Source organism: Acomys minous (genome assembly GCF_964271855.1).
Source record: "Acomys minous genome assembly, chromosome: 16".
NCBI lineage: Eukaryota > Metazoa > Chordata > Mammalia > Rodentia > Muridae > Acomys > Acomys minous.
In genome coordinates, this window is record NC_140498.1 from 38,731,923 (window position 1) to 38,853,818 (window position 121,896).

Sequence of the window (121,896 nt, forward strand, 5' to 3'; positions counted from 1 at the left end):
TGGAAGAGAGAGCCTAAGACAACTGGTCCACGACAGTCCACACACTGCACCTTACAGCACATCTTGACTAGAGGGAAATAGAGATGACCCGGTTCACACATGAACCGTGACGTGCATGAGTTGTCACTGAAGCAAAGCCAGAGCAGGAAGAAGTCTCTGTAACTTCCCTTGTTAGGGTTGGAGCATCAGGGGCCTCTGGGGCAATAGAACCAGAGCGGGAGAAATTCACGGAAGGTCTCAGGGTGTGCACCCCTAGAAACTGCCATTTTTCTGTGTTGTCTCTCCGGGGGTATCTGAGATCCCCAATGTCCCAGCAGCTCAGTCTCTGGGGTCCTTGCTGGCACCTCCAGTAAGTGCAAGGTAAGCCCACCAGAGACTACCACACAGACAGTCCCCCCCCCCCCCCGCCCCAAACAGGCTGGCCTCAAACTCACAGCAATCCACTTGCCTCTGCATCCCGAGTGTAGAGATAGACACTTTTTTTTAAAGATTTATTTATTATTATGTATGCAGTGCTCTGCCTGCATGTACACTTAGCTGAGCGTTCGATTAGGTTTGCCTAGCAGGAGATGAGGACGTGATTGATGTGCGTGGGCTCAGCCCATTGCTTGGTGGGCCTGGGTTCTATAAGAAAGCCAGCTAGCTGAGCAAGCCACGGGGAGCAAGCCAGTCAGCAGCACCCCTCCACAGCCTCTGCGCCAGCTCGTGCCTCCAGGTTCTTGTCCTGGCTTCCTACTGCAATGTGGAAGTGTAAGCCGAATAAACCCTTCCCTCCTCAGCTTGCTTTGGTCAGGGTGTTCTGTCAGTGCAATAGAAACTCTAAGACAATGTCCATTTAGCAAAACAACAATAAATAGGTTCCCCCACTCCCCCCCCCCCCCCGCCGCCCCAGGGACTACGACCTCCACAGGCAGGGGCTTTGACCAGGTTTGAAGGGACAAGTATGAGTCCCTCCTGTGTGGTGGTGGCAAACGCAGTTGGTTATCCCAGCAAAGGGTCAGGCCACCTGAGACTGTTGTGTTTCCTCCCCCCAGCAGGCTGCATGGCTCCTCTGTCCCTCGCAATGCAGTGATGAGGGGAGGGGGGGATGGAAGGGAACATGCTTCCTGCTCATTCTTTGCTTAATTTCTCAACATCCTGAAAAAAAGCAGAAGGTTTCTTCAGCAATAGAGCCTTCTCGAGGCAACCAAGAAGAATGGCAGATGCTTGCCTTGCTTTGAAGGACTTCTCTGGCCTCTGCTCCTCTCCATGTTTGATACCTAAGTATTCAAAACACGGCATTATCCAGCCGCACAGCCACTCCCTTCAGACTTTTGTTTTGTTTTGTTTTTAGTTTTTCGAGACAGGGTTTCTCTGGGTAGCCTTGGCTGTCCTGGACTCACTTTGTAGACCAGGCTGGCCTCGAACTCGTAGCGATCCACCTGCCTCTGCCTCCCAAGTGCTGGCATTAAAGGTGTGCGCCACCACGACCGGCCATAGTTTTTATTCTTTAATTGGCTTCTAGATGGCAGGTTTCCATATGGCTGAACTGTCCTGAAACTCACTCTGCAGACCAGGCTGGCCTTAAAGTCAGAGATCTGCCCAACTTCTGACCCCCCAAGTGCTGGGACTAAAGGTGTGTGCCAACACTATCTGGTTTGTGTACCTTTTTTTTTTTTTCTCTTCCAAATGCTTCTCACTATTATGGGTTGGATCTGTGGCTGTAGCTATTGGACTGACTAGAACTCTGCATTGTATCAGCCAGGTGAAGAGCAGCAGAGGTGAGCTAGCTACATGGTCCAATTGTAGGAGAATAGAGGACAAAAGAACCGGTTGGGGTGAAGGCAGAACTCTGGGAAATGTCCCAGGGAGACGCATTAAAGGTCCCCATCCCGTTGTTCCCGTCCGCCCCTCCCCCTCCCGTCCCTCCCGCTCCCCCCACCCCGTGAAAAGGACATAGAGGCATCTCTCCTTTGCAAGGCTATATGACGGTGACATGAGACGATATGCACAGCAATGGTTTCCGGGAGGGAGGACAGCTCCATGCAGAGCTGAACGCAAGGTGGGGTGATCTGTCTGTGACACGACGCAGCTGTCAATGGTAGGAGGCTCGGGTGTAGAGCCGCTGGAGAGAGAGTTCACCTACACAGACCTCCTAGCTGCAGTGCCACCCGCGTACCTAACTCAGGTACCAATGCAAAGAATTCAACGGCCAGAAGAAACGCCCGTGTTAGAGAACAAATAGGCAGGAGCGAGTCTCCAGGCCCCGGAACCCACACAGGCTTAGCCCGAAGGGAACAAGCTGGAAACAGAGAAGCAGGGCAGAGATGATGTCGTTCTGGTCTTGGGGCCAGAGGTCATGATGCGGGGCTGAGGGTGGGGGTCCATAATCAGACCTTCCCAGGCACGTGTACAGTCAGCATTTTGGAAATCCAGACGCTTCTAAAATTCTCTAAGTTCCCTCTGTACTGTTCCAGGCACGTTCGGTTCTACATTTGCGTGTTCCATTTAACACTGGAAAACGCGATCACAGCTGAGTGGGAGACCGGGGTTGGGGCGGAGAGGCGGGAGGAGGGGCGGGGAGAGGCAGGGTTCTGGCTGAGACACACAGCAGTGGCCAAGGATGCCTGGCTCTGTGTACAGGAGGAAAAAGGAGAGGTGGGCAGGAAGAACCATGAGCTAGCCCTGCCTGAAAGACGAAAAGCAATCCCTTCGCTTTGTGAGAGGAGGAAGGAGGCTTAGCGAGAAGGGCGCTAGGACGTCAGCGACTTGCGGGAAGGGACACCCGCCCACCGCGCCCAAGGCGAGTGTGCGCGCGCATGCGCTGCCCCCTGGTGGCGAGGCGACTCTGCGCGAGCAGCCTGCAGCTCCTTTGTTCTGAGGCTTCCGCTGCGCTGACTGCAAAATATTCCTCAGGGCCTGGACAGGCAGGAGGGCCCGGTGGCTTCTGTGCCTGTAGCGTGGGCTAGGGCCGTGAACCCGAGTTCCCACTCCCCGCTCGTTATTCGTTGGCTACAAGACCTTGACCTGCTCACCGATCGCCTCAGAGCCTCGGTTTCAACAAGAATAAAATGGGGACCAAGGCACAGGCTTGTGGAGTGGGCAGGGAAATTGATGGTGTTCCAAGAAGCTGGCAGCAGCCATCGTGCCGCTTGCTCCACGCGACGACGGCGAGGAAACCCAGTCACCCGGCCATTTGTGAGGCTTAGTGTAACATTTTAGAAGGTATCTGGGCGTGGCGAGCACAGGATCCACCCACCCACTGCCACTTCATTCTCATCCCTCTGCCTCCTCCGCCTCCTTCCCTCCTGTGCTGGAATTCAACTTAGTCAGCAATAAGCAAGGATGCTCCTGGAACCTCCCGGACACCTCCAAACACTGTTTCTAAGCACGCCACACTCTTGTTGTTGTTGTTGTTGTTGTTGTTGTTGTTTGGTTTGGTTTTGGTTTTTCGAGACAGGGTTTCTCTGTGTAGCCTTGGCTGCCCCGAACTCGCTTTGAGGACCAGGCTGGCCTCAAACTCACAGCAATCCACCTGCCTCTGCCTCCCGAGTACTGGGATCAAAGGCGCGCGCCACCACTGCCCGGCACATGCCACACTCTTGAGATGACTCTGAGTGATGTGTCTCTTACCTTGGCCTGTGTCTTGGGAAGCCTGTGGAAGTGGGCTTGCCTTCATCTCGCTTTCTAGTGACAGATCTGCTTCTAATCCACCCTATGACCTACTTCATACTAAACTTCTGAAAAGTGTCAGCTTAGAGCACATTTTGTTAAATGTTAGGACAGTGACGGCTGCGTGGTCCTTGTTTCTACTCACTTGGGACATCTTTTCCGTCCTTCGCCCTACGGTCTGTCTTTTATGGTGAGGTGCATTCCTCACCATAAGACAAGGACGTGGATCTGACATTTTAACCTAAATTACTAGTCTGTTTCTTTGGATAAAAGAATTGAGGCCACTGACATTCAGAGTGACTATGGAAAGGTGTGTGTTTTTAAAACTTATTTATTCTTTCACAATTTCACACACACACACATACACACATACACACATACACACACATACACACACATACACACACACACACATACACACATGCACACATACACACACATACACACACACATACATCACATACATAGTACATATATTCATTCTTTGATCATTGCTGGCACCATCTTCCCCTCTGATTTCTTTCCCACTCCCACTAAATGCCTTCTTTCCACGTCCCCAACATACTGGCATGTCTTCTCTGTGTGGCCAGCTGCATTTAATTATGGCTGCCTGCATGAGCACGGGAAGGGGTTATTTACTTGAGTGAGGGCAGGATGCCCGCCACACAAAGAGGAGTATGGCCCCTCCCCCATAACTGTGCCGCCTATAGCTCTTCTGGGAGCAGTAAGGCTTTACTGAGTTCCTCATCTATCCATGAGAGAACACTGATTGGTCCAGTTTTGTGCAGGCTGTAGCAGTTGTGAGTTCGTAGGTGAAAAGGGCCAAACACCATGCAGGGGTGCTGCGGTGGGCAAATGCAGGGGGAGCTGCAGTGGGTAAATGCAGGGGGAGCTGTGGTGGGCAAATACAGATGTGCTGCGGTGGGCAAATGCAGTGAGCAAATGAGCTTCCTTGAGAAGACCCACAGTTTTGCTCAGCTGCAGTGGGTGTAGCTTGGAGAGGCCCAGCCCCAGGGGCTTTGTCTCTGGATTGCTTCATGCTGCTGCTGCGCCGTCTCACTTTTGTCATTGCTGTATTCCTCACACATCTAGCATGGTGTGGTTAGGTGTGGGGAGACCCTCACTGCCTATGGTCTGCTGTGACTGTTTCCTGGGTGACAGCACACTCATTTGGGCAATTTTCCTGCAGATCAATATGAAGATGAACTTTCATAAAATAATAGTTTAGATGAATTAATGATTTTACAGAATCCCTGACTTGATTCAAATAGTTTTAGATAGTTAGGTTAAGATTTTTTTGTCAGTGGCGCCAATGTAGAAACTTTTGAGAAATAATTTGAAGTTCAGAAAGTACACTCTTTTTTCTTTCTTTCTTTTTCTTTTTTCTTTTTTCTTTTTGTTTTTTGTTTTTTGTTTTGTTTTGTTTTTCAAGACAGGGTTTCTCTGTGTAGCCTTGGCTGTTCTAGACTTACTTTGTAGACCAGGCTGGCCTTGAACTCACAGCAATTTGCCTGCCTCTGCCTCCCGAGTGCTAAGATTAAAGGTGTGCGCCACCATACCCAGCAGAAAGTACACTCTTTGTTGTTGGTTTGGTTTGGTCTGGTCTGGTCTGGTCTGGTCTGGTTTTTCAAGACAGGGTTTCTCTGTGTAGCTTTGGCTACCCTGAATCTCGCTCTGTAGACCAGGCTGGCCTTGAACTCACAGTGATCCACCTGCCTCTGCCTCCTGAGTAATGAGAGTGAAGGTGTGCGCTGCCACTGCCAGGCAGGAAGTGCACTCTCAGTATTTGAACTAGGGACTTTGATATTAGGGAGCAAGAGCAGCACCCCAACTATCACTGGCTGCTGACTCCCTCACTAAAGCTGGGCAGGTGGCAAGGTGATGGCTTCTTGTATCCATTTTTGCCCTCAGCTTCCTGATATGATTTAATAAAGCTTGCTATTGAGTAAATGTGCACCTTGAGGAGTTAAAATAGAAATGGCTAATTGTTCTTGTATAAAAGTTTAGATTTGTGATTCTTTTAAGATTTTTATAAGATTATTTTTTAAGATAATTGATACTTTCTTTGTAACTGCAAATCGCAGCCTGCCAGTAAAGAGAAATTGGCTGAGAAAATATCTTGCTTATTTACACTTTATTAATCTATGATGAGTTGCTTAGTTATAAATGTGTGTGGGCTCTTGGGAATAACTTGTTTTTCATATTTGTTTTTCACCCATAATAAGTAAAACATTTGATCATGTGAGAGTATTGGGGGACATAGGGTGTTTTCTCCGTATAATCATTGTAATCGTTCACTTAATGAAAAATAGAATGTAACCACACTGTGATTTCTGTACTGTTAGAAAGGTCTTGCCAGGATATATAACCTATGGAATTCAAAATAAAGTGGTTGGCGCTTACTCTCTGAAGTCTGCTCCATCCACCAAATGTACACATGTGTATATGTGTATGTGTACGGTTGTTGGAGCTTACTCTATAGAGTTTCCTCCATGCACCCAATATGTATGTGTGCATATGTGTATGCATGCAAAATGGCTGGAGCCATTGAACAATCCACTCAGTGTGTGTCTGTGCCTATGTCTGTCTATATATCTATATGTCTGTGTGTATGTCTGTGTGTATGTCTGTATGTCTGTCTGTATGTCTGTATGTCTGTGTGTATGTCTGTCTATCTGTATGTCTGTGTGTATGTCTGTCTATATGTCTGTATGTCTGTGTGTCTGTATGTATATATGTGTATGTGTGAGGTTGTTGAAGCTTGTTGGAACTTGCTCATTGGAGCTTGTCTTGTTTTATCCATTTTGTGTGTGTGTGTGTGTGTGTCTATGTCTGTGTGTGTGTGTGTCTGTGTGTCTGTGTCTGTGTGTGTGTCCATGTGTGTGTGTCCGTGTGTGTGTGTTTGTGTGTGTGTATCTGTGTCTGTGTGTGTTGTCTATGTCTCTATGTGTGTCTGTGTATGTGTGTGTCTGTGTGTGTGTGTCTGTGTGTGTGTGTGTGTATGTGTGTGTGTCTGTGTGGTCTTTTTCTGCTCCTTTCCTTTTTTCTAGTCTCTGGCTATTATCAGTAGCAGCCCCTGTCAGTTACAACCAGTTCCAGCCTGGAGAATCATCCTTTTTACCTTCAGAGATAAGTCTGTTGGGTGATCAGTCACCAGTTACAAGCAATACTGACCCCCAGTCACCGACTCTATGCCCTGCCTCGGTTTACCCTGTGGTGTTGAAGCTGGCCTTTGACAGCAAAGCCCTGCCACGCCTAAAAGACAGAACTGATTGTAACCAGGCCTAATGGGCCATACTAGTAGGAGCATGGAAGACAGTGGTGCTGAGGGTGGTGTGAACTGTGGGGCCTGCCTCAGGAGGTTTCAGAGAAGAATACAAAATGTGGGCAGCTCACCGCCATGTGGTCCAGGCTTAGCAGAAGAAAGCCAGAGGTCACAGCTCCTTCGCCACTACAATGAGCAAGTGTGTGGTTGAGAGACAGGAGCGCAAGGGAAGCAGAGTGGTTAGTGTGCTCTGAAGAGAGGTGGAAGTGGAAATGCAAAGGTGCTGAGGAACCGCCTGATATGAGGTCTGTGCTGCCACCTGAGGCCACGGTGATGTCTGGGCGCTTGCTGCCACCAACCGTCATGTCTGGCTCCATGGCCCTCCTGCCACTCAGGTGCCCTGACCTGGGCTGCTGCCTGAGACAATGTTGATGACCAAGGCTTTCGCTGAGTTGTCCCTGCCCCTCTCCTGAGCAGTCGGGAAGAGCTTAGCTCTGGTGACAGCATGGGTGTGGGAGAGCTGGCTGGCTGACCAACTCAGCTACCACCCAAGCCCAGATCCAGGGCTTTGAGTTGGCTCACCCCAAAATGAAGAAGAGATAAACCTGTTTTTTAGGATTCCAAGTGCGGGATCAGAACAGTCTCGTGAGAGAACAGGTGAGGTTAATTCACTAGAAGAGCAACCACCTCGTGCGGGCGCTTAATGTTGCCAGCTGAAAAGATCCTGTGAACAGACTCTGGGAGGAGACATATAAATGAGCCCAGAACTGGAGGCGGGGCTTTTTGGAGACTTGGGATAGATTTGGCTGTTCATCGCTGCACTTCAAGACGCTCCTAGAGAGAACCACTCGAGGGAAGGCTTCGGGGCTCCAGATCCTGCTGAGGTTCTGGGTTCCGGTTACCCCAGGTTCCAGCAGAAGAAATCCTGCGGCTCACACCTGGAGAATCATTCCTTGGAACTGATATCCTTAAGGTTTTGTTATTGTGTCCATTAATCCTCATTTCCTATTGTTTTGGTTAGTTGGGTTATAAGTGACGTATGCTCGGTCACTAAGTTGTTAATAAAATACATTGGTTAAGAAAATTGAGCCTACACCAAAATCTACCTCATGTGTGATCTGCTGGAGTGTGTGAAGGTCCCACCCCAAACCAAAGCTGCAGGATCTCCATGACTCAAGGCAAGAGCAGAATATTTGAAAGAAGTCCCGGTGGATCCGGTACTGATAGTGTAGCAGAAAACAGAGGCCTTAAACCAGGCCAGTGGCTCACTGCCGCGAACATTTGCAAATAAAACTGAACAACAAGGGCATATACTGAGTGACACACCTCAGCTTCCGTAGTTAGATGTTTTGTGTGTGGGTGGGGGGGGTGTGCGCACACTTGGATTTTTTTGTTTATTTGTTTTGTTGGAGGAGAGGTTACAAGGAAGGAGAAAAGCTATGGAAGGTCTGGGAAATGAGCGGGATTGAGGTGGATGATGTGAAATTCACAAAGAATCAGTAAAAAATTCTGAGGGAAAAACATCAGCATGTGGCCTAGAGACTGTTCTTGTGATATTCGGCAGGCAATGCAGCTGCTTTCTGCCCTTTTCCAAAAAGTTTGCCAGAGGCTAACCTGAAGAGTTTTGTATTAATTGCATTGGCAGAGGAAATTTCCAAGCAGCCTAACATAGTCTGTCTTGTAGTTGTTAGTGTTCGTTCTTTTTCTTTCTTAATATTTTATTTAACTTTAATTTCTGTGTTTAAATTCTGTGTGTTGGTGTGAGGGTGTAAGATCTTGGAGTTACAGACAGGTGTGAGCTGCCGTGTGGTTGCTGGGAATTGAACCCTGGTCCTTTGGAAGAGCAGGCGGTGCTCTTAACCACTGAGCCATCGCTCCAGCCCCATTAGTGATCATTCTTGTGAAGATCTATAATGAAAAGGAGCAAGCTAAGGAAGTAAAAATTTAAATTTTACAATTTGAGGAGAAAATGGGCACTAGGAAGTGGGATGAAGCTAAATAAACTCTGTCTTCAAGGAGGTAAACTGATTAAAGGAAAGCCCGGCTGGGTGCTGTGACACACGCTCGTCCCAGCACTCGGGGATGCAGAGGCAGGCAGATCTCCGTGAGTTCAAGAACAGCCTGGTCTACAAATTGAGTCTAGGACAGCCAGGGCTGTTACACAGAGAAACCCTGTCTTCAAAAATAAAACAAAACAAAAACAAACAAACAAATCCAGATGCTAAATGGAATAAAGGGAGTGGTGGCCTCAGGACAAGATTCCACCCAGCTAGCTAAACTTCCAACCTTTGAAACTAAATTAAAGAACAGCTTAGGTCCGGGCAGTGTGATGCATGCCCCATCAATAAGAAGGCAGAAGCTGGAAGGTCTCCAAGTTCAAGGTCAACCTGGTCTACAAGTTCCAGAACAGCCAAGCTTAGGCGGTGAAGGAAATCATCGAAAACAGAAAACTAGTGGAGAGGTCATTGATTGAGGGGCCATGTTCCAGCCCAAAATGTTGAAGGTGCCAGAGTTGTGGGTTACCTGACGAGGAGAGCTGTAGAGAGGGGGTGGAACCAGCCGCCCAGAGAGAGAGAGAGAGAAATGTGTCGCAGTCGACAAACCTGAAAGGAGTTGGAGATCTGAAGAGCGCTCTGACACCATGGAGAGCTTGGAGTTCTTCCAGCTGGGCTTTTGTTTGGTCTTGCTTTGGTCCAGTATTTCCTCACTGTGCTCCCTTTCTGGAATGGTCAGGTATATCCCGTGCCGTTGTATGTTGGGAGTCTGTGATCTGCTTGTTGATTCTGATTTTACAAGCAATTACAGTTAATCTCAGAAGAAACTTTGGACTTTTACAAGGTTGAGAATGTTATACACTATAGGGATATTTAAAGTTGGACTTACTTGGGGGCTGGAGAGATGACTCAGAGGTTAAGGGCACCGACTGCTCCTCCAGAGGTCCTGAGTTCAATTCCCAGCAACCACATGGTGGCTCACAACCATCTATAATGTGATCTGATGCCCTCTTCTGGCTTGCAGGTGTACATGCAGGCAGAACACTGTATACATAATAATAAATAAATCTCTTTTAAAAAAAAAAAGTTGGACTTACTGCATTTCTGCATTATGATATGGCTATAAGACTATGGGGGCAAAGGAATGGAATGTAGTGGTTTGAAAAAAAATGGCCCCCATATGCCCATAAAGAATGGCACTATTAGGAGGTGTGGCCCTGCTGGAGGAAGTGTGTGGCGTTTACTTCCTGCCACCTGCCAACCCAGATATAGAACTCTCAGCTCCTTCTCCAACGCCATGCCTGTCTGCATATGGCAACAATGGGCTAAACCTCTGGAACTGTAAGCCAGCCCCAATGACACGTTTTTCTTTGTGAGAGTTGTCATGGTCACGTTGTCCCTTCACCACAGCAAAACAGTGGCTAAGACAGTATCCAAGCACCATCTTAGGATGAGAGGGGCACTGACGTTACTGGGTGTGGGCAGAAAGGAGTATGGAGCAGAGTAAGTCCAGTGAGTATCGTTGAGCTGAAAGAAAGAGGAAGAACTCAACGGAAGGGGGGCATTATAGGGCCTAAGAGTGGGGAAGGGAGATAGGGCAGTTTTGGCTAAAGAGACTGAGTAAAAAGGTGGCAATGATGGGCTGGAGAGATGGCTCAGAGGTTAGGAGCACTGGCTGTTCTTCCAGAGGTTCTGAGTTCAATTCCCAGCAACCACATGGTGGCTCACAACCATCTGTAATGAGATCTGGTGCCCTCTTCTGGCCTGTAGGTGTACATGCAGGCAGAGCACTGTACACATAAAAATGAATCTTTAAAAAAAAAAAAAGAGTGACAATGGTCAGATATCAGAAAACAGCCCTCGGCCTCAAAAGGCTGAGACACAGAGATGACCCCCCCCCCCCCCCCGTCAGGCCAGTCTGAGTACCTTGGGAAAAGAAAGAGTAAGGAAGAGGGAGATAAGACAAGACTGGAGCTGGTTTGCTCATGTGGCAGTAAGTAAAGGAACGGCCGTGACAAGGAAAGACAGCTGTACAGTGGCCGGTGGCCGTGATGAGAAGGCTTGGTCCCCTGTGAGTGGATCTGTTTGCAAAGGATTAAGGGGTGTGGCTTTGTAGGAGGTGTGGTGTTGCTGGGTGTGAGACTAAGGTCTCTCTCTCTCTCTCTCTCTCTCTCTCTCTCTCTCTCTCTCTCTCTCTCTCTCTCTCTCTCTCTCTCTCTCACTCTCCCCTCTCCCTCCCTCCCCCCCATCCCTCCCTCCCTCCCTCCTACTTGTGGAATCAGATGGATGTTCTCAGCCACTGCACCTGCACCATGCCTGCCTGCCGCCATGTTTCCCACCATGATGGAAGTGGACTAACCCTGTGTAACCCTGTGAAGCTGTAATAAGGCCCCCGGTTAAACGCTTTTCCTTTATAAGTTCCCTGGGACCTGCTATCTCTTCACAGCAATGGAACAGTAACCCTGCCTGGCCTGACGTCTGGACTCACTTTAAGTCCCTCAGCATGCCCCGCCCAGCTTCCAGAGGCTCGTCCCAGTGCTGTTGGCGCCTCCGCAGTGGGCAGTCCTCTTCTCGCCTCCTCAAGGGACATGGGGTTGCAGATGTGACCTGTCAGTGTGCAGCACTTCACCGGTGGCGTCTCTGGTCCTGGACACATCAGGAGGTCAACTGTGAATGCTGGCCCAAGCCGCTGTGATTGTCCCACATTGCCTAGGGTGCTGCTCGAAACCCGTGTGGGAGTTTCTCTGCAAACTCTGCCTTCCCCTGGGTTTTCAGGTCACTGGGTATTGCGTAGTTATGAGCCAAAGTTCCTTTCCTGCAGTCTGGCAGGTGTCATATTCAGTGCCGTGATGCGTGTTCTGATGGAGTGCAGTGCACGGAAGTCTTCAGCTGCCCAAGCGCTGATACACTCAACTATCAACTACTTTTCATGGCTGTGATAAGACAGATTACCAAAGCAGTTTGTAGAAGAAAGAGTTAATTTGTGCTTGGATGCAGCGGGGGCCAGGGGGTGGGGAGAGGGGGGTTCCAGAAGGATTAAGAGTCCATTATGGCTGCTAAGTGTGGCAACAAGCTACAGGCATGGTGGCAGAAGAAGCAGAAAGCTAAAAGTTTGCATTGTTTGTTTATTTGTTTGGTTTTTGTTGGTTTTGTTTGTTTGTTTGTTTTGAGGATGGGTCTCACTATGTGGCCTTGGCTGACCTGGAATTCTATGTAAACCAGGCTGTCCTAGAACTCACAGACAGATGCCTTTGCCTCTGTCCCCTGCGTGCTGGGATGGAAGGCCTGGCTGAGAGTTTATGTCTCGAACTGGAAGTCTGTGAGCCTGCACGCAGTGATGGGCCTCAGCCAGCAAGGCTGCACCACCCAAACCTCCCCAAACAGCGCCCCCTACTGGGTACCAAGTATGCAGATGCCATGAGGGACTTTGCTCATTCAAACCAGCACAGGGTCTTTTTCAAATGGCATCTAGGGGCTGCTCTGATGACTGACACACATGCGCAATGATAAGGGGGGTTCTGGGGTTCTCTTTCTGCCATTGTACCTGTTGCCTGGGCATGGCTTCCTGGCCCTCCACCTCCCTAGCTCTTTAAAATGCCCATTGCTGAACAAATGATGCAGGTTCTCTAACTCAGGCAGCAGTCCGCTGCTAGCATTGCCCATCACGGGGAGGGGGGAACCCCACGCCTAAGAAATTGGTTCCTCAGGACTTGGGACCCTTCCCCACCCCACCCCCCCCCCCGTTATAAAGTCATCTGTTTTACTTTGCCATTTCTGCTAGAAGTATTTGGATGTCACTTGCCGTTTCTGATAGCTTGTCATTTTGCTTTCTGAGCATGTGCCCTGGAGACTGTCCTCACTAACCCTTAACTCATATTCACCATGTCAAAAGCAGCCTTTTAGGCCCCAGCGCCTGGTAACTCTAAGAAGCCTAAGACTGCGTCTTCTTCAGGGACGCGCTGGCAGAATTTAGTGAGAGGTCTATCTCCTTCCTGCGTGAGTGGAGCACAGTGTGCCCTGAGCGTTCCCTTCGTGAAAAGAGCCTTGTCAGGGCCTTTGGAGACGCGCTCAGCAGACTGTAAATATGTTTCATTCCATCTACCGCTCACTGAGGACGCTTAGCTTTTGGTGACTCCTATGCCTGCGTATGACACATTTTCTATTTGTCTGTCACCCAATCTACAGTGATTCTTAAGTCCGTATTCACAATGGGGAAGGGGGTCAGTTTTAGACTTTGGCTAGAGATTTAGAAGCCTAAGACTGCTTTCTTTCTGCACTCGCTGAGATGCCTTTGTTTAAGATGTGGAGTGCGTTCAGCGTAGCTACAGTCCCCAGGGCTCATCCACAGTGCCTTCGTAGTGTGAAAAAAAAAAAAGGCGTGTTAATTGGACTACAAAAAGAATCACATCAAAGCCGTTGAGAAAGCAAGGCATTTCAAAGCCTGTGAGTATGGCTTCTTCCCGTACTCATTTTAATTTGTAATGACTCTTACATCTAGGCTCAACATTTTGTGTTTTATTATAAGGGGGGAGGTCTTTGTTTTTTGAGTCAGGGTCTCACTATGTAGCCTTGGTTGACCTGGAATTCACTATGTAGACCAGGCTAGCATCAAACTCACAAAGTTCCGCCTGCTTCTGCCTCCAGGGTGCTCTGTGTGCTACCACACCTGGCTACTTTATATTTTATGAGCACACATTCCATAGCAAGTCTTTTTTGTTTGCTTTGTTTTTCAAGACAGGGTTTCTCTTGTAGTCCTGGCTGTCCTGGAGTTGCTTTGTAGACCAGGCTGGCCTCCTTAAACTCACAGACACCCACCTGCCTCTGCCTCCCGAGTGCTGGGATTAAAGGCGTGAGCCACCACGCCCAGTGCAAGTCTTAATTTAATGTTACCTATATGTGGAAAGAAGACAGGCTCAAGTCTTAATTAGGAGGCTCTTGGAAATGAAAGATTGTGTTTTCTTCTTGTACTCATGAGATAGGCTACTGTGGGGGAATCTTACAAGCACATTCTGTGTTGCTAGCACACGTGGTTGTAAATAAATTCACTACAACAGAGAAGCATTTTAGAGTCTTTGAAAAAGGCAAGGTGGCCTGGAGTGGTTTGAATGAGAAAGGGCCCCCTCGGCTCATCTATTTGATGCCTAGTCATCAGGGGGTGAACTATTTGAAAGGATTAGAAGGATTAGGAGGTGTGACCGTGTTGAAGGAAGTGCGTCACTGGGGGGGTGGGATTTGAGGTTTCAAAATTCCACACCAGGTCCAGACTCACTGTCTCTCTCCCTGTGGATCGGGATGTAAGGCGAGATCTCAGCGGCAGGGCCGCGCCTGCCTGCACGCTACAATACTCCCAGCCACGATGACCATGGACTAACCCTCTGAGACTGTGAGCAAGACCCCGTTCAGTGTCTTCTTTTAGAAGAGTTGCCCTGGTCATGGTGCCTCTTCACAGCCATAGAACAGTGGCTAAGACAGAGGTGAGACTCCGGGGAATGGGTTTTCTTCTTGCAGTCACTGTTAGAGCCTCATCTGTGGTGAATCTTATATCTCGTCTTAACACGGCCCGTTTGATATGTACCGATTCCTAAGTGATTCTAAATCAATAATCTCTATGTGAAAAAGGAACAATGTGGGACAAGGGTGACTTTCTGACGCTGTAATTTTTATACTGTTCATGTAGAAATAAGAGAAAGCGGGAGGGCTGGAGAGATAGATGGCTTAGCAGCTAAAAGCACTTTGTGCTGCTGCAGAGGACCTAGGCTCAGTTCCCAGCAGCCTACAGATGGTTCACACCATCTGTAACTCCAATCCCAGGAGATCTGATGCCCTCTTCTGACCTTTGAAGGCACCAGGAATACATGTGGTGCACAGATGTACATGCCGATAAAATACTTGTGAACATAAAGTAAATAAATCGTTTTAAACAGAAACAAAAGAGAGCATAGGGTACCACACATCCCTGGTACACTGAAGTCTGTGCTAACTGTGTGAAAGGAAGAAGGATAGAAAAAGCAGGTGTTTAGGAGCCATGGCCAACCCTGAGAGGGTGTGCATTTTGTGGAGCCTGACCATCTCTTTTCCAAGCACATCTCCCCCAGTTCTGAAACTAAAGGAAAACATGCTAACGCTGAAAGACCCTCCTCACGGAGTGTCCTTCGTCAGGGAGACCCTCCCCAAGAACCAGCGAAACCAAAGTCCGGTTGCAAATGCAAGAGGCTTTATTGATTACACGGGTACCCGGGCGACACAGTCTATCGGATGACTGGCGCGCCGAGTGAAGGGGAGGAGACCCTTTTATAGGGTGAGAAGCAGGAAGCGGGGGTTACAGAAGCGAGAAGCATAGTTACAGGGTCTTGATTGGCTAACTTAATGCGGCTAGATTTAGCTCTGGTTAGGGCTTTGGAATCAGGAAATGTTTAGGCTAGCCTATTCACTGACCATACATCCTGTTTTTTCAATAACTTGGCCAGAACCGCTTGTGTAGACCTTGTGAAATGGTGGGTGACCATGAACCTTGTGACGTCTGCGAGCCTTGTGACATGGTGGTATTTTTCCAGTCTGACTGAGCCTTTCAGGTGACCTCCCTTAACCATTGTACAAGCCTTACAAAATAGAATCATTTACAAAATAGTAAGCCTTGACTAAACAACATTTAGAAGTGGGGTCTTTCATTCCCCCCTTTTTCTATGAACTAGAATGGAATCTTTCATTCTATTTCAGTTTCCATTTCCTGCTTCAGGCGATGGTATTGCTGGGTGAGGACCATCGCTTGGATTATAGATAACCTATCTTTCATGAATTGGACCAATCTGTTGAGGATGCAGGGTCCAAATAGGAGAATCAAGAGTATAATAATGATTGGTCCTAGCAGGGAGGAGATTAGGGTGGTAAACCAGGGGGACCCATTAAACCATCTCTCGTACCATGACTGGCCTGACTCAAAGAGACGCTGTCTCTGCTTTAGTCTCTCTCTTAATTTGCTCATACTATCTCTGACTAGCCCAGTATGATCCGCATAGAAACAGCATTCCTCCTTCAGAGCTGCACAGAGTCCACCTTCTTGAAGGAACAGAATGTCCAGTCCTCTCCTGTTCTGGAGGACCACCTCAGAGAGTGAGGTTAATGATTTTTCTAGGGCCGATATAGATTCTTCTAATGCCACAAGATCGGTGTGCATGGCCTGCTGGAGCTGTCTGAACTGGTATGTTTCAGCTAGGGCGGTGGCTCCTGTTCCTATTCCTGCAGCTATTCCTCCCACGGTGAGACCACCTAACAACAAGGCTAGGGTGAGGGAGACAGGTTCTCTGGGATGTCTGGTCATTCCTTCATAATGAGAGTATATATAACTAGGGTGATGGTAGGTAACCCTGGGCCAGACTTCGACCAGAACACAGAAGTCACTGGTTTGGTTAAGCACTGTGGCTGACACACAGGGGGTTAGTCCCGAGTTGCAGGCCCATTGAGTCCCAGTAGACCCGGTGAGCCAATATTTGCCGGGATAGATCGTGAGGGTTTTGTTGCATAGGGCCTGATGGGAGTGGGGCACTTTTCCTAAGCAGAGCCCTTTTCCAGTAACTTCGGGTAGGGTTAACTTGTGTCTGCTGTTCTGAGAGCAGCTTGAGGGGGCCGAGGTGTAATTGGAGTAATTTCCTGTTACCGCAATTCCCTCGTAATAAGGTGGGGCTGAGCTCAAACACAGCCAGCATTCTTGGGTTCTACGAGGGTCAGAAAAGTTTAGGGTTAAAAAGGCCCCTTCTAAGACCTGCAGGAGGCGATCCCCTGTCCCTGGGTAGGGGGTGGACATAGGAGAGGAGTTAGGTACAGGAGAGGAATCAGGTACTGAATATGACCTTGATGGTGTGGGTTGGGGTAGTACCTGTGGTTTTGGCTGGGCCTGACGCGGCTCAGTGAGGACGGGATTCGGGCCTATAGCCAGAGTGGAAGCTGTAGTTAGGGATAATTTGATTATAAAAGTCAATCCAGGGTCTTTTCCCGGGGCATATAATCGCAGTCCCCACTTGTTTCCCTGGAGCCAGTGACGATTTTGTCTTCCTTTGTCTGTAAACTTAATGACCAAAGGGTTGCAATAGCTATTCCAGCAAGGTTGAGGGCAGTTAGGGTCATTGGTGTGATTTTTTTTTACTACAATTAAGTCCCAGCTAGAGGAAGGGTTCCAGGAGGCCTCGCCTGTAGTTTCGCATCCCCATGAAGCACAATAGAAATTAGTAATCCCTCCACATTGACGTCTAAACTGTCGGGATTGACCTTGCCCTGGACATACATAGAACTCAGCAGACCGGAGGTTAGTCCGGGTGTAATGATTTGAACATCCATACAGATCGGATGGTATACGGATGGGGAGGTTGCCTGATGGAGGGCTGTCCTTAGAGCATGAAGTCTCACTGAGTTCAGGGAGATTAGGGCCAGGGAACCAGACAGGTGACTCGCCTGCCATTTTACAGAGGTCTGGGGTCAAATCCGGCCACCAAGTCCATAGGGCGTGAGTTCCAGAAGTGGACCATATGACATCTCCCTGGTTATTTAGAACTTCCCAGGTTTGGGACTTGGGCACGTGCGGGCCAGCTAAGGCCCCTGGGATCCACAAGACAATATAGAGGAGGATTAAGAACGAGTGAGTCTTATCTTGAGCGGGTTTGGAGTCCGCTGGAGATGCCATCTCTCTTCAGTTGGTTCCCCGGGGGCCGGGTTGTCCGGGCTGGTTTGAGCTGCCTTTACGTGGGAAGCGTGGATCCAGGCGGCGATCCCGTCTACTTTGAGTGCGGTGGGAGTGGTCAGGAGAACCGAGTAGGGTCCTTTCCAACGTGGTTCCAGGGTCTTGGAATTGTGTCGTCTGACCCATACAGAGTCCCCCACCTGGTAGGGGTGAGGAACCAAAGGTTTGTTAAGCTGTTCTCTATATGCTGCTGCTAGAGGTTTCCATACCTCTTTCTGGACCATCTGTAGAGCCTTTAGGTGGGCCCATAGGGAGGGACTGTTGGCATAATCGGCAACTTCAGAATCTAGGAAATTAACAATAGGAGGGGGTGAGCCATACATGATTTCAAAGGGTGTGAGTCCGTGTGGCCCTGGGGTGTTACGGGCACGATATAATGCTAAGGGGAGGAGGGTCACCCAGTCTCTAGTGCCAGTTGCAAGCGTTAATTTAGTTAAAGTCTCCTTGATGGTTCTATTAGCTCGTTCTACCTGACCTGAACTCTGGGGGCGGTAGGCACAATGTAATTTCCAATCGATCCCCAATAGCTGGACCACCAACTGACTTACCTGGGAGATGAAGGCGGGGCCGTTGTCCGACCCTATTACCTGGGGCATTCCGTACCGGGGAAAGATGTCATCCAGGAGCTTCTTCGAGACCACCTTAGCTGTCTCATGCTTGGTGGGGAAGGCTTCAATCCATCCGGAGAAGGTATCTATAAAAACTAGTAGGTACTTATAGCCATACATACCGGGCTTGATCTCAGTGAAGTCGATCTCCCAATGGGTGCCGGGGCGGTGCCCCCTCAGTCTAGCCCCTTGCGCAAGAGGGTTTTTACTAGCGTTGACCTGGGCACAGGCCACGCAGGAGTCTGTTGCCCGTTTGATGGCCTCCTCCTTTCCTAATAGGAATAATCCAGTCTCTTCCCTCTTCAGGAGTGTGCTCATTTTCCGTGCACTCAGATGGGTTAGCTTGTGGAAAAAGTCAATCAAGTAGGCAGTGGCCTTGAGCGGGGCCACGACCTTGCCCTGGTAGGTCCATTGATCAGGGGTAGCACAGGTGGCCCCCATTTTCTGTAGCAGGTGAATGTCTTTTTCCGTGTATTCCCAGCCTCGGCGGGCTTGGGAATCTGACTGGGAGCCTTCGGAGGTTTGGTCGGCGGTGACCAGAAGTTTGCTAGGCCTTTTCCCGGAGAGTGCTGCCAAGCGAGCGGCTTTATCGGCCATCCTGTTTCCCTCTGCCTCCAGGGAAGTTCCTTTCTGGTGCCCCGGGCAGTGTATGATGCTGAGTTCACGGGGCAAGTGTAGGGCTTTTAGCAGGGCCAGTATCTCAGTCTTATTTTTAATTTTTTTGCCCTCCGAGGTCAGTAGGCCCCTCCTCCGGTAAATTTCTCCATGGATATGGGCTGTGGCAAAGGCATACCTGCTGTCGGTGTATACGTTGAGGCGTTTACCGCTGGCCAGCTGCAGTGCTTTGGTCAGAGCTATCAGCTCGGCACGCTGGGCTGATGTCCCCGGGGGGAGAGGGCTGGACCAAATTACATCCTTGGTGGTTGTTACGGCGGCTCCTGCTCGCCGTTCTCCATTTTCCAGGAAACTGCTGCCGTCCGTAAACCAGGTGCAGTCAGCATTCCGGAGGAGCTGGTCAGTTAGATCAGGGCGGGTCCCGTGAGTCTCAGCCAGTATCTGCAGACAATCATGGTTATCGGGGGGCTCGGGCGAGGGAAGTAGGGAGGCAGGGTTCAGAGTCACAGGGGGTCCGAAAGTGACTTTTTCAGGGTCCAGCAAAAGAGTCTGATAATGGGTCATCCGGGCATTAGACAACCATCTGTCAGGCGGCTGCCTGATTAAGGCTTCCATGGCATGAGGAGCCAGGATGGTGAGAGGCTGTCCCATTGTCAACTTGCCAGAGTCTTTGACCAGGATGGCCACTGCTGCCACCATGCGGAGACATGGTGGCCATCCTGAGGCTACTGGATCTAACTTTTTGGATAGATAAGCGATGGGACGCCGCCATGGCCCGAGCTTTTGCGTGAGCACTCCTTTTGCATACCCAGACCTTTCGTCAACGTACAGTTCAAAGGGTTTGGTCAGGTCTGGAAGTCCCAGGGCTGGGGAGGAAAGTAAGGCTTCTTTGATGGCATCGAATGCCTGCTGCTGGGGTTCTTCCCAGGTAAAGAGAGTACTTTGCTTGGTGAGGGGGTATAAAGGGGCTGCCATCTCTGCGAATCCTGGGATCCAGAGCCGGCAGAAGCCTGCTGTACCCAGGAATTCCCGGAGTTGTCTCTGGGTCTTGGGCACGGGGATCTGGAGGATTGCTTGCTTTCTTGCCTGGGTTAGCCACCTTTTCCCCTCTCTGATCTGGTATCCCAAATAAGTCACCTGGGGCTGACAGATTTGGGCCTTTTTAAATGAGGCCCGATATCCCAAGTGTCCAAGAGTCTTCAAGAGGGCCTCTGTCCCAGCCCGACAATCATCCTCAGTCTGGGCGGCCAATAAAAGGTCATCAACATATTGCAACAAGATTAAGGTTGGGTGTTGGACTCGGAAGTCCGCCAGGTCTCTATGCAAGGCTTCATCGAACAGGGTAGGGCTGTTTTTAAATCCTTGGGGTAGTCTAGTCCAAGTTAGCTGCCCGGACAGTCCCTTTTCTGGGTCCTTCCATTCGAAGGCAAAGATGGGTTGGCTGTCCGGGTGGAGCCTTAGGCTGAAGAAGGCATCCTTTAAATCTAGGACTGTATACCAGATGTGTGATGGGGGCAGGCTGGTCAGGAGGTTATAGGGATTTGGCACAGTTGGGTGGATGTCCTCAACCCGCCTATTAACTTCCCTTAAGTCCTGGACAGGGCGATAGTCATTAGTCCCGGGCTTCTTAACAGGAAGTAAGGGGGTGTTCCAGGGGGATTGGCATGGCACCAGTATCCCTTGGTCCAGCAATCTCTGAATATGGGGCCGTATGCCTTGGTAGGCTTCCTGAGACATGGGATACTGCTTTATAGAAACTGGGGTTGCCGTAGCTTTTAGAGTGACCATCAGGGGGGGCTGGTTAGATGCCAGCCCCATTCCACCAGTTTCAGCCCAGGCCGAGGGAAAATGCTCCAGCCATGTTAAGGGTGGCTGCTTTTCGGATTCAGCCTCGTAGAGCCTATATTCTTCCTCCATATCCAAGGCCAAGACATGAATTGGTTTCCCTTGTGGCCCGGTTACATGGGCCTTCCCATCCTCAAAGTAAATTTGCGCTTTTAACTTAGTCAGAAGGTCTCTGCCCAGAAGAGGATAGGGGCAGTCAGGGACATGTAGGAAAGAATGCAAGACCTTACCGGTCGCAAGCTGGATCTTTCTTTCAGTGGTCCATCGGTATGTCTTTGTGCCGGTTGCGCCTTGCACCCAGGCAGTTTTGTTGGTCAAAGGCCCCGGTGTAGATGTAAGGACCGAGTGCTGTGCCCCCGTGTCAACCAAAAAGGTCACTGGTTGCCCCCCCACATTAAGGGTTAACCTGGGCTCAGGGGGAGGCTCCTGGCCCTGACGGCCCTAATCTTCCAAGTTCAAGAGAGTGGTAGAGGTCCGGGGTCTTCTGGTTCCCTTTGGCCGTCTGGGGCAGTCTCGGACCCAATGGCCTTTTTCCTTACAATAGGCGCATTGGTCTTTATCCACCCGTGGCCCCCTCCGCTCTCCAGGTTCCTGTCTACCCTGTGTCTGTCCTGTTACAACGGTGGCCAGCAATCTGCTCATTTCCCTGTTCCTTTTTCTGTCCCGAATATTTTCTCTTTCCTCTGCCTCTTTTCTCAGTTTTTCTTCCCTTTCCTCACTCTCTCTCCTGATCCGATCCTCTCTTTCTTCTGGAGTCTCTCTCTTATTATACACTTTCTCAGCTTCCTTCAGCAAATCCTGTACTGTGCTCTCTTTCAACTCTTCTAATCTCTCTAGCTTCCGCCTTATATCTGGGGCTGACTGCCAAACAAACGACATGGCCAGAGTGGTAGCCTGGAGGGGGTCCTCAGGGTCATATGGTGTATAGACCCTATAAGCTTCCTTCAGTCTTTCTAAGAAGGCGGAAGGGGTTTCATCAGATTTTTGTGTAACCATCTTGACCTGTGCCAAATTCGTGGGCCGCCTAGCAGCCTTTTGGAGACCCGCTATAAGCAACTGGCGATAGAGGCGTAGGTGATTCTTACCCTCCTGTGTATTGAAGTCCCATTCAGGGCGTTCTAAGGGAAAAGCGCTATTAATCTCGTTGAGCAGCTGGGTTGGGCGCCCGTTCTCTCCTGGGACATTTTTCCGTGCCTCTTGAATGACTCGCTGGTATTCCTCGGTGGTCAGGAGCGTCTGCAGGAGTTGCTGGCAGTCGTCCCAGGTAGGCTGGTGAGTCACTAAAATAGACTCGATCAAGGAAGTAAGTCTAGTGGGATCCTTAGAAAAAGGAGGGTTATTATTTTTCCAGTTGTAGAGGTCTGAGGCAGAGAAAGGCCAATATTGAATTTGTCCTCCATTGCCTGCTCGCAAGGGAAAAGCCTGGGAGGTGGCATCCGGGGTTTGTTCCCGGCGGTTCCGCAAGCGGCCCGCCACAGGGGAGGAAGCGGCTGCTTGGGATTGGGGAGGTGCCTCCGGAGCGGCGGGAGGTGCAGCACCCGCCGGGGGCTGAGGGCCCTGGTAAGGTGGAGGGAGTGGTTCCTCGGACAGGAGGTCTAGGAGGGTCCTGTCCTCGGGGGGAAGGACCTTGGGAGGGGGTCTGAGGACCGCGGGGTATAGTCCCGTCTGGGGAGTGGGTGTGGGAGTCAAAGGGGGTGGTAAGGCCGGTGGAGCCGACGGAGGTGGCGAGGAAAGGAAAGGCTTAACCCAAGGGGGTGGGTCGCGGACCAGAGTCTCCCAAGTAATGATGTATGGGACTTGGTCAGGGTGGCCATGAGGGCCTGGGTCCATCACCTTTGCCTTAACCTGTAAAATGAGAGTCAGGTTAAAAGAGCCCTCCGGTGGCCAGTTAACATTGAAGGTTGGCCATTCGGAGGCACAGAACGTTTGCCATCGGTCCTTACGGACCTCCACAGATTGGTTGTGTGCGATGGTCCGGACTTCCCTGAAATGTTTAAGGGTTAAGGTCAGCGGGGTGGTAACTGTCTGGCCCATGTCTGCAGAGAAAGGGAGTGTACACAGAGTGACAAGAAAGATTAACAACAAATCAAAAGAGATGGATCGCGCTGCGCGGTGCCGGCACCAAAATGAAAGTAAACCAATTGGAGACTGCGTTGGGGTTCCGGTTTCCCCGTCTCCCAGATGAGGAGCGTATCCGTTGACCAGGGGCGAAGCCCCAACCAAGCCGAGTCGGATCGTCCTCTCAGATGGGTCCTAAGGACCCCGGATACCCCCGTGGGACGTCTCCCAGGGGTGTGGAGGAGAAGTCCGAGTTCGTCAACTCCTTCTAGCCTCCACCAGATACTAATGACCCAATTGAGTCTCAGAGTAGCACAGAGATGGAGGACAACCAGGAGACAAACAAGACACACAATACCCACAATGCCAGCAGCAGAGAACTTACCTCCCGATTTTGGGTCGGTGGTCCCTGGGCGGGGGTCTCTATCCCGGACGAGCCCCCAAATGAAAGACCCTCCTCACGGAGTGTCCTTCGTCAGGGAGACCCTCCCCAAGAACCAGCGAAACCAAAGTCCGGTTGCAAATGCAAGAGGCTTTATTGATTACACGGGTACCCGGGCGACACAGTCTATCGGATGACTGGCGCGCCGAGTGAAGGGGAGGAGACCCTTTTATAGGGTGAGAAGCAGGAAGCGGGGGTTACAGAAGCGAGAAGCATAGTTACAGGGTCTTGATTGGCTAACTTAATGCGGCTAGATTTAGCTCTGGTTAGGGCTTTGGAATCAGGAAATGTTTAGGCTAGCCTATTCACTGACCATACATCCTGTTTTTTCAATAACTTGGCCAGAACCGCTTGTGTAGACCTTGTGAAATGGTGGGTGACCATGAACCTTGTGACGTCTGCGAGCCTTGTGACATGGTGGTATTTTTCCAGTCTGACTGAGCCTTTCAGGTGACCTCCCTTAACCATTGTACAAGCCTTACAAAATAGAATCATTTACAAAATAGTAAGCCTTGACTAAACAACATTTAGAAGTGGGGTCTTTCAACGCCATAGAAATCCCTGATCAAAAGTAATTTACTCTTAGATTAACACATGTATACAATATATTCTTTTCTTTTCTTTCTTTTTTTTTTTTAATGTATACAGCGCTCGGCCTGCATGTACACCCGCAGACCAGAAGAGGGCACCAGATCCATTATAGATGGTGTGAGCCACCCTGTGGTTGCTGGGAATTGAACTCAGGACCTCTGGAAGAGCAGTCAGTGCTCTTAACCTCTGAGCCATCTCTCCAGACCCTATAATACATTCTTGTCACACTCACCCCTCCCTCTATTCTCTCCCTTTCACCTGCCCCACCCCCACCTCCCAACAAGTCCTCATCCCACTTTCACGTCCTTCTGTTTTGACTTCGTAGCACCACGCTGGCCCAGGAGAACATTGTGGCTCACAGAGGAGCTTCATGGTGTCAAGACGCAGCAAAGTTGTGTCGCAGTCAAGCATTGTGATGTGACAATACAGCTTAGTGGTTGCGCGAAGGCCTCCTTGTGACATCTCAAAATGCTCCTTAACATCACAGAGCTTCGTGGTGGCGTCACCGTGCCACACTGGGACATCACGAAGCTGCCTTTTGACATCATGATTCTAAGTTTGTTCAATTATTCTTCGCTGGACCAGCCCAGTAATGAATTGTGACGTGACGCCACAGTGCTTCTTGTGGCTACCACAATGCTGCATTGTGATATCATAAAGCATTGTGACATCACAAGCTCTATTGTAACAATACTGAATTTGACATTACAGTGCCCCATTATAACAGCACTCTGCTCTACTGAGAAGATCTAAGGCTCCTTTATGACATCACAGTGTTGACTTGTTACATCACGACGTTCCCTTGTGACATACAATGTTGATTTTATTTTAATATCATAGTGTAGTATTGAGACATCATCGTGAACCCATGTGTCAGTATAATGCCATATGTGACTGGCACAGACAAGAGGACAAGTTGTAGAGGCTTTGCTTGACAAATTCCAGAGACCTCTGACTGTCCAGCATGATCTCTAGACATCCAGAACAACAGTTGAGGCTTTGCTTGACAAAGTTCCAAAGATCTCTGGCTGATACTGCCCTTAAATATTATGCATGGTCCTGGTGTTGGCTCAGTTTATTAACAATTAAACTTTATTATACAACCCAACTAGCATATACAAGAAGGAAAAAAAAGGTTAAAGGGACAGAAGATTAAAACCTCCTGGAATCCGTTCGGCAGGACAGGTCCTTAGGTGTCTCAGTCCCACGAGCTGGTCCGGTCCTTTCCTCTCTCTCCGCGCTTTCTTCCTCTCTCCTCCTACCTCTTCCCAGTCATATGCAAAGGGCGGTCCCTTTTCCCTTCGAGGGTCAATTAGGAAAACAATAGCCACGGTGGGGTTCCTAGGTAGGCTTCCTGAATTCCAAGCCCAGGAAGGCTCCAAACAGTCTCTCACAAGGTATTCATGGTGTGCCTCAAGGGTAAAGCCCGTCAAGACTGCTTCCACCTGAGACAAAGCTTAATCTTTCCTATAGTCCTGGTGTAATTTTTTTTGTCTAAAAATCTGCCTTTTCTCCTAAAATTGCCTTTTTCTCTTTATTTCTCAGTCCTAATGAAATTCACACAGGGAAAACTTATTCCCACAGAGAATGTTGAAGGACAGCATCCGGCCTTAAAGGCTTGAGACAATGATAAAGTTCTTGGCTCTGACTTGTGCAATCAGGCAGAACTGCTTGGAAGAAGGTTAGGGTGGACCTAGCATAACCGTACCTGTTAGACACTGTTACATGTAGAGAAGTTTCTTCAGAATCTGCTTTGAGAGCAATAGAAGGTGGGCTTGGAACGTCACGCTTTAAAGATACTTTACAATAGAGGACCCCTTGGCAGTTAGCCTAGGCTTAGATAGCACACCTGTTGGTTTGGAACTGGGAGTAAGTCAAGTTTTTTCTTTATTAGGGAACATTTAACTCAAGCTATGTCGCTATGACAATTATGTAAACACAATGGCTTTAGCCCAGGGGAATTTATGATTAAACTTTCCCGAGTATTGTTTAAGAAATAATAATCAGGTTATGCTGAACATTGCTTGGAAATTGATTTTTGCTGTATGCTTTATTGTAGGTTATACAGAGCTGTTTGTGTTTCCTTGTTAGACTGTTGTCTTGCTTTGTTGGTTTATAAATGCCCTATTGATTGTAAAAGATGAGAAAAATCATGGTGTAATCTGTAATGAAAAAATTTTAACTACACTTTAAATAAAATACTGGGGTTATCCCAAGGAATGACAGCAAGTGAGACAGAGACAGACAGACAGACAGAAAGCATGTGAGAGTGACAGAAAAAAAAAAAAGGTCTCCTGAGCTTTAAGGTCTTCAGTTTGTACCACATATGCCTGGGTCTCAGTATTTCATTTTCCTCCGTTCCTCAACCTCTCCTCAACAGCTGGTTCCTATGATAGTCAGCTGTTCACCAACAGTTGGTTTCCCTTAACCAGCTGTTCACCATCTGCACAATTTTCCCAACCGAGGATCCATCAAAACTTTCTCCACTTTTCTATTCCCAGAGCTGGTCTGCTCCATAGTGACAGCTCCCCTGCATGACAGGTGAGGGTGTCACCAGGCTCCAGCCGCCCAGACTGCACTCCCTAGCCTGCCTAGCCTCTGTGAGGCAACAATCATCTGGCCCAAACTCCCCCAGCTGCCCAGCTCCAGCTGCTGATAGGGGAGAACCCTGAGGGCGAGCCACCCAGCCCACACTTCCCAGTCCCCACCACAAGCAGGACCCTGCGCCTAGTGCTGGCCTGTAAGGGGTCTCTAACCAAGAAACCCTTTCCACAGTTTCTCCTAGTCCTTGCAGGCAAGCAGTCCCTAGACCGTCAGCCACGGGCTCACACTCCCCACCAATCAACTAACTGCAAACATCCAAGTCTCGGTGCAAAAACAACACGTCTTCTCAGAAATCAGCAACCCCACACTAAGGGACCCCAGACGAAGAATTAAAGGAAGGACTGATTATAATTATGTTCAAACAACATAAAGAAGACCAATGGCAAGCCTGGCCACACCTGTAATCCCAGCACTCGGGAGGCACAGGCAGGAAGATCTCTGTGAGTTCGAGACCAGCCTGATCTACAAAGTGAATCCAGAACAGCCAAGGCTCCACAGAGAGACCTTGTCTCAAAAAATCAAAAAGAAAATAGAAGAAGAAGAAGAAGAAGAAGACGACGACGACCACCACCACCACCACCAAGGGGGTTAGGGGGGTTGAGGCTGAAGAAATAGCTCAGTGGTTGAGAGCACTGGCTGCTCTTGCAGAGGGCCAAGTTTGATTCCCAGCACCCACACGGTGACTCACAACTTTAATGCCAGTCCCAGGGGATCAGATGCCCTCTTCTGCCCTCTGCAGGCACCAAGCATACACATGGTGCACAGACATACAGGCAGGCGAAACACTCATACACATAAAGTAAAATAAATAGATTATTTTTAAGGCCAAGGGATGAGAATGAGAACGTTATCCAAGTGGCTGCATCACCCCTCAAAAGGGGGAGAAATTCTTAAGACTTTTACAGAGAGAGACAGAAGGCGTGCATGGGAGAGGAGCGGAAATGGTCCACGGATGCTGCAACGAGTTCTACAATCTCTGTGAGTTCGAGGCTAGCCTGGTCTACAAAGCAAGTCTAGGACAGCCAGGGATACACAGAGAACGCCTGTCTCTAAAAACCAAAATAAATAAATAAAATGTATGTGACAACAACAAAATAAAAGGTCATGAATCGTAGAGGGGTGTGTGGGGACATGAAAGGAGGTGAAAGATTGGTAGAAGTGATGTAAATACGGTGGACTCAAGTGTGACGTTCTCAAGAACGTAAATTCAAAGAATGAAGTTAACAAGGCAAGCACCCCCAGTGAGCAGACTATCGGGTGGACAGAGATTCCACCTCGCAGCTCCTTCCTTGGAACAGAAATAGGGGTGTGACGTGCAGTCAATGCCCTGGATTTGGGGTAAGGGGGTGAGGGGTGACCTGTTTCTGTCTCTACGCAGCAGGGCCCCTGCAGGAGCTATGAGAGGTTGGCAGCATCAGGACCATAAGGTCAGATCTCTCCGCAGCGCCCAGGAGGCTGCATTACCACAGTGGGACACTAGAGGGAGACAGAGATCACGAGCTGAAAATTAAAAGCTGAACCGGGAGAAATTAAAAGAAATTAGGAAAATAAATAAATAAACAAATGCTTAGGAGACCCAGCCATCCTCACCAAGAATTTGTGAACCCCAAAATTTTTTGCATGGTTTGTAAATGGCTTCCCTGTGGAAAGGACAGTAAAGACTGTTTTCTAATTGGAGATGTCCAACTATCCCCAAAAAGTTACTACCCATTAAATTTATGTGCACACACGAAGGATTCTGAACTCAATGAAGCAAGAAAGTAAGCATCCAGACGCTCACCCCAAACACATTAATGTGACAAAACAGTTAAAATATCTAAACTAATAAAAAGAGTCGCATTTCCTAAACAGGAACATCACTTCACATTGCTCTGATTCAAATAAAAAAAAAATAGTTTTTTTATTTAGAGCCAAGGACATCTAGGGTCTACTTTTTACCAATGTTATTCAGTCACATTTAAATGTTAGAATAACAAGTGTTTTGGTTGACTATAACCACCAATATGACGGGTTTTTTTTTTTTTTAGATATTTTGATTTTATGTGTATGAGTGTTTTATATGCGTGTATGTCTGTGCACCACATGCAGTGCCTTTTGCCCACAGAGATCAGAAGATAGAGACTGGTCCCCAAAACTGGAGTTTTAGACGGCTGTGAGCTGCTATGTGGATGATAAGAATCAAACCTGGGTCCTCTGCAAGAACAGAGAGCTCAGCCGGGCGTGGTGGGTGGCGCACGCCTTTAACCCCAGCACTCAGGAGGCAGAGGCAGGCGGATCTCTGTGAGTTCAAGGCCAGCCTGGTCTACAAAGTGAATGCAGGACAGCCACGGCTACACAGAGAGACCCTGTCTCGGGGAAAAAAAAAACAGAACCAAAACAAAACAAAACAAAAAGAACAGCAAGCTCTTTTAACCACTGGACCATCTCTCCAGCCCCATGACTAGATTTTTAGAGATTATGCCCCGAAAAATGAAGGAGTTTTGGGGGAGATTGTTTTAGAGCAAGCACGGTCCAGCACTGGGTAAGACATTGATGTCTTTTCTCTCCCTGTAGCCTGCATAGCATCTTCCAACACTGGGAAAGCAAGCCAGGACAGCCAAGGCTACGCAGAGAAACCCTGTCTCAAAAACAAGAACAAAAGCAGCCGGGAAGGAGGAGGCCTCAGGCCAGTGTAGGAGCCATTGGGGATACTGTTGAGGAAGGGAGAGGGTGGCCACATGAGGGTGCATACAGTCAGCACTACACGGACTGAGGGAGATAGTAATAATAAGCACAAAACAGAAAAGCTGGGAGGTATGACAGGCTGTGGACTCCACGTGGAGCTGGAGGTAGTGGGGAGTGATCAAAAGACATGGTCTCTGTGTGTGAAATTTTCAAAGGACAAATAAAATTTTGTTTAACTATCTCAATTCCAGAAGGGAAGAAGGAAAGGGAGGCAGGAACTCTAGAGGAAACAACAACAACAACAGTGGTTGAAACTGTCACAAATTTTAAGAAAGTAAACATGCAGGCATCTCCAACGAAACAAGGCCATGACACACTGTGAACAAGCAGTGCCAGGCAGGAGGATCACGCGTCTCCAGAGCAAGTGAATGGTGCATAATGTCCATCCTAAGGAACATGCAAGGAAACGTGGCTGAGCCTGCACATGAGGAGGAGAACAGGCCCAGTCTCTAGAACAGCAATGAGCATCTTTTGTACATCTCACACGCAGCTTGAAGTTTCCTTACCCTGGGTCTTCTCAGGAGTAGATTAAAATACACTTATACTTTTCACTGGGTCACTGGTGTCACAGCAATGATGTCCTTTGTACAATGACGCTGTCCTGCTACAGCTGAAAATATCATTCTGTGGTTAAAGTGCTCTCTCTCTCTCTCTCTCTCTCTCTCTCTCTCTCTCTCCTCTCTCTGGCTTCCCTCTGTGAATTGCATCTCACAACGTGAGAGCACTGTTACGTTTGATCTGGAAACCCACTGGTTTAGTTTCTCTTTGCTCTAAGAATGAAGGCTCTCCCTTTTGGACTGAGATGCTGACTTGATGATTTGGCTGTCTGAGATGGGACCACACTGTTTTGGGTTTTCACTTCATTCTCCCTCCATACCACAAGCATGGATTTTATTATTTCCTTTCATTTTCTTTTCTTTCTTTCTTGTTTTTGTTTTTGTTTTTGTTTTTGTTTTGTTTTTTTGAGATAGGGTTTCTCTCCTGGACTCACGTTGTAGACCAGGCTGGCCTCGAACTCACATCGATCCACCTGCCCCTGCCTCCGGAGTGCTGGGATTAAAGGCGTGTGTCAACACGCCCGGCTACTTCTTTTCATTTTCAAAAAAAAAAAAAAAATCCAAGAATAACTATTACCAAGTGTATTAAACATAGAAATTGCAGCTCAAAACAAATGATAGAGGAAAAAGATGGAAAAATAAAGAACTGTACCTTTTCATTTTTCTCCTTAAAGGTGTGTCTCAACAGTGTCGTTTTTAAAACCCCAACAGTCTCCTCTCCGAATAAATTCATGAGTTTTGCACAGTTGGGCAGATTTCTTGCATGTGTGGGTGTGGGTATGAGTGTGGGTGTCTTTCCTCTCTATATGACTGTGCTTTCTATGTGCGAGCCTGGTGCCGGTGGAGACAAAAGAGGCCACTGGTCTCCTGGGACTGGAGTTCCTGCCTGTTATGAGCCACCATGTGGGTGCTGGGAAGCAAAGAAGCAGCCAGTGTGCTTAACTGTGAGCCATCTCCCGAGTCCTCTTCAGGGGAGGACACGTGCGTGCGTGCATGCATGTGTGTGTGCATGCGTGTGTGCATGCATACGTGTGTGTGTGTGTGTGTGTGTGTGTGTGTGTGTGTGTGTGTTGTGCACATGTGATGGAGTAAGGGCTAAGGTCAGAAAAGAGAGTCAGCTGTCCTTGGTGCTTGAGTTATAGCCAATTGTGATATGAGTGCTGGAAATTGAATTCATGTCCTCTGGAAGAACAGCAAGTGAGTGCTCTTAACCACTGAGCCATCTCTCCAGCCCTGTGGCTAAAGTTTTTTTTTTAATATTGTTCATGCTATTAAGTATGATATATGACATATAGTACATATATATATATCATACAGGAGTGAGACCGCACAGATGTAAAGATGTGAAAATACAGCCAGGCAGTGGTTGTACACACCTTGAATCCCAGCATCATGGAGGCAGAGACAGGGAGATCTCTGAGTTCGAGTCCAGCCTGGTCTACAGAGCAAGTTCCAGGACGGCCAGGGCTACACCAAGAAACCTTGTTTCAAAAACAAACAAACAAAAAGGAATGTGAAAGTTGTATAGCCAGGGTTCAGTCCCTGGCAAACATGAGCATTCACAAATGCCAGGAATGTAGCAAAAACCTCAAGACAGCACAGGATTGCCTTTAATCCCAGCACTCGGGAGGCAGAGGCAGGTGGATCGCTGTGAGTTCGAGGCCAGCCTGGACTACAAAGCGAGTCTAGGACAGCCAAGACTACACAGAGAAACCCTGTCTCAAAAAACCAAAAAAAAAAAAAGACAGCACAGGATTTAGACTGGATAGAACCAATACAACTGTGAGGCACATGACAACACCTTTACTGAAAATGTAACCCTTTTTCGGGTTGGAGTTCATTTTGGAAAGAACTCACTTAGAAATACTGACTGCAAAAGGCCTATGTAGGACTGGAAAGGTGAGTCATCAGTTAAGAACACTGGCTGCTCTTCCAGAGGACCAGGATGCCCAGCTCACAACAATCTGTAATTGCAGTCCCAGGAAAGCTGATGGTCTCTAAGGGAATTGCAAAAATATGGTGACCAGACATACATGCAGTTAAAACACCCATACACATAAAAATATTTTGGTTTGGTATGGTTTGATTTTGGGTGTTTTGTTTTGTTTTAAGACAGCGTTTCTCTGTGCAGTCTTGGCTGTCCTGGACTCACTTTGTAGACCAGACTTGCCTCAAACTCACGTCAATCTGCCTGACTCTGCCTCCCTGAGTCCTGGGATTAAAGGTGTGCACCACCACGCCCAGCTCACATAACAAATATTAGTGAAAAAAATCCTTTATTTCAAATGAAAGAACAGCGAAGGGCAGGGCATGGTAGCGCACGCCTTTAATCCCAGCACTTGGGAGGCAGATCGCTGTGAGTTCAAGGTCAGCCTGGTCTACAAAATGAGTCTAGGACAGCCAAGGCTACACAGAGAAACTGTGTCTCGAAAAACCAAGAAAGAAAAGAAAAAAATAAAGAACAGCAAAACATACTTACCTATTTATAAGAGAAAATAATTACTTAAAGATGTGAGGGGTACAAAACCCTTTATTCATCCCCCGGACCCTGAGATAACTGCTTCTAGCAATGAAAAGCACAGATACAGAAAACTCTGTCTACCGATCTATCCAGGCCTTAGGTGCTAGGTAAGCACCCCACCTTCCAGTCACACCCCCAGCCCAGAAAAACCTTTATTGCTTAAAGTTTTCTAGACACCAGGAGCTGATGTGGAAATAAAGCATCATACCAGAGAATTATGCAGAAAACACGTCTCCAAAATGATCTAATTGTATTAATAATCTGAGGTTTCTTGACATCCTCGCTCTTGGACCCTGGAGGAAAACACCACACTCACACAGATCTTAACCAAACAAGAGCCATTTCTGAGAATTTGTCATCTGTAGATGGCAGAGGCCAGACAGTGGATTCTGAAATGCTTTATTCATGTACTTGTACTATGTACATTTTCTTTTCTTTTCTTTTCTTTTCTTTCTTTTTTCTTTTTTACTCGTAAAGCTTTTACTTTGAGATATGGAAAAAAACCTTAGAGGCACACAGGGAGAAAACAAGATCATAGGATGAAGATAACACTATAGCATCGATGCCTGTCAGCTTACATTTTCATTAAATAAAAACAAATTGCTTCTTTGTTTTTGGACACAGGACTCCTCTGTGTAGCCCTGGCTGTCCTGGAACTCCCTCTATAGACCAGGCTGGCCTCGGAACTCAGAGATCCGCCTGCCTCTGCTTGCCACTCTAATGCTGGGATTAAAGGCGTACGCCACCACGCAGCAAAATGAACCTTTTTAATTAGCCATTACTGTTGTATTTTGAATGAATCACCTCAGACGCTAAGCTTTCCTGTCCTTCCTCCTGCTTCTAAGCAATAGGTATTAGTCACACACCAGGCAAATGACAAGATGGCTGTCTGGTGACTGCTGCGCAGGGTTAGCTACTATATTTTGAAGTAACTGTTCACAATTATTCTCATCGGTTACATTTATGCGAATGATGTTAGAGCGATGTAATAAAAAGCCCAGATTCCAGAATCTGTAACGTTTTTACCCTTTACTTGTTTTCACAGACGATCCCGTGACCTGCCAAACACACAGTTTTGGGTTTGATCACGCTCACTGTGATGGTCGGCCCTGGGATCAAGAAGAGCACGGTAGAAGCCAGAATGGTATTTATGTAGATGCATATCCTGTGTCCGTCTTCACACACACACAAAAAAATGGTAATTATGAAATGAAAGATAAATTTAAAATAGCTAATAGCCGACTAACAAACTAGAAATCTTTATTCCACTGAACTGAATATTCTAAATAGCCTGGTCACTGTTTTACAATCGCCACACACGGCACGACAGGTGAGGCAGGGAGCTGAACCGAGCGAGGACAACCCCTTCCCTCCAGGAGCACGGCCTCCTCGGCATCTCCGTTCCAGGCCCCGGGCTCCCCTCTAAAGAGCCTGGTACTCTGTTTAGGACAGACCTAGGAAAATGACAGTCACATGTAGTGCCACTCATCATTCCCTCTGGGCCGTCAGGGGTGTCGGTGTCCTTCCCAGGCCACAGCTGCTGAGGAACGGTCACCTCCAATTCTGTTCAGCGGCCCTGGCTTCAGTGATTCTCCTAGGAACAGCGGAAGGTTGGGGACAGGCGATAGTGCGGTGGCTTGAGTGAGAAACAGTCCCCGTGGGCTCAGACATTTGAACCCTCGGTCTCCATTGGACGGTGCCCGTTTGAGGAGGCTGTAGAACCTTCAGGAGCGGAAGCTCTGCCAGAGGGATGACAACGCCACTTGCGGGTCACTCCGCTCACACTTCTGGTTGAGATGTGAGCTCTCGGCTTCCTATTCCTGCGGCCGCCCCTCCACACCGTGACGTGCTCCTATCCCTCTGGCGCCTTAAACTGAAACAAACTCTCTCTCTCCCGCCAGTCACTGTTGGTCCTGGTGCTCCATCACAGCAACAGGAAAGTAAGTAACACAGACGAAGGTAAGACTGCTTTGAATCATTCGGCCACATTTCATCCAGCTCATCTCAGAACCCCAAAAGCTTGGAGAAGGACAGCCCCGCCTGCTCAAGGCCAGCCATCCACAGACCCGGAAGTCCAACGTGTCCCTTTCAGTCTTAGTAAGGAAGGCGGCACCTCAGGAAGGCACAAGGAAAGACAGTTCACTCGTGTCTCAGCAGTGTCCCTGGGCCCAGGCTAACTTCTTAAGGGGATGGGGACAGGGCCACACTGCCTTTTTTCATACCCTCTTTTCAGGCCTGAGACGAAGCCAGAAAGGAAAGGAAGCCTGACGTGAAGGAGCTGACTATGGAGGCTCCCGGCCAGAGGGGCAGAGCAGAGTGGTGAGGATCAGCCACATGGCCTCTGATCAGTGAGTACACTGCTACCCCCTCTCCAGAGTTCCGTGGCCACCCAAGGGTCAGCCCCAGGGCCTTCCGTTCTTCTCCCCAGAACAGAAGACATGGTGCATCCAGCTGAGACTGAGGCTGGTGCTCTCTGAGGGTCCGAGGGAGGAAAGTGCCCACATCTCTTGTTGGGTGTCAGGCCCTAATGGACACAGGAAGGGCCTCAGGCTGAGCCTGTGTGAGCTCAGGACTCTGGGTGCATGCTGGGAAGGCTGCGAGGTGGCACTCCTCAGAGCAGTCCAAGATGCAGTAGTTACTGCTGCCGCTGCTGGAGTCTGGAGGAAGAGGAGGCCTGGCAGAAGCCAGAGAGAACCAGTCCTCCTGAGGCAGGTAGGCAGATGGCTGTCCTTCCAGCTCCAGACACCCTGCTGGCTGCACATGCTCTGAGCTTAGGGGCCCTGGAAAGGCAGGGCCTGTGCCCTCCCAGTTCAGGCTGAAAAATCGTGCAGGGCATGCCGGGCTGTAGGTGAGTGCCGTGATGGCCTCCCAGATGCTGGCCTCTGAGCCTCCTGATGGAGTGCTGACACCATCCTGTCTTGCTTGCAGTCCGGCTCTGTGGGCCCCTGCCCAGGTCTGCATCGGATGGAGGAGGGGGCAAGTTCAGGACTCACTCTGGGAGGGGCAGCCTCCGCTGCACAGCCCAGACTCCCTCCTCCAGGAAGTTCTACTGTGCACTCCCAGGACCAAGCCGTGCCTGTGCCCAAAGCACTCAGCTTCCTCCCATGTCGGAACCACTGACTTTAGCAAAAGACCCCTCAGTGCCCTCCTCAGCCCAAGGCCACAGGCTTATAGCACCAGGTGCCAGAGAGAAAGTAAAAGATGTGACAGGGGGTGACAGGTGCCAAAGTAAAAAACAAAACCATGACAGGATGCTGTTCGGGGTCATCCAGCAGAGACAGATATGGACACGCCCCTAAATGCAGTACATATGAAACCAAAGACATGACCAGAAGCCCCATGGAGCTACGGGGGAGCTGAGCCTCCCAAAGAATGCTGCCGCTCGCTCAGTGGGACTAGACGCCTCCCCAAAATGGCCCCTGTATCTCACCGTCCACCACTGCTATACTTTGGGGTGCTAACCCATAACACCAGCCCATAAATATAGCAAACCATGTGTCCATTAGAGCTAGGGTACAAACGCACGCACACCATAGACATAAAAGAGGTTCACAGCATGATTAAGGCCCCATGGTTGCTCGTGCCCCCCAGTCCAAGCCCAGATTCTGCACATGCAAGGCCGACTTCTAAGCCGTATCTGCCCCGATGGGGTCACACTTGGCCCCGCCTCCCTGCAGCTCCCTGCACACACCTGGAAGTCCCCATTGTACACACTGTAGAGAGGATGGAAGAATGCTGCGGGGGAAGGGACGTTCTGGTAGAAGATTCTCTTCACCCTGTGGCCAAAATAGAAAAGTCAAGGCCGAAGAAGAGACCCAGATAGAAGCCTTTCCCAACGCCACACTCCAGAAAACCTAAGGATGGAGTGAGTTCCCTTCTACCAGATGCCAGCCCACTGCATCCAAACCTGTCCTCAAACGGCAGGCCAAGTGCCCTTGGCAGAGCAACACACGCCTTTCAGTCTGGCTACCCAGGAGGCTGAGGCACAAAGATCACATAAGCCCTGCTTGCTGAAGGCCAACATGGGCAATGTGGTCCCACCGATCAAAATAACAAATAAATACCATCTCCGGACAAATCCCAGGACGGGAGCCAATGTGGACCACTGTGCCCTCTCTGGCTAACACGCTATGTACCTACGCATTTGTACCACGGCCTGTGTCCTTTACGGGCCGATCCCCAATAGTGGATTCAGAACCTGGAAGCAACCAGCTGTGTCCTTAGCTCTCAGATGAGGCCAATAGCTCCAGAGATCACATCTGTGCCATCAACAGGCAGCTGTGGTTCCCCAGTCACACACACTAGTTACACACACACACACACACACACACACTGGCTACCTACCTGGGTGACAGCTTGAACAGAAGGTGGATGAGGCCAGTCAGGAGAAGAAAGATGGACACGGCAACAAGGATGCTGTCTGACCACCGCCACTGCGGAGGGCTCAGGAGGGCGCGCAGAGAGAATCCATGGTTGTGAGGAGCCACAGGGCCAAGATGCTTCCCTAAGTCCATACGGCAAAAAAAAAAAAAAGACACAAAGTGTAGGGTGGGCCTTGGGGTTCGTGTCATATCCGATGTCCCTGGGGCATTCTCATCTGTCCTTCCCCCTTCCCATCTGCTGCATGGCCAGTGGTCATCGCTGTACCTAGGGTCAGCCCAACGCTCACAAAAGAAACCCAGGTCTCGTCCAGCCTCAGACAGAAGCCCCAGCCGGTGTGCAGCCCTGGACACGATTTGCTCCTGGTGTTGGTCACTAGCTATGAACTCCTCACGCATCTCAGAACTGAGAGGAGGGCTGCGTGCCGATGAAGTGGAGGTGAAGTAGGAGGGACCGAGGAATGGAGACACTCAGGGGAGGCTATGACAAAGCAACCGCCACACGGCACCTACCCTGTGTCCATCTCTGGGGAGAAGGAAAAGCCACGGGCTGGCTCCACTCACTCCAATGGCTCTTATAATATTCCCCCTCTGCCACGTCACCATAATCCTCCAAGAAAGTCATCTGGACACGCAGCCTGGCCTCGTAGGTGGAACCAGGACTCAGTTCAACGGCTTCAAGGATGAGCCAGGTCACCCCAACAATACGGTCCTTGTGCCGGGCCTGCTGCAGGGTTGGGTGTAGGCATAAGGTTACTGTGTAACTCCAGTGCCGATTCCTGTACCACCCGTATCCGGTTGCAACCCTTGTTCTGAGAATCTCCTGTCTCAGTGTTGTGTAAACACTGCTCCTCAACTGTCCCGTGATATGCCAGTAAAGCAGCTTACAGCCAATTGCTGGACAGGGAAGAGACTAGGGCTGGACTTCCTGCCAGTCAGGGGAGGAGGAGTTAAAAGAGGAAGTAAGGAATTAAGCCACGGTAGAGGTCCAGGAGACATTAAGAGAGAGATGTTGGATCAGGGAATGCTACAAAGGGCAAGTATCTCTGGGATGTATGCTGGGAGGAAGCCCAATTAGCTTAGAGGATTAAGACTAGAGTAACAGGGGCCTGGCATGGTGACGTGCACACCTTTAATCCCAGCACTCGGGAGGCAGAGGCAAGTGGATCACTGTGAGTTCGAGGCCAGCCTGGTCTACAAAGCGAGTCCAGGACAGCCAAGGCTACACAGAGAAACCCTGTCTCGAAAAACCAAAAAAAAAAAAAAAAAAGAATAGAGTTAACAACTGCTCAGTTACTGTGCTGTGAAGCTTATTATTAAATACATGTAAGAGTCTCAAATATTTGTGTGATAGCTGGATAAAGAGAGAAACAGTTTTATAACAGTTTTATAAAAATAACCATAACAGTTGGGGGCATTTGACTTGAGTCACACACATGCACCAACACGCCCACTCACGCACATTCATGCACACCTATAGGTACATGTACACACTCCGCACATTTCCATACTCGCCCCAGTGTACATTCACCCACGTAAGCACAAAGAGAAAGCATACACACACTCACATGTAAGCACACATACATAAATAGGCACACCTCCACATGCCATGTGTTCATAGACACACACACACACACACACACACACACACACACACACACACACGCATAAGTTTGTGTACAGCCAGCACATACATGCGCCTCTAGCTCTGGCCCCCGTCAGCTCCCACCGTGTTACCTCCCAGGCCTCTTCCTGCCTCTTGAAGGCCAGCTCATAGCTGAGGAATGTGCTCAACGGCTCCAGAGCAAGACTGATACTCCAGGTCAGGACACAACGCCCAGAGCTGACATTGCTCTGCAAGTCGGAGGGCGGATCCAGCTTAACTGCAACAAAGAGGAGCCATATGAGGCTGCAGCTACCACTGTGTCCCTCAGCATGGCCAGAGCCAGGGACCAGGAACGTTCCCAAGAGAGCATGGCCAAGGCCCCTTCAGACCTCATTCAGGGACCTCATTCAGGAAAGCACTTCCTTAGGTCCCCCCAAGCAGGGCAATTTCTGAATCTTGTCTTCTGTTTCCCTCACAATCAGCTGCTGGAAGTTCTTCCTGGTGTCTTCCTGGAGTAGTTCCTGCTGTGACTGAAGTGCGTTTCCAGTAGTTCAGACTGTAGTCTCTACCCACAGCTGGTCATGTCTTTTCATTCTCTGCACAACCCCTGGCCCCGCAGGAGCCATGACGCCCTCCCTTCCTAGAGTCCGCCCTGGCTCTTGCTTGGCAAGGGTTCTCGGGAGGCGTCAAAGGCTCAAGGCCACAAGCTCATAGCCAAGCACTGCGGCCCTTGCTGGCAGACTGCTCCCGCTCACCATGTCTTCTCGGCAAGTACTGTGAGTCCACCAGGCTGACATGTTCCTGTCCCATGATGCAGCGGTGGAAAGTGATGGTGAAGTTGTCAGTAGGCAAGAACACCTCCTCGGGCGGCAGCTCAAGGGTGCACGTGCTGTCCCAGAAGGTGCACCTGTGCTTGATGTCAGTCGCCTGGTTACTGAGAAGGCCGTGTGTTAGCATTATGGATGCTGCCGCCATGGTGACCCTCTTGCCCTCCTGGAGGAAGCCTGGTCCTCCATCCTCACCTGGTAAAGAGGAGCCAGGCCCTGGATTCCTGGCCTAGCTCTGGAGCTGACCAGTGGCAGTCAATCCTGAGAACACTGTTGCTGAAGCAGATGAATGTCCCAGCCTTCAGCCCTGGGGATGGGGATGGCGGGAGCACACAGTAGGGCCTCAAGGCAGAGCTAAGGTAGGCAGGGAGGATCTGACCAGAGAGACTCCAAAGAAAGTCCCAAGGGAGGATGTCAGGGTGAGGGTGGGGGAGGGAGAAGAGGTTTGGGAACGGCTGGGTTTTGACCATGGTACCCAGGCCAGTCAGACCTAAGAGCTTTGTGGGGCAGGAGATGGTGGGACACTTTTTTTCCCTGGGGTTTCAAAGGTGAGAACTTGGCCCCTAACTCTCTAGGCAGCCACCTCAGGGAGATGAGACACCCAACCCTCACCTCCTCCCAGCTCTGGGACAGAAACTCCCCAGCAGATGCAGGAGCAGACACAGGTGTAGATCAGGAACCAGGAGCCCAGAACCTGTTTCACTGGCTTCCTCTCCATGGTCCAACCTGCAGAAGATGAAACTGTAGGGCCTGTGCTAGGCACCCTGTGGGAGGTGTCCTCTGTGGGAGGCGTCCCCTGTGGGAGGCGTCCCCTGTGGGAGGTATCCTTGTGGCAGGCACCCCTGAGGGAGGCATCCCCTGTGGGAGGCACCCCTGTGGGAGGCATCCCCTGTGGGAGGTATCCTTGTGGTAGGCATCCCTGTGGGAGGCATCCCCTGTGAGAGCCATCCCCTATGCTAGGCACCCCCATGGGCCATAGGATTCTGCCCAGCAGGTACCTTTATTGTGTCCTGTGGACCAGACTGGGCACATCTCTCCAGCTTCACTGAATAGCTGAAGTGTAGAAGAGCCACTTGACCTAACCTAGGACTGGTGCCTTCAGCATGCAAGTTGTCCCCTCAGACCCCTCAGGCCCTGAAAGTAACGTGTCCACATTCACCTGTCATCCTCTGTGACTAGGGTCCTCTCCCTGTGTCCTCCCAGGTTCTGCCCTGGGAGCAGAGGGGAAGATGGCGGCAGCAGATGTCTATATAACAGAGCCCTTCCCAAACTGCTTGCCACGCACCGTTCTCATGTGCCCCCTGAAAAGAGGGAGACCCTGAGCCCTGGGGAGCCAGAACTGATGGAGAGCAGAAGCTAAGGCTTAGGAAGTGCCTGGCCGTGCGAGACTCTGTCTGTAGAGTCATTTGCATCTGCAGATGGCTCACTGATATCCCCTAAGCAGGAAGCAGGGCCACCCTGGTTATACAAGCCTGATTAGTGATAAGGAAGAAGGAAACGTGTGCACAGAGACCACAGCACTGGCCTTTCAAGAGCCAGCTCCACCTCAGCAGGCGGTATCCTGACCCACCTGCCCAAAAGCCCATCTGCCCAACCCCGAGAGCGACTTCTGTTAACTCCATCCCATCACCCATTAACCTGCCTGTCTGTCTGTACCCCTAGACAAACCATCCCACTGAGGCTTCGTCCTCCTCTGGGATAGAGGATGCAACCTCGGTCACCAAGGACAGGAAAGCTAAGCTCTCCAGGCAGAGTGCACATGAGGCTCCTAGAGCACACGAGAGCAAAATTCTAGAGTGGACAGAACCTGGAGGGACGCTCAGCACTGCCACCGAGCCCAGCTGAGCACTGACGTAGACCTCAGGGACAACCTTGTCACCATAGAGAGAATCAGCCCACGGCAGCCTGAGATCGGGGAGTGGAGTGACTTCCCACGCAATGTACCCCGCCCCCTTTTCTAGCCAGGGGCAGAGGCAAGTGCACCAAGGTTGGAAACGGCCCCATGTAATCCGAAGCAATGTAGGCGTCGCGTGGGTGGAGAGGATTTCCTCTGCACAGGGTTCCACCATCTGCACCGGGTGACTTGGGGAGGGTGGGGTCACTACATGCCTAATGATGAGAAAACAGAGCCCCAGAGAAACCAGAGACTAGCCCAGCATGTGGCTCTTGGCCCTTCTGTTTGGGGAAGGTGTCCCACAAACTTTCACACCGTCCATGAGCTTTCGGAGAACAATGTGCAAGTCCTGGGGCTTTAACCTCACAGATGAGGTCAAAGTCTTAGGCATCATAAGCCTCTTTCTCCCTGGAGCTCTTACCTGCTCGGGATAGGAAATACCACTGACAGGGCAATTCCCTTCCTTCACAGACGGACCTTGGGCCACATACTTAGGACAGAGGGAGAGAGCTGAATACTTTGAGGTCCTTGGAGAAGCTGTCCTGGGGCCAAAACTTCTAATCACAACCCAGACACACCAGGCTACAGAACCGTGGGAGAGCCTGGAAAAAGCAACATCCACCATCTTGTTTGTATGTATACCGTGTGCATGCCTACAGATAGCTGTGAGCCATCATATGGGTGCTGGGAACTGAGCTTGGGGTGCTCTACAAGAACAGCAAGTGCTCTTAACCTCTAAACCATCTCTCCATCGCCTCTTGTCTTTCTTCCACAATACTAGGTACTGAACTCAAGGCCTTCTGCGTGGTAAGGAAGCCCCTACCAAGAGAGACATCCCCAGGACCTGCCTGCTGTCTTGGCAGGAACGGGGAAACGCCCTGTCCTCCCACTCACCCACCAAGCCCACAGTAATGAAGAGGATGAAGGAGGCCGCTCTCTGTGTGTTGCCCAGCAGTGTCTTCTCTCTGGAGGTGGAAGCAGCCATGCAGACACTCTACTCTCCGGAAGCAACAGAAACCTATGCCCTATGGAAGCTGCGCCAGGAAATGGGGCTGGAGGTAGGCACAGGATCCAGCTTCTCTTTGGAGCACCCTCAGACTGTGAGGGACCCTCCCCAACATGGGGGGTAGGGGAGGGAATCCTAGAGCCTGCTGTGCACAGGGTGTGTGAGGACACTGGTGATGCTGACGCAGTAGGGAAGGTAAGAGCCGGAAGGATGGGGCCAGCCGAGCAACTGGGTGAGGACCACGGTGACAGGCCAGAAGGAGCTGGCTAGGCGCGCCCCCCCCCAAAAGCATCTTGCCGCATCTTGCGGGAAAGGCAACAATTGGGTAGATGTCCATGACACATGGCTAGAGAGGAGGCTGACCCCAGAAGTAGCAGGTGTACCAGGGAAAAAAAGAAGCAGGAGGGTCTGGGTAGCACAAGGAAACTGGCGGTGGTGTGTGTGTGTGTGTGTGTGTGTGTGTGTGTGTGTGTGTGTGTCAGGGTGTGCCTCCTGGCAGTCTCCCTCTCTCCCTCCATCTGGCTTCTTTACCCGTCCTACAGCACTTGCCTAGCTTCCTCGCCTGACGGGTCGACCGCACTCCAGCTCAGCCAGCTCTGTGTCCCTCGGCACTTGAGCAAGGCGTGCTGGCTGCAGGCAGGGCTAGAGAGATGCACTGACACTGTACATTTGAACAATGGGTGGATGGGTGGGCGGGAGGAAATGGTGCCCCCGCTACTCCCACTGCCATCATAAGGAAGCGCCGCCTCCTATGCCCTGCACTCCCCAGCACTAGCAGGGGCCTCCCCGGCAGCCACTTGCAGGCAAAGCTGACTAAGCCACTTGGTGAGGACCTGACAGTGTGTGTCTCCTGAGCAGCCCCACTCCTCAACAAAAATGCCCCTCCCACGCACCCCTCCAAAGCCGCCTTGCCTCTGATGGCATCCATGCCTTTTCACCGGAGTGGGCCTCGTGGGTTGTGATCCACGCCTAGGAGGTAAAGCCCTGAGCATCAGTGTCCTAGGAAGAGCCAGCTGGGGAAGAAAGGGAGAAATCCCAGAAAAACAGCCTTCTGCTGCCCAGTAGCCCAGAAACACAGAATTCTGCTTACCCACATATGCCCTCCCTCCCTCAGCTCCTACCCCCACAGAGTTAACCTTCTGGAATCCCACCCGCATACACTGCCTCCCGGGGCCTCTCCAACCCGTGAAGTTTTCAAAAAAAGATCTGGGTGGTTTAGAGAGACTTTACCAACCCTGGGCCTAAGCTGTTAGGCTTTGTACCCACTAGAAGAGCCCAGCCATTGAGAAAGCAAAGCTTCTTCCATAGTTAGCAAATATGGCCTGGCAAACTTGGTGCCCTTCCTTCTGTCGCTTCAGGGCACGGACACACTGACCATAAGACCCACCCCCACCCCTGCACATTGCAGTTTCTCATTTCATGGTTATCTTTACAAAGATGCCTTGTCTGGGAGATGTTCGAGACCAGTCCACGAGCCGAGGTCAAACGAGGGTGACATCACCCACGTGTCACCATGGGCACAGGATCTCTCTCTGTAAGTCAGTTTGAGAAGACGGAACCCTAACTAACAGACTCACCTTCCACCGTGCATCTTCCCAGGGCCATGGAGAGTCTCAGGCAACCCCCCAGGCAGGAGGTGACTTGCTACCAACTGTCCTTGAGTGCACTGCAGAACCCCTTACCTGATCCAGGAGATAAGTGAGGCGAAGCCTCTCAGCAGGCTGCCACGGCCCACCCACATCTAAAACCACAAGACATCACAGAGCTACTGTCCTCCTCCACGGGGCTGAGAGGAGCCTGTCACCACCTGTTGCAAGCCAGAGAATGGTGATGGGGAGGGTTAAGTTTTCGCTCCGTGACACCGAGGGTCGCCACGCACGGATGGCAGGTGTTTGTCTCCTGAGTGACAGAGTGTACACCGTCTTCCCGGGAGATGCCGCAGGAACAGCAGGACGTGGGACAGGGCAGTGCTTGAGCAGAACCCATTCTAGGTTTTTCCCCTTCGAGGTTTTCCTGAGACACAACACTGAGAGTGAGTGCGAGTAGAAACTCAGTCAAGAAAAACAAAAATAGACAGGTAATGAATTTTCACACAAAGAGAAAGAAAAGCAAACAGTACAACAGGGATTTTGAAGCGGGAGCTCCTTGCCTCTCCCCAACAGATATTGTGTGAGCAGAGACACTTTTGTAAATTTTTATTTATTTCGTTTGTTTGAGACAAGGCTCTGATTGTCCTGGAACTCATTATTTGGAGCAGAATAAAAAAAAAAAAAACTCAGAGATCCACCTGTCTCTGCCTGCTGAGTGCTGGGGTGAGAGGTGTGCGCCACCACAAATGTTTTACTGCTTTTTTTTTTTCTCTTGAGATATGGCCTCTCTGTGTAACAGCCCTAGCTGTCCTAGACTCTGCCTTTCAAGTGCTGGGATTATAGCCACCACACCTGGCTTTACTGTTTTTGTTTTTGTTTTTCAATGTGTACAGATGTTTTTGTCTGCATATATGTCTACACATATATGCCTGGTGCCCTCTGAGGTCAATCAAAAGACGTCAAGATCCCTGGTTGCGAGCCACCATGTGGGTGCTGGGAATCAAAGCAGATGCTCTGAAAGACCATCCAGTGCCCTGGACTGCTGAGCCATCTCTCCAGCCACACAATGACGCTCTTTCAGCTCACCGGAGCAAATGAGTTCTCAGTCATCAGGATCACACTGTGCTGTCTGCCAGCCTCTTTGTGCCCCTAGCTTTTGGCAACGTCTTTCAGGGTCGGGGCATGCAGCAGCTCACAGCTTCCATGGCAGTGTGTTCTGCTTCATAACACAGAAGAGACAAACAGGTCTGTGTGAAGATCTTTTTTTTTCTTCCTTCCTTCCTTTCTTTTTTTACTTTTTTCTTTCTTTTTTTTTTTTTGTTTGTTTGTTGTTTTGTTTTGTTTTGTTTTGGGTTGTTTTTTTTTTTTGTTTTGGTTTTTTGAGCCAGGGTTTCTCTGTGTAGCCTTGGCTGTCCTAGACTCACTTTGTAGACCAGGCTGGCCTCGAACTCACAGCGATCAGCCTGCCTCTGCATGAAGTTCTTTAACAAACAGAATCAGTACTTCATAAAGAAAACCTGCTACAGGTTGAGCTTAATTCTGTTTTAGAGAGTGAGCCTTACTATCTACTGATCTTGAACTTTCGGTCTCAAGCAATCTTCCAGTCTCAGCCTCCAGAGGCGCCTTCTTTTTCTTTGTTTTTCCAGACAGAATTTCTCTGTGTAGCCTTGACTGTCCTGGAACTCACTCTACAGACCAGGCTGGCCTCCAACCCACAGAGATCTGCCTGCCTCTGCCTCCTGAGTGCTAGGATTACAGGCGTGTGCCACCATGATTTCCCTCTCTCTTTCTCTCTCTCTCTCTCTCTCTCTCTCTCTCTCTCTCTCTCTCTCTCTCTCTCCCTGTGTGTGTGTGTGTGTGTGTGTGTGTGTGTGTGTGTGTGTATGTGTGTGTGTACATGTGGAGGTCAGATTAAAATTTGTGGGGATCGATTTTCCCCTGCCACCATGTGGATCCCCAGGATCAAGTTCAGGTTGTCAATTTTGGCAGCGAGCGCCTTTATCCACTAAGCCATCTCACCAGCAGCCCTGTCTTTATTTTTTCCTCTGAAAGTACTTTGTTGATTGGCTGGTTGGCCTGTTCTGTAACCACATGACCCAGGCTGTCTGTGCTCTTATACGTATTGTTTGTTTGTGGGGGAGGGTGCTATCTCACCACCCCAGTGTATTAAAATTTTGTGGCCTTGCCATGCACATCCACGCCAAGAAGAAACAAGAAGAGATGAGCAACATGCTTGCAGCCATGAGAAAGGCTGCTGCCAAGAAGGACCGATAGCCCTATAAGGATTTATGCCAATATAGCAATATATATATACACACAAACACACATACCAGGGCTGGCACACAGAACAAAAAATTTTAAAGTGTAATTTTAAAAATGTACTGCACCTAATCCCAGCACTTGGGAGGCAGAGGTTGTGAATTTGAGACCAGCCTGGTCTGTCAAGATAACACAGAGAAACCCTGTCTCAAAAAAAAAAAAATACACACACACACACACACACACACACACACACACACACACACACACAAATCTCACCAGCTTCTATTGCTCATATTGATGTGAGAGAGAAGGCCCTGACCTGACTAGCTAGGTATAAGCCTTGCCAGGTGTGTTGCAAGCTGATTATGGAAGCCTGGGTGTGGTACAGGCCGGGCAAGTGCTCAGCCCCTGAGGGGACCTGCGAGCCCCATTATCAGCCATTCATCTTTCCAAGGCTGATGAGCAAAGATATTTCAGCGCTGTTCTACTTTGCACTTTCTTGATACTGAATCAAATGAAGCACCTTTTCATGAACGTATTGACGACTGTATATTCTTTAGGGAACCAAGGCAGGGCATACATCAGGGTGCATGTGCGTTTACACTTGCGGGTATGTATACACGGTATGTGAGCACCTGTTTGCTTATGTATGTGACATGTCACGAAACCCTGAGTGGCATCTGAATACCACAGAGACGATACTTTCTGAAGTCTGAGACTCCAGGCCTTGGGGCTCAGATAGAGCCAAAGGCTTGAGCGACAACCCACTCCATGGTTACCAGGGGACAAACATTCTTTCAATGTGTAAGTCTTCATCTGTGTGTCCCCAACACACCTATTACAAACACAAACCTTCTATTTCCTTGGGGCATCCTTCTCTGGTACCCTGCAAGAACTTCCATCTTTTCCCCAGGGTCCCTTTAAGTGGGAATTTACTGCCCTAAGGTAGCAGGCCACTGGATGTTGTACACACGTGTACACACACACACACACACACAAACACACACACACACACACACACACACACACACACACACACACCACAAAAGACAGCAGACCATGCCCCCCATATCATAACCCCAGTAGTGTAGGCCACCTAGCCTACAAGGGTTAGACAGGAAGGAAGGAAATATGGGAAGAAAAAAACAGAGCAGGGAGCCTAAAATTCCGCAGCTAACTCTACTAAGTGTCTGAAGGGCCCTGAGCTAAAAGTGTGCAAACCAACTAACCCCCGGCAGCCCAGCCAGAGCAAAACAGCTCTAGAGAAGCTTCAGCTGCCCCCAGTTCAAGGACGAAGTTTTCAGCCTTCAAAAACTATGAACAAAAATTACCAAAGCCAGGCGGAGTGCTGCACACCTTTAACCCCACACACAATAGGTAGAGGCAGGAGGATATCTGTGAGTTTGAGGCCAGCCTGGTCTATATGGTGAGTTCCAGGCCAGTCAAAATTACATGTCATTAGACCTTGTCTCCTGTGTGTATGTGTGTGTGTGTGTGTGTGTGTGTGTGTGTGTGTGTGTGTGTGTGTATCAAGTAGTCTTGTGTTTGTCATGAAAATTATAGCTGATTAACATTACTGAGACTGTAGATTGTGCTCTATTTCTCTGGAGACTGGTGATTTTTGTTTTTACTTTCTTTTTGAGACAGGGTCTCTAGACTATATATAAAATACACACACACACACACACACACACACACACACACACACACACACATAAAATCAAAGCCAGGTGTAGTAGCACACACTTGTAATCCCAGCACCCAGAAAGCTAAAGCAAGAGAATCACAAGTTCCAAGCCAACATGGGACAATCATCTTTAAAAAACAAAACAAGGGGACTGGTGAGATGGCTCAGCAGTTAAGAGCATTGGCTGTTCTTCAAGAGGTCCTGAGTTCAATCCCCAGAACCCAACTGGCAGCTCACAACCTATCTGTAATTCCAGTTCCTGGGGATTCAACACACACACACACACACACACACACACACACACACACACACACACAAACATCCAGGCAAATACCAATGCAGATAAAACTAAATTTAAAAAAAAAACAAACAAACAAGATCTGAGGCCCTAGCTTGAGTACACTGCTGGCCCAGCAAGCTTGAGACCCTCCCTAGCACCACATAAAACAGATGTGGGCCCAGGGGTTCTGCTCAAACTATGGCACCAACCAAGGACAATATGTGCAGTAAACTTCAAACCCCTACCCAGATCTAGCCAATGGGCAGGACACTCTCCACAGCTGAGTAGAGAGCGGGGACTGACTTTCACACGAACTCTGGTGCCCCATATTTGACCAAGTCCCCCTGGATGGGGAGGGTGGCACTCAGAGGAAGGACAGCAGGCTACCAAGAAGAGACTTGATCATATAAAGGAGGGGAGGAGGTCCCCCTCAGTCACAGACATATGGGAGGGGAATGGGGTGAAAGAGGGAGGGAGGGAGGAATAGGAGGATAGAAGGGATGGGATAACAATTGAGATATAATATGAATAAATTAATTTAAAATTTTCAAGGCAAAAAAAAAGCAAAAAACAGATGTGGGAACTGCTTACAACCCCAAAACTCTGTCTCAAGAAAATAAAAACAAGGGCTGGAGAGATGGCTCAGCGGTTAAGAGCACTGACTGTTCTTCCAGAGGTCATGAGTTCAATTCCCAGCATCCACATGGTGGCTCACAACCATCTATAATGTGACCTAATACCCTCCTCTGCCCTGCAGGTGTACATGCAGGACATAATAATAAATAATAAATCTTTTTTTCTTTTTCTTTGTTAACACATTTTTATTGAAAAATAAAATAATTCATATTACATCTCATTTTCTATCCCATCCCATGCATCCTCCCATTCCTCCTTCCCTCCCACTTTCACCCCAATCCCCCTTCCCTATGACTGTAACTGAGGGGGATCTCCTTCCCCTGAATATGGTGCTAGGGTATCAAGTCTCTTCTTGGTAGTCCGCTATCCTTCCTCTGAGTGCCATTTGGCCTCCCCAACAAAGGGACATGGCCAAATATGGGGCATCAGAGATCGTGTGAAAGTCAGTCCCCAGTCTCCACTTAACTGTGGAGAATGTTCTGTCCCTTGGCTAGATCTGGGTAGGGGTTTGATGATGACTGTACGTTTTGTCCTTGGTTGGTGCCTTAGATCAAGCAGAATCCCTGGGCTCAGATCCACCCATCAATAAATAATAAATCTTAAAAAAGAAAAAAGAAAACAAAAAACAAAAGTGCACTCTCCAGAGAAATAAAGCAGAATCTACAGTCTCAATAATATTAGACATTCATAGTTTTCAAGATAAAACAAGATTATTAGATATACAAAACAAAACCGAGCAGGCCAGACATTGGTGGTGCATGCCTTTAATCCCAGCACTCGGGAGACAAAAGCAAGAGGCCTCTGTGAGTTCCAGGCCACCCTGGTCTACAGAGTGAGTTCCAGGACAGCCAGGGCCACACAGAGAGACCCTGTCTTGGGGGTAAGGGGAGAACAGAGCGGGAGAACCCACACTGAAGACAGGGGGCCAGCAGTGCTGACACACCTGTAACCCCAGCATGTGGGAGCCAGAGTCAGGAGGTTGAGAAATGCAAACATCATTCTCTTCTACATGGTGAGTTTGCAACAAGCCTGGGCTACATGGGACCCTGTGGCAACGATAAGAAAAGAAGGAAGGGATTGAGAAAAATAAAAGGAATAAATCATACATGGAACACTAACTAAAACAGACCTTCTCAAGTTTTGATCTAAACCTTCTGTGAGGACTACATTCGCCATTATTTTTACTAATTATTGTTATTATCACTAGTTTGTTCCTTCTTGAAGCCTCAGTACTTAGAGAAAGGAGTAAAATTATTTGGGCTATCAATTTGTTGATCAAATGGATCTGTGTCATCTCTTCATTTCCTTTATTTTTTTTCCCTACTGTTCATTGCCTAATACATAAAAGAATGTTTAGTGTAAGAAAGGCAGCACACCCATCTGTATCGCCCAGTGGCTCGGGAAGAACAGCACCAATAGACCTGAGACATACTAAAGGAGATTTATTAGATTGGCCAATACAGTCCAGGTGTTCCAGCAATGGAGAGGCCGGGAACCTCACAGGTGCTCACCGGTCAAGGCTGGATGCCTTGGCAGTTCGAGTCAGGTACCGCCCATCTTCAGTCAGTGTTGGAAACCGAGTGTAGTGGCGCACACCTTTAATCCCAGCACTCGGGAGGCAGAGGCAGGTGCATCACTGTGAGTTCGAGGCCAGCCTGGTCTACAAAGCGAGTCTAGGACAGTCAAGACTACATAGAGGAACCCTGTCTCAGAAAACCAGAAAGAAAGAAAGAAAGAAAGAAAGAAAGAAAGAAAGAAAGAAAGAAAGAAAGAAAGAAAGAAAGAAAGACACTAGCCATGTATTTAAGGTACCAGAGATAAGCCAACCCACCACAGGTCTGCCCAGAGGTTGAGCCTATCAAAATAACCCCTCACAGACACACCGGACACTTGTCTCCCAGCTGAGTCTCTGTCCTGTTAAGTTGGCCATCAATATTAATCCTTACAGTGTCAACTAGACACCCAGACACATATCCTATGCCACGCTTAATTTCCAAGTGAAGGCAAGTTCATAATTCTGCCTACAGTACCTATCCCAGGGCAAACACAAACACACCACTCTGCCCTCAAAATAGGCCAGAGTCCCTCTACTGCTTGGTCTCTGGGAGTCCCCAAAAGGCAGACACAATAATAGATAGTTGCAGCCTTCGTAGCCGATGTTCACTGTTTCACAAATGTGTGTGGATGTGGAGATACAGCGATGCAGAGGCAGATATAAGCTAGGATGGTCGGACATGACAATTACAGTGGCCTAGAAAAGAATCCATGGGAAAGGAAAGAAGCCAATCATCTTGTTATCTGGCTTGCCTTTTCTGCTGATAAAGGCAGAAAACTTGACACACTAAGTAAAGCCAAAATCACCTGAAATGATACATTTGAAAGAAGACATCTCTAACAAAAGTGTCTAAGACAGGAAATAAACTGTGCTTACTTAGGGCCAAATTAACCCACATTATAGATGTTCCACTTGTTTTGTTTGGCTTTGAGGCAGAGTCTCACTTTGTAACCTGTTTGTGGGTTACTTTCTTTTTATCTCTTCTATGCAACCCTGGTGGGCCTTGAACCCTCTTCTTCCTGCCTCGGTCACTCCAAGTGCTGGGATTAGATGCATACATCAGGCTTGGCACAAGGGCTGGAGTTTTAAATAGTGTAACCATCATTTTTTTTTTTTTAAGATTTATGTATTTATTATGTATACAGTGCTCTGAGTGCATGCACACCTGCAGACCAGAAGAGGGCATCTGATCACACTATAGATGGTTGTGAGCCACTATGTGAGTGCTGGGAATTGAACTCAGGACCTCTGGAAGAGCAGACAGTGCTCTTAACCACTGAGCCATCTCTCCAGCCCCACATCATTTTTTTTTTAATGAGATGAAGAGAGCTATCTCAGCAGTTAGGAGCACTGGCCACTTTGCCAGAGGACCCAGGTTTGATTCCTAGCACCCCCATGGTTTACAACCATCTGTAACTCCAGCCCTGGAGGAGCTGACACCCTCTTTTGCCCTCTGTGGGCACTGAACACTCATAGTGTCCAGAAGAAATACATGCAAGTAAAGCACCCATACACATAAGATTAAGAGGGGTGGGGGGTGGGGGGAAAGGACTGACAAAAGTAGCTATCCAGGGAAAAGTGACCGGGCAAAGAAAAAGAAAAAGCCCTCAGTGCTGCCTGCATGGCGGCTTAAGAGCAGCTTTTCACAGGGGACTGGTGATGTAAAAGAACAATAAAAAAAGGAACAGGAGGACTGGAGATGGGCACATGGCACCACTGCCCTGGACGGCGCGAAGGGTCTCCCTGTATTTTTGTATTTTATTTTATTTTATTTATTTGTTTATTTTTACTTTTTAGATTTATTTATTGACTATGTATACAGTGTTCTTGCCTGCATGTACACCTACACACCAGAAGAAGGCACCATATCTCATTATAGATGGTTGTGAGCCACCATGTGTTGCTGGGAATTGAATTTAGGACCTTTGGAAGTAACCTCTGAGCCATCTCTTCAGCCGTTTTTATTTTTCTCAAGACAGGGTTTTTCTGTGTGCCTTGGCTGTCCTGGACTCGATTTGTAGACCAGGCTGGACTCGAACTCACAGTGACCCGCCTGCCTCTTCACACACACACACACACACACACACACACACACACACACACACACACACACACGCTGAGATTTCAGGCACGCACCACCACGCCCCACTCCTTGTAGGGGAGAAGAGGAGGTTGTTGTTGGTTTGGTTTGGTTTTTCGAGACAGGGTTTCTCTGTGTGACTCTGGCTGCACTGGAACTCACTCTGTAGACCAGGCTGCAGAGCTCCGTCTGCCTCTGCCTCCCCTCCCGAGTGCTGGGGTTTCAGGCGTGCTCCACCTGGCCTGGCTTCCATCCAACTTTTGGAATGGAGCCAGAGGCAGAACCCCGAGTGACTGCGACCTGGTGGGGACAACAGCACAGGAGTGGCAGCAGCTGGCCCCAGGCAGCAGGAGACGCCCAGTGTCGTCCGGTGGGTGATGCTGTGCACCGGGACAGGTGCCTTGCGCTAAGCGATAGCACCCCATACCTTCTCCGAAGACAAAGACCAGACAGAAGAGCGTCTGGTCGCAGCTCCAAGGCTGAGGACCACACTTGCACGTAACTCCCGCCCCGCCCGCACCACCCACGTGACCTGCCCTATCGGCCAATAGCCTGCTGTCTGCACCCTCCCGGCCTTCCCTTCGCACTCGCACATCTCATTGGCTACTGAAGCCACACAGTGCACCAATGGCTGAGCTACCTCATTGGGGCGGGGCACAGTCACTGCGCACGCGCCTTTTGCTTCCTCCCTGGACGGCAGAGGGGGTTGGAGGGGCGCCGGGAAAACTAGGATACCGCCAGAAACTGGCCGCTCTGGAGGACTCGGAGGCTGCCTGTGGGCCGGAGGTACCTGAGGACGATGAAGATGATGAGGAGGCATTGCCGCATTCCGAGGCTGTGGACGTGTTCCAAGAAGGGCTCGCCATGGTAGTGCAAGACCCCCTGCTCTGCGACCTTCCAATCCAGGTGCGCGGCCGGGCTCCGGGGTGTGGATGGGCACTCGCAGTCCCACCAGCGAAAAGACGTTTCCGCGTGTAAACAGAAAGCTCCCAGAACACGCCCTCTCAGGAGTGAAAAGTTAGGATTAAATAAATACTAAGATTTTAACTGGACATTAGTGTGACTAGTCTTTCTTATTTTCCCCACGCATCAATGTGCGTGGGCGTGGTGATTCTTCAATGTGTTGGGTTTTTTTTTTAACCTTGCCAGTCAGTGGTGTTTTTATTTAACGTCTGTGTGCGCACAGAACTGGGGAGCAAACCTGGAGCCTTTCGAATGCTGAACAAGCAGTCCACCACTGAGTTACACCGCTTTCTCAGTTTTCTCAAATTTCTCTCAGTATTTTATTAAAGCATTTCTCGTCTGATGGCACACACCTTTAATCCCAGCACCCAGGAGGCTGGGGCAAGGGGATGGATCTCTGTGAGTTCAAGGCCAGCCTGATCCATTTAGAGCTCCAGACTAGCCAGGGTAACATGATGAGTCCCTGCCTCAAAACAAAACAAACAACAACAACAACAACAAAACAAACTTTTTGTCATCACTGGGTTTGGGCAGCTGGTAAATTTTGCACTCTTCCCTGCCTCCCCTCGTCCTGAGGCACTGGCCTGGATCCTCTTGATATAGGACTCTGAGAATTACCAGGCCGTGTTCTTCCTGTTGCGGCCCCATCTCTCTGTCTGTTCCTTTGCTCCCTTGAGGGAAACTTTTTAATCGAAAGGTCTAAGACAGAGTAGGTAAGAACCCCTTATCTTTGCCCTCCATAATACAGGTCAGCACGTTGGGGGCTCTGTCAGCTCGCTTTCCTTTGTTGTTTGGGTGTCAGAAGCATTGGCATCGGGCTGGAGAGATGGCTCAGAGGTTAAGGGCACTGACTGCCTCTCCAGAGGTCCTGAGTTCAATTCCCAGCAACCACATGGGTGGCTCACAACCATCTATATAATGTGATCTGATGCCCTCTTCTGACCTGCAGGTGTACATGCAGGCAGAGCACTGTATACATGATAAGAAACAAATAATAAATCTTAAAAAAAAAAAATGCAGCGTTGGCATGGCACTTCCCTATGCTCTTTCCTAGGTTACTTTAGAGGAGATCAACTCCCAGATCGCGCTGGAGTATGGCCAAGCCATGACTGTGCGGGTGTGCAAGATGGACGGAGAGGTGATGCGTATGTATCACTGTCCTCCTTACTCTTCTCTTGCTGTAGAGAGGCAGCGATCCAGGCAGCTTATAAAAGAAAGCGTTTATGGGCTGGAGAGATGGCCCAGAGGTTAAGAGCACTGACTGCTCTTCCAAAGGTCATGAGTTCGATTCCCAGCAACCACATGTTGGCTCACAACCATTTATAACAAGATCTGTATCCATAATAAATAAATAAATCTTTTTAAAAAAAAAGAAAAAGAACACGTGTGGGGGGGGCTTATGGTTCCAGAGGGCAGGGGGGGCCATGACCACCATGGCAGGGAGCATGGTAGCAGGCAAACAAACATGTTGTTCCCGGAGCAGTAGCCAAGAGCTGACATCCTGACCCACCGGCACGAGACCGAGGCGAGCTAATTGCAGTGCTGTGGGCTTTTGAGACTTCAGAGCTCACCCCCAGTGACACACGTCTTCCAACAAGGCCACACCTCCTAAACTTTCCCAAACAGTTCCACCGAGGACCAAACATTCAAGTATATGAGCCTATGGGGGGGGGGTATTCTCTTTCAAGCCACAACCATCCTCTCGTTAAGCCTGAGCTTTCACATCAGCAGGGTGTTAGCAGAGCTAGTCTGTGAGAAACTCGGACAGGTGCCTGGGTGTGCTGGGACAGCCACACAGCCACCGTGCCCAACAGAGCAGACCTGGGGCTCTGTGCGTGGGTGCCCACGTGGATCTTCTCCCATGTGTCCGTGTCCGTGGTTACAGCTGTGGTCGTGGTGCAGAACGCTACGGTCCTGGACCTGAAGAAGGCTATCCAGAGATACGTGCAGCTCAGACAGGAGCGGGAAGGCGGCGTTCAGCACATCAGCTGGTGAGTGAGGCAGAAGCGCCTTCTGTGTCGCTCCTGGGGTTGTGCGGGGGGGGGGGGGGGGGGGGCCTCTAGAGGAAGGCAACTCTCAGCTCCTCACGTGGACACCACCAGGCAGTGATACTATGATGATCCCATGTCATGAGATCTTTCTGGTTGGGCAGTTCTGTGTCTGAGAGTCCCGCCCCGGGTGTCCTTTTCTACATGTACCCTTTATTTATTTATTTATTTATTTATTTATTTATTTATTTATTTAAATTTCATGTACATTGATGTTTTGCCTGCATGTATGGCTGCGTGAGGGTGTCAGATCCTGGAGTTACAGACAGTTGTGAGCTGCCATGTGGGTGCTGGGGATTGAACCCGGGTCAGAGCTCTTAACCGCTGAGCCATCTCTCCAGCCCCCTACGCGTACCCTTTCACTGGTGTCACCCGACCCACACTGCTGGATGCCTTCAACCCCTGACACCTTAATGTCTCCCTAGTTACAGAAGGTATATACCTGCCAGCGGCCCCCTTCCCGCCTCACCAGGGTGCTGTTGGCCCTGGCTCTTCTCTTGGATCAAGTATCCTGGTATCTGAAATCTCAGTATTGACACTTATTTCAATAGTAAGATGTGTTCGGCACCTCCTGCAGCTGCCTTGGGCCTACCACATATGTCATGTAGGGAAACTGTGCAGAAGGGGACTGTAGCTGTCCTGAGCGCCATGGCTGTGTGCTGCGAGCCTCCCTCATCCAGGCTCCTCAGACCACCCTCCTGGGCGTAGGGTGTGCATCACTTGGGTCCCCTCCTTGTAGGTCCTATGTGTGGCGGACGTACTATCTGACCTCAGCTGGAGAGAAGCTCACAGAGGACAGGAAGAAGCTCAGGGAGTAAGTTTAACTCTCACAGCAGCCTGGGGCTGCCTGGAGGGAAGCAGGCGTGGAGGTGGCAGAATGTTCTGGCTTATCCTCACTTGATTGGTCTTGATCCCTCATCAGCCCAGTGACGCGTCTTAGGCACCGCTACTGTTCTTTTTCAGTTACGGCATCCGGAATCGAGATGAGGTTTCCTTTATCAAGAAGCTTCGGCCAAAGTGAACACCCAGGCACAGCAAGCTGACCTCTCCCAGCAAGATGGCGCCTTCCTCTTGTCCTCACAGGTAGCCGCATCACTGGAATGCCCAGATGGAGCTGGCAGCGTTGGGCCCTGAGGCCCTCGGAACATGGAAAATTCCTCTGCCTTTTGTTTTCCTTTAAACGTGGCCTGAAGGTCCTATGTGGTTGTGGGCCTGGCCTACAGAATAAACCTGTTTGCTTTGTATCTTGTAAAAAATCAGAAAGCCATAGTACTCCATGTGGGTGAGCTGGATCTGTCCCGTACAAGAGAACAGAGACTGGTGTGTGTGTGTGAGAGAGAGACAGAGACAGAGAGAGAGAGAGAGAGGGAGAGAGAGAGAGAGAGAGAGAGAGAGAGTCAGCCCTGAGACCACACTGCTCACCTCTCCTGCCAAGGAGGAAACACTAGCTACTAGCTGAGCAGCTGGCTTTGTTTCTGCTGTGGGGAGACAGGAGGGCTGTCCCCGGGCCTGTGGCAGGACTTAGCGGGTGACACAGGTGGGATAGAGGTTCCCTAGAGCCATGCTCCTCCCAGGCTCAGTGGAAAGAGCCAGCATGGTGAGGAATGAGTTACGGGGTACAAGATGCTCCCCACGGTGGAGATACTGCAGCACACCCCAAGGTCCACATCCCAACGCTGGCTACCAGCCTCCCTACAGGACTCCACAGAGAGGTGAAAGCCAGTGATGTCTTTGACCTAGAGCAGTGGGTCTCAACCTTCCTAACGCTGCAACCCTTTAATACACAAGATTATTTTCATTGCTACTTCATAACTAATTCTGCTACTGTTAAGAATTTTGGAGACAAGTTTGCCAGAGGGGTTGCGCAATCTTATGTTTCAAGGCCTCTCCCCATAACCCCAGCGAGAAATCAGCCAAGAGGTGGCAACCCTGGTCAAGTTAGTGGCAGCTAAAACGCTCCCAATCCATTTATTGGCCACATGAGGTGGTCGTCGGGGATAAAGACGGGGAGGACTAGTTAGAAGGTTATCATTGGAACTCATGTAGTAAATGTCCGGCAGTACAAGGGAGCGAGCAAGGCACAAGAGGTCAGAGTTCAGGAAGCACCGTCTGTTCAGCCCTGGGAGAGGCCAGGGCGGCCTAGGGTGTCCACAGCTGGGTCAGTGCAGCTGAGCGTCCAGCTCGTACTTCTCACAGAACTTGTCGGTGAAAGGGATGCAGGTGAGAAACTCACACCATTCGCAGCGGACAGGGTAGAAGTAAAAGAGAACCACCAGCCCGGCCAGCAGGCCCAGGAAGACCGCCTGGAAGATGATGATCTGGCAGCGCTTGCGGTACAGGTCGAACTTGCCGAAGCTGATGTAAGGCAGGAAGGCAAAGGAGAGGAAGAGGCCGCTGATGAAGCCCGAGATGTGGGCGAAGTTGTCGATCCAGGGCAGCAGCCCAAAGGCAAAGAGGAAGAGCACCACAGCCAGGAGCTTGAAGAAGGCGCGCCAGGGCCGCGCCAGGATCTGCCAGCTCTGGAACAGCTCCACGAAGAGGCAGGCCAAGATACCAAACTGCGAGCCCGCCGGCCCGACCTGGCGGTGCAGGTTGGAGGCTGTGAGCTAATGGGGCCGCACCATCTCCCCACCCCCCCCACCCTCACCCCCACCCCCACCTCTCGCAACATACTTGATCTCCACACAGATCGGGTCACGCCAGCCACAGGCACCCTGGGAAGCCATCTTACCTCAGCGCGGTACGGCAGGAAGATGGCACTTGCTAGATTGCCCGTGACGCCGCTCAGCAGGTAGATGATGGCTATGCGGTGCCAGCCTGCCAGCTTCTCCAGGTCCCGCAGGACGGTCATCTGGAAGCAGACCGAGACCAAACAATGCAGGATCCTGTGGGCGATGAGGGGCACTCAGCAGAGAAGGTGGCTTTCTCCTTCAGCCGGCCACGCCTGGGGAGTGAGGCCACCCGCCCAGCGCCCAGTCCCACTTGCCCAGCGTGCAGGAAGAGAGACAGCCACAGGCGGTAGAACTGGTCAGGCACCTCGGGATTGAGGAAAGGCAGGAGGCCGCAGACGTCGTCCATGCAGTGAACCTGTGTAGAGCGGCCAGTCAGCCTCCGCGGTGGGAAGGAGAAATGAGGGTAGCGCCCTCAAGGCCTACCTGAGAGCAGAGTGTGGCCTCCTCATGGAAGTAGCCCCTCATGAAGTCACAGTACTCCCGGGAGGTGATCTCACACCTAGAGGGTCACACCAGGGTTGGGAGGGTGCCCAGCCTTATTAGACGGAGGCTGCTGAGGTCTATGGCATTTCCACTCTACCCAGGCCGATTTCAGCCCCACCCACCTTCATTGGCCCAGTCTTACTCCCTGTTGCGGCAATCAGGTTGTGACAGGCTTGGCGGGGTGTCGGGGAGGGGGGGCTGGGGGGGGAGTGCTGCCTCAAGTCAGCTGCACGTGAGCACCCACCTGCCTTTGGTGCCAATACAGCAGGGCCGGCCGGTGATGACACAGTCCATGTGAGGGTGGTTTGTATGGTTCCCAGCACTGTTTTTGGTGCATATCTGGGTAAGAAAGAAAAACTAGTAGGTCACGATCATTTTACACACACACACCTAGCTCTTCACCTAAAACCCTTACTGGGAACCAAGACAAAGGTAAGACTCAGATAGAAACCAGGCCCCCCTTGATTCAAGTAGGTCACACCCGGACTCTGAGCTGAGCCATCTGCAAATTACAATAATGCTTCTTGGCCTCTCGTGTCTTCTCCCAGCTCTCTTGCCCTGACTCCCTGCTCACGGAGACAAGCCTTGTCAGACAGGCTGGGCAAAGGCTAGGGCCGTGTGAGGGGATGCTGTGGGTGATCCAACAAAGAATCTACAGCACCGGTGATGGAGGGTGTGGCCCCCTCCCCATCCGACAAGCGGCAGACCCCAGCTCACCGGCCACTTGGTGATGTCTTCGGGCCACTCGTGGGGATCCTCAGAGGAAGGTTCGTCACACACCCTGTGTAAGCCCAATGGTTAGAGCCTTTGTCCCGTGGCAAGGTCACCCTTCTGCCCAAAACAAGGGATCCCATCAGAAAGACAGCCGAAGGCATTTTAAGAAGGTTCTCAATACTGCTCACCTGGGGTCCTGGTGGCAGACGGACCCAAACTGCCTCTTGTTGCCTGCAAGGTCTGGGGCGCTGGGATGACTGGGCCACTTCACCCAAACTGCCAACGTAGACTGTGGGGACACAGGGTCAGCCCTAGTCAGATCCTATCCTCTGCTCAGTTCAGAGCAGTGTGCTGGCTCAATCAGGAGTCAAAGGCCCGGCCCCAGGACTGCCTCCTGACTCCACACAGCTGTTAGGTTAAACCCCTGGAAATGCATGTCGGTGTGTTAGAGGGTACCCACGGTCATAGTGGAGGCAGACAGCCAGGAAATAGCATCAGCTACGGTGCCAGAGTTCCAGTGAGTTTTTTTGCATGTTTCCTTCTTGGTTTTGGTTTTTTGTTTGTTTGTTTTCTTTTCTTTCTTTCTCCCCCCCCCCCCCCGAGACAGCATTTCTCTGTGTTATCTTGACTGTCCTGGACTCACTTGGTAGGCCAGGCTGGCTTTGACCTTACAGTGATCCACCGGCCTCTGCCTCCCGAGTGCTGGGATTACAAACATGCACCACCACACCCAGCTTTTCTTGTTTTCTTTTGAGACCATTAAACATAGCCGAGGTTGGCCCGGAACTTACTTAACCATCCTCCCACGTCAGCTCCCTAACCACCGGGCTTACAGGCATGTACCATCACACCCAGCCTTAAATGGGTGGCGGAGAAGAAAGCAATACCCACTTAAGACACGGTGCGAACGTGCCGAAAGAGCAGGCCCAAACCAAGATCAAATGAATCAAATGCTCGTCCTCTATGGGAACTGGGAGTGAAGTGGGGGAGAGGGGCCCAGTGAGGCGCCACGCACTGCCAAAAGCCAGAGCAAGCAAGTCTGGGAGGCCTGAATCTGAAAGTAAGAGCAGACAGCGCCGACAGAGCAGAGCGAGAGCTGTGGGACACCAACCGAGCACTCCTCCTTCGATGTCTGCACGCAGCCGGACCGGTCATTGCGTACGCAGCAAGCTGAGTGCTTTTCCCGGTCCCTGGCAGCAAGGATAAAGTTGTGCACCTGTGGGTCCTGGCGCATGCAAGGTGAAAACTTGGCGCCCAAGTGAATGAGGGCCTCCTGTGAAGAGGGGGGACAGCGGCTGTGACCTCGCGCTCAGGATGGATGGGGGGGACCTCCAAGCTCCACCTCCAGCCTTGCCCTCACCGAGCTGGGCCGATCCAGAAATTCTCCTGCTGGACGTATTTGACGTTCTCATAGACACCCCGTTTCCGGAGAACCTGGAAGGTAGGACGTGAGAGCAGCCCCGATCTGTAAGGCTTCATCCCTCCAGAGCAGGGCCACAGGGGCCAGAGCCTAGACTCCAGTTTCTGGGCGCAGGGCAAGTCCCAGGGCTCACCGAGTCCACTGTCTCATGCTGCGAGAAGCCCACGGGCGCAATACCATAGATGCACACGGCCAGAATGGTGACCAGTGAGTGCACGAAGGTGAGCCAGTAAGTGAAGAAAGGCCTGTGCGACAGAGGTGACATCAGGAGCATCCCTGACTTAGGTTCCTAACCCCAGCCCGGTCCCCATCCCGACACAGCCTACCTGTGGTCATCCATGTCCTCGATCTGCCGCTTGACGTAGCTGTCGATACGTTTCCGGTAGGTGCGGTTGGTGAGCCGCCCCACCATCCCCAGGCCGTAGGGTCGTTTTTCCCGGGCGAAGAGCTTGCGCACTGGCACAGCGATACGCTGACCCCTCCTGGGTCCAGCCGCACTGACCACCTCCTGGCGAAGCCGCACCTTGGGCTGTGGGGCTAGCGCGCCGCCCTCCTTCTGCTTCCGCCAGCCTCGCTCCAGGGGCCTAGAGGAGGCCAGCGTGTTCACTTCCTGCCTAGAACTTCCACACTGCCTTCCCGCCTGGGCAGAACCAGAACACTGCTCAGTGGCTCGCTCACCCTCCTAGGGGTGAAGACACCCACCAAGCCGTGCCTCTTCGTTCTCCTCCTTACTGGCTAGCCCCTGGCAGCTTGGCAGGGAAGGAATGGGAAGCCTCAAGACTCAGGCTCTATATCTCACCAGTGTTAACTAGACCATGGTCTTCCGTCTACGCCGGCCCCTGGGTCCTCATACCCACAGTGGTCAGGCTATATTCCCGCTCTCCAGTCGGTCCAAGCTGTGAGCACTACAGCATGGTGCACAAGGACCTAGCTGCTCCCAAGGGCCCAGCTGCTCCCAATGGGGCAGATTCTCCCTCTGAACCCCTCGCCCACTGGCCGTACTCACAACATCAGGTGGCTCCGTTCAAGCTCACTGCGGTCCAGGGCCCCGCCTGTGAGGTCAGCCTGCTCTGGGGCTTTCTCCCAGTCTTTGAGCGCTGCTTCTGAAGGGGACTCGAACACCTCATCTGGGTATGTGGACAGCTCCTCATGGAGGACACCTTCCTGAGCAAATACGTGAGGTCAGGGTGGATGCAGAGACAGAGGAGATGGGGCGACACCCCAGGCTCTTCTTACCCGGGCAAAGAAAGATGTATCCAGTTCATCAGGGAAGTCCACCATGTCTTCCTCCAGGAAGCTGGCAGGGGTGAAGCTTCGGCGCTGTCCCCTGCGTAAGGTGCCATCCCTAACTGACCGACCCTGAGGACATGGAGGTGGCCTTAGGACCTGGAAGTCGGGAGTGGGCTCAGCTAGCTCCCACGCCTCCAATCCTGGCCCCCCTGCACTTACCTTCACCAGTGCTGCAGCGGCCCGGAAGCTCATCTTGGCCACCGATTCACGTTTGCGACGTCGAGGAAGCCGGTTAAAACCTGACCGGGAGCTGGAGAAGGAGCAGAGGGAGGCGGCACCTGGTGTGACAGGAGTGTGGGGGGCACTAAGGCCATCGGCAGTGTCATCGGCCATGCGGAAGGCCCGGCCACGGGCCAGAGGATCTATGATCTGGTGGGGTCGAGAAGACTCTAGGTCAGTGTTCAGACCCAGGCAAGCCTTCCAGGAAGAGCACGAACGCATCACTCTCCGCGGCACCCAGAGGGCTCCCTCTCTCCTTGAAATTTGCTATCCAGAGTCTGAACTTGTACAACCCTATGACTTTTTACAGGAGCCTGTCTAAGACTCTGGCTGCTTTCCCACCCACAGGCTCGGTCCGGAGGGATACTCACTCTCCCCAAACCTCCCCGCACCCCATCCCAAGCTAGAGGAGCAGAATTGGGGCCCTGAAGGCGTCAGCACACCTTCTGCATGCCCAGCTGGCACGGCCCCACATAGAGTGGAGGTGGCGTCTCCGTGCTGGTCAGTGACACGTTGTCCTGGCTGGGCAGGTCCAGCTCCCGGATGACCTGCGGCTTTAGCTTCCCATACCGCTGGCTGCAGTGACGGATGCTCTTGCGCTGCCACTTCTGGGTGCTGTCACTGTCCTTGCTCACACCAAACCAGTCTGCTGTCCCCCTGGCATAAGAAGGACTCAGCAAGGGGAAAGCCATATCTCCTGCCCATCCACCCCAGTCAGGGAGCCTCAAAGGCCAACCTGGGTCACTCCAAGGACAGGACAGGGGAGTTCCAAGTCTCCGCCACCCCAATTCCCACTGGAGCATTCTACATGCCTGTCAGTAGAAGGTTTCCATAGGCCCTCACCCAACCCTGAGTCGAGGCAGAGAGACTTTGGCCTCAGGCAGCCACCACCACCACAGGGTATTACAGAACTCTGCAGAAGCAGCTGTAGGATGGCCCATAGTCTTTGGACATGCAAACAAAAACACAGCCAGCCCCTGCCATGAGCCAGGGAACGTCAAACACTCCAACATCTCCAAGAGGCCACATAACATGCACGTGCCCAAAAAGAAAAGAAAAAAAAAAGCAAGCAAACAAAAAAGCCCAACACACTCAAGACCTGTATGAGGTACCTGAGCAAGGACCAAGAGAGAGACTGGCGCTGTGGGAGGGCCTTGCGAGCAGCCCGGGGCCCCAAGAGAGGCAGAGTATGGACACGCCCAAAGCGTACCTGTCGGCTGTGAGGAGCCAGGGTGTTAGGTTGGGAGAAGGGGCAGTTGCATACCCAGGGAACGGAGAGACAGACAGAGTGCCAGCCGTGGGTCCCCAGAAGAGGAGGAGGAGGAGGAAGTGTTGTTGGGATTAAGATGCAGGAGAAAGCTGAGTACCTGAAAGGGATGCTATATGGCTACTTCTAGGGTCCCTCCCTAGCCCCAGCCTGTGGAGCAGCCAGGATGGTGGGGTACCTGCGGATGGTCTGCGTGATGGATGTCTGACGCTGCAGGGCCAGCCGCCGAGGCTCAGGGTGGGGCGACGGCACACGGGCTGTCTCAGCCGGCATGCTCACACTCCGCAGGAAAGCCTGCCGCCGCAGGGGCTAGACAAGAGAGTCCCCCAGTGAGGAGCCTGGCCAGGAAATGGTGAAAACCCCTGCTGGCCCAGAAGCTACCTGCAGGAAGCTGGGCTCCTCTGCTGCTGGGGGCACCACGGCTGGGATGTCCAACTTGAGCCATGGGGGCTTCTTGCGTTGCAGACTGCTAGTGCTGTCTCTCCGGGCCTCGCTCATGGTGCCAGGTGCAGTGAGACAGGCCTGGGGGGGGGGGGGGGAGGGGTGCGGAGTTATGCTGAGTGACAACCCTGAAAAGTCTCCAAGGGCACAACGGGTCCCAAACCTAGAAGAGGCATTGCAAACCCAACAGAGGCACTCACAACTCCTGCTATGTGCCAGCATGCTCTGTGCCCGACCTCACCACAGACAGGTCCTCCAACAATAGGAATCCTCCATGGCACAAAACTGCACGCATCTACTATGGGCACACGCTGACACACGCCCGTCCTCTCAAAGCCTAAAGCCTGGGTATCAGTACTCCTATCGATAAGGAAGTGGCCAGTGTGCTGGTCACTTGGCAGGTGCTTGGCAGGCAGTACTGAGGGGTCCCTGACGCCTGGGAGTGGGCGAAAGCAGCACAGGGTGGCATGTGAGGCTGTGCACACGCAGGAGCAGCCAGGCAGCATCTGTGAGCATGGGGCTCGCGGCCGTCCATCGCAGGCCATCTGAAGCACCATGGCTTCTGCTTCACACACAGAAGAATCCCCACATTTAGTGAAAGAGATGGCTTCTTAGAGCTTCAGAGAAACAGCTAAGGCACCCTTGTCTTTACAAACAAACATTCCCTAGTGCTGTGTAATCCCGGTACTAAGGAGGCAGAGGCAGGCAGATCTCTGTGAGTTCAAGGCCAGCCTGGTCTTCACAGTGGGCTCCTGGACAGCCAGAGCTACACAGTGAGACCATGTCTAAAACAAAAATCCTTTGGAACAGAAACTACAATAAATATCCACAAGGTGGCACCAACTGCCAAAAAAGTCAGTGAGGCAGGGACAGGTTGGGGAAGGCAGCTTAAGACCCTAAACCTAGCACACAAGCCGGCCCTCCAGACAGCTCAGAAGGGGGGAATGCATACTTGCTTGCCTTTTAAGCCTGAGTTCAATTTCTGGAAACTGCAAAAAGGTGGGAAATAAAACTGAATCCATAAAGTTGTCCTCTGACCTGGCATGGGTAGCACACACTTTTAATCCCAGCTCTTGTAGGTAGAGGCAGGCAACTATGAGTTCAAAGCCAGCCTGGTCTACACAGTGAGTTCCAGGCCAGCCAGAATTACACAGTGATACCCTGTCTTGAAAGAAATATATGTATATTTGAGCCAAGCATACAGATGCACACCCTTATTCCTAGCACTCGCGAGGCAGAGGCAGGCAGATATCTGTGCGTTTGAGGCCAGCCAAGTTCCAGCCAGCACAGAACGGCCCGGGCAGGTCTACACCTCTGAGGTGCTCTTGCTTCCTCCTTTACACACCAGGTGCACACCTAACCCCTGCTGCAAATGAAGGGCCCCATGTGTGGAACACAGAGATGAAAGTGGGGTGAGGGGAAGGGAGAGGGCAGGGTGAGGGGAAGGGAGAGGGCAGGGAGAGGGGAAGGGAGAGGGCAGGGAGAGGGGAAGGGAGAGGCCAGAGCTCAACGACTCAGAGGGCAGAAGTCACACATGTCTAGGCCTTCAAATCTGCAGACCTGAGCCGACTCTGGATGGTGTAACCTGCCTGCCGATGCTTCAACTTAGGCCTCTCTCTCCATGCTCGGAGGAAACAGAGAAGCTCCATTCTCACTACTCAAAAAGGGAAAAACTAGGCCTGGAAGACAGTGAACTCTCCATGGCTGGGCTGAGCCCCTGTGAGACCCAGGTGGGTAAGGAGCCAGGTACCAGACAAGATGGAGGATGCTTTGCAGGTGCTGCCTCTGGTCCACCCTGAGCAGCCAGGCAGGAGCTCCAGAAGGAAGATGGTCAGGAGCGGTCGCAGGACCACAGACAGTAAACCACAGCTGAGTGGTAGGCCTCCCCAACAGGCTGGGCTCCAGTGCTCAGCACTTCTAGGTGGCATCGAACCGGTGCCTTTCTCCGGAATATAAGCTGCCATTTCCAGCAGCTACTTATAGCCATGGCTCCACATCCCCCACCAAAAGCTGTCTTTGACCTCCCTTCCCCTATATCGGTCCTGCGACATGCTTTCTACCCACCTCCAAAGCTGTCCCCTGGTGCTACCTTACCCAAACACAGGGTGACAAGCAACGGTTCTCCTGGGTGGGGACGTGTGGACTCTGGACGGAGGTGGCCTTTCAGCAGGGCCTGGAGTGAACAGCTGGCTAGCCTGGGCAAGTATGAGTGGGCAAAGGGGAGACTGACCCCCCAGGCAGCTTCGGCCTGAACATCTGGGTCTCCCCAGGGTCCCCTTCCACAAACCTCCCATGCTAACACAAGAAAACCCACACACTCCAACTCTAGGCCTGCAGTTTGAGGAAAGGACACCCACCCTGCCCTAGTGCTGTGTTCCCAACCTGCCCCACCCTATGCTCCGTTCCTAACAGGGCCTCAAGCTAGTGGGATTCACAAGGCCTGGGGGAAGGGCATACCAGGCCAGACAAAGAGTCTAGGCCAAGGAGCAGCACACTGGCGGCCCACAGTAGCTCAGTGTCTACATCTCCCCGGGGCGCACAGTGGGCTCTTGTTCCCTGACAGCCCCTACTCTCTCTCTCCTCCACACTGGGAAGCTGTGGCCCATGGAGAAGCTGCCTGCCTGGGGTCACACACCATGAGTCACCCCAGAGGCATAAGGAGCCGCCCAAATGGGAGCTAGAGGAAGTGGGGAGTGTCGGAAAGCAAGCGCAGGAAAGCAAGCGCAGCGGCTGGAGGTGGGATGGAATTACAGTCTGGCAGCCCAGCTTGTCCGGGGACCCCAGGCAGCTTGAATGAGATTCCAGTTGAGAGGAAGGGACAAGGTGGACCAAGGAGCTCCGGAAGCAGCGCACATCAGAATCCACCATGGCCATGGTGTGAAGGGTAGGGAGGAGGTCGTGGAGGAGACAGGACTCTTATCTTACAGGGGAACAACTGGGGGCCCTCCAGGCTAGCCCTGTTCATGAGTACAGTTAGAGCCAGGAAGTCAGGAGACAGGTAGGGCATCACGGGCCAAAAGCTTATAGCTACACCATTGTTTCCCCGTCTTGATTTTTTTTTTTTTTTGAGACAGGATCCTATGAAGCCCACGCTGGCCTCAGCTTCACATGCTGTTAGAGGGATGCCGTGAACTGATCCTCCTGCCTTCGGCTCCTACCTGCTGAGATTACAGATGTGCGCCCCCACACCTGGCAAGCCTCCGTTTTTCTCATCTGAAAACGGGTGGTGAAGGTGCCTGGCACACACAGTAGGAGCTCTCTAAGTGGCAGCTGACTCAACAGAAGAGGTGGGTTGCCTCAGTGGGAAGAAGCCAGCCAAAGCTGAGGTGTCACTGGGTATGGTGAATCCAGCACTCGGTTCGGGTAAGAAGCTTCTGAGTTCGAAGCCTGTCAGGGTTACATAACGAAACCCTGCCTCAAACAAACAAACAAACAAACAACAAACAAAAAGAGCAACGCCGCACGTGGGAGCTAGAGGTGTGGGAGGGCCTGGAAGATGCACACTGCAAAAGCAGACCGTACAGACACTCAGGACGTGGTGATCACAGCTGGTGTGAAACTGCATCCTCAGGTGTGAGCTACAACCACCTCACACCCCGTCATCCCGCCTGAAGCTGGATTCCTCTCTAATAACCAGCCCCAAACTGCCCCCGAGGGAGGAACTCAGCAGCCTCTATGCTCATCCATCACCACATGGCCCCGTAATGGCCCCCAGCCTCTCTTCGCCTCATGTGTAAACGGCGTCATATTGAGTGTTTGCTGGGCCCTTTGTGAACCGCAAGGCATTTTTCAACCTCCACTCTGACCCCTCCATTTTCACGTCGGAGAAACTTGTCTCAGCATGGGGCGGGGCAGGCCTTTGCAGTGCCCTCCCTCATCTCCAGCACGCACTAGATGCTGCCCTCTCCCTATCAGGCACCATCATCTTGGAGAAGCACAAACAGGGAGGGCAAGGGAACAGGGCATTCCTTGCTGCAGTCTGTCGGGGAGCTCCTAGGCCCTAGGGGTGCAGGAAACCCTGGGACCCACGGCACCAAGGGATGATGGATGGAGCAAAGGGGTCATCCCTGGAGAGAGGCACCACCTGTGGCTCAAAATCCCTGACCCAGATGGAGCTCAGAGGCGGGAAGGGAACCTGTCCAAGCCACCCAGTCTGAAAGGGGCTTAGAGCAAGGAGTTAGCTGTAGGTCAAACTCTGGGTTAGTGCCCAGGAAGATGGACACTTGTAGTCTCCAAGCTGCAGTCCAGTTGAGTCCCTGAATGAAGGAGAGAGGTTCAGGGTTCCCCAGAATTGCCCTGACTAACTCCAGACCATCTACAACTCAGGAACCACAGGAAGCAGGGCAAGACTGGAGAGGCTCCAGGAAGGTAAACTGAGTCTACAACAACAGCTTCAGTCATCAAAAGCCTAGGAAACCTGCCTCAGCCCTGATCCCAGCTCACCCTGTTGATGTTATAACCTACGGCAGGCAGGAGTCACTCAAGAGCGTCCATTTTACAGATCAACTCAGAGAGGCCAGCACCCGTTCACTGCCTGAGGTCACAGGGCCTCGAGGGAGTTCAGCACCTCGGCCAGGTCTGCCAGAGACCTGGGAGGGCCCCTTAGCTCCAGCAGCTGCAGAGCATCTGGAGCTTAGCGAGGTTTTCAAAGGCAGGGAAGGGGCCCGATGCTAGGAAAGGGCCCTGACCGCCCCCTTAACGGGACGACCCAAACCAGTACCACTAGACTAGCTCGCCAGGAGAGCCACAGCTGGCTCAGCCAAGTGGACCTCCCAGTAGGGCTCCTGCAGGGGGACCTGCCAAGGCTATGGAGGCTGCCTGGAGGTTTGTGGAAAAGTGCCAGAACCTGTACCTTCAGTCTGGGCCTACCCGACACACTTGCCCTCTGAGCAGATCTCTAAGTAAAAGACCCGGATTGCCCAGAATGACCCTGGTAGCAAGGATTCAGCCTCTGGAACCTCTTGAGACTCAGCCAGCTGCTGAGTTCCCCCAGCACCCTTTAGGCTTAAGGGCGGGGGCAAGGAAGGGGCTGAGGCTCGCCCCACGGAGGTGGGGAGCACCTAGCCTGGGACTGCCCTGGCTTCTTAGCTGGTCTAAACCTGAAAAGCCAGTTTCATCCTAGAATCTTCTCCCTGCTTCAACAGGAAGTGGGGAGGGGGGGCTTTCCCAGGACAGAGCGGGGGGGGGGGGCTCCATATCCAGGCCCCGCCCACACAGACAGACACACTACCCCAAGAGGCACACGGAGCAGGAACTCTGGTCCGCACTATCTGAGCGGAAAGGAAGCCTAGGGGGAGGGAGTCCCCTGCCCATTCTCCACCCAGCTCTACAGGCATGCTCCCAGCGGGACAGACAGGCCCTCTCGCCTATCCCTGAGCACCTAGGGTCCGCGGTCACCCCACCGCACCCAGGCCTACTTCAAGAACCCGACTGTGGTCTCAGGCTCGCCCTCGAGGCCACTGCACAGGGCAGGAGCTGTCTTTGGAGGCAGTCCTCGGGTTTGCTGAGGCGAACTGGGCTGAAAACGGGCAGAGCAGGCCCAGCGGTGTTCCCCGGCCCGCAGCTGCTGCTGTTACTCCCGTGAGCCAAGAGGATACGGACTCGGTGGCCCGAAGTCGCGCGCTCTGCGCAAGAGCTTCAGACGCCACCTTTGGGGGGCCTGGGAACAAGGAGGGCATGGGGGCGGGAGTGGGGGCGGCAACGGAGGAGGCGCTTGGGGCGGCTGCGGCCCTCGGACTCCCGGCCCGGAGGATCCCGCGGGGTCGGTGCCCGGCTGCCCCGCCCGCCAGGCCGCGGCGATCCGACCACGGGCTATTTCTGTGGGGCGCCGGGCTGGAATCCGGGCCGCGCCGCCTCCGCGAGCGCTCGGGAAACTCCGCGCACCGTCTGGCAGCGATCGGCGGACAAGCGCCAGGACGCAAACCCCGCACCAGCCCGCCCTGAGCCCCCGAGCAATGACCCCGGCCGCCACTCACCGCCGCACGGTCCTCGGAGGGGTCTGCACCCGCTGCTGCCGTCGCCGGCCGGGAGGGCGCCCGCGCCTAGTCCCTGCCTGCGCCGCCCGCGCGCCGGCCCGGCCTGTCCGCCTGGGAATGCCACGGGCCGAGGGGCGTGCGCGCCGGGGGCGGGCCCGGCAGAGGGGCGGCCGCCTGACTCAGGGCTGAAGAATGCGCGCCGCCCGCTGCCCGCCCCGGGCGCCTCCTCCTGGAAGACCGCCGGCCCCGCTCTGCCTGGAATCTCAGAGACACCTGTAGCTGGCAGTCGGGCTCGCTGGTGACCTGGATGGTCAGCGTCGGTCCTAGGCTCGCCTTTCCCTGACTGCTAGGTTGGCCCTTCCCCTTGCACTGCCCCTAACTGTACTTGGGAAGAGAAGGAGGGGAGCATCATAGCAAGAGGGTGGGGTGGGAGGGACCTGAAGGCTAGATTGAACGCCCCTTCCGAAGGCGCGCGCTAGTAAATCAGAGACTCCCAAAGCCCTCATTTCCCCCATGCACACACTTCCGATCCTTCATAGTAAATACTCACCCACACAACCCCTCACACACCTGTTTACACAGACATGTGCTCACACCTATTCAAATGCACCGTCGTGGGCTCGTATCCTAACATATGTACACATGTGCACACTAACGCTGATAAACTGTGTCACAGGATGCTCAGCTCAGCAATTAACTCCTCCCCCTACTTCTTTCCTAGCAGGTACAAGGGTCAGACAGCACCTGCCACCCCTTAAGCCATTGTGCAAAGTGACAGCGCTGCAGTGACGTCCACTTGCAAATCCACTCTTCTCCTCCCTCTGCCTCAGTGCTCACCCACCACCTCTGGTGCGGTTCATCCTTCTGTAAACTGGACACAAAATGCTCCTTTGTTGCCAGCTGAGGCTCCAGGCTGGGGGAGAAGGTGGATGTCGCGGTGCAGATGTTCTGGGCTCCTGTAGCCCACACATGCCAGGCCAGTGATGGGAGAGTCTCCATACCTAGCATTCTTGACCCATGCTAGGAATAAACAGGGTCTGGATGCCCAGACTGAGCTGGCTAGGGGTGGTGTTCTTTCTGGAAAGTCAGGAACCGGCCACAGCTGGGCATCTGGTGTCTCTAGGTCCCTCTTCCTGCCATGGATGCTGCAGGGTCACCTAGACCTCTCTTGAGACCTAGAAATCTATTCCCAGCTGCAAAAAGCCCTACAAAAGACTCACAGTAAAGACACACCCAGGAGTCGCTCTTTTTTTTTTTTTTTAACAGAAAGAACTATTCTGTTTATTTATGTCTCTCTGTGTGTGCTTGCAGGTGCCCAAATGCCAGAAGAGGCATCAGATTCCCCTCTGGAACTTTAGTTAAACAGTTGTGAACTGCCCAGTGTGGGTGCTAGGAACCAGTTCCAGTCCTCTGCAGAAGCAGCAAGCACTCTCTCCATCCCCAGACTCATTTTCAATGCAAGAATTCCAAAGAGAAGGCTGCATACATGCATGCGGTGAGAGAGAAACAGCTTTCCAGGACTCATTGCTCCAGCGGCCTTGCAGTTCCCACACTCCAGGGGAGTCGGCAGCAGCCCCTCTCGCAGACACACACACACACACACACACACACACACACACACGCACGCACGCACGCATGTGTTGTTGTTGTTGTTTCCCGAGACCATGATGTCGGCAGACAAATGCCTGTCTCAGCATATGGTTCACGATTCCCCAGACAGCCCACCCTGACCTCCTGAGCAAGGGCCTCAGGACCGTGCAAGCAGAAGAGTGTGGACAAAAAGTGTCTGCAGTCTTGGTACCTCCTCCCTGCCCTATTGACCTGTAGTTTTGGGTGGAAGAGCCTATCCCACAGAATCGCATCCCCTGGCTTCCCTCCATCTTTCATTGACTGTGCACAACAGAAGTCAGCTGCAATTCTTTAACCCTCTGAGAGCTGGTGAACAGGGATGGGGATGGACAGACTTCTACACTACCTCCAGGGCCCGTGTCGCACTCTGCCAGCACCTGTGTGGATAGGGTCCCTGAGCAGTAAGAGAACACTCTCTCTCTCTCTCTCTCTCTCTCTCTCTCTCTCTCTCTCTCTCTCTCTCTCCCCAGGTGCTTTCTAATCTTCAGCTTAGCTTCCAGGACCCACATGGAGAGGAGATGTAGTGATGGACCCAGGACCCTGGTTATCTGGGAAAAAGACAGAGTGGGCCAGGCTAGCCCAAGGCCTGAAGCCCCCAGCTATTTCTGAACCAACCCCCCTCCTCATGGTCCTGGACTTGGCAAGGAGGCCCTATAAACTCCTGGGCCAAGATCCCAGCAGCCTTGACAACATACCTCTCCTTGGCCTGCCTAATAGCTGTTCTCTCTGCCCAAGAAACAGCTGACCCTCAAGGGTCCCCCGGATACAGAGAGCCACTGAGGTCTGCCAGGGTGGCAGCAGCCTCTCAGCTGAGACGCTATAGAAGGGTGCTAGTTTCCAAGCTGGGAGCCAGCTGGCTTCAGCCCAGCTCCTGCTTTATCCATGGGAGACAGGAGACTGAGCCAGGGTGTTGAGCCCCTGAGACAGTGAAACTGAAGCTTGGCATCTGTACCCTATAGAGCTAGCAAGGACTGGCAGCCGGCACCACCACTGCTGGAGGCAGAGCGTACCTTCTCACAACCTGTGGGGAACCCCAGCTTTCAATGACACCCCCCCCCCAATGGCATCCGTGCCACCAACCAGTGGCAAGATGCACTGGGAACAAAGGAGATCCCAGGCTCCTTCCTCTTGGACATTCCCTTACTCCTGGCCAGCCTGCTGGCAAAACACAGTTGGAAAGCCCAACCCAACACTTCCAGCCTGTAGTGGGAGCTTTGCACCACAAACCAGGAAGTGGGGAGGAGGGGGCAGACATTGCACAATCCCACACTCAGGCCAGAACATCTGGAGAATAGGATGCTGGCTTCCGCCCCCATCTCTGCCTGGGGTAGAAGCCAGGCTGCCCACCAAAGAGAAAGAGCTTGTCCTTCCCCCCGCCCCCCTGCCAAATGTGGGGATTAGACAGCTCCTAGGAGTCTTCAGAATGTCCTGATGAGGGGACAAGACCCAGCCGGGGTCTCAGTTTCCCTCCTAGACTGGGACGGGGGCCTTATTCCCACAGGAAGAGAGAGTCATTGTTTGGCTGGAATGGCTATAGGGATAAGGAGGAAAGGGGTGGGAGCCACATCCAGGCCAACCTCATTAGTTCAAATTTACAACACATTGCCCCCACCCCACCCCCGGAAACTCCACAGAGTGCCACCAACAGCTGGATGACTTCCAGCAGGCAGCAGGCAGGCAGAGAGGCTGCCCCTCCCTCCCCAGGAAGTCCTAGTTGAGGCCCGTGAAAGGGGAGGGCAGAGCCCCAGCCCAGGCCAGAGTTCAGTCCCTGAGCTGGCCATTGGAGAAGCAGTTGAGGACCAGAGTCCTGAAGGGATAGCCTAGCCTTGGCCTAAAGCGCCTTGTTCATCTAAGAGTCACAAGCATATGGCCTCTTTCTCTGTCCTGGCAACATCTTCCATCCCACAGCCAGCGTGGAAGAAATCAAAAACAGCTCTGACAAGCCCTCAAGGGTTGTGACAACGCAGGGTGGATGGGGAAGGTAGGATTGTGTCTGCCAAAAACAAACAAACAAAAAAACACGTCAGAACCAGATCGCCCTTAGAATGGTAGAAGAGGGTGAGGTGGCTCTGCTAGGTGTGGGGGCTACCATGAGCTAAAGTGGGGGAGGGGAGCAGCTTGCCCTGCCCCAAGACCTTCCCTTCCCTTCCTTTGGGCCAGTCACTTCGCATTCGAGGTGAGCTTGAGTCCTCTTTTGAGGGGTTACAGACAGGGTGGGTAGCGGGCCTAGGTCCCGGAGAAGTCACTATTAGAGATGTGGGGAAACTGTTACCCAGTCAGATGGGTATTGTCAGTTCCCTGCAGCCCTGGTCCTGCCCTCCACGCTGGCCCAACTTAGGTGGTGAGCCCTCTTCGCAAAAATTGCAGGCATCAGGGAGTTGGGAGCCAGGGATGTGAGGATCCACTCCCGAAGCAGAATTCCCTTTCCTTCCTCCTGTCAGCTGTAATGACCCAGGGCAGGGGCCTCCAGATGGGGCAGGGATCCACTTCCGGTCAGTTCCACCATCCAGCGGGAGAGTTCCAGGATCAGAGTTTGGTCTGAGATCTCAAGGCCTCATGTTTGTCCTCCACAGTATCTGCTGCACCTTCCTGTGGTCCAGCCTATCTCAAGGCAGGGCCTTCCGGCTAGGGACCCTCGAAAATTCAGTCCAGGCTCAGGGAGGATAAGATGATGACCATCGGGCCAATGGGACAGAACCGGACCAGGAGAACCTGGGTTCCTGCCGTGGTGGAGAAAGTGAAGGATTCTACACTCGCCACGCCACGCCCCTCCCCTAGGCTCCTCGCTCCGCCTCTTCTGTAGATTCGCCCCACCCCCGACCTACATGCCTTCTGCGCAGGTGCAGGCTGCAGTCCCCGCCCTCTCCGCGCTTCCGGCGGCCCGGCGCGTCCTGGCGGGTGGGTAAATGCACGCGCGCAGAGGGGCCGGTCTGAGTGCGCGCCTGGGCAGAAGGGCCCTAAAGCCAGTGTCCGTGACCCTGTCCCCGGACACCAGCCGGCCTCCGTCTCCTGGACCAGCTCGCCGCCCAGGGAATGCCAGAGCAGGATCCCGAGTGACCGGATATCGTGAGACCGGCCAGATGCCAGCGCCGGTGAGAGGGGGCGCAGCGTCGCGGAGTCTGAGCCCACGGCGAGCTGGCACAGTGGGTCGGGCTGCAGAGACGGTCACGTCAGCATCCATTCCCGGCTGCCTGGCAGCCTCGGTCCAACCTGGACGTCAGCACAACAGATTTAAAAATAATGGGTCTTACCCGGGCGTGGTGGCGCACGCCTGTATATCCAGTGCTTGGGAAGTGGATGGAAGCAAGAGGATAAGGAGTTCGAGGCCAGCGTAGTCTACATGGATTTTAAAAACAGTAATGGCTTTTTAACCAGCCACGGACGGAGCCATGGTCATAGCTGAAGCCCAGCTTGGACTGAGGACAGGTCTTGGCCCTGGCCCCGAGTTCACTGCCCAGTTGTCCCTCTGTTGTACCACAATAGCTGAAGGATGTAGTCAGATTTCCCACTTTGTTCCCCCGGCTGTTGGTAGACCAAGGCCTGCTGGTATTATTAACCCTTAGACTTTTGGCCCCAGTTCCTACTTGTTCTAATATTTACCAAGCAATCAGAGGAGAATTGGAGCCAGCAGGGTTATAACCTGAGCACTTAGAATGGGACCAAGGCAGGTGGTCATCTCCATGCGCACCCACTTGTATGTCAGGTCTTGTTAACGTTGAGGGGGGTCTTTGGAGCAGAGCCAGGACAAACTCAGTATGTTTCTCTGCTAGACCCTTCCCCGGGTTCTGTCCGTATTTTAATTCCTGGCCAGGACTGGGAATAAAGAACCTTGTTTGAGAATCAAGTTTCCCTGGAGATAGTGTGATGAGTGGGGATCAAAAAAGTGCCAGCCCCTTTGTATCCGACTCAGGCAATCCACCTTCTCCTAATGCCCCTGCCCTGTGTTTCTCCTGTGTGCAGCAAGCATGGGCAGAGACCCACCCACCCTGTCACCACTAACAGCCCATCATTACCTATACCATGTCTCAAGGCCCCCTGAGGCTGTGTTAGCTGTAGTGTTCTGTTTATGCCTTGGAATGACTCACACAATGAGCATCCTCCCACTTTGCAGATAAAGAAACTGAGGCAGGCAGGCAGACACTTGCTTTTTTTCCCACCCCTATTACAGCTTTCCCGAAAGATAGGGCAAAAAAAGCAGCGACTGGCAGAGTCGGAGCAGCAGCAGAGCCCTAAAGAGACACCACCTTCGACCCTGGGCCTCCAGCGGAGCATCTACTTCTCCAGCCCAGAGGACCGCCCTGCCCGGCTAGGACCAGAGTTTTTTGACCAGCCAGCAGTCACCCTGGCCCGTGCATTTCTGGGACAGGTAATGTGAATGCAGGTTCCTGTCACTACTAGTCTCTGATTTGGCCTTCCTTGTGCCTACATAGGTAGCTGCTTTACCCGCAGGAGCCCCAGAGAGTTGGGCTGTTGTCTAGTATCAGTGCAAAGGATAAGAATATTGGTAGTGATGTCCCACCGGCAACTGGCCTGCTTTAGCAATGACAAGGGGTGTGTTGTCCGACTTGCCCGTCAGGGTAATAGAACTGTTGTATCTGAAATCTCCTTAGGGACAGGTTGTTTGCAAAGACTATGGATGGGTATTGGCCCCAGCATCTGTGAGGGACCACTTTTGCTGACCCTGTTCCTTGACGAGGGGTGGCGGGAGGGGCAGGGAGCAGGGATAACATTAGGCTAACAGTGTTTGAATCACTTGAAAGAGCTGGCCTCCTCACTGAATGGCTCAGTATAGGTCCAGGATCTGGGCTGTGCCGGGCATGCTTGGCGTGGGAAGTGGGGACTACCCCAGGCCCAGCCTCGTGGGGCCTATGGTACAGCCTGTCGGCCGGTTCATGTGGAGGGCCAGAGCTTAAGCCTGGGTCTCTGGCTTTAGAGAGTTCCTGGCCCACCTTTTCCTTTTATGGTAACACAGTCAAGGGCAGCCAGTTTCTCTGCTAGAAGAACCGGTGCTGAGAGTTCCAGGAATGGACCCTGACCTACTGGAGAAGGGACGAGATTCTGTTCTCGGGCTGTTTTAAGCTGCAAGGATCTGTGTTCCTTCTAAAAGCACCATACTAATCAATATCTGTGATATGGCAAAATCTCATGGCACAGATTAGGTCCAACACCACCATCACACATCTGTCTCTGTTGAGCATCCCAGCTCCCTGTGATACCCGCTTGAGCCACATTGGTAGACAGGATGATGTCTGGCAGAGAAAGGGGCATTTTAGCCTATGTATCCCTTTAGTCAAGGGAAAGCCAGGTGTGGGCCAAAAGCTCAGTGAAAGGTTCACTGCAGTGAGTTGCCGAGACAGCAGGCTGCTTGGGACTGAGGATCATGCGGCTTTCCCAGACCCTCCACCAGGAAAATTCTAGGAGCTCCCTTGAGAAATTCCGCATGTGCTCCCAGTGTGCCCTTTGCATGGGAGCACGGGAGTATAGCTAGTGAAGGAACACTCCTTGACTTTTTTCTCCTCCTAAAACGTTCATCCCTGTCTTCACTGTTTTTGGTCTTCAAAGAATTTCCAGGCTTCCATGACAAGCACTGGCCGCCTTTCTCTCTACCTTGCCTGTTACACTGACCCTGAGGCCCCACGGTTCTACCTGGGCTGAGAAGAAGGTGCCTTCTGACCAGATAATCCCTCAAACCTGTGAGGTGCTACAGACATGGCTGGATCCTGAAATCCTTCTGCGAGCCCTGGCTGAATGAGGCCCTGGCCATTCTTAGGACCATGGTCTAGGCTAGGCATTGCGTGAGCTCGACTTGTTTCTCAGTAAGGCCACTGGTGGGCACAATCCGAGCGTATGGATCCATTCCGGCAGCCTGGGCAGCCTAGCTTAACAAGCACACCACAGAATCTGGAATATCCCAGGAAGCTCCGTAGGGACACCCTTGGGGCCACTGAACATTTAAGGCTCTCAAGGGAACTCTGAGGGTGGGGGTGGGAAAGCAGAGAACATCACTGAGGGGACTTGGAGGTCAACCTGCAGTGACTCCAGGGCAATCTTGAGATACTCTTAGAACCCTTCGTGAACAAGCCGGTCAAGAAGGGCTGGCGACCTTAACAACAATGTTCAGGCTCTGAGCAGAGACGAAAGTAGAGGCAGAATGGAGGAGCCAGGTAGCTGAGTCTGGCTGGGCCCGATGCCTGCTACATCCTGAGCTTAAGAGAAGCCTAGGCGGGGGCTGTCCAGGTGGGTTGACCCCCATCAGCCTGAGCTGACTCACTGCCCCACAGGTCCTTGTCCGTCGACTTGCTGATGGGACAGAACTCCGTGGGCGCATTGTGGAGACTGAGGCATACTTGGGGCCAGAAGATGAAGCTGCTCACTCAAGGGGTGGTCGGGAGACCCCCCGTAACCGGGGCATGTTCATGAAACCTGGGACCCTGTATGTGTACATCATCTACGGCATGTACTTCTGCTTGAACATCTCCAGCCAAGGTTAGTGGTGCTGAGCTTGGGGGAACAGATGGGCTAGCAGCTGGCCAACCCCCGAAAGACTGGAGTAGACAGGAGTAGAGAAGTGCCAGTGCCACTGGGATTTCAGGAGCTTTGGCTGTCCCTGGCGGGGCAAGGCTGGCTAAAGCAGCCGAGGCTCCACAGAATAGAGGCTATGGGACCAACATGAATGTAGAGCTGTCAGATCTGTGGCCCGAGTTCAGAGTGATCCCCACCACCATACACACACACACACACACACACACTGGGTTAGATTTAGAGCACAGCAGGGGGTAGAGAAGTAGAAAGCAAGAGACTGGTTTTGGGTAAGCTGGGCTTGTACAGGAACATTGCCAAAAGTCCTATTATGGGATCTAGCTCGGTTATTCTCAGCCAGGAGCATTTCTGCCCCCAAGGGGGGGCATTAGGCAATGTTTGGTGACATATTTGGGTCTGACTGTCATCTAGCAGGTAAAAGCAGGGATGCTGCCAGAAACCTCACAATAAGCACATAGGACCGTCTGGCCCCACATAGCTTTAGTGGAGGGGTGCTGGTCCAGTGCTCATGGGAGAAACCAACTCTTTTCTGGGGTCCAGCTCTGTCCTGACAAGCATGTAGCCTTGTGTTCTCAGTGCTCCAAGCATGAAGAACCAGTATCATCCTGCCAAAGCCATCGCTGACCAGAAACATGGCTGCCAAATCTCAGCATCTGGGAGCTGACCCCTCCATGCTCATCTCAAAGTGACCAATGTAGTTGGTTTGTTGGACAGGTACTTGTGGTGCAGGGAGTTGTGGCCATCCATAGCAGACGGCTGAGTGTCCAGTATAGGGGAGCTGGAAGTGAGTGGATCACTGCACTGGCTCTGTGTCTACCACAAAGCTGATTCTAAGTGATGCTCTGGATGACAAGACATCAAAAGATGTCACAAGAGGGGGCTGAAGAGGTAGTGCAGTGGTTAAGAGCACTGGCTGCTCTTGCAAAGGACCTGGGCTCTCTTCCCAGCCCCTACAGGGCAGTTCACAACCATCAGCATAACTCCAGTTCCTCGAGACCCAGGGCCCCCTTCTAGCCTGTCAGCACTAGGCACACAAATGGTGTAGACATACATACAGGGGAAACACCAATACACTTTGTTTTTAAGTTTTTTAATTCAAAAGAGAGAGGAAGATGACAGAAGCCTTCTTAGACAGAATCAACCTTGCTTGTGTGGTTAGTGCTGTAGTCTCTGAGAGAGGAAAAGCACAGGTTCCTAGGACATGGTGGACAAGGCAGAGGCAAGGTTGAATATAGAGCTGAAATGCCCCAGGAACACCTAGGTTAAGAGCAAAATCCCACAAGGTACACATGGTCCTGGCTAGGGTCATCCATGTGAGTAGAGGCTGAGCATATGGATGTGTGTGTGTGGTGTGAGTATGGTGAGATCATGATATGGCCAGGTGTGAATGCTGACGGTATGGGAAGAGGATAAGGATTCAAGAGCCAAGCAGAATGCCAAGTTAAAGCAGATGTGTAGCCGACTTAGGCAAGGACATGGAGGTCAAAGGTGTTTGCATAAAGATGAGAGGGGCGGGGCTGGAGAGATAGCTGAGTGGTTAAGAGCACTGACTGATCCTCCAGAGGTCCTGAGTTCAATTCCCAGCAATCACATGGTGGCTCACAACCATCTATAGTGAGATCTGGTGCCCTCTTCTGGCTTGTAGGGGTACAAGCAGGCAGAGAAAGATGAGAGAGAGCCAGGATAAGGTGGGGTGAGACATGGTTCTGAGAGGGACTGAGAGTAGGGGGACTCTGCCCTGCACTCACAGACTCTGTAGCCTGCTTCTCCCTGAAATGACAGAAGAAGTCCCAGGTGATGAGCTGGGTACAGCATGGGAGGAAGGGTTCCAAGGACTGGATCTTCCAGGCTTTCTAGACAAGTATCATATTTGGATTAGGTCTGAGACTTACTATTTTTTAGTAGCGTGACTAGCCTTCTGCCCCAGAGGTGCTGGCTTTCTGGGGCTGCCAATGCCACCCTCATACCTACTACCAGCCAAGACTAGGGGAAGTGTGCTACAGAGATGACCCAGTGGTTAAAGACATTTGCAGCTCTTTCAGAGGGCCCAAGTTCAGATCCCGTATCCGGCAGTTTACAGTTGCCTATAACTCCAACTCCAGGGGAGCCAGCATTCTCTTCTGGCCTCTTAGGACACATAAGACACATGTATGAATAAGCAGTGACACAGAAATAAAAATAATTTTTAAAAAAGTGGCTAGGGTAAGCTGCAGAAAGAGAATGCTAATACCAAAGACTCACACACACCAGTTAATCGTAGTTCTGGCTCTGGAGAGCAGTGGTGGGGTCTCACTGTCAGTCTTATATGCTGAGGTTTCCCAGGGCCTCAGGGAAGGCTGAGCGGCCTGGTAGATGCTATAGGGGAGGGAGAGGCAGAGGGTCTGGATGCAGTGGACACTGGTTTACACGTGCAGGAAGACAACAGCAGCACCTCCCCCCTCTAACACTCAGTATGTGCAGGGGCAGCAGGCCTGAGGTTTACTAACAAGCTCTCTGTCTGTCCTACAGGGGCTGGGGCTTGTGTCCTGCTAAGAGCACTAGAGCCTCTGGAAGGCCTGGAAACCATGCGGCAGCTTCGTAACAGCCTCCGGAAAAGCACTGTCAGCCGTTCCCTCAAGGACCGTGAGCTCTGTAGTGGTCCCTCCAAGCTGTGCCAGGCCCTAGCCATTGATAAGAGCTTTGACCAGCGAGACCTGGCCCAAGATGAGGCTATGTGGCTGGAGCATGGCCCACTGGAGTCCAGTAGCCCTGCTGTGGTGGCAGCAGCCCGCATAGGCATTGGTCACGCAGGGGAGTGGACCCAGAAGCCCCTGCGCTTCTATGTCCAGGGCAGCCCATGGGTCAGTGTGGTAGACAGAGTGGCTGAACAAATGTTATCAGCCTCAACAAATGGCCTGCTCTGATGAGCTTTTTAACTGTTTAAAAGTAGAATAAATATTCTGTTTGTAGTAACTGTCCAGGTCTCAGCCAGAATTGGTGTGCATGCAATTAGTTCTTTATCCAGGTCAGGAAACCTGGGTAGCCAGTATGCATGGGAACGGAGAGCGAGAACCATCAGTGTGCAAGTACATACACTAGGAGCAGGAATGAGTTACCAAGTGAGTTTTTAGCTCCATAAGGGGCAGGCTGGGAAAGGGATCTCAAAGATACAACCTATGTGTGTATGAAGGGCTTGGGGCTTTAAAGGCACATCCTGGAAGACGTTCTCCAGCTCAGCAATGTTAAGCTGCTGTAAGGTACAGATTGAAGAGTAAAACAGGCTGGGCGTGGTGGTACATACCTTTAATCCCAGCACTTGGGAGGCAGAGGCAGGCAGATCGCTGTGAGTTCGAGGCCAGCCTGGTCTACAAAGAGTCCAGGACAGCCAAGGCTACACAGAGAAAGCCTGTCTCAAACAAACAAACAAACAAACAGTAAGACAGGTAGGGCTGGAGAGATAACAATGGTTAAAGTGCTTCCTGCTGTTCTAGAGTTCTGTTCCCAGAAGCAAACCCAGTGCCACACAACCTCTGTAACTCTAGCTCCAAGGCACGCTTCTGATCACTGAGGGCACACATATATACAAAACCATAAATAAAAATAAATAAATATATATATATTTTTAAAAGCAACATTGGTGGCACATGTAGTACTTGGGGGACAGAGGCAGGGATATCAGTAGTTTGAACAAATATGACATCTGGGCTACATAAAACTTTGTCTTAAAAAAAAAAAAGGCCCAGCAGAGGTTGCCCCATAGCTGCTTTTAACCAGACTAGAACACGAACCAGTTCTGCCTGGCTGGGGCTGCCTGTCCTCCTAAGGCCAATCAGTCACTCTGGGGCAGAGGGGAAGCTAGTTCCCATCCACACACTTGGCATGCTGCCTGCGCTCACGTGAGCAGAGCCTGGAAGACAGCAATGACGGGGTCCTCGTGGGTGGTCACCACCAGCACACTGCGGAATTTGTCAAAGAGCATGAGCAGCTGGGAGCGCCGCGTGTTCTCGTTGTACATGATCTCCTCCAGGTGGTGGCGGCCACGGAAGTAGTGAAGGAGCCTGGAGGGGATAAGGTGGCATGAGCCTAGCCCAAGGCCAGTGCTACTAAGGACAGCCCTTGGGAGGTGGATCTGTAAACTGCCTAAAAGCTTGTGAAGAGCTGTAGGAGGGCCCAAGCACTCTGGACCTGATGTCCATCATTCCCCCAGGGACAGGTGGGGTGGGGGCCTGAAGTGAGTCCACAAGGCAGCGTGGACTCCTAGGCTTGCACCCTGATGAAGGCAAGAATGCTAAAGCTCCTTTCCATTCTTGATGGCACTGCCATAGAAGCTTTCTGCAGCTGAGTCCAGCACAGGCCAGGGTACAGATAAGGCCTGGGTCAGCACTTGAAAAGTTGCAAATGGTCCTCCAACAGTCTGCAGTGTGATTCTTCAAACAACAGACACCGACAGCCTGACCTCTCCCATAATACCATGCCCTAACAACACCTAAGTCAGGATGGATGTGACAGACAGCAAGCTGCTATGATACAGGGTCCTAAGTGTTCTCTCAGGACCAAGAATCAGGACATATTCCTGCCAAGTTGGTCAGAACTTGAGAGCAGCTGCCTCTCAGGCAGTGACTGGGAATATCCACAAGTATTGAGGAAGCTGCCCTTTAGACCCAGGGGCGTGGCCACAGCCTGCATCCCCTCACACCTGGACACTAGCTCCTGCTCTGCACACACCACTTCACTGTGAGCTGTGCAAGGACACCAGCGCTCCCGTGCACAGTTACCCCTGTCCCACTCAGTCATCTGCTCCCACCTGGCAAACATGCGCAGGTCCTCAGGGTTCTGGGCTGCAGGCACATTAAGGATGGCAGCTCGCTCGTGCTCTGAGAGGCTGGCCAGAAGGTTCTCTGTCATCCTCCTGTTCAGTGGTGAGTCCCCACTGGGGAGCAGCTCTGCACTGGAGTTGTCCATACTGGGGCTGGTAAGGGTCATGTCATCACTGCTGGCTGTGGGTTGGAAGAGCATCAAAGGCACTGACTGCATCCAGATCCTGAGGTCCTTAACTGTACCATCTGCATTCATGTAAGAACTCACCGCACCCCACCTCCTAGGTCATGTGCCCCTTGTGTGGCTAACCTGGAACACAAGGAGCTGCCCCTATAGGGCCAGAACGAAACCCACTTCATCCCAAGGCAGGCATGGGTGTCTTGTCCCATCCCACCTCAGCGAACACAGGATGACAGCTGTGGTCCATGTGGTGACAGTATGAGGCCCTGCTACAGTGGGAAAGTCCAGCTGTGTTGCAGTGCATAAAGGCTGCTCCTGACAACAGACAGCTGTTTGGGGGCAGAGCCTCCCCCTTGGACCAATGGCAGTACAGGGGAGGCAGGAGGAAGAGGTCTCCACAGAACAGGGCACATGAGTGTACAGACATGTAAAGACACCTCTTATTCCAACAGTGTCCAGGCTTCCTGGATACCAGCACCAAAGTCTCCCAGCCCCCCATTACCAGACAGGTGTCCTGGAAGGGGACCCTACTTGGAGAGCCAAAGCTTAAGGCATTGGGCGTGCTGAGGCTGCGGCCGCCAACTCGGGCTGTGAAGGGGACATCGTCCTCTCTCAGTCGTGGCTCCTCTTCACTGGGTGAGGCCATGAGGCAAACATAGGTGTGCAGCTGGATGAGGAGCCGGCGCTGCAGCATCCACACCACCATCTGGATGAGCTGGGTCTATGGGTGAGCAGAATGGGACAGCGGGTGGGCTGGCTCCCTGACTAAGCCTTGAGGAACAGGTTCCTGCTCCTAGGGGATGAGAGAGCCATGGTCCTTAGGACAGCCCCTGTCCTAAACAGGAAGGCCTCCTGTGTGGAAGACCCTCAACGGCTGGGTAGCTCTGCAAGGTCAGCTCACCCCCGGGAAAGTAATGGGGCCAGAAGAACCCCCAGACCACACCTGCAGTAGCTCCCATCACACACCTGGGCTCCTTCCCTTCTCTGAGCCGACTTTTCCCTAGAGCCAGGTCTGTTCTTTCCTCCCTCCCTCACTTCCAGCCCACTAAGACCTGCTGCCATCAGACAGTCCACCGCTAGGCAAGCTCACACAATGTTCAGAGAACAACTGGCCTGAGTCCTTGGCTCTACCCTAAAAGTTTACTCCAAGAACACAGATAATTTCAAAGGAAACCAGAAAGGGACCTCTGTTTCTGTGTGGAGCCAATGGCTCTCTCTTCCTTGGGAAGGCATGCTCAGACCTTGTGAGCACTGGCCCATAGCAGTGCAACCTAGTGCCAGAAGTACCCAGCACTGATGGAAAAGCACCTCTCAGGCACAGACACCAAGCAGCAAGGTTTGTGCAGACAGAATCAGTGTTCTCATCTTTGGGAGGCCCAGAAGAGCTGCTGCGGGGGCTGGGTTACTGGGAAGGAAGCTCTATATACCCAACCATGGTCAAAACCAAATAAAGTTTTAAAGAATTCAAACTATTGTAACACAAAATGTAAAAAATAAAACACACAGCTTCATAAGCACTAGGCAGTATGTCTCTAGCATGTGGCGAACCAAACAGCTCCGTCGCAGCCCCTGACAAGGCCTGAAGCAGCTGCTCAGGCATGGCCTGGAAGATCAGCCGTTATCCAGACAACTGGGAAGTTTCTGCTGGGATGGGAGCACTGCCAGGCCCTCCCCAAGAACTGCCTGGGGAGAAGAGGGAGGGTACAGATGCAGAGTGTATCTTTCATCCTCCTGGCTCGGTTCCTAGAAACCAAGGGCTCCGTGAAAGGCAGCTTTAGAACTGGCACCTTCAGCATGTAAATGAGCTAAAAACCCAGGATCTTATCCCATTCACGATTTGAGAAGGGGAAGTGTTTGACTTTAAGGACTGATTTTGCCCAGTGTATCTGGCACCTATTAAATGCTTTGCTTCTGAAGATAAAGCACGGAGACCACCCACCTTGTCCCACACACCTGTCCTCTTTCTGGGGATCCCCTCCTAGAGCTCAGAGCACTTAACAGACAGGAGGGGGCAAAGCCTCTCTGGATCCAAGTCACCATCTCACCATCTCTTGAGCATGGGGCTGTGAAAAGTGACTGGCCACTGCAAATTCATCCCCTTCACTTTCGGAAGCAACCACAACCACAACCAGCCTCCAACTGCCAGCCTCTGCCCTGACCCAGGCTCACCAGGCACTAGCCTGATACTGTAGTTCTTCTTAGGAAAAGACTCTGGGCCCAGAGACTAGAGGATTCCACACAAAGATGGTTTGTGTGGTTTCTATCCCCCAAAGGGAGAGATACAGGAACTAAGCTGTCTTGGAAAGCAGGGCCCAGGCTTAGTGAAAACAATGCTGTCTCCAGTCTCCATCTGTGAGAAGCCCCTGGCCCAGAAGGCAGCACAAGGGGATCCTGTCAACCCAGTAAAAGCTAATGCCCTTCTGGCAAACTTAGCCTAGTCCTAGACCTGAGGATACCCATGGTGGGCTCCATGGACCCTAGGAAACCTGTAGTACTTGCCAGCAAGTCCCTCCAAACCAAGGTGAAAAGGTCAGCAGTGCTAAGGGCCTTTGAATCAGGGGCCGCCAGACAGGCAGTTCGAAAGCCACATAGGGGCTCCAGTGACTCACCTCCTGTGCAGGGGGCGCCAGAGGGCTCCTGAACTCCGATAAAGAAACAGGCAAAGAAAACTTGGCCAGGACAGATGGCAGGTCATGGGATGGAAACTGGCGTGAAAACTGCTCAGCCAGTGGGGAGTACCTGGGGCAGACAACAGAGGTCACAGTGCAGTTTCCGCATGAGCATAATGACAACAGAAGGCCTTCAGATGGACAGAGTTGTGGGCACTGTCCCTTCAGATGTGGCAGGAGCCACACAGCCCCTCTGATCTTAGCCAAGAAGAGATAGCCTTAACATGGCCAGCACCAAACCAGACTGGGATCTGCTTGTAAGCATGCCTTTGGCAGCATCAGGATACAGTGCGAGCTGGCCTCAGGGCATCAAAGCCTCTGGGGCCTAGCCACCGCAGGCACCATGAAAGGGTCCCGCTGGGCACTTTCTAGCTCAGCTCCAGATTTTGGCAGCCAGTGGTACTCACAGACATACACTGGCATTGGGAGACAGGACGTAGACATTGTTCTCACACAGCGGGTAGATGATGACGGCCTTGCCCCAGTAGACCAGGTGAGCCGCGAGCTGGAAGACCTGCACACCAACGGGAGATGGAGAAACTGAGCTTGGGGCCATGGCTTCCTGCCTAAGACAAATGCGCCCGGGGACCCCCTGAAACTTGAAGCAGCACTGCACCACTCCCAGCCTCTGAGTCAGTGGGTGCTGCCATCACCGCTCCTGCCTTCACAGCTCCTTGTGATGATAGCACTGTTTTGCTAGGCAGTAGGCACATTAACAAGGACACTGGAGTGCTGGGGAACATGATCAGCCCACCTGAGCCGGATGATTCCAGAAGAAGCATAGCATTGCCATGTCCACCAGAACCCTAGCAACATTCTCCAAAGTAATGAAATATGGAGCCTCTGCACACTCAGAGGTTCCAGTTCATCCCTAGTCACTTGGCTTTCCCCAGAGACCATGCTGCTCTCCTAAGCTCGCAGACACCAGGATAGACACAAAGACACCAGCAATCCTTTCCAGGGCAGCCTCAGTACACACCAACTTCATAGGGGCAGCCAGACCTGAAAACAGCACCGCAGCCCTTCATGAGGAGGCGTGGGAGGTCCCAGACAATGCAATCTAGGTTCTCTGCCTAGATCACAAACCCCAGTCCATCCTTTCAGCAGGCGGCCCAGGTGAGTTCTCCTGCCTTCCCACAGTGCCTGCTATACTACTGAGGACAGCTGTCGGCCAACAGCCAGCTCAAGCACACAAGAAGGCAGCCACCCGACTGTTGCCCCTCTTTGCCTTATTCCCAGTGCCATGGCCATGAGCTCTCAGGCAGACATGCCCACTTTCTCTATTTCTGCAACACTGTGATTTCGACCCCATCCTTCCCCCGCCCTAAAACATTCTCCACTAAGCATCCACAATGCCATTCTGGGGACCAAAAATCCAAAATCACCATGAAAGGGCTAGAACCAAGGTGACAACAAATCTGTGCTCCCTTGGGGGTTCCAACAAAGAATTTGTCCTCTTCCTTGGTTTGTAGCCTCATCTAGCCAACCTCTACTCTCTTTGTTGTTTTGTTTTTCGAGATAGGGTTTCTCTGTGTAGCCCTGGCTGTCCTGGACTTGCTTTGCAGATCAGGCTGGCCTTGAACTCACAGAGCTCCACCTGAGTGCTGGGATTAAGGCGTGTGCCACCACCGCCCAGCCCAACCTCTACTCTCACTCACATCAACTCCTTCTCTTCTGCAATCAACTCTCATTCAACCCCCATCTTAAAAAATATATTTATTGGGGCTGGAGAGATGGCTCAGAGGTTAAGAGTACTGTCTGCTTTTCCAAAGGTCCTGAGTTCAATTCCCAGCAACCACATGGTGGCTCACAACCCTCTGTAAAGAGATCTGGTGCCCTCTTCTGGCCTGCAGGTGTACACGTAGGCAGAGCATGGTATGCATCATAGTAAAATTTAAAATATATATATTTATTTATTTATTCATTTTTATTTTATCTGTTCATGCGTGTGTGTGTTCACGCTAATTAATGTACCAGCAGAAGCCAGAAGAGGCCATGAGATGCAATGGAGTTACAGGAGATTATAGTGGCCCAACATGAATGCTAAGGACTCAGGTCCTCTACAAGAGCAGTAAGTGCTCTTAACCTCTAGGCCAGTGCTGCAACTCTTTAATACAGTTCCTCCTGTTGTGGTAACCCCAACCATAAAATTATTTTCATTGCTACTTCATAACTATGAATGTAATGTAAATGTCTGATATGCGGGTTGTCCGTAATTCAGTAGTAGAATGTTTGCCAGTCATGAAGTCAATCTCTAATGCTGCCAAAACCAATGTATGTACATACACTAAAAACCTAAAGAGAACTGAGTATGGTGACACAACCAAGAGGTCAGGAGTCTGAGGCAGGAAAAGTACAAGCTTGAAAACAGGAAAAGCTATACAGAAAACATTTTCTCAAAACAACAAAACCTAGAGGGGCCTTAATCCTGGTACTCAAGAGACAGAGGCAGGCAGATCTCTGAGTTCTAGGCCAACCAGGACTACATAATAAGATGCTGACTCAAACAAAACAAAAAACTAAAAAACTGACAGGATTTTCAGGGTTTATCTCTGAAATAGAATGGGATTGTGGGAACTCTCTGCATTGGTAATGTATGCTATATTTGAACTTTCATGAGAAACAGTTAATTTTTCATTTATTATTATTATTATATGTTTATATTGTATATCTATACAGGTGAGTGCAAGTGTCCTCAGAGAACAAAGGCTTCAGATTCCTGGAGCCAGGCAAGCTGCCTGATCTGGGTGCTGGCAATCTAGTTTAGGTCCTCTGTAAGAACAACACAGTGAACCATCTCTTTTTTGGGGGTGGGGGTGGGGGTTCAAGACAGGGTTTCTATGTGTAGCCTTGGCTATTCTGGACTTGCTTTGTAGACCAGGCTGGCCTCAAACTCACAGTGATCTGCCTGCCTCTGCCTCCCGAGTGCTGGGATTAAAGGTATGCACCATCACGCCCAGTTAGTGAACCATCTCTTTAGCCATATATATTAGTAATACACACACACATATATATTTTTTGAGACATGGTTTCCTCTGTGTAGCCTTGGCTGTCTTGGACTCAGTTTGTAGACCATGCTGGCCTCAAACTCACAGAAATCTGCCTGCTTCTGACTCTCAAAATGCTGGGATTAAAGGAATGTGCCACCATTCCTGGTTTATATTAGTAATTTTGTGAAGACAAAACTCCAAAAATTGTATGCTGTCTGTGTTAACACGGAATGGGTGATTTTTCTAACGCTTTTGTCTTGCTTTTTGAAGACAAAGTCTTGCTTTATAATCCAGGCTAGCCTTGAACTCCATTTTTCTGCATCAGCCTCTTGAAGACTTGGATTACCCATTGTGCCAGAGAGCCCATAAGCGTGATCTTAAATCATGTGTGACATTCACACCCAAGGCAGATACTCCCCAACGGTCACTCCAGCGCCACTGTTCCCCACAGAGACACCTACAGGAAACACCAGTCCCAGAGAACGGTGATGTGGAACCACCAGGGCTAGAACTCACAGAGTCTGACACAGGCACGCCAGCAGCACACTCCAGTTTATATGAGGTTCATCAGGGAAGGAAGGAAACAGCCCCCTCACTGATCCCGCACAAGACCGAGGCAAGGAAATGGAGGAGACATCAAAGGTGTACCAGAGGACTGCGACAGGAAGTCAGGCACAGTCCTAACACAGACTCCACCAGACAGCCTCGGAGCAAAGTCTTTTTCATCGTGGAGTAGGAAGTGAAACTATGCCTTCAACCATGCAGCCCAGGTTCTTAGAACAGCAGCACTGCCCCTCTCTGCGGGTGTTCAGAGACAGTGAATACATTCAAAGTTCTGTGTCTTAGATGCCAGAGGGAAGCAGAATGTGGTCCTTGCCGGGTCTAGTCCAGCTTAGGAGGCTAAGCTGAAACAGAATATGCCAAGTGCTCTCACACAGCCAATGGAGAGCCAGAGAGAGAGAGAAGGGACAAACTTATCCTGAGAATAGAAAAGGTTTTGGATAAAGCAGCTCACTAGGCCCACAAAACAAAACTACAAGCAATGCCAACTCACTCCCCAGGCCCACAAAGAGCCAGGAGGCCTAGCTAGAGGGACCCTAGAGGGCCTGCCTCAGAGCTGTGGACACTTCATCCCACTGAGGAGGGCTGGCCTGTGAGCAAACTGAGGTCCCCAGGGTCGGCCTCTGCTCCCCTCTGGTGGCCACAGGGTGCATGCCACCACCAGATGAGGCTATTAGCATTTGTTCACTTGGTCCTCCCCTTAGACTTGTCACCTGGATGGCACCTACAGCCCTAGCAGAGGGAACCCAGTGAGCACTCTAAGCCCCTAGCATCAGCTTCTATGCTTTTCCTCCACTCTTCAACCAGAAACACCGACAAGGCTGACAGGCCCTCCCTCTGAGCCCAGGGGGCAGCCACAAAGAGACAGGGCTGTAATGTGGAATCTCTCCCATCCCTGCTGGTCTGGGAGAGACAGTGGGATCAGGTGTTCTCTGCTCGCTGTGGGGCCTGTCTCTACAGCCCTGCCACACCTCCTACATGAGCAAGAGGGTATTTTGATGACTCTGGGGCTGCGTTGGGAAAGAAACAGGGAGTGGAACAAGAGAGACACATGTGGACCAGTAACCCACTTAGATACTAGTCCCAAAGGCATCAGAGATGGAATGAAATGAATTCTCAGTCCTATAGGGAAGGTTTTCTCTGAACATGTAATTGGACTCAGCAGACCTCTAGAATAAGGCTGCATCTCTATGTGTCTCATCATTAAAGACATGTATTTTATTTATTAAAAACAAAAGAAAAGCCTGGGTGTGGTGGTGCACACCTTTAATCCCAGCAGTCGGGAGGCAGAGGCAGGCAGATCACTGTGAGTTCAAGGCCAGCCTGGTCTACAAAGTGAGTCCAGAACAGCCAAGACTACACAGAAAAACCCTGTCTCAAAAAACCAAATAAAATAAAAGGTGGGAAATGTGTTAGGATTCTGTTACAGTCCGCCTACCTGTAATGTCACTGCTTACCTGCCACGGAGGCGTGGCTCTGCCCAGGGCCATATAAAAGAACAGAAGAACAGACCCTCCAGTGGCTCGCCCTCACTCTCTCCCTCTCTCTCCCTCCCCCCCTTACCTCTCTCTACTTCTCTCTCTCTCTCCTCTCTACCCCTCTCTACCCCTCTCTAGATCTCTCTCTCTCTCTCTCTGTCTCTCTCTCTCTCTCTCTCTGTCTCTCTCTCTCTCTCTCTCTCCCTCCTTCCCTTCCTTCCTCCCTCCCTCTCTCCCTACATGTGTTTCTGGAGACGGTCTCTGTATTTTCCTATTAAACCTCTTAAGTGGATCTGTTGCATGGTGTGATTTCATCCCTCTGTACAGCTCCACCGTTCACCTCTAACCTCCGCCGCTCAGCTTTTTTTACAAAATGTGCAAAAGACAGAAACCACACAGCAGAGTAAGTTAGCAGCAGCTCAGGTCCTAGCTCTGGCTTCCCGCATGCTTGTTCATGTGCCACTGAGACTGTCCTGAGCTGGTGGATCCGCTGTGTGCCACCTCCCCAGCTTCCTCCAGGCCTCCTTTCTCCCAAAGCTTGCCTCACCTCTGCTCAATAGGGAAGGAAGTCAGTCCTGTGGCTCACAGAGACAGTCCTGTGACCACACACCAGAAGCACAGGCCTTCTCTCCCAGACTACCCTGCCCTGTGGCAGATGTGCTAGACACAGGCCCTGAGACCCAGCATGGCAGGCAGCCTGCTTTCCTCATCTCCCACAGACTGCCTCCCTAAATGTACCAAGAGACTTCTTCCTCCCAGTCCTCCATGTGCCCAGGGCCCTCCCTACCTGCAGCAAGGCCAGATCGGCATCCTGGGCTAGCTGCTGCAGGTTCTTCACTGCAGATGTGGTCTTGATCACCCGCACCAGAGCTGGAGAGCAGTCAATGGGCAGTTCGGCCAGCAGAGACTTCTCGTCACTGAGAAGGAGCAGGGCATGGTATGGGCTGAAGGACAGAGGCACATGTCATCAGACATGAAGGGGCACAGGGCTCCTGAAGCACCAAGCAAGCTAGCGTCCATAGGCACTGAACTGTGGGCAGCAGAGCTTGAGGGAGAAAGCAGTTATGTGTGTAGGGGCTTTTACAAAATCTGCAAGGATTACTGCTGCCCAAGGTGTGTCAGGAAGTGTAGATCAAAACCAGGAAGAGTCTGCATACCTGACTTCCCAATCCCAGTCTGAGGGTGTGGGTGGTAGGTGTCTGTGTGTGTGTGACAGAGACAAGACAGAGATATGTACGTGGAGAAAGCTGTACATGGGCAAAGGCAGTGCGTGAGTTCATGCATGTAAGTATAGAGGTTAACATCAGAGGTCTTTATCACTCACCGCCTTTTTTTTTTACCCTTACTTAGTTTGTATGTGTGAGGCACACACATATGGTTCTCTTCTTCCACCATGTGCATTCCGGGAATTGAACTCAGGTCACATCAAGCCTGGCAGTGAGTGCCTTTAACTGCTGAGCCAGCTTATCAATCTTCAACATTATCTATCTATCTATCTATCTATCTATCTATCTATCTATCTATCTATCCATCCAGGGTCTCTCTACACAGACCCGGCTGTCCTGGAACTCACTCTGTAGACCAAGATAGTCTGGAACACAAGATCCATCTGCCTCTGCCTCCCAAGTGCCAGGATTAAAGGCATGTACCAGCCTGCCCAGCTCTCCACCTTATTTTTTGAGATAGGACCTCTCATTAAAACCTGAAGCTTGCTGCTTTGGCTAGACTTGTTGGCCACCAAGCTTTTGGGATCTGCCTGTCTCTGCCACTTCATTCATATATATATATATGTATGTATGTATGTACGTACGTATCAATAGAAAAGGAAAAAAAAAAGAGCTGAGAATGGTGGGGCACACCTTATTCCTAGCACCTGGCAGACAGAGGCAGATGAATCTCTGTCAATCCAAGGCCAGCCTGGTATACATAGTAAATTCCAGGACAGCCAGAAAGTTCAAGTCTTTGTCTCATGGGGGTGGGGGGTGATGAGGTGGGTGATAGGATAATATATATATGTACACACACATGTGTGTGCATGTGGTGGTAACGTGCTTGCCTAGCATGTGCAAAGCCCTAGGTTCAATCATTAGTGCCATTAGTAAGGGGGACAGGAATCTTTCTAAACATAGAAGAAACATGTCTACCCACTATGAATAGAACTACACAAATATGCTCAGCAAGAAGGAAGCCATTTGACCGGGAGCACTGCTATGGGAGGGCAGGAGGCCGAGCAATGGGTGCTCTGCTTTCTGTCATTTCCAGTGTTGAGGAATGTGCCCAGATTTCTTTTCATCTCTTTTCTTCCTTTTAGCGCTCAGAACAGAACCCAGGGCCTAGAAAGCACTGAGTTATATTCTCAGCCGAGATTTTTCAGGCAACCAATTAATCTAAGAAACTAATTGGGTCTCCATGATTTCTGATCAAAATGCTGGCAATTACAGAGTGTACAGTACCAAGAGAACAAACAGCTAGAGCCCTAGCTTAGTCCCAAGCTTTCCTCGGCAGGCTCTCTTCACCCCGGCAATGCTGGAAGGGCAGAAGTGGGTGTAAAATCACGTGGTTTTACTAACAGCAAAGCCCTATGTGCCCATTTCCGTGGCAGGAAGAAGAAAAGCGAATCCCTAGGAGTAAGTAACTAGTAAGGTGTCAGGCAGCAGCTGAAGGGGGAGGCATGGGGCTGGCTCTCACCGGATGGCTTTCAGGCTTCGCTCAATAGCCTCAGGAGGGATCAGACTTGAAGCTGCATAGTGGATCTTGTGGGGCAGACAGAAGCTCACTTCCAGCCAGCTGTTAATGTGAAGCCGCACCACACCAGATGTGCACAGGCTGTGAAGAGTGGGCACTGTTACTAGGAGCATCTAGTCCCACAGACGAACACCCTACTCACAGATGCCTGCCTCTCACACTGCCCTACTAGCTAGAGGAAAATGCAGGTGGAGACAGCGGTGAAAGAATATCTTTCCAGACCTCAATATACCTAAGCAAATGTTAGGAACACATAGAGACTCTCCCCTACTCCCCACCCCACCCCGGTCTGGCCCTAGAATAAAGTATAATCCAATCAGCCTGTTAGGACTAAAGGAAGCTTCTTCCAGCTCTCCTGAAATTCAATCTAGCAGAGGCCTTGGCTGCCTACCTGGACCCCTGGCATCTACAGCACATCCTCTATGACAGGGCCTGTCTTGAGCACCTGATGTAGACCGAGGCACAGCTGCGAAGTTGGGCAGACTAGGGCCTATCTCCAGAGAAGAGACTGGTAAAAGAGGGAAGCTGTCCAGCGCCACAGGATGTTAGTGGTAGGAAGCACAACGCACCTACCTTCGTGTACCTTGCTGGGGGTGAAGTGCCACAGGTACAAAATGTGAGGCCATCAATCAGAGGACAAACAGTGACTATCCAGCTGAGCCTCAGCATTCTACCACAGCAAGCCTTTCCCTCCACATTCTCAGTGGTTGACACATGGTTACAGCTTCAACATGCTCAGGTCAAACATGGCAGCACTGTTCTCAACTCACTTCTTTCATATAGCACCTCAAACCATCAACAAACCCTGGGGAGATGGCTCGGTGGTTAAGAGCACTGTCTGCTCTTCCAGAGGTCCTGAGTTCAATACCTGACAGCCACATGGGGGCGCACAGCCATCTGTAATGTGATCTGACGCCCTCTTCTGGCTTGTAGGTGTATATGCAAGTAGAAGACGGATATACATAAAAAATAAATAAACTACCTATATATGTGTCAAAGAGTTGTCTAAAAAAAAAGAAAAGAAAGGAAAAAACAAAACAAAACAAAAGCCCAAACCTCTTCAGGAACACCAGGCCAGAGCTGCTCAGACAACCAGCACCCGCAAAAGTGCCTTGGCCCACTCTCCTCACAGCCTCTACCTAGGCAGTATCCATGTCTTCCAACAGAGAAGCCTGCGTGTACTGCACATGTTTCCTGCCCTCATTTCCTTCCCCATCACTCAAGTCAGCCATTCTCAGGACCCTGGCACTTAGTTTGCCATGGACTCTCCTTGCCAGATGCTCATGAATCTCTCATTACTTCAATCTCAAGTGTCACATCCTCAATGAGGGTCCTACCTTTCTAACCCTCACCTTGTCATCATGGTACTCATGACCACAGGATACTACCCGTCTGCTGCCTAATACTGTCCAGATCAACCACACCATGAACATGCAGAGTTTGCACTGAACATGAGGCCCTCGTGAGTGGAGCAGGCGGAGGACCCAGACTCAGGCAGTGGTCTCCAGGAGCACTGTCTTCCCAGAAAGCCCTTTCAGAGAACATGTGGCCCTGTATGTTATCCCCGAAGAGCCACACCCAGGAAGAAAGGGTTGTGCAGAGAAGTCCCACCCACGGCTCAGCCACACAGTCCTTGTTCTGAGTGCCAACAACCGGTGCTTATGAAACAGAGTCTGTTCAGGTCTATGTGCAGCGTGTGCAAGAGCCATGTTAGTGTGTTTCTGAAGTGCAATTATACAAATTACATAAGGGGAGACAAGCAACTGCTCAGGCAAAGCCCCTGTGCCTTGTACTTACTCTGCCTGAGAAGGTTATTTCCTGTCGTCTGCCCCAACCCAATCAAGCTCAGAAGAGCCAAGCAAGCAGGCTGCCTCCTTCACGCAGTGTGGGAAATATGACCTAAAGCTTCATGATAACTTCAGCTCTCAAGCAGGAGTACAGAACACATCACTTGGGTTCCAAACAGCCAATTTCTATAGCATCTTCCCCCATCTTGTTTCCTCTGCTGCCTCCCACCCAGAAGAGCAGCCAAGAAATACTTTCCCATCGCCACCCACTCTGCTGCTATTCTCAGCTCCCAGTTTGTGGATGGCTAACTATAGGGGAGGCCAGCAGCTCAAGGGGGTGTGGCAACCGTTCTTCCTGCACAGGTCAAAGGTGGAACTGTTTGGGCACTGTGAGAGAAACAACAAGGTCCTTGCTCCCAGCCCCATAAAGTACTTTTCTCTTTTCTCACACCCCCATTTCTTTTTCTGAGCCAGGGTCTCTATATAGCTTTGGCTGTGCTGGCTATGTAGGCTGGCTTCAAACTCAGAGATCCACCTACCTCTAAGTAAAGACATGCACTGCTGTACCACACTCCTTTCTGTTTTTGAAACAGGATTTTGTTGTGCTCCCCAACCTGGCAACCTGTGCTCCTGATTCTACCTACCAAGTGCTGAGACTCCCAGCATGTATAACATCCCAGCTGCCGAGGGCTACCAGAACCTCTCCTCTGATGCCTCCAGCAATAGACCGAGAGCCCTAAGCGTCCGAGTTTCCCCACAGGGTTGCCAGGAACTCTAGCCAACAGTTTCAAATGCAAAAACAAGTCTTTTTCTCCTTCAAGCAGGGAGTAAGCACTAGGGAAAGAAAAACTAAAAAGACAAGTGCCCCGCCACTCCCCAGGGTCTCTGCAGCACCGACTGGTTAATGCAAAGCACCCCATGGCTCCCAAATGTCTGCCTGCTTCTCCCAGGGCCTCAGCATCACTGTGGATGAGTGTGGGGATGGGAAACCACAGGCTGTGGCTGAGTCTAGAGGGCAACATGGCTCACAGTCCCTCAGGGAGGAACAAACTAGAGGGTTTGGTGACTGTCAAGATGTGGGTCAAAGACTTGGGCTAAAAATGGACCCTAAGCAAGTAATGTCCAGGTGCACAGTTTCCAGACCTGTATCTTCCTCAGGATGGAGAGCTCACAGCCAACCCTATGAAACACCCTAAGGAAACACTGCATCATGAGAAACCCCCGGCATCCACACAGATGGGAAAAGAAGGGCAAGAGAGGACAGGGTTCCAGTGCTGCACTGCAGTCGTGCCTGTGCAAACACTAGCCAGGCTCCTCCAATTAACTTAACTCATGGTCATAAAGAAAAGAAATAAAAGGTCCTATTGTAAACTCTCTAATTTAGGATATAGCACAGGGTGGAATCAGAATTAAATACCGGGACCCTATCATCTCAAACACAGCTGAGTCTGCTGCACTAAGGACCTCAGGGACAGTGACAACCATCTGCTAGGTGCAACTCCAAGTCCTGGTTCAGGCACCTGGGGCACAGCAAGAGAGGAAACAGCTTTGCATTAGGAAACTCTTACTCTGGATGGCATTATATATAAGCCAGAGTTATAGGGGAAGGTACACACAGAGACCTGTGTGGCAGTGTAGGCCAGAGTTAAATGCCAGCTGTGGGCCTGAGGGAAATCAGAGACACATCACAGCCTTTCTAACACCTTCACAGCTCAGTTGTCTCTGCCAACCTCATGACAGCTGCCTTTGGATTCCCAGCCTGTGTCTTTCCCTCTGTACCGAGCTGGAGCCTCCTTACAAACTAACCAAGCTCTTGGTGTGGAGACACTGAGTGCTGCCATTACAATTCTCCTGAGGACTATATGGCCATCTGGACAAACCTCTGGGGTATACTGGGAGCCAGGGAACATTAGAAATAGCCTGCCCAACTTGTAGCCTCCAGCTCTGAAGACAGTGAGCTGAGTCCTCCACAGGTAAAGCAAGAAGCACAATAGCGTCCACTGAGAAGAGAGGGAAGAAGGCATCCCCACTTCTGTGATGTGCACTTCGAAGACGGAATCCAGGATCCGTACCAAGAAAAGTCTCCTGCCACACTTGGGTTTCTATTTGTAGGTGTTTAATTATTTAGTCTGAACAGTCTGTAGAAAAACACTGTCGCCAAGCTTATCGAACCTTCACACAGCAGGAGAGCCCAGCCCTCTCTGCAACAGGAGATAAATTCTCTTGCCTGAGCCCTGCATCTGCACACCATGACTGTGCAGAGCACCACATCCTATCTCCGTACCCAAGATACACCATGTGCAAGCTTATCTCACTCCCTCGCTCCTCAGCATCCGAGCAAGAATGCCAACTCCTACCTTTAGGTCACTTTGGGCCTCCCTCAGCTCATCCTCTTCCTACTCTGAGACTCTGCCGTGTGTCCTGTGTCCTCTCCCCACACAGCAGTCAGGGTTCCTACTGCATGTGGTGGGCTGCTGCACACACCGAGAGACATACATGGGTGGGCTTCAAATGACCTACCTTGAGACTTCAAATAAAACTTTACACATATGTACATTGTTTTAATGGCATACAGACTGTAACTCTCAGAATATCTAGAGGCACCTACAGGCTTGCACCTCTCCTGAGTGGTTAGCAGTGCAGCCACCACTACTTACCTGGCCACCCTAAGACAGCATTCCCAAGATCTGAGCCTCCTAGACCCTGCCATAGTCCCTGTTAACTCAGAGAATCACTTGACACTTTTTTAAAAAACATCTCCTATCATTAGATACTTATTAACCACTGGTGACATGTTCTTTCCACAAGGCATTGGGCTATAGTTGTAAAAACACTCCTTGCAAATACAGTTAAATCCCCGTTGATACTGAGAGTTCAAGGGTTTAATGGGGGGAATCCAGGAGATTTAAGCAACTGGAATTTGCACCGGATTGAACCAGTGGAATTTGACGAGGTAGTCCAAGGTTCACACACAACACCGACAGGAGGGGACGGACTCCAACGCCTTTTCAAGTCCCTTATTGGACCGCTTCCAGTCTCCTGTTCATCCACATCATAAACTCAGGATCCCGAGGTTCCAGGCGCTTAAAGCACGCACCTAGCTTCGCCCTTCCTCCTGCATACACACTCACCTGGACCACAAGATTATGAGGGAATCCCACACAGTAACCCACTTAACACTTCTTGGCACCCCAAGAAATTCATATCATCATTTCTCCCGCCATTTTATTACACATTTCTCTATCAGTGGGTGAGCTACGCAAAGGGTTATGTTATAAGAAGCAAAGGGACATCCCTTGCCCTACTGAGGGATGCAACCAGAGCAGCACATGGAGTCATGAAGCTCCACAGGGAGACACAGGGTGACCTCCTAAGGGACTCCAACTTCCAAACTCTATTCATAGACACTAAGGGAATAGGGCTTCCAGATAACAACACTAGAACCCTGGCTTTGGTTAAAGTAGTAAATTTAGAACAATTCTGTGGAAAAGATGCTCTCAAATCTCTATACCAATTAAGCCCACCTCCTGTCTTTTAGATCTCCACTGAGAAAACCTTTCTCAGGGATCTGGCAGAGAGCTGCAGCCGGAAGACAGACATTATATTCAATGCTGCCCAGCCAATGTACACTCAGCCACGCTTTTTTATTGCTGAGGGAACAGGACATGGTGGCCAACCACACACCTTGTGGGATGAGGCTGGGGGCAAATGAGGCCAAGAGGGCTCCTGGCGGTTAGAGAGCTGTGCCAACATCAGACGGGCTGGGAGCAGAGGAGATCACCACTGCCACACCCTGCCCAAGAAGTGCAGCTCTCAGCCTCCCCAGGGCAAGTTCCAGGACCCAGAACTGTCTGCTGTAGGAGTTCACCTGAAGGAATGAGACCCTGTGCACTAAGGTGGCTAGGAGAACTTTCTCACCAAAAGCTTAAATTTCTATGTGTCTCTGAATTCGTCCACTAGGTGGCACTGTGATGCCTCAAGCCTTGAGCTGTACCTGGCAGATGACAAAGCTATATATAAAATCTTTCTTCCAACTTTCCACCATAATCCAGTATACCCTTTTTTTCTTTGGAAACTTAAAGTACTGGTTTGCTTTTTACTTTTTTTTTTTAATTGTATATAGCCCAGCCTTGACTACACAAATGAATTAATTCCAGGCCAGCCAGGGTTACATAATGGAACCCTGTCTTAAAAATAAGAGGCTGGAGAGATGGCTCAGAGGTTAAGAGCACTGACTGTTCTTCCAGAGGTCCTGGGTTCAATTCCCAGCAACCACATGGTGGCTCACAACCACAGATAATGTGATCTGATGCCCTATTCTGTCGTACAGGTTTACATGCAGGCAGAGCACTGTATACATAATAAATAAACAAACAAGAGAAGCCTGCAGTGGTAGCACACGCCTTTAATCCCAACACTCAGGAGGGAGAAACAGGCGGAGCTCTTTGAGTTCGAGGCCAGCCTGGTCTACAGAGTGAGCTCCAGGACAGCCAAGGCTACTCAGAAAAACCCTGTCTCAAAAAACTAACTAGGTCAGACATGGTGTGCACGTCTTTAATCCCAGCACGCGGGAGGCAGAGGCAGGGCATCTCTATGAGTTCAAGGCCAGCCTGGTCTACAAAAGGAGTCCAGGACAGCCAAGGCTACACAGAGAAACCCGAAACCCTGTCTCAAAAAACTTAAACAAACAAACAAACCTAACTAACTAGATGGATGGATGGATGGATAATAAATGGATGGATAACAGATGGATGGACAGAGAAAGCCAGACAGTGTCACACACGTGTAATCCCAGCAAAAGGATCTGAAGTAGTAAGCCAACCTACACCATTTAGTGAGACACTCTCTCTCTCTCTCTTACACACACACACACACACATACACACACACACACACACACACACACACACACACACACACACACAAGTATTTTGTATACATTTAATAGAGCATTCAGCCACCAATATAATCAAAATAACACAGGGTTTCCATTGTGTTCCCAATACTTGCTGACCTCATCTAGTAAGTGTCTCAATCTCCATCTATCCTGGACGGTCACACTCAACTCCAGCTCTACCCACTGAACTCTGATTTCCTCTCGTGTGAGGAGGTAGCAGTGAAGCCTGCCTCAGTGGGGTGGTGAAGAACTTGACACTAATTAAACTCAATAAAATGACACTTTGTTTAATGGACCAAAAATATTTTCTGGCTCTCATATATAGTCTTGGGCCGAGCTCCTGTCTTAAAAGGAGTCTGGAGGTAATTGTCCCTGCTGAGTACAAATCACTCGACAAAGGGGCTGCCATTTGAAAAATGGACACAAGGTCGCCCTTTCCTGAAGAGTGGCCATATGGCACCGGGGCAGTACCCAGCCTATGGCAGCACTGTCTGTGGGATGCTCCTACCCTGGAGGTTGGGGAAGTTAACACAAGCATGGCCTTGTCTTACCTGTCATAAGCTTCTTTGAGGTCCCTCGCCAGCTTGCACTTGGGCAGGATGTGGTGGAACGGGGACTGAGGACCTTCATTTGCTACAAGAATCATGACAGGCAGAATTTACAGCTTCCAAAGCAAGAAAACGTGCACAGCACAGAGCAGATGCTGACAGGTAATGATACAGCAATGTTAAACTAACATCAGGAAACTCCTTGTAATAATAATAGTAGTAGTAGTAATAATAACAATAATACCAATGTACCTCTGATCCCTGTAAATAAAAGTCGACTCAAGCTGATCATACTTGTATATGAAGTATGTATGAAAACTGTTAGTATTAAAGCTTGTCACTGACCTTCACGACCTTGGAGCCACAGGAGCCACCATTTCACTGCCCCCTACAGAATGAGCATCTTGTGGATCACTAGACCTTCTGTGGTAGTGACTGAGTATGCCATGCCACATCCCACTTCTCTCCCCACACTTGTATGCTAATGAGATTTGTTTTTATGAGGGAAATACCTTATATTAATCTTCATTAATTAACAATATATTGTTAGATAACAATATATATAATTAAGATGAAAATTTTTAATATTTAAGTTTTTAAACAGATTTTTGTTGTTGTTTTGATTTCTTTTTTCTTTTTAAGAATGGGTCTCACTGTGTAGCACTGGCTGGCCTGGAACTCACTATGTAGATGAGGCTGGCCTCAAACTCAAGGGATCTGCCTGCCTCTGCCTCTCAAGTCCTAAGACTAAAGGCGAGTACCACTGTGCCCAGCTCTAAATCTTAAAAAGAAGAGGAGGAAGGGGAATAAATAAAATTTCTGGATTGTTTACTATCATAATTATAACTAACTAAGATAGAAAATATAAGTGGTTTTTGTTTATTTGTTTTTATTGTCATTTTGGGTCCCAGGGCTGGAATCCAGAGCCTCACATATACTAGACAACCACTCTACAACTATTCCCAGGCCCATAATACAAATGTTTTTGTTTCAGAGACATGGTCTCTCTATACATTCCTGACTGGCCTGGAACTCAGAGATCCACTGGCCTTTGCCTTCCAAGAGCTAGTATTAAAGGTGTACATCACTATACTCAGCTAACATCCAAAGACAGAAAGTAAATTTTTTATTGTAAATACATTAGACTCAGACAGGACTTAGTTTGTGTTAATCTGGTCTAACCAGCTCACCAAAGGCCGACTCCGGTTAGCTCCTGACTATTGTGTTGTGGTTTGGGAGAGGGCCTTGGAGGTGCAGAGTCTCTGTCTTCTCAGCAGACTCCAAGTCCACAAAGAGAACTAGCATGTGAGCAAACTTGCAACAGGACAGCAAGCTTGCCCTTCCCTGCACACAGGATCTCATTAATAGTGTCCCTGGGCTAGAGGGCCAATTTATAGCATTATCTGCAACTGCTGCAAAACAGAGCAGAGTGAGCAGCTAGTCCTCTAGAGATACGACCCAAAGAGAATCAGCCAGACCAGGCCCGAGTTCCCCAGGCCGCTGCACTCACCGTCAGCCATAGCAGACACCTCATCCTGAAGTGCCAGGATCAGCTTGGCCTCTCGGGTAAGGTACTGGCAGCGGCGCTCCTCATGCTGCAGGACAGTGGCAATGCGTCGGGACAAGTTGTGCAGACAGTTTATCACTGATGGGTCAGCATTGGCCTGCAGAGCAGAGGCCAAACACTCAAAATATGTACACAGAGACACGTTTTGTTTGTTTGGTTTGGTTTGGTTTTGGAGACAGGGTTTCTCTGTGTAGCTTTGGCTATCCTGGACTCACTTTGTAGACCAGGCTGGCCTTGAACTCACAGAGATCCACCTGCCTCTGCCTCCCAAGTGCTGGGATTAAAGGCGTGCGCCACTGTGCCCTGCCAGAGACACGTTTATAAGGAGCTAACACATGAACACAGCTAAGGTGCAGACTATGAAGAAGGCCCTCTCTATTTCCTCTCCACTAGGTTTCTCGACCGAGGTAATTACCATCCAGAATTCCCTATGCATGCCTGCAGCCAACCTACATAAATGCTGGCTGGCATCCCCATCTTGTAGTCTTGGGAACACTGTCTAGAGGGTTGCAGCGATGACTCAATGGGAGTCCTCAATGGGGAACACACATGCCTACTATGCTGGGACTGTACAGAAAAGCAAGGGACAGCTAAGGGCACCGACCCCACCCCCCTGTTATGTGATCCTGGGTCACAGGTCCTCATCTGAGGAACAAACTAGTCAAACACATACAGCAGTCAGAACAGGCTGACCTGAGCGAAATCCTGGAGGTATCTATAATCAGTGCTGTGCACTGACCATTCATGAATATGTCTGACCTACAGTATTTAGGAATTCATTCACAATAGCCACACTGTTACAAGACACATAATACACAAGTGTTATGCTGTTTGCTGACTAGGTCAAAGTAGCATGCAGAAGGTGCCCAGGTCAGAAATGTTCCTCACCCCTATCAGTGACCACAGTCAACCAGCAAATGCACACACCCAGACCAAGGGTGGAGCAAGCCGCTGTAGGATCTATGGAGATGCTTGAGGGAACAGATAACTAAGCCAAGCATGACGCAGTGTTTCTAGGGGCTACCAGGACTGCTGAGTAATCTTTTGAGGTACAAGGTTAGAAGGGAGAGGGACAAATGGCACCACTGATTAGGACCTTTGATGCTGTTTTCTCATCCTGTTTATTTGCCAGGTGACCCTGTGCCTGTTACCTTTAAGTCAGTATCTTACCCAGACAACATTTGTTTGCCTGCAGTTGGAGAGATTTTCTATATTCTCAGTATGTCCATGTCTACACACAGAACTAACACCTGGGCAGACTTGCAACCAGGCAGTCTGCCCTAATTCTTTATGCCCAAGGCATCCCCTTAGCCATCTCCTACAGGGGTTGGTTTATAGAGTATATACAATTGCCCCAAAACAAAATACTCATTTATAAGAGCCCTGAACAAACAATTCCACCAGAACAGCAGGGAAAGAATAACCTTGGGCACAGATTATTCCTGTGATGAAGGACTGAAGTTATGTTGAGTCTCACTCACTGCTGGAGGTGCCACTAACTGAGACACAAAAGCATCCCTGCATCAGGTGCTGGGGACCAACTGTTTGAGTGTCCCCTTTGTGCAAGGTGGTCTTACCTCCTCCCCCACCATAAGGCTCAATGACAAGCTCTGAAGGAATTCCTGCTGTGTCTTGTTTGTACAAGCAAATACTGAGGAAGCCACCTTCGGCACCCAAGCCTATGTAGGAGAATGCTGAGAAAGCCGCCACCTAGAATGTGGCCGACTTCAATGCGAATGCTTACAAAGAGCATCCTTGTAAGTAGGTGTGGTAGCTTACCCCTATATGCCATCACTTGGGAGGGAGAGGTGGAAGGATCAAGTTTAATCTACACATGAAGTTTGAGGCCAGCCTGGGCTATGTGACACCATCACAAACTGAACACTTTCACAGTACAGAATAAGAAAAGGCACCAAAAAAAAAAAAAAAAAAAAAAAAAAAAAAAAAAAAAAAGAAAGAAAGAAAGAAAGAAAAGAAAAAGAAAAGAAAAAGAAGAGGCACCAAAGTTACTATAGCATCACCCATAGGACTTTCTGCCTCCCAAAAGCTTATACCCAAATATAACCACACCTTCATAGTACCCTCCAGTCTATAAGACACAGAAAGTCAGGAAGCAGGTATGACAGTCTACCCAATGAAACCATCCAGATATGCAAAACGTGATGGGATTAGAAGGGACAGATACCACCACGCTGAATGCAGTTTGCATCTTGGCTCACAATCTATGTTCTGAATCAGGAATCTCTAATGGACCAGGTACTAGTTAATACCAACTTATCATGGTTAATTCTTGTCAGATTCAAAAAGGTATTACGGTATAAAATAACCACCTTTTAAAAAAGATTTATTTATCTTTATATATAGAGTGTTCTGCCTGCATGTACACCAGCACACCAGAAGGCTTTCGATTACATTATAGATGATTGGGAGGCACCATGTGGTTTCTGGGAATTGAACTCAGGACCTCTGAAAGAGCAGTCAGTGTTCTTAACCTCTGAGCCATCTCTCCAGCCCAACCATTATTTTATAGATATATCTTGTAATGGAATAATGAATGGACATATGACAGGCATAAGGTACCTGCCTATATATAATCCTAGCACTTTGTGAGGTGAAGGCAAGAGGATCAGGAGTTCTACATCATCCCAGATACATAAGAGTTCATGTCCAGCCTGGGATATACAAGACCATTTCTAAAAGAGAAACAAGAGGCAGGTATGGTAGTGCACGCCTTTAATCCCAGCACTCAGGAGGCAGAGGCAGGTGGATTTCTGTGAGTTTCAGACCAGCCTGATCTATATAGCAAGTTCCAGGCTAGCCAATGTTCTCAAAAGAACACAAACAAGGGGCTGGAGAAATGGCTCAGTGGTTAGAAGCATTGCTGTTTTTCCAGCGGTCCTGAGTTCTGTCCCTAGCATCCATGAGGTGGCGCACAGCTGCCTGCATCTCCGGCTCCCAGGGATCTAACTCCTCTTCTGGCCTTGGACACAACACATGTGCTCATGCACATAAACAAAAACAAAACACAACAATGGACATGAGGCTTAGGGCTTGCTTTGAAATACAGAGGCATAGAAACCACTCCTGGGCTCCTCCTGGTTTTCCTGCTAAGAGGGATAAAATGGGAATCTAGACAGCAGTAATGAAGAAGATGAATGACACAGGGCGACAGTACACTATAAATGTATCAGGTATAACTAACTGTACATTTCATTTATTGTTTTGTGATTTGAGGTCTTACTATACAGCCAAAGGTGAGCAGTCATGTGTGACTTAAATTGTATACTTGTTTTGAAGGGTAATGAGGCACTGAGATAGAGTTTCAGGTAGCCAGCCTGGCCTCACATTCACTCCATGGCAGAAGCTGACCATGAACTCCTGACTGTCCCACCTCAGCTCCCCGAGTGCTAGAATTACAGGAGTGCACCACCTGCTGTAGCTCGATGCTCATCTGTCTGTTTGCTTTTGAGAAGAATCTCATTTTGTGGCACAGGCTAGCCTCAATTTTGTGGCAACTTCCCTGCCTCAGCCTCCCACGTGCTAGGACTAGAAGTGTGTGTCACCAGACACTTTAAAACAAGAAGCAGTCAGGGCTAAGGCTATAGCTTAGAATGCTTGTGCAACATGCAAGAGGCCTTGGGTCCTAGCTACCACTGTTAATAAAGGAAATATTCTTCTATGTATATATTTTACAAAAAAAAAAAAAAGCTGGAGGAGGAGAGAAAAACCTCCACCTGCACACACCAAAGGGTAAGTGCCATGTCCACAGTATGAGCTCTGGGTCAGTGGAAGCTCTGGACATTGGCTCTTCTCCCTCAGAGCCTCTTTCCTGATCTAAGCACTGTGCAAACACTCACCCTCAGTGCAAATACCACATTAAAGAGAATCATGGTTGGTGCTTCCCGCTTTGGAGATGGATCTGTTTTGGAGACCTGTAAAAGAGCATAATTCTAATAAAGCAAAGAATATGACATCTTGTCTGTCTGTCTGTCTATGGCAGGGTATCACTATGAACTGCTGGGTGACCTAGAACTTGCCATGAATCCAAGCTGGTGTTGAACTCACAATGATCCTACTTCAGGCCCCAACACTAGAATCAGAAGGGTGAGACCAGGGCCAGCTGAGAGCCAGGACTTTCTACAGAAGCTGCTCATATCTATTCTACTTCATGCATGGAGAAAGGCCCAGAGTATGGTAAAATGAGAGAAAAACATCCTCAGAGCAGACAACCACCACACAAACATCTGAATCACACACGTGGATGGAGCAGAATGGCTGGCTCTTGACTGAACAAGCTGACGATGCCCAAAGTGACAGACAGAAAGGAATGCAAGTGGTTGAAGCACCCAGAACCATGCCCCTGCTGCCCTGGCAGGTACTCAGGATATCTAGGGACACAACAGTGCTGAGCACCCTGATGAAAAGGGGCAGCCAAGCCTGTCTTTTTCCAGTTGTGGCATCCAGCCAGCTACAGTCACAAACACCAAAGCATTCAAAGGTACCACTCTGAGAGGCATGCGTTCTTCAAGCCTAATTACAAGTGTTGCCTACAAAGGGAGTTAGAACCCTGGATCCCGGTTCTCCCTGCAACACCCAGGAAATGTACCCATCCCTGCCTGTCACTCCAATGCTACAGTAAGTGACTATAAACTCTCCCCTTACCCCTAGACAGAACAGAGCCATCATTAAAGAGCACTGGAGGGAGGGAGGGTACTATCAAAGGGCAGAGATAGTGCCAGTGGCCTCAGCCCCTCGCATGGATGAAGCTTGCAAGTCACAGCACAGCTCTTTGGACAATTTCTAGATGGTATGGCATTCTGAAGCCCTTCTGAATCCACGTGATGCTCGGATGGATCCTGCCTGTATGCAAAGGGCTGACTGACTCTCATGTACGCTGACACTCCTCAGGACCCAAATATTCATCCATCAGAGAACATATACAGAAAGTTTATACAATAATACTTGTTAAAGTATGTTGGCTGTTAAAGTCTCATGTAACAGGAAGTGCCTGCACCATTTTTTAGAAAGCTCAGAAGTTAGACAATTGTTAGTTAACTCATTCTGTTGCCTTCCCTGGAAGCAAATACCCTACATATAAGAGGAAAGGCCAATTAGTAGAGACCCAGTAATCATCAAAGGCTGGTAACAGAGAGCTGGGGAGTAGCTCAGTGGCCAACAACTGCACAGCATGTGCAAGACCTTGGGTTCCATCTATTACTAAATGAAAAGACAAGCTACTGGCAGGGAGTCCAGGACCTAGGGACAAGTTCGCAGTCACTCTGATGGATTCCCCAGGATGCAGGAAGGAGCACAAGTTGGCAGGAACTCCTCGGGTCTGCTGCCCCAGCGGCACACAGCAGCATCAGTGTCAGTACAGTTCTGACCCTCAGAGCCAGAAGCCAGGCCCACCCACCCTAGAACAATCCTACCTGCTGAGGAGGGCCGTACCTGCCCCAGAGCATGCTGCAGCAGTGTCGGGTGCCCAACAAACCGTACATTATCAATCTTCAGTTCAAATTTTTGGCCGCACATTTCAGACTTGGTTGCCAAAATTGTTGCCAGAATAACATCCGAGAACCTTAAAATTTTTAAAAAGGTAGGGTGGAAATGCATTAATGAAAATCACAGCACCGTGCCCAGGTACCCACACAGGGGGAGTGGCTTAGGAAATGGCAGTTCTGTGGAGCTACTTTGTCCCCAGTGGGCACCATTGCTATCAGTGACTCTTGCAGCAATCCCAAGGTAGGGATGTGAAATCACCAGAATTACAGGTAGAAGGCAGGAGAAGCACAGGCTGAGGCACATGCTGTCATTTCTTGCATGCTGTATGAAATTAGAAGAGAAACAGCTGCAGTTTGCATTTAAAAGGAGGATCAGCTGGGCTGGCACTGCCCTCAGGAGCCGCTCATGAGGCTCACAGGCAGAGGGGCCTCTCCTTACAGCACTGTGGTTTGTGGAACTGTACCTCTCAACCTCTGTGACCCCAGTCCCCCCACAACAGGGCCACAAAAAGGCCTAGGGGACAGAGCTCAATAATGCATGCTGTATGCTAACTACATTCCTCTCAGCATGGCTGCTCAGTCCTTCCCTTAGCCTGAACACTTAACCCTCCCAGTTCTCACTGAAGGAGTTTGTACAAGGCATGCAGACACACTGTGTTACAGGAACATGGGATGCACAGAAACAAGTGTCATGGGGAAGTGCGGATGGCTAGGGTGTCACTGTGCAAGATCACCTTTTCCAACAGGCATCTGTACATCTCTCGCCCTATTCACAAACCTAGTCCTCCCTGTCTGGCGGATCTGGATAAGGGAGGAGTGCACTGGAGCCTGCTGTGGCCTCTTATCTCAGAGGCCAGGGACTGAGGGCCTCCACTGTAGACACACAGCCACTGTTTCTGATCTGGCCCTGAAGCGGGAGAGCACCTATGGTCACCTATCTACTAAGAAAGGCTTTCTACTATCTAGATAGGGTGGTCTGGGGAAGACTGCTCCAGCACTACCAGAATCATCAGCTGCCCTGGGTGGGGAGACCCTTACAGTCCTGAAAGAGACTGGGACAAATATTCCATGGTGGGACATTAATCTCGCTTTTTCTGGAGGCATTCTCAGTTGGGGGAAGGGAGATAGACTAACATCATAACTCCTCCACTGCCTGATGAAAAGGGAAGGTCAGCTTCAAGCAGCTGCTGTGGCCCAACTCCAAAGCAGCAAATGGTATTTACATAAATGTGCCTAAGGAGGCATTCACTGCAGGCCACCCTCCACAAAGCAGGCCGGAAGGGCCAGTGACCTGGAGGCAGGACGGACAGAAGCCTGGCTATGGGCAACATGCATTCTCCCACATCTACCCATGGCAGTGAGAAAGCTCCAGGCTGCTGGGCCTGGAGGGCTTTCACTGGCTTCCTGCACAACTAGCAGGATCCCCTGGCTGCCACAGGGCTTCTGGGCCCCCAAATAAACCAGATGTAGAGAACTGCTCACAAGGGGCTTCCTTGCCCTCTACAATGAAGCTCTGGGCAAACCTTCTAGAACTAGTCTTCTCACTGACATCCAGGGACCTGCAGGACACGGAGCAAGTCCTTAGTCCTTAGTCCTTCCTTTCCTGGAACAGATGTGGAAGACTCCAGCATCTCAGACTAGGGCATTTTATAGGTTTTCTTCAAAAAAAAAAAAAAATCTATATAGCTTTCTGCCCTATCCACCTGCCTGAAGGGCACATTGATCAGAAGGCTCAGGATACTAAAACCATACCAAACACTTGGGCTGTGATCTAGCCAACGTTTCACACCACATCTAAACAAACAGCATCCGACATCCTACCATCCAAGGACTTAATACATAAAAGGAGCAGATGGAAAATGACCTCAGCCACTCCAGAACACTTCTCCCTTATAGTAAAAAAATTTCTACTAGAAAACCCTGCTCTGTCGCGAAAAGCCATGGACAGGGTTCAGGTCGGGCCACGGGATGCCCCAAGGCAAGCAGCAGTGCCCAGCTTCCATCCATCAACAGAAAAATCCACATATGCCCTTGAAGGAACAAATTCTGTCTTTATCCTCTAAGAGACCTGCCCCACAGAGAAGGGTGCTGTTGAAGCTAAGCCATATGCCTTAAATGGCCTAGGAAGTCCCTGTGTAACTGGCCACCCTGTTAATATGAGCATACCACCTCTTAACATTACATGTTTATGATGAAAAGACACTTGCTGGGCTGTGGACTTTGCACAGTGTTTGATGATATAATGTGCACAAAGACAAAGTCATGATGAGATCAGGAAATTACACTTAGCAAATTATAAGGGACAATGTTCATTGTTTCCAATATTTACAAAAATCTTTTGAAAACCTGATAAATGTAATATAAGACAATAAAACAGCTGCTACAAAAACTAAAAACTTATTTGTTTTGTTTTGGTTTTGGTTTTTCGAGACAGGGTCTCTCTGTATAGCCGTGGCTGTCCTGGACTCACTTTGTAGACCAGGCTGGCCTTGAACTCACAGAGATCCGCCTGCCTCTGCCTCCCAAGTGCTGAGACTAAAGGCGTGCACCACCACCGCCCGGCAAAAACTAAAAACTTATAACTTCAACACCTGAGAAAAACAAATTTAGGAAGATATAACAGCCCAGTTGAAAACCAGGCCAGGATTCCATTTATTTTATTTTATCTTGGTTTTTCAAGACAGGGTTTCTCTGTTCTGGATAATCTCTGTAGACCAGGCACCTGCCTCTGCCTCTCTGAGTGCTGGGATTACAGATGTGCACCACCATGCCTGGCTCCAGGAATTTATTTATATAAAAACATCCTGGAGTAGGGCTACCCAAAAACAGAGAGGGAGAGAAATGGGAAAGGAACTCAACTCTACACCCTCAACCTACCTTTTCTTTTTAATATGCATGAATGTTTTTTCCTGCATGTATGTGTGTGCACCAGGTGTGTATCTGAGGTCCATGGAAGAAGGCCATGAAGAGGGCACTGGATCCCCTGGAACTGGAATTAGGGACAGTTGTGAGCTGCCATGTGGGTGCTGGGAACCGAACCCATGTTCTCTGCAAGAGCACGTGCCCTTAACCACTTAGTCCTCCCTCCAGCCTCTCAATCTGCCAGGTGATGGGAACTCACACATACTGGATGGACATCCATGGCCCTCACAGGATGCACTGCAGGAGACCAGACAGTGCAGCCTACAAAAGCTCCATATCACCTTCATGGGGACATTTTTGCCACTACTTGGTATATTCAGTCCCATCTAATCCTGAATATCTAACTAAATACTCAATTACTGTTAATACGTCTGTCTGTCTGTCTGTCTGTCTGTCTCTCCCTCTCTCAAAACTGAAGCCAAGGAGCAATGAAGGGGAGATGAGAAATCCACACGTCTTGGCCCAACATCGTCGACCTACTAGTTCCTATTTAAGGAGGTCTGCCCAGTGCACCTGGTCCAGAAACCTCTCTGGTGCCAACCAACCATGCTTTAGGTTCTTAGGGGATGTGAAATAGCTAAATAATTCTGGGTGGGAAAAGGGCAGAGGCTGGGGGAAATCTGGGCTCTTGAGAGGCAGGGAGGGTTCCAAGCTAGGGCCTATGCACCTCGTTAGTCATTCTTCAACATTGAGAGAAATTAGGCAGTAAGCACAATTACAAGAAGAGAAGGCAGCAGAATTAGGACAGAACGGGTGGAGAGATCTTGGTCTTACCCTGCAACCAATTGCTCATCGGTTGGAGGACATGGCTTGCTGAAATGGGAACAGGACCATCAAGACCAAACAAAACGCTCTTTCTTTAAAACCACGAAAGGTTACAAGGCTGTTCTATAAAATCAACATTAAAGTCTAGCAGAAGCACCACTATCAAGTATCAGCTGAATGATGCGACTTACCAGACGAGAAAGAAGACATACACACCCCAGATGAACACTTACCAGGGGCTTTTCTCACTAAAGCTCAAATTCTCACACATAAATATGGGCCAGCAGAGAATAAGATTCACTTTTCAGAGTCCAGGACATCAGAAGACCAGACCCTAGTGCCACAAGACTTAGCTGGACACCTGTGACAAGTGTCCCAAGAGTCAGTTTCTTCTATGTGTGTAAACAAAGAAAGATGCCCAGACAGGAAAGCCTTCTGAACTATAGTGTCATGTGAGCATCATCCAGCCCAGATCCTGAAACACCGTGGACCACCTGCACACTGACCTCCCTGACCTTACCCCACCTTACTCTAGGTGGTAAGGTCACAGCAGAACCGAGCACACTTTTGCCACAATAATGGGGCTACTGCACTATCTGACTTAGGTCTTTAGTAGTTTAATATTTTGTGTTCCTCTGATGAACATTTGATTCTAGAACATGCTGCTTTCCAAGCAAGCATGGAAAGCTACATATCTGCACGACCCACTGTGGCTCCCTGTCCAGCTTGTTCTAAGAAACACATGGGCAAAGACTCATGTAAGAGACATACATAACGAAGGAGCCCTTCCCTGCAGCTCCCGACCTAAGCTCATCAGATTATATAGCACTGAAGGATGGGCTGTGTAGCAGCATCACTCAGCATCCTGGCAACTCAAGCCTCACTCAGCATTATCTCCCACAACTAGACAAGTCGTAGTGGGCCAACCTCCAGAACTTTTCCCGGGATGAATACATTCCAAGTGTGCGTATATAATCCAGCAGCCACTGAGCAGCTGAAGTGAGGAGGCACTACAGAGCTAGATTCTTTTTTACTGTTTTCAATTCAGAGATGTTTGGTTTTTTGAAGACAGGGTTTCTCTGTGTAGCCTTGGCTATCCTGGACTCACACTGTAGCCCAGGCTGGCCTCGAACCCCTGCCTGCTTCTGCCTCCTGAGTGCTGGGATTACAGGAATGCCCCACCACGCCTGGAGAGATTGTTTATTTGTTGACTGTTTGGTTTTGTTTGTTTTGTTTTGTTTTTTCTGAGACAGGGTCTCCCATATCCCAAGTTAACCTGAAAACCACTGTATAGCCAAGGACGACCTTGATCTTCTCATCCATTTGCCTCCAACTCTAAAATTCTAGGGTTACAGGAATTCATCACGCTTAGTTTATGGAGTGCTGGGGATCCAAGTATTTCTGTGTAAATAGCCACACTGGCCAGTGTCTGTGATCCTGACTGGGAACTACAGTACTGGTCCTTGATTACAAAGGCAGGCAACCCCACTCAGCTGAGTTTCCACCAGGGAAGCTGACAAGCAAAATATCCTGCAGGTTCCAGACAGGAAAGCACCTTTGGGAACAGTCGAGGAAGACAGTGGGTTTTGCTGCAGCTCTGAGCTGGAGAGTCAGGAGGGGCCAGGGCCTGGCAGAGAACTTTATCTTGTAATCATGGGGATAGGGGTCAGCAGATGATATAATGTTGAAATTACCAAATAAAGCAATTTTCAAGTTCAGCTAAAGAACTTACACAAAAGTACTCTCTTCCCAAGGTTTTCTCCTTTTATTATGCTAAATACTGAAATGAGTCCCTAGAAAACATCTTTCTAAGTCTCTGAAATTCAACTTCGGGAATTAGATGCTGTTGTCATGCCTAGAAAATTTCTCTATAAAAGGCTACTCAAAGCCTGGCATGGTGGCATGGTGGCCTTTCGAGGCCAGCATTCTGGAGGCAGGGGCAGATGGATCTCTGTGAGTTTGAGGTCAGCCTGGTCTACAGATAGTTTCAGGACTAGCCAGGGTATGGTAGTGCACACCTTTAATCCCAGCACTTGGGAGGCCGAGGCAGGTGGATTTCTGTGAGTTCAAGGCCAGCCTGGTCTTCAAAGCGAATCCAGTATAGCCAAGGCTACATAAAGAAACCCTGTCTTGAAAAAATAGGGGTGGGAGTATGGGGGAGACTGTTCAAAGCCTCCACTCCAGTGAATCTTGGTAGGAGGTGCTGGGAGTCAGACCTGGGACAAGCAGCTAAGGTGCCTTTAAATAAGTACCAAAGCTACCTGGCGGCCATGTCCTCCTAGAATTCCTCAGTCCCTCCTGAACTCCCTAAGCCCAGGGGATGGACTTCTTCTCCCCAAAGGTTCTTCACTATATAATCAAGACATTTGGTTGTGTTCTCTGTGTGTGCCTCTCTCTCTTTCCCTCCCTCCCTCCTACCCCCACCCCTGCTTTTCTGTCTCCTTTTGCTTGGCAACTTCCCTGCACGCCCCCATTCCTTGGGACCAGTGAACCCACCTGAGAGCTGACCCCAATAAACCTGCCTTTATACTTTAACTGCTTAAATCGGCTCATTTCATCAGTAGAGAATACCTATCAGGAGTACCTGTCATCCCAGCACCTGAGAGGTAGAGGAGGTCAATCAGAAGTTCAAGGTTATCCTCAGCTACACATAGGTCATTCGGAAACCCTGCCACAAAAACTAAAATGAAAGAAAATAGAACAAAAACAAACAAACCCCCCTACAGACTTTTGGCACTGTAAATCACAGTGGTGGATGTGCTGACAGGAAACAGCGCTGACTCAATAGCAAAGATCCAGTGTAGCATGTCAGCGGCCTTCTCCTGGGAGAGAAGCCCTATCTTTTTGTTTTTGTTGTTTTGTTTTGTTTTGTTTTCTAAGACAGGGTTTTTCTGTGTAGCCTTGGCTGGCCTGGAACTTATAAAGATCCTCATGCCTCTGCCTCCTGAGTGAGTTCTGAGATTAAAGGCGTATCATCACCTTGCTGGAAGCCCTATCTTTTACCTCACACAGGCCCTGTCTATGTTTCAGGGGATCCAGACAAGGAAATCACAATCTTCTCTCCTTTATCCAGGCCTATACATAAGATGGCAGAGTGATGCTTATGGATGTAGACCTTGACAGTCCTCCTAGACACAGAGGAGCAAACACAGGGAGGAGCAGGGCTTGCCTCCCATCCAGGCCTAAAGGAGTGTCCTGAGTCATGACAGGCCCAGCTCCCACAACACCAGGCTGCACTGTGTCTGAAACACCAGCCTCTGACTTCTGGGCATGCGCTAAGGAAGCAGGTCTGAGAACACCAAAGAAATCTGTCTTCCTCTAAAATCTTCGTGATCGCTGGAGAGAATAGCAGCACGTGGCCATGCCTTACCCATCCTCTGACTCCTTTACTAACACAGTGGCCACAGCTGGTGCATGGGCTAAAATCTGAGCAAGTCGGGGACAAGCAGCGAACCCTAGCTCTTTATGACCTAGGGCACTCACTATCTGGAGAAGGGTGTCCCATTTCTCAGAGGAACAACATCTGGGTCAGCAGGAGGGTAGAACTCTGCCCAGGCCTAGGGAGAGAACCAGCCTCCTGCCTAGAACGACTGCTGAGCCTTACCTGGAGTCACCATCCTGGTCATCAACATGTTCAGCCGTGTTGTTGACAGCGTATCTGCTACGTGGTTTATCTGAGTGAAGGCAAAAGAGGCACGGCTAAGACAGGAGCACCGCTCCACACATGGGACCGTGGGGCGATTGACGCCCACAGCTTCCGTTGTCTATATTATTATTCAGCTACAAACAGGAACAGACATTCATACATATTGAAAATATTAGGCAGAATGAAAGAAGCCTGATACAGAACATCAAGTATTACTGAGATGAAAACTCTATAATAAGCAAATTCATAGACACAAGGTCAACTGGGGAAATGAATTATTACAAATCATTACAGAATTTAGTTTCAGATGACAAAAGTTTTAGAAATACACAATGGTGACAGCTTCACAATGGAAAGAATGCAGTTAATATTTCTGAGTCATATACTTGAAATCGTTAAAATGGCAAATCTCATGTTCTATCTACAATACCTTAATCAAAACTGTCCAGAGGTCAGGGATGCTTGTAGCTCAGCAGCAGTGCTTAGCATGTATGAGACCAGCATCTACGTGAATCACGGGGGAATTATAAGAAGGGTCCCCCCAAAAAAACAAAAACAAAAAGAAGGGTCCCAAGAACTTATGCCAATGTGGGGAAATGGCTTTGCTAGTGTCTAGAGGAGGGGGTTGAGACAGGATCTCACCATATGGCCAGAGCGGGCCTCAACCTCTATATAACTGAGGCTAGACCTGAACTCCTAATCATCTCATAAATGTTGGAGATTACAGTGTTGGGATTACAGATGTGGGCCCCCCGTGCCCAGTTATGGCTGTTCATTTTCTCACAAAAGAATGTCTATATACATAACTCTACTGTGGGAGATATGCACATAAACACCGTCAGTGTGTGGCGATGAATGTACATCCTATATCCTTCACCCACACTGACAATTCTCTACTGGACCACGATGGTTTAAAGCCATGTGATGGCCAGCTGTGATGCTCAGGTCCGTAACCTCAGCACTCAGGAAGCAGGGGCAGAAGGAGGGCTGCAATCCAGCCTGGATCTACATGGCATGCCAAGACTATACAGAGAGAGACCATGTTTCAAGAAGCAAGAACAGGGGCTAAGGAGACGGCTCTGTGGGCAAAGTGCGGATCTCTGTGAGTTTGAGGCCAGCCTGGTCTACAAAGTGAGTCCAGGACAGCCAGGGCTACACAGAGAAACTCTGTCTTGAAAAACTAAAAAAGAAAAAGAAAAAAATCTAAAGAAAGCAGGGCCCCGTGGTGCTCACAATCGATCTCGGCAGAAGCAAAGACGAAGGTAGGTGCCATTAGCTTAAGGATAGTCTAGTTTACATGGTAAATTCCCAGCCAGCCTGGAATAGAGTTAAATTCTGATTCAAAACACCAAAATAACGGCTGGGCGTGGTGGCGCACGCCTTTAATCCCAGCACTGGGGAAGCAGAGGCAGGTGCATCTCTGAATTCAAGGCCAGCCTGCTCTACAGAGCGAACTCCAGGATAGCCAGGACTATGAAGAGAAATTTTGTCTAAAAGAAGAAAAAAGAAAGAAAAGAAAATAGGCAAACAGTGTATCTCCACTTGTACCTAGTTCATAATGTGTGCTTATGCTTGTGTATACACAGAAGGTTCTGGAAAATGGTAAAGGAGGGGGTGGATAACGCTGGGGGTGCTGAGAGTATAATACCAATTTCATTTTTGTATGATATCACCAAGCTTTAAGAATAATGTCCACCCAGTGCAAGGCTATGTTCTTGTCATGCAGCAGTGCGCTACCACTGGAGAGGATGTGTTCGATAAATCCAAGAGGCTTAACAGCAATGGCACAACACAATCTTCCTGCGATTCATTGAGGGGGCTGGGGGCGACGCAGTATTTTATTTTTCGGTGAATACACTTTTCAGAGTTTATGCACAGGAGAGCCTATTATCAAAATGGTGAGTGGTTTTACCCGCAGAGGACAAGAAACTGAGTTCAAGGCAACTTCCGCCCTTAACAGCAATTCATATTTTTTGTTTTGTTTTTCCAGACAGGGTTTCTCTGTGTAGCCTTGGCTGTCCTGAACTCGCTTTTTATAGACCAGGCTGGCCTCGAACTCACAGTGATCCGCCTGCCTCTGCCTCCCGAGTGCTGGAGCAATTCCTATATTCTAAAATGATTTTTAAATTCGTGTCTCTGTGTATAAAATCTAGTGTCTTCTTATTTTTTGTTTCTGTTAGGAGAAAAGGCTGGCCTTGGGCTCATGGCCTCCCGGGCGCTGGGGTTTACAGATGTGCACCACTGCTCGAGCAGGGAATTCTTATGTAGTTTCAAACTGTTTCCTAGGCTGGACAGTCTGGAGTCGAGCAGCCGCCCCTTTCCTCCTCCTCCTCCTCCGCACTGTGCACTCGCGGGCAGCGCGGGTGGCCGCCAGGCGCCACTTACTTGTCTGGGACGCGGGATGCTCCTGGCTCCTCTGGAAGGGATACCTGAAGAGCAGCTTATTGCCCCTGCTGCCCGAGCTCACCAGGATCACGCTGATGGGACTAGTATTGTCCCCCATCCTGCGGGGCGTGGGCCTGAGGGGAACTGGGGAGGGGACCGCGGAGACTAAAGGTAGGAGCCCGGCGCGAAGGGACACTGAGGAAGCCGGCTCCGCGTCCCCGACATTCAATCTCGCGAGACTTCGCCGGTGCCTGGCACAGCACCACAGCCTCTGCGCAGGCCCGAACGGCCGAACGCGCAGGCGCGACGTCTGCCCTGAGCAGCGGTGGCTCCCTAAGGGCGCTTCAGTGTAGTTTAAAGTCATACACCTGACCAGAGAGTATAAATTTGAAACTGGGAGGACAGGTACGGTGGTTGGATTCGTACCAGCTTGTGCATCACATAAAAATAACGAAGCACCCGGGCTTGGTGGCGCACGCCTTTAATCCTAGCACTTGGAAGGCGGAGGCAGGTGGATCGCTGGGAGTTCGAGGCCAGCCTGGTCTACAAAGCGAGTCCAGGACAGCCAAGGTTGTTACACAGAGAAACCCTGTCTCGAAAAACAAAAAAGTAAAAATAAATTTTTAAAACACCGAAGCATTAATTTCTTTTGTTTCCAAAATTTACAAAGAGGATTGCTTTTTTTTTCAACTATTACTCAGGGAGAACATATCGTTTGATTATTTGCCAGTATCTGAGAATTGTACTTGTTTGCCCTTTGATGTTATGGATGTGTTATGTGAAAGGGGTGATACTCACTGACTCATTTTGCAAGCCTTTTCCCAGTTCTGTGTGTTCTGACTGTTGCAGAAAATAATGGATGTCTACCATGTGTCCCAGCGGGGGGGAATGCAAATTAGGAGTCAGGAGTAGGAAGGGGAAGTGAGGCTGGGAGGGAGAGCCAAGTTCCTGGGGTGGCTGAAAGAAGTCGTGGGACCTTCCCACGGAGACTGCGGGAGCGGACAGGGGCCCGGGAAGGGCCGTGGTCCAGGCTTTCCTCTTACTTCCCTGGCCATTATGCTAGTCCATTAGCCAGGCCTTGGACCCCAGTGGTCATCTCCGGGATAGGCGGGGCCTAAAGGAAGGAACCCTGTCTTTCCCCCCCCCAGCTATGATCTTAGGACCCACTTTTTGCCAGCAACCTCCACAGGACCGTTCACAGTTTGCTCTTCTGTGTCATTAATAGTGACAGCCAGCCTTAGTGGTGGAAACCTCAATTTCCAGCTACAAGGGAGACCGAGGATGCAGGACAGGAAGTTAACACCAGCATGCAGGAAGGTCTCAATCCTGGGAGACCTTCTCCAAAAGGTAGGAGATGTTGCTTAGTAAGCACTTGGCCCTCATGCACAGGGCCCTGGCTTCATTCAGCCTTTTCTGCCACCATTAACTCTAAAAAGGGAAATAACGATTAAGTACAGGGACACTGCCAGATCCCAGCCTACAGACCTCCTCAACCCCTGAAGCTGTCCACACCATTGCTAAGAAACACCATTGGCTAATACAGAAATCACAATGTATGGTCGCACTGTGGCCTGTGGACCAGTGGGTTCCACTGTGGACCCCAAGTTCCCCACCAGAAGCAGAGTTTGAAACTGCTCAGTGCAGCACTGGGACCCGCCTCGGCTCTGCAGGGAGTAGTAGCCTCCTCTGCCACTCGAGTCCCACAGAAGTGAGTCCTCATTCCAAATGTAAACAGTGTGGATTCAAAACCTCCTCTATAGAAGAAGTAGACGTTGGGAAACTGGACCCTTGGACCCTTGCCCCCACCTCCACCCCCTGGCCCCCACCCCCAGACTCTCCCTTGGGCTGAGTAGGAGAGCATTATGAATGCCTTATCAATCCTGTCATTTGCTCAGCCAGTGGGCTGGGTGGGGCTCACAGACACTATCTGGGAGCCACCTTCTCCACTGGGTGTTCCTGCCTCTCCAGGAAAGAGCCACATGCTCACAAAAGTGACAGGAATAATCATAAACTCTCTGCCATGTCCTGAATCCTGTGGCTGGAGATGACACTTCAGAACGCTGAAGTGCGGGCTGAGTGGCGGAAGTGGGGGAACTGAGCCAACAAGGTTAACTTGCCCTCTCACGGTTAACTTGCCCTCTCACGGTCACCTTTCTTGTGGGGAGGGGGATCTACAGACCCTGGACCTGGTCTTCTACTTCATCTCAGCCAAGTTCAAGATGTGCCCGAAGCTTGCAGTTCAGACTGTATTTCAGCAGCTCCGGTATCCCGGACCCTGCGTGGGTCCAGGCTCTTCGTGTCCGGGATCTTGGTGTCCACTGCTGGAAGACTAAGAATGGCCCCCACCCAGTCAGCACCCAGTCCACAGCCACACCATTCGGCTAGTCCCCTCCTCCGTTGGAACGGTGGTCACCTTTTATAACCTCCCTGAGCTTCTAGTTCCTTAACTTAAAAAAGTAAAATAAAATAAATCCAAACCGGACGTGGTGGCACACGCCTTTAATCCCAGCATCAGGGAGGCAGAGGCAGGCAAAAAGCTGTGAGTTCGAGGCCAGCCTGGTCTACAAAGCAAGTCCAAGACAGTCAAGGCTGCACAGAGAAACCCTGTCTAGAAAAACCAAAGCAAAAAAGAAAAAGAAAAAGAAAAAGAAAAACCAAAGCAACAACAAAACTCCAGTGATGATAGAACTACCCTGAGGAGCTGAGGAGTAGCTATGAGGGTTGAAGGCCCAACACAAAGAGAGTGTGGTGCCATGTGAGGAACTTAGAAAGCACTTAACAAATGTCCCCCGAAGGAATCCAGTACAGACTGTTGTCAAATATACAGGAGGTCCCTGCTAAGCTTTTAAAAAGGTGCTTAGAATCTCTCTTAATCGTGACTTCTTTTTAAAAAAAAAGATTTATTTTTATTTTATGTGCATTGATGTTTTGCCTGCATGTGTGCCTGTGTAAGGGTGTTGGATCCCCTGGAACTGGAGTTACAGTCATGTGGGTCCTGGGAATTGAACTCAGGTCCTCTGGACGACCAGGCAGTGCTCTTAACCGCTGAGTCATCTCTCCAGCCCCAACAAATGTTCGTAAGGTTGTTGGTTTTTATGTAGGCCAGCCTGGTCTCAAACTCACAGAGATCTGCCTGCCACTGCTTCCTGAGTGCTGGGATTAAAAACGGGCACCACCACCACCTGGCTTAATCCTGACATTTAAACATGCTTTTATTCTTTGTTTTGTTTTGTTTTGTTTTGAAACAGGGTCTCTCTACATAGGGATTAAAGGTGTGCGCCACCACACCCGCTACTCTTTATTTTGCTTTATTTTACATATTTTATATTCTGGCTCTATTTGAGACTGGAGAATCAGAAGCTCAAGTTCATCCCCCCCACACACACACACCAAAACAAAAACAAAAAAACCATAAAGGGCTGGCGTGGTAGGAAAGGCCTATAATCCCAGCTCTTGGGAGGCAGAGGCAGGGGGATCTCTATGAGTTCAAGGCCAGCCAGGTCTACAGAGTGAGTTCCAGGAGAGCCAAGGCTAGACAGAGAAGCCTCATCTTGAAAAACAAAAACAAAAAACAGAAAGTTGCCAGACATAGCGGTACATGCCTGTAACACTCAGGAGGCAAAGACAGAATTGTTGCAAATTCAACACCAGTGTAGGTTGCATAGCAAAAAGTTCCAGGGGAGCTTGATCTACATAGCAAGACCTCAACTCAAAAAAAGCAAACAAAACAGAAATGAAGCCAGTTAGCTAACTTGGATAGCTTATGGGTAAATGTACTTGCCACCAAGTCTGACAACCTGAGTTCAATCCCAGGGAACAAGGTAGGAGAAAGGCTATTCCCACAGGTTGTACTCTGACCTCCACACATGCACCATAGCATGGAACAGTGCCCCCCCCCAAAAAAATAGTAAATAAAATTAAAGTGTGTAGCCTTGGTTGGTGTGGACTCTCTTTGTAGACTAGGCTGGTCTCAAACTCACAGAGAGCTACCTGCCTCTGCCTCCCGAGTGCTGGGACTAAAGGCATGTGCCACCACTCCCAGCTTAAAATTTATTTTAAATACAAAAATAAGTCCAGGACAGCCAAGAAACCCTGTCTGGAAAAACATCATCATCATCATCATCATCATCATCTTCTTCTTCTTCTTCTTCATCATCATCTTCATCATCTTCTTCTTCATCATCATCGTCGTCGTCATCTTCTTCTTCATCATCTTCATCATCATCATCGTCATCGTTGCATAACATTTCAGCAGTGTTTTTATATTCATGACAGTGTACAACCATCACCTCTCTCTAGAGCCAGAACATTTTCATCACCTCAAAAAGTGATCTCCCTATAAGCACCCTTCCCTCTCCCCAACTCCCCAGGCTGATAAGCGTAGTGCGCTCCCTTTAAGGATCTCCCTGATCCAAATGTTTGCTGTCATAATGCATACCTTTCTGAGTCTGTTTCTCTTGCTTTATATGACGTTTTCAAGGTCTACCCATGTTGCAGCGTGTATCACTTTATTTTTATGGCTGCAAAGTATCTCATTACACAGAAATATCATAATTATAATTTGTCTGTCATACACAGATGGGCAGAGTATTTCAGATGTAAGGATGTGACATTTTTTTCCAAGAAGTCAACAAATTCACAAATTAACTGCATTAAAACTACAACTTCTTTTTGTCATGTTTGTCTTCTTCTTTGGGGCAAGGTCTCTGTCACCCAGGCTGGCCTGGAAAA

General features: G+C 50.4%; 7 protein-coding genes across 15 annotated transcripts; 2 read left to right on the forward strand and 5 right to left on the reverse strand.

Annotated features, from left to right (window-relative positions):
- Nucleotides 1-17,171: 17,171 nt before the first annotated feature.
- Nucleotides 17,172-18,876, reverse strand: LOC311586671 (uncharacterized protein; the record flags this gene model as incomplete). 3 transcript variants are annotated; one of them, XM_084762802.1, is made up of 2 exons in its annotated part: nt 17,172-17,781; nt 18,190-18,876. In XM_084762802.1, the coding sequence occupies 2 exons, from the start codon at nt 18,844-18,846 to the stop codon at nt 17,530-17,532; spliced, it is 909 nt and encodes a 302-aa protein (XP_084618928.1). In that variant the 3' UTR covers nt 17,172-17,529. The 3 variants fall into 3 exon arrangements, with proteins under 3 accessions (XP_084618928.1, XP_084618929.1, XP_084618930.1); XM_084762803.1 differs by having other exon boundaries at nt 17,172-17,927; nt 18,372-18,872; XM_084762804.1 differs by having other exon boundaries at nt 17,172-17,927; nt 18,190-18,846.
- An 89-nt stretch (nt 18,877-18,965) lies between these two features.
- Nucleotides 18,966-22,743, reverse strand: LOC311586670 (uncharacterized protein; the record flags this gene model as incomplete). The annotated part of the gene is made up of 2 exons (XM_084762801.1): nt 18,966-19,305; nt 21,795-22,743. 2 exons carry the CDS (start codon nt 22,741-22,743, stop codon nt 19,295-19,297), a joined length of 960 nt encoding a protein of 319 aa, XP_084618927.1. The 3' UTR covers nt 18,966-19,294.
- A 10,170-nt stretch (nt 22,744-32,913) lies between these two features.
- Nucleotides 32,914-43,580, reverse strand: IL9R (interleukin 9 receptor). 3 transcript variants are annotated; one of them, XM_084761203.1, is made up of 10 exons: nt 43,496-43,580; nt 42,831-42,887; nt 39,631-39,744; nt 39,214-39,325; nt 38,947-39,125; nt 38,323-38,468; nt 37,099-37,312; nt 36,551-36,710; nt 35,898-35,982; nt 32,914-35,161 (listed from the first exon to the last, which is right to left on the reverse strand). In XM_084761203.1, exons 2-10 carry the CDS (start codon nt 42,844-42,846, stop codon nt 34,724-34,726), a joined length of 1,464 nt encoding a protein of 487 aa, XP_084617329.1. In that variant the 5' UTR covers nt 42,847-42,887; nt 43,496-43,580; the 3' UTR covers nt 32,914-34,723. The 3 variants fall into 3 exon arrangements, with proteins under 3 accessions (XP_084617329.1, XP_084617328.1, XP_084617330.1); XM_084761202.1 differs by lacking the exon at nt 42,831-42,887 and having other exon boundaries at nt 43,496-43,561; XM_084761204.1 differs by lacking the exons at nt 42,831-42,887; nt 43,496-43,580 and adding an exon at nt 40,178-40,311.
- Nucleotides 43,581-52,669: 9,089 nt separating this feature from the next.
- On the forward strand, nt 52,670-56,262 carry SNRNP25 (small nuclear ribonucleoprotein U11/U12 subunit 25). Its single transcript, XM_084760951.1, has 5 exons — nt 52,670-52,913; nt 54,025-54,115; nt 54,856-54,961; nt 55,758-55,832; nt 55,982-56,262. The coding sequence occupies exons 1-5, from the start codon at nt 52,872-52,874 to the stop codon at nt 56,037-56,039; spliced, it is 372 nt and encodes a 123-aa protein (XP_084617077.1). The 5' UTR covers nt 52,670-52,871; the 3' UTR covers nt 56,040-56,262.
- A 689-nt stretch (nt 56,263-56,951) lies between these two features.
- On the reverse strand, nt 56,952-63,665 carry RHBDF1 (rhomboid 5 homolog 1). Of its 2 annotated transcripts, XM_084760952.1 has the most exons (18): nt 63,525-63,665; nt 63,322-63,452; nt 62,989-63,093; nt 62,320-62,533; nt 61,817-62,026; nt 61,604-61,726; nt 61,374-61,531; nt 60,694-60,951; nt 60,501-60,612; nt 60,308-60,381; nt 60,059-60,242; nt 59,136-59,236; nt 58,951-59,014; nt 58,478-58,572; nt 58,174-58,249; nt 58,005-58,105; nt 57,750-57,903; nt 56,952-57,597 (listed from the first exon to the last, which is right to left on the reverse strand). In XM_084760952.1, the coding sequence occupies exons 1-18, from the start codon at nt 63,639-63,641 to the stop codon at nt 57,178-57,180; spliced, it is 2,697 nt and encodes an 898-aa protein (XP_084617078.1). In that variant the 5' UTR covers nt 63,642-63,665; the 3' UTR covers nt 56,952-57,177. The 2 variants fall into 2 exon arrangements, with proteins under 2 accessions (XP_084617078.1, XP_084617079.1); XM_084760953.1 differs by lacking the exon at nt 62,989-63,093.
- Nucleotides 63,666-74,022: 10,357 nt separating this feature from the next.
- MPG (N-methylpurine DNA glycosylase) lies at nt 74,023-80,680 on the forward strand. Its single transcript, XM_084763105.1, is given in 5 exon segments — nt 74,023-74,280; nt 75,357-75,554; nt 77,470-77,674; nt 80,237-80,601; nt 80,603-80,680. Coding segments are annotated over 5 exon segments (1,014 nt in total). The 5' UTR covers nt 74,023-74,094; the 3' UTR covers nt 80,663-80,680.
- Nucleotides 80,681-81,302: 622 nt separating this feature from the next.
- Nucleotides 81,303-117,410, reverse strand: NPRL3 (NPR3 like, GATOR1 complex subunit). 4 transcript variants are annotated; one of them, XM_084763066.1, is made up of 15 exons: nt 117,166-117,306; nt 114,739-114,808; nt 111,144-111,182; nt 110,325-110,436; nt 107,395-107,524; nt 105,804-105,878; nt 101,890-102,043; nt 100,383-100,464; nt 93,092-93,229; nt 91,191-91,347; nt 85,782-85,888; nt 85,315-85,444; nt 83,237-83,426; nt 82,512-82,704; nt 81,303-81,765 (listed from the first exon to the last, which is right to left on the reverse strand). In XM_084763066.1, the coding sequence occupies exons 2-15, from the start codon at nt 114,764-114,766 to the stop codon at nt 81,600-81,602; spliced, it is 1,701 nt and encodes a 566-aa protein (XP_084619192.1). In that variant the 5' UTR covers nt 114,767-114,808; nt 117,166-117,306; the 3' UTR covers nt 81,303-81,599. The 4 variants fall into 4 exon arrangements, with proteins under 4 accessions (XP_084619192.1, XP_084619190.1, XP_084619193.1 ...); XM_084763064.1 differs by lacking the exon at nt 110,325-110,436 and having other exon boundaries at nt 117,166-117,410; XM_084763067.1 differs by lacking the exon at nt 111,144-111,182.
- Nucleotides 117,411-121,896: the final 4,486 nt, after the last annotated feature.

What these genes read in the sequence shown, in the direction of transcription:
- SNRNP25 (XM_084760951.1), top strand. Translation starts at nt 52,872, where the DNA reads ATGGTAGTGCAAGACCCCCTGCTCTGCGACCTTCCAATCCAG. An exon ending in TCTGCGACCTTCCAATCCAG is followed by an intron (nt 52,914 to 54,024) that starts GTGCGCGGCCGG and finishes GCTCTTTCCTAG; the next exon opens with GTTACTTTAGAGGAGATCAA. An exon ending in GACAGGAAGAAGCTCAGGGA is followed by an intron (nt 55,833 to 55,981) that starts GTAAGTTTAACT and finishes GTTCTTTTTCAG; the next exon opens with TTACGGCATCCGGAATCGAG.
- IL9R (XM_084761202.1), bottom strand. Translation starts at nt 43,523, where the DNA reads ATGGCCCTGGGAAGATGCACGGTGGAAG. An exon ending in GCCTGGCTCCTCTTTACCAG is followed by an intron (nt 39,126 to 39,213) that starts GTGAGGATGGAG and finishes CGGCCTTCTCAG; the next exon opens with TAACCAGGCGACTGACATCA. An exon ending in CTGTTCAAGCTGTCACCCAG is followed by an intron (nt 35,983 to 36,550) that starts GTAGGTAGCCAG and finishes TTTTGGCCACAG; the next exon opens with GGTGAAGAGAATCTTCTACC.
- NPRL3 (XM_084763064.1), bottom strand. Translation starts at nt 117,283, where the DNA reads ATGGGGGACAATACTAGTCCCATCAGCGTGATCCTGGTGAGCTCGGGC. An exon ending in CTCAAAGAAGCTTATGACAG is followed by an intron (nt 93,230 to 100,382) that starts GTAAGACAAGGC and finishes CACTCTTCACAG; the next exon opens with CCTGTGCACATCTGGTGTGG. An exon ending in CGAAGCCTGAAAGCCATCCG is followed by an intron (nt 91,348 to 93,091) that starts GTGAGAGCCAGC and finishes TCTGTCCTTCAG; the next exon opens with CCCATACCATGCCCTGCTCC.
- RHBDF1 (XM_084760952.1), bottom strand. Translation starts at nt 63,641, where the DNA reads ATGAGCGAGGCCCGGAGAGACAGCACTAGCAGTCTGCAACGCAAGAAG. An exon ending in TGTATTGGCACCAAAGGCAG is followed by an intron (nt 58,250 to 58,477) that starts GTGGGTGCTCAC and finishes GTGACCCTCTAG; the next exon opens with GTGTGAGATCACCTCCCGGG. An exon ending in TCTCTCTTCCTGCACGCTGG is followed by an intron (nt 57,904 to 58,004) that starts GCAAGTGGGACT and finishes CATCGCCCACAG; the next exon opens with GATCCTGCATTGTTTGGTCT.